The 144,179-nt window shown below is 39.9% G+C and overlaps 1 protein-coding gene across 3 annotated transcripts; it reads right to left on the bottom strand.

Moving 5' to 3' along the window:
* Positions 1–46,523: 46,523 nt before the first annotated feature.
* Positions 46,524–133,063, bottom strand: LOC149225679 (uncharacterized). Of its 3 annotated transcripts, none has more exons than XR_016247690.1 (4): positions 132,619–133,063; positions 131,585–132,515; positions 94,021–94,098; positions 46,524–47,093 (listed from the first exon to the last, which is right to left on the bottom strand). XR_016247690.1 is itself a non-coding variant. In XM_089377267.1 (3 exons), the coding sequence occupies exons 2-3, from the start codon at positions 131,848–131,850 to the stop codon at positions 47,024–47,026; spliced, it is 336 nt and encodes a 111-aa protein (XP_089233393.1). In that variant the 5' UTR covers positions 131,851–132,515; positions 132,619–133,050; the 3' UTR covers positions 46,524–47,023. The 3 variants fall into 3 exon arrangements, 1 of the variants encoding a protein (XP_089233393.1); XR_016247689.1 differs by having other exon boundaries at positions 94,021–94,177; positions 132,619–133,061; XM_089377267.1 differs by lacking the exon at positions 94,021–94,098 and having other exon boundaries at positions 132,619–133,050.
* Between the last annotated feature and the right edge of the window lie 11,116 nt (positions 133,064–144,179).

Below are 144,179 nucleotides of genomic sequence, written 5' to 3'. Positions count from 1 at the left end.
ATTGGCCATCCTGGACTTCCAAAAAGAAGTGATCCTGAATAATGTGGCTATTGTGGTTAGCCATTTTCTAGATTGTCAAACCAGTGGTCTCAGAGTGATTCCTCAACAGCTCCCCTTGGGTTTTTCCTTACCCATATTTTTGTGTCCAGATGAGCTTCCATTGTTCCATGCCCCCCTAAAGCCAATGCCACCACAGCTTGGCGCTGAGGGTAGCATTCAAGTCCTCCAGATCTCTGAGACCCATCCTGCCTAGATATTTGGGGAGACAGAGTTTTTCCCATGCTACTAGTGGCCACTTCCATTCCATTGTTGCTCCATTCCATAAAAATTTCCTAAACAGGGCGGTTAACTCTTGGTATATACTTTTAGGGGAAGTAAGAGCTGAGATTTGATATAGGGTTATCGCATGGAGGACGTATTTTAAGAGGGTGGCCCTTCCTACCAGGTTCAAAACATGAAAGTCTAATTGGAAGAGATCAGAAGGCTGACCAAGGCAGGAAGCAGTGGCAAGGTGTTATAGACATTTTTGTGCCTTATAGCTATAAGCATGAAATTTCCATAAACCAAGGGATCCTAAGTCCCTAAAGGTGTTGTTCCAGCTCCTAAAGAAACAAGGTCAACAAATTACAGCTTCTCCCAGAAGTTCTCCACCAGAAACTGCTCAAAACTAGTCAAAACAGGATCATTTCAAGTGCTCCACTAGCTGGCTACGTTGCAAAGCACCCAAATACACTAGCTAGGTGCGTTGCAACGCACTTGAATGCACTACCAGGGTGCGTTGAGCGGGAAATGACAAGTGGCAGAGTCATTCAACGAGGTGGAGAGACAATGGAAGCTTCCAGAATCTTCTCCAATGACACTTGCCTCACTGAATTCGACCAGTGATGAGTAAGAGGCTCTCAGTCTCCAAGTGGAAGCAAGAACTGACAGAGAGAAGCCACTAATCAACTCATGGGATGACTCATCCTCTTTGCATACATCTATATATGGATCCCTCACCAAGAGATCCAGGAGGCTGGAATTTTGTACATTGCAGAGAATTGTTGTTGGTTTTGTGATTGATATCAGAGTATTGGGTGATTTATGCTTTGTTGGAGGTGAAGAAGGGATTCTATGCTGGGAGGCTGATGCTGGATCAGGACTCATCGGTTGTAACTCCTCCTGGATCTTCTTGTTTTATCAATAAAACTACTTGAGTTTCTCCTACATGCTTGTATATCTGATGTGTGTTATATTTGTATGTTTAGCTTAAATCTGATCCTAAGCTTTTTATGAACATAAATCTATGTCTTTGTGTAGTTTCTCTCTTTTGTGAACTTGCAGGAACTTGGTGACGCTGGGCAAGCGAGGGAGCAGATCGGTGGAAGCTGGCAGAGAGAAGATAGATTGGATCGAACAACTAGCGCAAGACACAGGTCGGTTCATCTTAATCATCTTCGTTTATAGTTCATAAAGAAGAATACAAGAGTAGTTTTCCTTGTTTGTTTCTGAGGTCACTGTCACAACCCTGTGGGATAGGGTCGTTCTGAATAGACACTTTTCCCGAAAACAAAATGGCGACTCCACTGGGGATCGTGTCTAGTTAGTTTATTTGTGTTTCTATTGTTGTTCATCTCATAAACTTAGGAGTAACGAATCGAACTGCATTTGCCATTTACAAATGCAAAGTAGACATCTGCTACTTGTAGGAATTTACAGGGTAAGTTCCTCAGAAAGAATACCAAGAGGACACCGCTCACAACCAGATCTCAAATCAATACACCAGTATTTTTGACGTGGTTAAAACCCTCAGAGTGCAAGGAGGGAAACAGTCCACGGCCTGTCCCAACGTGGGTACAGACAATTTATTAATCAAAGAATGAAAATTTACATAAGCTTCTCTCATGCACGGATTACCCGAACAATGACCCTCCATGCGCTTTAAATAGAACTCATGGACCAATCGGGTGTCAAGCCACGGATCAAGTGTCGGTAATACCGAGGTGAGAGTGAACCGTCGGATCACTACATATCGTGACCGTCGGATTGTAAGTTACAAAATGTACAACGGTAAAGAAACACACTTTACCTAACTCTAACCTAACTCTATACTAGACCAAGTTGAACTTAACTATATCCTATGTGTCGGAATATCCTAACATCCCCCCTTAAGAACAACTTGGGATAGGATTGAAGGATTTACAAATATGACACAATAGGAGAAGGAAGGAGGCACTAGAGCCTATCCCCCCTTAGTGACAACTTCCTGAACTCCAAGCATATATCGAAGTTTAGTGAACTTCGCCTCTGTGAGAGCCTTTGTGAAGATGTCTGCAACCTGATCATCTGTTGGACAATATTGCACTTCAAGAACATGGTCATGAATGAGCTTTCTGATGAAGTGCATGTGTAGTTCAATGTGTTTGCTGCGCTGATGTTGGACTGGATCTTTGCATAGCTGAATGGCACTTTGATTATCACACCAAAGTGTGGTTGGATGCTGCTGCTCAAAGCCAAACTCTGATAGGATCTGACGAAGCCACAAGGCTTCCTTACTAGCTTCCACGGCACCACGATACTCTGCTTCTGCTGATGAAAGAGAAATGGCAGCCTGTTTCTTACAAGCCCATGTAATAGGTCCTGAACCAAGAGTGAAGACATAACCGGCAGTAGACTTCCGATCATCAAGGTCACCAGCCCAATCAGAATCAGTGAAACCAACTAACAGAGGAGCTGCTTTGGCACTGTAATGAATCCCAAACTGTACTGTACCTCGAACATAACGAAGTATTCTTTTAGCTGCTTTCCAATGACTTTCACGGGGGTTTTGCATAAAACGAGCAACAAGGCCAACAGCAAAGGAAAGATCAGGACGAGTATGGGTTAAATACAAGAGTTTTCCGACAAGTTGACGGTATAAGGTAGCATCAACTTCAGGAGAAGTACAAGAGACTGAAAGTTTGACTCCAGACTGAAAGGGAGAAGTGGCTGGCTTACAGTCTTCCATGTGAAAATGACGAAGAATATCACAAGCATACTTGGACTGGGAAAGGAAAATACCCTCTTGGGATTGCAAGACTTGAAGACCGAGAAAATAGTGTAAGTGTCCTAAGTCTGTCATTTCAAATTTCTTTTTAAGGCTGGACTTCACATGGTTTATAAGGTTGGGATCACTACCAGTAAGAATAAGATCATCAACATAAAGAACAAGGATGATGAGAGAGTTGCCCACTTTCTTGGTGTAGACAGTATTGTCAGAATGACACCTAGAAAAGCCAGATTCTAAAAGAAAGCTATCCATTTTGGCATACCAAGCTCGAGGAGCTTGCTTGAGGCCATAAAGGGATTTCTTAAGTCGACAAACGAGGCTGGAGTCTGTTTGTATGAAGCCAATGGGTTGTTCCATATAGATTTCTTCCTGCAAGTCACCATGCAAGAAGGCAGATTTAACATCCATTTGATGGACTTCCCATTTTAAAGAGGCAGCAAGGGAAAGAACAAGGCGGATAGAGTTCATTTTGGCAACTGGAGAGAAGGTTTCAGTGTAGTCAATGCCTTCAACCTGTGAAAAGCCCTTAGCAACTAGACGAGCTTTATGTTTATCAACTTTCCCATCTGGTCCATACTTGGTTCTGTAAACCCATTTGCATCTAACAAGTTTGCGTCCCTTTGGTAGAGGAACAAGATCCCATGTATCATTTGTCATCAATGAATGATATTCTTCATTCATAGCTGTTTCCCAATGTGGATGGCCTGAAGCTTCTGCAAAAGTGTCAGGATCATGATTTACTGGAGCTTGAGCCAGTAAAGAAGAGGCTCTTTCAAACTGAGAACGTGTACGTCGCTGATCTGTAGGATCACCGGCAAGATCACCTGCTGCATCCCGAGTAGCACGGACCCATCTTGGAAGTTGAGGATCCTGAGAAGGTGGGGAGGATTATCATCCTCGCTTTCATCATCAGAAGAAGAAATGTTTTCAAAGATAGAAGAGATAGGAAGAGGTGGCACATCCGCCGGACTAGGCTCGCAGGCCGATTTATTTTCATCAAATTTTACATCTCTTCTAATGATAACATTTTTGGACTTAAATGGAATAAGTCTATAGCCTTTTACATCTTCAGAATATCCAACAAAAGTACATTTCTCACTCTTAGGTTCTAAGGCTTTATGCTTTTCATCTGGAATATGGGCCCATGCTTCACTTCCAAACACACGAAAGTGACTTACATCTGGTTTAATGGAACTCCAGGCTTCTTCTGGAGTGATATTCTCTAGAACCTTAGTAGGAGTGCGATTGATTATATAATTTGCACAATTAATTGCTTCGGCCCAAAAACTAAGACTGAGTCCTTTAGATTGCAGCATACAATTAGCCATTTCCTTTAAGGTGCGATTTTTCCTTTCAGCTACACCATTTTGTTGTGGAGTGTATGGAACAGTATGTTGCATTTGAATTCCATTTTCGGTGCAAAAGTTGATGAATGCATTTTTAACATATTCTCCACCATTATCAGTTCTTAGCTTAAGAATTTGATGTCCAGATTGTTTTTCAACGAATGCTTTGAAGGCCAAAAAGGTGGTAAATACTTCGCTCTTGAGTTTTAAGAAGTATACCCAAGTGCGTCTGGAGAAATCATCAATGAAAGTTAAGAAGTACTTGCAGCCAGAGAATGAAGCAACAGGAAGAGGACCACATAAATCACTGTGCACAAGCTGTAAAGGGGCTGAGGCGTGCCAAGAGGCACGTTTGTCAAAACTGTCCCGATGATGTTTTCCGAGTACACATCCGGAACAAACACCATCTTTGCAAGATACCATAGGAAGACCTGTCACCATGTTTTCTTTACATAGATGCTGAAGGGAGCGATAGTTTAAGTGACCATACCGCTCATGCCAAAGTTTGCTCACTTCATCATTATGAGCAACAAATACTGAGGGAAGATGGGATGACCCAAAGTTGTGAAACTTATACAACCTTTTGGAATCATCAGCAAGACCAGTAGCTAGAATCTGTTTAGGATCTTTTAGATCCTTGATTACAACATCATGAGGTGAAAATTCAACAATTTTACCTTCACCTGAATGAGTTATCTGATAGACAGATAGAAGGTTGCAGGATAAGTTTGGAACACATAATACATCATTGAACTGACCATTGTCTAGATGAACAGTTCCAGTCCCTACAACATTAAGAGATCTATCATCACCAACATATATATTTTTGGTGTTACAATCATTTAAAGAAGAAAACATGGCTTGGTTTTTGGCCATGTGACAAGAGGCTCCAGAATCAATGAGCCACTCATGAGAATGAGAAGAAGAAGAAGATACATTTAATGCATAACCAGACTGAGATGATTGACGATGACATGCAGAAAATGCCGTTCCGGAAGTTGAAGTTGAAGTAGGCTCCAGATGGATGTTATGTTTCTTCATTGCGGCTTCCAAGGCTTCCATCTTCTTAAAGCATTTAGATTCTAAGTGGCCATCTCGATTACAAAAGTTACAATGTCTGTCAGTCTTCTTCCATTTGTTTTTATTGGTCTTGTCATATTGCTGAAATGATCTTTCATCTTGAGGCTGAGTTGGTTTAGGACCATTCCTTTGAGGATAAGACTTCTTAGGATTCTTTGAATTTGGTTGCTGCTGGGCGGCTAACGCTTTCGAGGAAGAGTTTCCAAGATTAAGAAGACCAAGGTGTAAGAGTTTTTCTTGTTCTCTTATTAAGGAATCACAAAAGGAGTCAAAGGAAGGGGGCTTGTAGTCTTTGCCTTGACAAATGAAAGCCTCCCTGGTAGAATGGAAAGTGGAAACAAATACAGAGTAGGCTGGTCCCAACTTAGTAAGGATGGAATAAATAAGGTTACCATCTTCTTTCTTAACTTTAACACCTTCCAAGAGATATCTAAGGGTCTTGAATTTGGACAAGAAATCTTCAATGCAAGAAAAATTATTAGGATCCAAAGTAAGCAACTCATTCTCAAGTTGATGGGCTCTAATTTCATTTTTAATCCCAAAAACTTTAGCAAGTTTTTCTAATGCTTCATGAGGAGTTTCAATTTCTGCAATGTGGAATCTAAGATCAGGAGAAACAGACATTCCTATCAAACCACGTGCTTGATCTTGTCGATTTTCCCATTTTTCGGCCTTGTCTTCATCTTTGGGTTTCTTCTCTTGGTCTGTGGCTATTCTGAAGAGACCTTTACTTCTAAGTAAATCTCCCATGTAGGCTACCCATTGGAAGTAGTTAGTGCTGTCAAGAATGACTTGGCATGGACTTTCCATTTTTTGAAAAACAACTGAAGCTGAAGATGCTGAAAGTAAGTGGTCCAATGGATAGATCTCGAAAAAATAGGCGGTTTTAAAAAAAACGGCTCTGAAAAAGGCTTCCGGATGAAGAAGTTATGGCTTTTTGAAAAAAAATTGTTGACGTTGCCGGCAAAGTGCGCGAATGTGCGGGAATGAAAAAATCCGCCCCCACAAAATGGAGACTTGAACCCAAGACCTCTACTCTCTTAAAAGGTCTTTGAACCAATTGATCTATACAAAATATTTGAGAGAGAGAGAGAGAGAGAGAGAGGGGGGGGGGGGGGGGGGGGCCTCGATTTGCGTGCTTGCCTTGGGAAGACTCTTTTCCCCTACAAAACACAAAACACAAAACCCAACACGAATATCCAAAGAAAAACGAACCTTACGGCTCGAAGTTAGCTTTAGCCAAAAAACTAGAAATTTTTAAAAAAAATCTCAAAGTTAGCTTTTAGCCGAAAAACTAAATATTTTTCTCAATGTTTCTGATTTTCCGAGATCACACTAAGGTGCAGGGAAAAGAGCATACGCATGAGAAAAATCCTTTCTTTCTGTTTCTGATTTGCCCAGATCGCACAGAGTCGCAGGGCAAAGAGCATACGCAGAAATGAAAGGTATAGATCCGGAAAAAAAAAGGCTAAATAAACCGAAACCGAAATAAGCAGAGAGAAAATGACAGTAAACTGCAAAAAAAACACTGTATACCTCCCGATCTGAAAAATGACGCAGCTAGGGCTACCGGAAACCTTTTCGCGTGAAACGAAAGGGGTTCCTCACTGAAACAGATGCTCTGAACGCAACAGAGTAGTCCTCTCGGCCCGAAAGCAGTCAGAAACAGCAGATCTAGGAAACGACAGCGGCATGCAGTTCTACCGGCTTCAGATTTGGATCACCAACGGACGCGGCCCTCAAATAGCTCTGATACCATGTAGGAATTTACAGGGTAAGTTCCTCAGAAAGAATACCAAGAGGACACCGCTCACAACCAGATCTCAAATCAATACACCAGTATTTTTGACGTGGTTAAAACCCTCAGAGTGCAAGGAGGGAAACAGTCCACGGCCTGTCCCAACGTGGGTACAGACAATTTATTAATCAAAGAATGAAAATTTACATAAGCTTCTCTCATGCACGGATTACCCGAACAATGACCCTCCATGCGCTTTAAATAGAACTCATGGACCAATCGGGTGTCAAGCCACGGATCAAGTGTCGGTAATACCGAGGTGAGAGTGAACCGTCGGATCACTACATATCGTGACCGTCGGATTGTAAGTTACAAAATGTACAACGGTAAAGAAACACACTTTACCTAACTCTAACCTAACTCTATACTAGACCAAGTTGAACTTAACTATATCCTATGTGTCGGAATATCCTAACACTACTCTAGTCCGTTCACTGGGCCTGTTTATGATCTGAACAGTTGACTCACAAATGATCTGATTACCCTTTGTGATAGCTCTCAAACCTCTTGTAAATCAACCCTCTGATTGTACACATTTGATTGCTTTTACCCGGCCAAAAACCATAGATTAAAATGCAAACCGTGACCCAGAACCCGGAGACAATTCTCGTTTCTGCTTCAGCGCAGGCTCTGTGAAGAGACTCTGCATTTCAACGTAGTTCCCGAGAGGGCTACCTGCGTTGCAATTCAGTTTCTCTGTGTAGCAGGTGCGTTGATCAGCCTAGCCTCGCCTACCGAGGTTCTTTGCTCACTTTTTCCAGTTTTACCTCTGATTTTTGCAGCCTGTGATTAGTGTGTTTGTCTGTTTAAAAGCCCCTTTTCTCTGCCTTAATTCCGCTCAGTTGTGTAAAAGAAATTGTATTTGTTTTTGTGTATTTGTTACATCATTTACAGTTTCCCATTGCAAAAGTAAACTGGTCATACTGTCGCCCTTAGATCTAGACCTGTCGTAAGTGTCGTTTTGATCTTAGGAGAAAGTATATTTGTTGTTGACAGTTGGTTACGCTTTTACTTTTGCCTTTGGCTTGAATTTGTGAATTTCTAGTGTCGAAACAAGTGTTTACTTCAAAATCATAAAGTGTCGTAATCATCTCTACCTTTTGATTTCGAAAAGAAGCTTGTTTGTGTTTTTCACTTGGAATCGAATTCAAATTTATACAACAACTTTCTTTTTAGGCATCAATATTAAGAAAGTGAAAAACAAATACAAGCACAAGTGCATTTGCATATTGACAGTTTGTATGGCTTGATTTAGGAAAAGTGCATTTACGGTGTGCTCTTTGATCTTTGAGAAAAGATTGTGTCTTTCTTTTCCCCTTGTAGCTAGGATTTTCATTGCTGAAAAGAGATAAAAAGCTTGCTTATCATCTTTAGATTGCATTTTAGGAATTACATCTACATCTCGTGGTGAACCCAAAAGGCAAACTTCATAAGAAAGATCAACCTAAAATAAATTCAATGAACTTAACAATGCTTTGTAACTTAACGCACAACATCTAGAGGTCTAGGCTAGAGACGTATTCCGGCGTCGTAAAGCCTGGTAACTGTTGTCCTCACTGTTGGTTGGGTGATTCCTCCACTTTGAGACGATAAGTGCCAGTACGGACTTGTGCTCCCACGTACCATCGAGTATATATTGGGAGACCCCTATAGGCATAAAACCTTTATCCATAGGAAGCCGTGTCGGCCGCCTTACTGATCGCAATGCACTGAACACAGCATTCAGGAAGATTGACCGCCCGTACCCTAAAAAGTATTCTGCGGTTTTGCGATTGGTCTGGCACTCCCTCTACCTAGACCTCCAGAGCAGTCCCTTTCGTTCCTTTTCAGACTCCTTAACGGAAAAGGGCCATCTGAGCACTTTTCACTTCAGGCTCATTAAAAATCGAAGGAGACTAGAGTCATCTTTTGTTTTTTCTCGACTCTTTAAAACTGAAAAAACAAAGTTGTGTCAAAGCGTGTTAAAATTTATTTTAAACGAAATATTCATACCCTTTTTCCTGCGTTGATCTTTAGGTTCAGAAAATGGAGCCTACCAACCAAGGAATTCCCCTTGGTGGAAATCCTAGTCCCTTCTCCTCTTGGGGAGATGTTGGTGCGCCCCATATGGCCACATTGTTGCTTCCAGGACTGACAATTGGCTTGCCAGTATGGCTCTTCTCAACCAATGTCGTTCAGAACACCACTATTCCTGAACAGTCGAATCAGCAATTAGACGAGTCCAGAGTTACCCATCAGCCTTCTACTTCCTCTAATTCTTCCTCTCCTCCTTCCTCTTTGCTTGACGGGACTGGTAAAGCTAAAAGCCAAGTTCCTAAGGAGAAGAAGGAAAAGAAGAAGAAAGAGAAAAAGAAGAAGGAGCCAAAGGCGAATAAGGGAAAACGAGTGTCGTCTAACGAAAATCCACACACAGCACCGACCAGGCCTAAATCGCCATGTGTCATTTGCAGAGGAGACCACTTTCACAGAGATTGTCCTTGCATCCCCCGGATACTAAGGGATTGGTCTCCTCGTTTGCACAATCCGGTGTCATCAACCTCTGGAGATCATGTTGAAAACACACCGTCAACTAGTGAAAGTGAAGCCCCAGGACAAAAAGGGAAAGCTAGATTTCCCTATAGACTGTGCGAAGGCGACCATGCCCTCCACCATTGTCCCTTCTTAGACGAGGCTAAAAGAGTTTTGGATGATCATCCGGTTTCACCGTTACGACTTCCTCCTGGATATAAAAAACTCTTGCCGAGTCCGTCACTAGTTGAGAACCCAGCTGACCCGCTCAAGTGGTCAGCTGAAGCGTCTATCATTGAGGATAAACCAACTGAATCCATACCAGACGAAAGTCAAAAGGTCGAGGCAGCAGTTGACCCGGTCTTGCCTTCAGAGGTTTTATCTTCGAATGATACAGTCACTGAAGAGAATAAGGATGACACCGTCCAAATTCTCTTCATCAACACAGACTCCGACGAACATGGGGGCAATCCACCCATTCCTTTACCGCAGGAAGGAAGTTCGTCAGAGCCATACCCAGCCGTCTACTCGGTCCCACCTCCAAGCAACCTAGTTGTATCCTTCGACTGAAATCAACTAGGCAGACCCCGTTTTCCAGCAAGCATACCATTCTGAATTATCGTTCAAATATATAGAATGGTCATGGCCGGTACCATCATAGATGAGGGGGCTTCTGTGAGTATCCTTTCCTCTATTGCTTGGAAAGCGCTTGGTTCGCCATCGCTGTTGCCTGAAATGAGAAATCTGATAGGCTTTGATAAAGGAACCAGTCGACCTTTAGGGATCCTTCCCGATGTGCCCATAACCTTGAGAGGGAAGACAGTTCGCATGAACGTCATGGTCGTTCAAGGACCCTTGGATTATAACCTACTCCTTGGACGAGACTATATTTATTGCATGGGAGCCATCGTCTCCTCACTCTTTAGAGTAATTTTTTTTCCGCACAAAGGAAGAGTGGTCAAGCTCGTGGACCAGCTTTCATTTCCCGGATCACGCATAGCAAATAGTCATATACCGTCCCTAAATGGTCTCTCCACGCAAGAAATGTCTCAAGTCCCAGTCCGTCCTCCCGATGAGCGCGAGTAATCCGGGAAGATATGACTGAAACCCAGGGGGCATGCATCCTGGTCTGCTTCGGCAGGAGAACTTCGGGTATAGGGTAGGTTTCCGCGGGAGAATGTGACTAGTCCGTACCCCGTCCGTCACTGGAAGAGGGGTTGTTCTAGAATAAAATTCTCTTGTCAAAGTTATGAGAGTTGGTTGATCTCGCCACTCACCTTTGTCTATTTCGGTAGACACCGCCGGAGAAGTGTTTTGTTTGCACCGCAAATAGAACAATCTTTGGGTAACCTGTAAGAGGTAGGCCTTTCCCGATAGAACAAATGTTTTGTCTGCAAATTGAGAGGTAACCTTGAAATCATATTTTATACCTGGGGGCATGCAAACCTTTTGGAGTGCAAGCAAAGAGCGATTATTTATCTGTTTTTTGGATTAGTCGTTTCCGAACTTGCATAAAGAAAGGATGCGGGGCAAAGCTTTGTAAGGCGCAAGCTCCATAAAAAATGGCATCTTATATGAGACATTCTTATCATATGACTGGATTAATCGAGCAGTTTTAGCACATAGTTCAAGCTCGTTAAAAAATAAACATAAGATCGAGCAGTGTTTACCGCAAGATTCAAGCTCGTTAAAAAATAAACACGGACCGAGCAAATGTTTCCACCCGCGTTTAAGCTCGTTAAAAAATGAACTATCCTCCGGTAAATAACCATCGTGAATGAAACATTTTCAGCCATTAAAGCCTTGGTCACCTCCACTTTTCCATTGGCCGATCGTTCACCTCCATTTGATTGTTTACCCATTTTGAGGAACAGCTGCAAAGAGTGATTTCACTAGCCATCCTTGTGACACTGCCGTGATTGGAAAATTCCAAACCTTACCTGGAATCAGCTGCTACCCATTTTATCACTCGTTCCTCAAAAGACGAGTCTTCTTTAAGCTCTTTTCATCTGACTCGTAAAATATGAAAAGATTGCCGAGTTTTGGCCTTCCAGCTCGTTAAAGCAATAGGAAGTGCTATCCCTCCTCTAGATTTTAATCTTTTTGGACCTGAGGGATTATTGCATAAAAAGATCGAGCGCTTGTTTTGTTCGGCTCGTTAAAACTATCGAAAATTCATCCCTTCTGTATTGTTTTATACTTTTTCGGACTTAAGGGATTAGATGACGAAAAAGGAATTCTGGAGTTATCTTTACGTACCTTTTCAGACTCCCTAAAAAGGAAAAGTACCGAGTTATCTTTGTCGTTAGGCTCGTTAAAAAGATTAATAGCGACAAACTTGTCTTTAGACGAGAACGAATTTCACTATCGCTAGGCTCGTTAAAACATAGCGATGGGTTTGCCCGAAGGGAAAATTATAGAACAAGCATATGTTATCCTCCTCAAGCTTGACAAAAATAAAGAGGTACTGGTCAGAAATGACTGGGGAAAAATTGGGAAGAAAACTCAAAGAAACTTTATTGGTAGCAAGTCGCTCTTGAACATGACACTTCCACTCCGTGCCAGAGTCGGGTTGGGTTGTTTCATTCACCGGTCACATCACCATGGTCACGCCATACCATCCACATTTGGGTTAAATGCTACCGATCCATCACATAAGTGTCGCCGACATGTTCAAGAGAAGTCATCCAGAGAAGTCACCCGTGTCCCATCCACTACCATACATTATACTTCACTCTTTCATGACCGCCACCCAGGACCGTATGTCACCAGATCGTTTTCACCTCCATCAAAATCATTTGGTCCGTTCCGTGTCATTGATGTGGGATTCATTAAGGCCCTCCTTTGACGGATCGCTTCTTGTCGACGTCGGCTCATTATCCAAGAAGTTGGTCTAGGAACACCCCTTCAGTACTTTGAAGCTTGCATGCCTCAATGGCAAGTTTCTCACTTCCGGCGACAGGTATACATCAATGACCTTCGACCGAAAGATTTTGCGTGGTGTTCGACGCCAAGTCCTTTATTCACACCACGTGAATTGTACTGCAGTACCTTGAGGGTCATTATCATTATCGGTGATTCCTCTCGCGCTTGTTAACAGTTTACATCATTGACTGGTAATCAAGCGATGTCTTTCCATGTTCGACTTCAAAACATTTCTCACATGGATCAACTTGTACTTAGAGTGAAGATCGGACGAGATTGAAGACCCCGGATCTAGTTTCATCCATCCGGGCTGCGATATATATTCAGGAAAAATAAAGACATTGAAATGTACAGCATTGTAGCACAGATAATCATCCTACCAAAAGGATGATGACTTCACCAGAATCATCAGTCTACCATCAGACGATTGTCTGTCCTATGTACATGAAAATGAATTTATAAAGTTGAGCATGGGAATGCCCGCCTCAGCTAGATCATGAAAACAGTATGAAAATAATGTATTGTATTGTATCTCATTACAGGTCTCCTCTCCAGCATTAGAAGAACTTCGGATCCTCCTAATAAAGCATTTCACCCGATAAACGGCCTCATACTTTAGGGGGTAACTGTTATAGACATTTTTGTGCCATGAGGCACAATACTTGCTAAGGTTTTGCAAATGGGGTAGCAAGCTAAGTGGGCTTGATTGTGGGGAAAAACTCCACAGTTAAGCGCGCTTGAGCCAGAGGAGTTCTGGGATGGGTGACCTCCCGGGAAGTCCTGGTTACCGGGTGCAAGCCCCGGAAGTGATGATTGATGCTATGTGATTCGTTCTCCACATTTCACTAGTTTCAATCCCACTTCTTCACCCCTGTGAGCATCACCCGATGCAATGAGTGCTAAGTGAACTATTCAAAAATCATGAGAAATTAGTCAGTTACGACTACCTCTCATGGAAATGGTCATACGTTTGAATGACTTACTTAACGCAGTTGAATCCCAAAAATGATATCTAATATAATGCACTGCGTAAATCCCCCATACTTAAATTTTTGTGCCTTACAGCTATAAGCATGAAATGTCCATAAACCAAGGGATCCTAAGTCCCTAAAGGTGTTGTTCCAGCTCCTAAAGAAACAAGGTCAACAAATTACAGCTTCTCCCAGAAGTTCTCCACCAGAAACTGCTCAAAACTAGTCAAAACAGGATCATTTCAAGTGCTCCACTAGCTGGCTGCGTTGCAAAGCACCCAAATACACTGTCTAGGTGCGTTGCAACGCACTTGAATGCACTACCAGGGTGCGTTGAGTGGGAAATGACAAGTGGCAGAGTCATTCAACGAGGTGGAGAGACAATGGAAGCTTCCAAAATCTTCTCCAATGACACTTGCCTCACTGAATTCGACCAGTGATGAGTAAGAGGCTCTCAGTCTCCAAGTGGAAGCAAGAACTGACAGAGAGAAGCCACTAATCAACTCATGGGATGACTCATCCTCTTTGCATACATCTATATATGGATCCCTCACCAAGAGATCCAGGAGGCTGGAATTTTGTACATTGCAGAGAATTGATGTTGGTTTTGTGATTGATATCAGAGTATTGGGTGATTTATGCTTTGTTGGAGGTGAAGAAGGGATTCTATGCTGGGAGGCTGATGCTGGATCAGGACTCATCAGTTGTAACTCCTCCTGGATCTTCTTGTTTTATCAATAAAACTACTTGAGTTTCTCCTACATGCTTGTATATCTGATGTGTGTTATATTTGTATGTTTAGCTTAAATCTGATCCTAAGCTTTTTATGAACATAAATCTATGTCTTTGTGTAGTTTCTCTCTTCTGTGAACTTGCAGAAACTTGGTGACGCTGGGCAAGCGAGGGAGCAGATCGGTGGAAGCTGGCAGAGAGAGGATAGATTGGATCGAACAACTAGCGCAAGACACAGGTCAGTTCATCTTAATCATCTTCGTTTATAGTTCATAAAGAAGAATACAAGAGTAGTTTTCCTTGTTTGTTTCTGAGGTCACTATCACAACCCTGTGGGATAGGGTCGTTCTGAATAGACACTTTTCCCGAAAACACAAGGGGGTTAGAATCAAGGAGGAAGAGGTGGATGTTGTTGGAAAATACTTGGGGGGGTGAATCAGTATTCCTTAGCAATTAGCACTTTTAAATATTTTTAGAGAATTGGTTAATCTTCAATTATCATTAATGTTTATGCAACAACAACAGTGAATAAAAGAACACTAGAGGAACAAAAATTTTAGGTGGAAAACCCCCTCCAAGTCAAAAACCACCGAACGCTTTTCTAATAATTCCTTAATCTTCAACTCCAATTGAAAAGAAAGATCCAACTTCCTAAAATCTAGAAAAGCATTCTTCTCCAGCTCCCACTTGATGGACGATCCAACACCCGAGATTCTTCAATAGTCAACTGAACAGATGCCCCAACACCCAATGAGCTACAACTCACCCTAGCACCACCTTACCACCCTAAATTTTTCACAGGCTTGAATCTGTTGGTGACTTCATGCACCAACCTAGCACCACCCTACCACCCTATAAAATAATAAAAGAAGAATGGACTCCCGTACCAGGGAAAATGGTCCATTTTACAATGATATAGAATGATGTAGAAGAAGAAGACACACTAGACCATAACCCCAACTATGACACAACCACATAATGATGATCCTAGATCTCCCAACACTGCCTCTTCAACTCTTGGCAGATAGACACTTGTACAACTTTTACAATTATGCTTTTACAATGACTCTGTACAATGATACTTTTACAATGATTGTATGCAGTGCTTCCCACTCGAAGACTCCATGTGGTGAAATTCTTATTGCTATTATGCACCTTGATTGTTGCTCTTGTCATGCTACCCTTTCTCACTCTTTAGAACATTAGATTATGCATTGAGTATTCTCTTGATGAATATATAATACATGCAAAAATTCTTCAAAGAAATACCCATGACATGATAATAGCAAAACTTACCTCATCTTGCAGAACATATGTCAGTGCTAAAAAAACAACAACAAATTAGAATACAAAGAAACTAATGCAATTAAGAGATGAACATGCATATATAAAAGATACTTACCTGTATCTTACCTCTGCTACATCATTTTGCTGCACTTTTCTCTTTGCTGTCCTAGAAAGTCTGGTCCTTTGCACCCCTTGACAACACTTGATCTAGTTTTTCTTGCCTTCTAGGAGCACAATATTTAATCTGATGTATCTCTGTGATTTTAGATCAACAACATGTTATCATTGGTCCTGTAGAATCCCTCTGAGTCTTCTTTCCAATGCCACAGGTCTGACCCAATTTGGACTCTTCAAGGCAAAGTTATGCCCAATCTCTCACAATGACCTAATTATGGACTAGTTCAATAGAGCAAAGTTGTATGACGTACCAAGTGTCATTGTTTCCTCCTTAGGCTCTAAAATTGATATATAGAAAACTATAGTCCGTGCACAGTCTGCCACTTTTTACAAAATTCCAATCCTCTTCTATGAGAGAGAGTTATGAAGATTTTCCCAAGGTCGCTTCTTTGAGATGAAATTCGGCAGCCTGCAAAAACCCTAACTTCCATAAATTATATCTCTGAAAATATAGCGAACCAAGATATGAAATTCGGTCACGACGTTCATCAAGATTGCGAATCAAATGGGTTGTAATTTCAGAATCTAAGACTTTGCATAAATGAAGTTATAGCGAAAATTTCACGATCACTACCTTTGGAGGATATATGATATTTCTTTTTATAGAGTTGAGAGGAGCTTCTATAGAGAATGTTGGAGGGATCTTAGGAGCTTAAAAAAATATTAATTATTGACTATTCAATGACAAAAACCAATTATGAGTTCCATGCCACAACCCCATAGGGTTTTAACCCACTAATTGGGGTTACTAACTTCAAACATGAATATCTCTCAAACCGTGAAGAATTACTTGGAATGCCATATATCAATGGAAACATCTCAACAAGTAGAATCTATCTAGAAGAACCTTGACTCAAAATAGGGTAAGTTGTCAAGTCAAAATTCCCTTTCAAGATCAGGGTAGCCCCTGGTGCTGCTTGGGTTGACATCAATGATAACCTCAGATCATCTTTAGATCAACAGATGTTGCCCTAGCATATGAGGGAAAGCAGGAAAAACAGAAGAAGAAGGACATCTCCAAGGTCAAATACTTCCACTGTGGGGAACTGGATCATTATGCGACCCAGTGTCCAAGGAAGAAGAGCAAGGGAGAGGCTTCCGAGACCAAGGTTGCGCCAACAAGGGTGGAGAAGGAAGTGGAGACAGATGATGATTGTGCCATGAGTGCTCACACGCCACTTGAGAGGAAGTGGGGAGACATCGAGCTGTAGTTAGACGGACTACAGGAAATGAGGGGTAGGGTCCTTGAGGTACCTAGCTTCTTGGATTATACCTTGCTACGAGAGCCCCGAAGAGGAGTAGCAGTACTAGCGGATGTCAGTAGAGACAGATGCGGATGGAGTGACTGAGGGAGCTACAGTGTAGGATTCCCACGACAGCGTGAGGTACCAGTGCGAGATGCATGGAGTCGTTGCAGAAGTGTAGAGGTCAGAGAAGGGACACTTGTCAGCGATAGAGGGAGTTTTAGCATCATGGGTGTCTCTAGCCTGACAGAGATCTCAAAGTTGGGAGATCAATTACTTCTCAGTAACTGAGTTGCAGCGCAACAGTTAGCAGTGGCAATGCTATGAGTAGCACGATGCAGCATGATGAGAGGGGCTACCGTATGGATGCAGCAGTGGAAATGGCAGGGCCACGGGTAGTAGTACATTATGCAGCAATACAGAGGATGTTGGGCAGCGGGCCTAGCATTAGCACCAGGGTCGATGCCGGATGATCAGGGTGATGCTCAGTGAAGAGTATCACTAGAGCACTATCCTCGCTAAGAGGGAGTGTTGATTTGTGGTAGCATAGGATGTTCTCTAGCCACGAAAATCGGTAGAGAGGCTAAAGCACATGAGATATCCAATACCTAGAAATGGTTTTGGAAAATTCTAAACAGTTTGGGAGATATTAAAATAATTAATATTTTTAATGGAGTCCCTAAGTCTAAACTTAGGGAAAATAAAAATTAATGTGAATTAATATAAAATTGTGTTAGAAGGGTCCAAAACTCATGGACCAAGCCAGAGTTAATCTTAGCCATTGATTAGGGACTTAATCTTGGTCGTTGATTTGTCAAGGAGAAAAATATAAGAAGAGGCTTGAGGGTCACTTGGAGAACACACCGAGTTGATCAAGAAATCGATTTTTTGGAGCTGGGCTTGCTGAGGAAATCGAAGGAGTATCAGAGTTGTAGCTAAGGGGCAGTGAATAAAGAAGCAGAGATGCAGATATAGTACCGGGAGGATCAGTGCAGAATCCGGGAGAGAGGGATGCAAAGCCAGCTAAAGGTTCACGCAGAGCTAGCTAGGGCTCACACAAAGGTAGCTAGGAGCTGCGCAGTGCCTCAGAGAGCCAGCGTGGGTGACTTAGAGGCACAAAGGGCTGACGCAGTGCCTCCAGAGATTAACGTAGGGTGAGCTAGGATGATGCTAGGCAGACGCTGGACCAGAAAGGGCTGACGCAGTCCCTAGAGGCTGATGTTGGGGTTTTTGTGGGAAGATTGGAGTTGGGAGCTATTGAAGAGTTAATCCAAGGTTTCAGCCGAAATATCTATCTCCGAAGGAGAGGTACTACAGCCAAGATTATTCTCTGTTGGGTGAGCAGGTTTTGGCACCCATATTGTATTCTGAAACTTCTTAATAATACAAACCCTCAGACAGTTGCAACAGTTTTCCCGCATTGGGTTTTTCCGGGGACATTGGTCCAAAAACAACAGTGTCACTTGTGTGCTTGTTTTGTTTCCTTCATTTGATGATCTATAATGTGTTGAGCATGTACTTGTATTTATTTTCCGTATTTACATAGTAAATAAATTGTTAATTAATCAGAACAAGTAGGCAGAAATAAATCAGAAAGTACATGAAGGGTTTCTAACGGGTTAGACTTAGAAATTCCAACAAGTGAGTCTCCCTGTCGGAGACCTATAGAGGAATAAAAGGTGGGGGAAGGGATTCCATTTACTAGGATTGAGAAAAAAGGCGTGGAGATTAGTGATTTTATCCAGGTCACCCAGTCCTCAGCAAAACTGAAATTTCGAAGGATGCCCAACTGAGCCTATCATAGGCTTTCAAAAGATCTAATTTAAGCAGCATCCCTTGTTTTTTGTGGGCTTTTAGGGAATGGATGACTTCATGGGCAGAGACAATTCCATTTAGGATATGCCTCCCTTTGATGAACCCCGACTATTCTGGGCTAATGATGTGATGAAGAATGGGTTTCATGCGGCGAACCAAAACAGATGAAAGGATATTGTAGATCACATTGCAAAGAGCTATAGAACGAAAGCTGCTAAGACAGTCGGCTTCTTTGGATTTAGGAATGAGCGTGAGGAAGGTGGCATTGAGACCTTAACACACGTGCCTGTGCCTCCGGGATTCCTCCACTAATTCCATGATATTTGTCCCTAGAATGGACCAGCAAGTCTTAAAAAACTCTGAAGTGAAACCATCAAATCTCGGTGCCTTATTAGAAGGCATATTTTTAACCACCATTTCCACCTCATCTCTAGTGATTGGGTGAAGGGTATGATTGAGAGAATACCATCCTCAGAGAGAAGAGAGGTAATCTGATTGTGTTGTCTATGGTTGATCATTGAGCGGTGGAAGAAATTTGAGTTTTGTTCCCCTTCCCTTAGCCACCGAATCTGGGATTTCTACCACCATAGGGTCTCTTCCTGGATTCTTCATTCTTCAAGTGTCAAGATCAGGCGCCCTTCTTCGGATACCAATTCCTCATATCAACCTTCACACACCATTTTCATTTGAATAGCTTCCATCCTTTCCTCGAGCTTTTGCTTTTTTGTGAAGATATCCCCGAACTCTTAATGGTTCCACCCTTTAATTTTCTGCTTCAGTGCCTTAAGTTTCTGTTGGAAGACCTGCATACGAGTTCTGGCATCAACCTCAATTTCCTTCCACCATTCTTCTATATTATCCATGAAGCCTGGGTGCCTCAGCCAGAAGCTCTAAAATCCGAAAGGTTTGTTTTTATGAAAAGATGAAAAAGAGATAGCAAGGTTTATGGGCCAGTGGTCAAATCTCGTGGATGGGAGAATGGATGCCTCCAGCACAAGGTATCTCAAGATTAAATCCTCAAATAACAAGAAGCGGTCCAACCGGTAGGTGATCTAATGATGACCACCTCGCTTGTTGTTCTAAGTGTGGATCCCAATTTGCGTTCTAATGTCCGCCAACCAAAGATCCTCAATTAGGTCGTTGAAGGCCTCAAAGGCGGATTCTAAGTGCCTTATTCCTCCTCTTTTCTCCTCCAGATTCTAAATGATATTGAAGTCACCTCCTATGATCCAATCCAGTTCGGTCCTGATCTCACTCAAAATTTGAAGGTTGTGCAAGAAGGCCTCCTTCTCCTGGGGGATCGTTGGTCCATAGATTGTCGTCAAGCTGGTCCAAAGGCTAGAGCCTACAGGTCTGAAGTTTTCGGATAGAGTGTGGCGAGTCCCTATCCAATCTTTGAAAATGATGTTACTAGGGTTCCATAGGATCACAATTCCTCCCGCTACTCCAATAGATTTGTTTTTCATGACTTCACTCTGCCTCCAACAAAATTGGTTGGCTTCTTTGAGCTTTTCTTTCGTCATCTTTGTTTCTTGGATTATAACTATATCTGGCTTATACTTCGAGATCTTATCTTTAAGGGTTCGGAGCTTACCTTTATTGTTTAAGCCCCGGATGTTCCATGAAATTATCTTCATTAAGAATGAGGGACAAATCTGGGAAAGTAATCCGTCAATTGTCCCATTTGACCTGAGTTCAGCAAAAGTTCACCTGCTTCTCTAATCACTTCCTTAGTCGTATTTCGCCCTTTCTTGTCTTTATTAGAATCCCAGGGATCGGGGTATGTGATGGCTAGGGGGATAGTCTCTCTCCGTGGGGGTTTTAGATCCACTTCTTGCTTGCCAAATATAGCACTCCATTGGTTGAAAATATTACTGAAGTGGGTCAGTTGATTGGTTGGGATGTCTTTGATGTCTGATCTTATCCATAGTCTAAAGATATCCAACATTTTCTTTTCTTCCGACCCAAGTCAAACTCAATGTTTCCTATTTCCCCCTAATCGGCTAAGGGATTGTGGCTTAGAGTAGATGTTAGTTGAAGTCTCCACCTGCATACACACCCATGAATCTCCTTGTGAGCCTCTACCTCCACCTTCACAACAACAGTGAACTCTCTAGCCTCCACCTCCACAACAACATCAAGCTCTTTGGCATACCATTATTATCACCCCACCAACAAGCAACGAGACCAGAGCCAAGGCAACAAGAATGAGAAATCGGGGTGCCCATAAGAGAAACGAAGGAGAATAGTAGAAAACCAAAAGTAGAGCCAACCGTGGAAAAATCAATGGGAAAAGTGGAAACTTTCCAGCAACTCTGATTGTCTACAGAAGAGCCAATGTAAAGACAAGAGGAATAAATCACAAGTGAGGAAAAACAATGACTGAGAAGTCTCCTTAAAATCCTAGTAACCATAAGCCTATTGGGATTTCATATATATGTACTAAAGGATATGAATTCCATAACAACCCAAAGTTGGATTACTAAGGGGTGCAGTGTGGAGCATGCATCAAACATCACTTCCATACAACCCATCTTTGCAAACATAAACACACACTTAAGATCATTAAATCACATCCATAGATATAATCCCATCTCTAAGTTTGTGGAACAAAAAAGTGGCACATCAATCCCTCTCTGTAAAAGAGGTGGTGGCATCCTCACCTTCCCCCTCACCTTCCCCTTCCCCTTCCCCTTCCCCTTCCCCTTCCCCTTCCCATTAATAGAATACAATTTTAGTATACTTATTAATGCAATGTTATGTCTTAATATACTAATTTAATTTAATTTGTATTATAATATTTATTTATTTCCTAAAACATTAACTTTTTATATTCGATTTGCATATATTCTTATCATTAATTCAAAACAGAAATAGATTTACACAATAATAATAAATAGGTTTGACATTTCCCTTATTAATTCATTATTATATTATATAAAAAAATTGTTGCATTCTCATTTGCTATAAATATTTTATTCTATTATTTTTAACATCGTATTATATGTTAAATATTATTATATTATATTATAAATTTAAAAGTGTCTCTCCTATAATTACATTATACTTTATAAGTAATATTATTATTGTATTTTATATTATAATGTAATATCATTACAAGTTATAATTATTAAATATTATTTTCATCTACAAATGACATACCATTTCATTTATTTTATATTATATTATATATTATTAGAAATTATTTATGATATAATATTTATTAATTTTATTATTATATAATTTAAATTTATTATTATTTTTTATTTATTATTTTGTAATTTTATATTTTTTTAATTTTATTAGTAGCAATGTGGTGTCTCTAGTCTTTAACTAGGCAACACTATTTTTAATAGGGCTGAAAAAAACCATTCAATAGTTGTGGAAGCGTTCATATTCAATGATGTCAGCCTGAAACCTGGATCTAGCAATTTAATTAAAATGCAATGCAACACTATATGTGTATGCTATCAATATGCAACATGTGTAATTTACAATTAAAATACATCAATAGAATTATAATTATCAAATGTACATAAAGCACACATAACAGAAACTCATGAACAACAACACAAGTACTTATTTGTTGAAAAGAGTCGACTGGCTACAGGCTCTCCACGTCCATTCATAGATTATGTGGTTCATAATCTCAACCACATGTCACCTCCGAGTTGGGAAAATAACTCCAAAGGAAACAGTTGACAAACAACAACAAAAACCCATGTTATGGCACCAACTCCCAACAACCTTTGTCTCTAGCCATAGGCTTATGTCCCCCTGACTGGCACCCAAGTAGCACAGCCTGAAACCCTTGGCGGTGCCTACCTTCCAGGGTGACTTCCAGTTTGCCAAAATAGTCTCTACCTGCAACTCCACGAGCCATGTTGATGTATGTTTTCCAAGTGTCAAATAGTCAAACTAAGTAAACCCCTTAGTCAGTGTTAGAGCCCAACCAGTACTCTCTGGCTATCTCCAACCAAGATCCCCACCAGAACTCCATGGAACCAAGCCATAATCAGGGCCAACAAACCCTCGAAGGAACTAAGCTCTTGAAGTTGCTTTGGAGATCACATAAAAAATGGATGCATCCCTTTGGCATAGTTAAATTAATAACTACACCCTGGCCAGTTCCAGAGTCCAACCCCAAGACTCACTATCCATGGGTCACTAGACTCAATTCCCTAAATCTATTCTTGAATAATGAAAATGAATGAATAATAAACAAAATCATCATCATTTTTAAATGCATGGCCACAACTAGTCATGTGGAACTCACTGAAGCCACGTGGGCCTTAGTGAGCACTTTTCCACCAAACCCAATTGTTGCCTTTTTGCCTTTGAAGTTGTGTGCCCCATACTCTTTCTGTGGATTGGGCATCCAAACTTATTTTATTAATTTATAAAAATATGTAAAAATTTACAATATTTACACCATGGCTCCCCTAGCCGCTTAGCAAAAACCGGCACACCAGTATCCAATGCAACTACATGGGCATGCAAGCTGCATAATATATCATTCAGTTCACGAGCCTAATAGTCAAAAGTATTTCTGGATCACCAACCTAATAATCAAAAGTATTTTTGGCTCACCATCCTAATATATCGAGTACATATATCTACATTATCAAAACAGGTAGGGTTATTGCATTCCTTCCCTCCCCCCTCCACCCCCCCACCCCCCAATTCTATGCAAATTCTTCAGTGCAATGTATATACAAATACATAAAATATTTTAGTGAAAAAGGTGAGGATGTTCTTCCCTCGTGATTTATTCTTGCTCTTAGGTCGAATTCTCAGGACCGAGCACAGTCCATTGCACCTTTACCATGCCTCTGCCTCAATTTGAAGCACCTTGATCTTGTTGTATAAAATCTGCATCGGATGGACCTAAAAGTCTCCTTCGAGTTCCACTTGAATCATTTTCCAATCAATAACATGATTAGTGCCAGGGACATATTTCTTAAGAAATGAAACATGAAAGGCGTCATGAATATGCAAAGATGTAGAAAATTCAAGGCTCAATACAATGGGTCCGATTCTCTCCAGAATCTCAAATGACCCAAAAATTTGGTTGCCAACTTGGCACAATTTCCCAATTTTATTGAGCTCTTCGTTTCTTTTATTTTTAGAAATGGGTACTCCCTAACTTTAAATTCCCTATTTGTTTTATTCATGTCTGCATAACTTTCTTCTTTTCATGGGCATCTTTCAAATTTTGTTTGACTTTAACCATATGCTCTTCCATGTCCTTGAGCAATTATGGACCAACCATGGTTCTATCCACTGGGTTACTCTAACTCGTAGGAGTATTACATTTTATGTTATACAAATCTTCAAACAGATACATTTTTAATGATGTCTAGTACCCATTATTATATGCAAATTCTACCAAGTGTAGGTAGTCCTCCCATTTGGATGATTTATCCATCACATACATCTATAACATATCGTCACTTATTTGATTTACCCACTCAATCTATCCATCAAACTCAGGATGATATGTTGTGTTAAAATTTAAACTGGTACCCAACCCTTCAAATAAATTGTTCCAAAAATCAGATGTGAATTTTGGATCTCTATCTAAAATTATTGCTTTAGGCACTCCATGAATCCTGGCAATTTACCGCATATAAATGTCTACAATGTTCGCTGCTTAATACACTAATTTCACCAAAATAAAATGAGCAGACTTTGTAAGCTTGTCTTCTACCACCATTATTGAATCTTGCCCTCTTGTCATTCTAAGCAAACTGGTAATAAAATCAAATGATACCACCTCCCATTTCCACTCAAGAATGGGAATTGGATGAAGAAAACCAATTGAGTGGTTATGCTCGGTCTTCACCCGTTGGCATTCCAAACACTTGGCTATGTAATTATCCACTTACCTTTTTAAGTCTGACCAATAAAATTGCTTCTTAATTGTTGTCAAAGTCTTTTGGTACCTGGGTTGTCTAGCATACGGTACCCTATGCATTTCATATAAGATTATTTCTTTCACAGTTAGCAAATATGAAAATTCTACCTTTATATAAAAGAATATCTTTCTGGCCCATTTCATAATCCTAGTATTTTTGTTGTGTTGTGCCTTGTTGTAAATCATTCTTAATATGCATATATTGTTGATCCAGTTGTCCATCTTGTAAAATCTTGCTCTCAAATTTGTTTCATAGCTGCTAATTGTCGTGGCATGCAAAAGGTGCACTCTATGACTGAGTGCATCAACCATTCGATGTTCTTCCCCTTAATGTATTTAATTTCAAAGTCATATTATGTTATCAATTCCATCCATCTCACTTGTCGTGCATTCAAATTTGGTTGTTCAAATAAATATTGCAACCCATAATGATCAGTTTGTAGTTCAAATTTTTGGCCCATAAAATAATGCCCCCACATTTTAAGTGCGTGGACAATAGTTGTGAGTTCCAAGTCATGGGAAACATAATTTTTCTCATGCTCTAATTTTCTGGATTCATAAAAAATTATTCTCTCATGGGAAACATAATTTTTCTCATGCTCTAATTTTCTGGATTCATAAGAAATTACCTGCCCATTTTTCTTGAGCACTCCACCCAAGCCCTCTTTGCATGCATCAGTGCATACTAGAAAATTTTCATTCGGATTAGCAATTTTTAATACTGGAGCTCTAGTTAATAAAGCTTTTAAGTTATTGACTCCCGGTGCATTGGATAAACCAAAAGGCACCACAAAGAACTCATGTTGCCCATAGAGAGTTCAAAATGTTGTTTTATTGATATCCTTTTCTTTTATTCGTAGTTATTGGTATCTCGATCTTAAATCAATTTTAGAAAATATTTTTTCCACACGAAGTTGATCGAATATATCATCGATTCATGGCAATGGATATTTATTTTTAATGTTGCCTTTGTTTAATTGCCATAAATCAATACATAATCCTAGAGTTCCATATTTCTTCTTAACAAAAATGATCAGTGTACCCCATGGTGACACACTCGGGCATATATAACATTTCTTCAATAATTCCTTCAACTGCATCCGTAATTCTTTAAGTTCAGCAGTACTCATTCTATATGGTGTATTAGACACTGGAACTGCTCTTGGCACCAGATCAATAGAAAATTTTATATCCCTCTTTGGAGGTAATCCTAGTATTTCTACAAATACATGAGCAAATTCCTATAGCACTGGGCAATTTTCTCAATTAACTTGTTGGTCCACATTTTTTTTCTCCATATGAACTGCGAGGATCTAACATTCTTTCCTACAATTATTTTTCAACTACATAGTCGATATCTCTTTGATAGATATTGGCGTAGGGATCCTTAAACTTGTCTTTGTTATTCCTCATCATCCATGCATATAAAATTTTTGTTGTAATAGTTAAGGATTGCATGGTGCTTTTCCATCCAATCCATGTCAATCAAACAATCATATGTACCCAGTGAAATACATTCTAAATGTGTCTCTTGGTGCAATTAGAATTATACTGAGAGGTGTTTTACAATCCAATATGAAGGGGATGTTGTCACGTAATATTACATTTAAAAATAATAAAATAATACTTACATTAACAAATTGAAAAAAAAAATTATTAATAACAAAAAAATCAATGTGAGTCATAAATAAAATATTTTAATTTACACCTTAATTTTACATAAAACTATAGAAAGAGAGATAAAGAAATTGAAAGTTAAAAAAAATTACTTTTTAGTATGAGGGAGATATGTAATTCCTTCACTACTTAATATGGAGTTGATAAATGTAAAAATAATATATTGCATTATGTGTAATTCATTAAATATATTAAGCCCCAAGGGATAGCTCAGTTGGTCGAGTTCATGTTGCTAAGTACCTCGACTATAGGGAGGTCACAGGGTCAAATCTCCTCAATGCCCTTGCGGTTAAGCCTTGCTAGCAGTTGGTCGAGTTCATGTTGCTAAGTACCTCGACTATAGGGAGGTCACAGGGTCAAATCTCCTCAATGCCCTTGCGGTTAAGCCTTGCTAGTTTGGTAGCGGCAGTGTCGGTGAACCACATTAAAAAAATGATGTTGAACGAACATTAAAAAAAATAAAAAATAATGATATATATATATATATATATATATATATCTATATATATATATATATATTACATTTAACACAATTTTATATCAACTTTATATAGAAAAGAATAAAACAATTTAAATTAAAAAAAATCTTATATTTTTACTTTTCATTGTGAGGGTGACATTCCATTCTTAATACAAAGTTCATATTAATATTTAAAAGAGAGAGATTGTGTTTTTTTATTCCATTAATAAGTTCTTTCTAATTCAAGGTATAATAAAAATTTGTGATTCCGCAATGTTTATTATGGAGTTGACATGTAATAATTTAAGAAGTATTAATAAATAAATAAAAAATCTCTCTTTCAAAGAGAGAAATCGAGAGATATGTAGCATTTTACAGAATATTAAGACATGGAGTTAGGATGGATCTAATAACAAAAATAATATTTTACAAAACAAGTGAAAATTAAAAATTTCTTATAGTTAAAACATTTTATTAGTGTGTTGTTCAAAACTAGAATAGATCCATCTTAACTCAAAATACTAATATTTTGTAAAATACTACATATCTCTCTCTCTCTTTTTGAAAGAGAATTATTTTTGTTATTAATATTTTTTAGAACATTACATGTCAACTCCATATTAAACATTGTGGAATCACAAACCTCTATCATACTTTGAATTAGAAAGAACTTATTAATGGAATAAGAATACGCTCTCTCTTTTAAATATTAATATGAACTCCATATTAAGAATGGAATAAATTAAATAGATTCCTCACAATGGAAAGTGAAAATATCTCAAAGGTTAGGCTCTGTGATTGACCCAACAGGAAGTGATCTACCATATTTTATAGAGGACACAATCGCCCATCTACGAGTTCGGTGAACTATATAGAAAAATAATAATAAATAAAAAAGGAAAGTGAAAATATAAAAATAATAATAATAATAATTTAATTGTTTTATATTTTTTTCTATATAAAGTTGATACAAAATTATGTTAAATTTATAATTGATAATAAAATATTTTTTGTTTATTAATATGTTTTTGTTTTAAATGTTACATGTGAACTAAATATAGAATGAATTGCACGTCATACAATATATTATTTTTACATGTCATTTGTCAACTCCATATTACATGCCATTGTCAACTCCATATTAATTAGTGAAAGAATTACATATCTCTCTCATATTAAAAAGTAATTTTATTTTTTTACTTTCAATTACTTTATCTCCATATATACAATTTGATGTAAAATTAATTTGGAAGTTAAAATATTTTATTTATGGTCCATATTGATTTTTTGTTATTAGTTTTTTTATTTGTTAATGTAAATATTATTTTTAAATGCAACTTTAAGTGACATCTCCCTCGTATTAGGTTGTATAGCCCTCAATTTTTATAAACAAATTAATCTAAATTTTAGAAAATATTAATCTAAACAACTTAATCTAACTTCATTTTATAAATTGCAAATATATATATATATATATATATATATATAAAGAGAATATTTCACATAAAAATACATTTTTGAAAATATTAATTATATTAAATTGATATTATATAATTAATTCTTAAAAATATATATCCAATCATTTTTACATATGAAGATGTGCCAAATGATTTTTTTTAGTTGGCTGCTATTTTGCATGGTCATATTACTTATCTTGGTTCTTGTCTAATCTTCAATCTTTCCCAAGCTCTTTTCTTCATCTTTGTTCCATATTGTTGTTATCTATATATTCTAGATAGAATTTGTTAGGGTAAACTTGACTATGTGAAAGAGTCAAAGTTGTTATGTCCATAATAGTGGCTTTGGGCACATGGTTTTGATGGCCTATGGTATTAGAGCCTACATATAACATGTGATGAAGCCTATAAATGGCTTGGGGATTCTCCATTGTAAGGTGTTGAGTAGAGCGGAGGGCTAACTTGACCTAGCCAAAATGTTAGCTAACTTGGTTTTTTTTAAGTTAATGCATGGTTTCTGAAATTCTAAATCATTGAATCACTGTTGCATCAACTGATTATATTTCTCCTACTGAATCAAGTTATTTACAGTATTATACGGTAAACATTGAAATAAATACAATTGCAGCCTTCACAACTTAAATAATACGCTGAAACAAGAACTGAGCAAGAAAGAAATAACACACAAATGACACCATTTTTTTTAGACAAATGTCCCCGGAAAAACACAATGTGGGACAGTCGGTGCAGCAGCTGAGGGTTTGTATTATTATGCAATAATTTCTTAGTACAATTAGCCGGATATCCAAACTGGAAATCCTATACAGAGATCTAATTGGACAAAAAGATAGAGAGATGATCTCACCCTGTCACTGGGCAATCTGGCATTGATCTATGCTGGAGATGAGCCTCTGCATTGTCTCTACATAGTCTCTGCACAGTACTGCGTCACAACTGCTGGGACTGCGCTGCACCTCCTCTCGATCCTCTGCTCACTAGAAACTTCGGCCCTCTAGTCCCCCAGTCTCACAGCTCGGCTCAGGCACTAGATCCTGATTGTTCCCAGTAGAAATATGAACTCCCTCTGAAGCTTTGCGCTACCATAGTGTAGCTCTACGCCGCCTCTGCGTGGCCCAGTGCTACCTCTCCTGACTACTCTCTGCCCTCTATGCCTTGCACTCTCTGGATCAGGAAAACTTCCTCCAGAAAATTATCCCTACCCCTCACTACAAGAAATCTCCTTGATCACCTTCTCCAGCAACTGCTGCACTACTCTCTTGAGAAAATCGATCTATGATCTCTCACTCGATGTGTTTTCCAAATGTCCATCGAAGTCCTTCTTATAATCTTCCCGTTGAGTAATCAATGGCCCAAATTATATTCTAATCAATGGCTCATATCATTTTGACTTGATCCTCGTCTTCTTATAGAAGTTTCACCCCCAGTTTAATTAATATCCTTTAATTATTTCAATTTCTGAAGTTTAGAATTAAGCATCCTTAAAAAATAATTAATTATTTTAATAAAACTATCTCTCGGTGGAATTTCCCAAAATGATTTCTAGTTATTCTACAATACATGTGTCCTAGCCTCCCTGCAAATTTTGAGGCTTATAGCACATCCGATGCTACCAGAAATCAACACTCCCTCTTAGCGAGGAATGTGCTCTAGTAATGCAACCTTTTGAAGCATCACCTTGACTCTGTAACATCTCCCTCTGCATTGTTGACGTCTAACATCACTGCCCACCAACTACTACGCAAATGTTGCATCCGTGCTACTACAAACGTTGCATGCCACTGCCAACTGCAACTCTGCTCTAATTGTTGTTGTTGCCTTCTACAACAATTGCAACAGAAAAACATCCAAAATACTGAACCAGTTGTGTTCAACGTGATGCATTTTTTATTGGATTTTTGAATGCTACTAGTATTTGCGCTGACCCTTTGAACCCTCTACATTGCTGCTGACTCTGCATTGTGCCAACTGCACTGCTGCAACTTTGCTCTTCATTGCTCAGTCTTTGGCGCTCCTAGCCACTGCAACTATCACTTTGGCATTTCTTTGTACCAATTGACATTGGTCCATCTTGCTACTTATGATATGGGCTCCCGTAGCAAGGTATTGATCCAAGAGGTGGACTCCTCAAGGATCTAGCCCATCTGGATTTCTTTCGAACTATAGTACTAGATCACCCCACCTCTCCCCTGGAGGTATCTAGGCAATCATGGAAAACTCCTCCTCGATCTTAGCAGTTGCATCATGTGAATCATGTTTTTCGTCCTTGTCCTCCTTCTTGAGAGGACACTCTGTAGCATAGTGACGAAATTCACCACACTGAAAGAATTTGATCTTTGAGACATCTTTCTTCCGCCTTCGCTGCTCTTGTTGCTCGTTTGATGAAAGGGTTGCATTATCTTCCTCCTCCTTGGGCTTCATCCCACTGTTGCTATTTCTATCATTTTTGCACTTGACTAAGTCTCACCTCATCTCTTCCTACTGAAGAGAAGCCCACATCCCTTCCCAATCCGGAAATTTCTCTCTGCCCAGGATATTGTGGACAATTACTTTCCATTCTTCTGAGACTAAATTTAGGTGCAACCTCACCATCTTTGTAGGCTGAGGTGATGACCCTACAGTTGCCAACTGATCTCGGACTTCCTAAAGCTTCGATAGGAACGAATCAATGTGTTCCCCCTTCTGCATCCTCTCTGATCTCATCTTCTCCTCCAAGTACATCTTTTGTTGCTCAAAATATCCTTGATATAATGTAGCCAAGTGTTAAAATTGGCAACTAGGGCCAAACTCCATGTGGATAATCTTATTAATGGCAGCGGATATTTTTCTTGGATCCCTCTCGTCGAGAGGTGTAGGATTGATCTAAAGATCATCCGATTCCAATAAGTATTCATGGAGATATGAATTTATTTGTGTTATGGGACAATTCGTCAAGGTCGGCCAGCAACCAAATAACCCCCACATGTGCTCAACGTTTTATTATAAAAGGAGGTGACTTGATAGTCATTTGAACACACACTTCTTGTGATCTCTTCCTCTCCACTTGTCTTTGGGTTTTTGGTGGGAAGAAGAGATCCTAAGAAACTAAGCAGCCCTAAGGAGAGGATGCCCTAGCTCAACGCTGTCATGGAGAAGGCATGCCCTAGATCTAGATGCAGGCAATGAAGAGAAGGCTCTACGTCCTAATATGGTAGCCTACATGGAGGGAAACTCTTATGGTGGACACAAGTCTATACGTTGTCCATATCAAAGCTTCCCTAAACGTTGTTCATGATATAGCCATCCTAAACATTCTTTGTTTTAACCGCAGCAAAGAGGGACAGAACAACGTGGTGTTTTAGGGTTGTTTCTAGGGTATTTTTGAGGGCTGAATTGTTGCGAGGGGAGGCCGAGACATCTCCCTAGAGGGCCGAGGCAAGGAGAGGCTGGTTCAACCTATGTGGAGGTGTCTTGGGTGCAAAATTCTTGAAGGAAGGGCAGCGTATGGTGTTGTAGGTGCGCTGCAGGTCCTAACTCTCTTTGGAGGGCAGCATGGCACTATTTAGCGGCTATCTATGCCCAGGGCAACAGCCAAGGGTGCCAGCGCCTCTTCAAGACTAGGCCGCAGCAAAAGGGAGACTATTTGTGTAGGTATTTAAGGGTTTTTAGATAAGGAAGGAATAACCTGTTAATGGAGTTTTAATTAAACCAACGTTTCGAACTTAAGGATCGTTGCAACATGCACATGCCCTAACCAGGGACAACAGTACAACAGACTTGGAGCAGTAGTTGTGTCATGTGTTGGATCAAATATTTGGCCTGTTTTGGATCATTTTGTTGAGCAACCATGGGTACATGATGTACAGTGTGAGTACATGTTGTACAGTGCAACATAGTGCACATAGGAGCAGCAATGCATAGCATGTCATACAGTGCAGCATAGTACACATAGGAGAAACAATGCATAAGCATGGTGTAGATCAGTATTGCTGGACATTGGTGCAGCAATGGGACAACATGGTAATGATGGACATATAGCAGCAGCAAGAATGTATTACAGCACCAGGATGATGAGGTATTGCAGCAGCAGGATGATGAGGTATTGCAGCATGCATTTGGGCATAATGCAATGAAGAGCTCAACATAGTGCAACAATACAGTGATGGGTACAGTCATGACTAATGAAGCATGATGAGATGCAACATAGTGATGACGGCTGCAGCATGGTGCAACACAATGAGGTGTAGCATGGTGCAGCACAGTGAGGTGCAACATGATGATGAGCTGCAACATGATGATGAGGTGCAACATAATGATAGGTGATGGAGTCACCGTGGAGAATCAGTTGAAGCAGCATGTCTTCAACTGATTTCAGCTACCTCATGTATCATTGTCTTAGAGATGATCTATGTTCTTATCTAGATAAGTCAAAGTGTTGACTTCTATTATAAATGTACTCTCTCTCTCTCTCTCTCTCTCTCTCTCTCTGTTGAACTATTGAAGAACATATAAGAAGAATCGATCAAGGGTTTCCCCACATTGGGTTTTGTCCCTAGCTAGCACCACATCTTGTGTCCTCTTGTCTTGGATTGTCTTCTGTGATTTAAGTTTATGTTCTATGTGCAATTTACTATTATGTTGATGTCATTGCTAACCTGGAAAATATATTGAGCTAACTGTGAAAATTAAAATAAATTGCTCTAAGCATAGAATATACCTAAAATTAACATGGTGTCAGAGGTGAGGTGAAGACAAAGCCCAAACAAGAGTGAAAGAGCAATCACCAAAGGCAGTTGGGAAAGGACAAAAGGCTTAATGGATTCCTCATCCCTCTTCAAATTCACCAAGGGTAAAGTCGAAGCAGAGAATATTATCAGAATGGCACAGCGAAAGCTTCTGATGGCCTACCTAAAGATCATTTCAATGGGAAGTTCGGATCTAAGGGTGGAAGGAAAGGCAGATGCCTTGTTTGTAATAAGTTTGGCCATTATACGAAGGAGTGTCTAAATGGTAGGGACACATCACTTGATGATGATAAACAATCATTCCAAGGACATCTTCAATGATCAGAGGAATGACAGGTAATGCAAAACATCAAGGGAATGGCCGACTCTTCAAAGAAAGCAAGGAGCCCCAGGTATGAAGAATCAAATGTTGTTTCTGATAAGATAAATAGCATGATATTATATTGGCCCTCTCCTCCAGACTCTTTGGGAATCTGGCTTATTGATTGTAGTGCTTCAAGGAACTTCATCGGATAGAACGGTGCTCTCTCTAATTTGGTAGAGATTGAAACAATCGTGGGATTATACATGGAGTCAATGCCACCTATCCCAAAAAGGGTGTAGGGAATGTTACCCCTCAATTGAATGAGGGTAACTCGATTCATTTACAAGAATCTATTTTATGTACCTGATCGCAAGAAGAACCTGGTGTCCATTTCGGAAATGGAAATCAAAGGTTTGAGGGTGGCATTCATTGATGGAAAGGTATGTGTTTGAAAATAGAATTTTCAAAGATGCTTTTACTCATGGGTTCAGGTTTGGAAATTTGTATCAAGTTGCAGGAAGTCCATTGGGGACCATGTCAGTTGACACATCTTATCTATAGCACGGAGGTCTACTTATTATGGCGCCCTACCCGATGTGAGTCAGACGGTGACAGGGATGCCTGAATTCAAGAAGAGCATGAAGGTACATGTTCGAGATGTACCAAAGGAAAATCTTACAAGGGGACCATTCCCCTCATGTAGCAGGTCCACAGGTTTGGAACAACCCGAGGGGTTTGAGATTCATGATCGAGAATCTCATGTATGTAGGTGGAAGAAATCCCTCTATGGCTTGAAGCAAAACACCCTAGGCTTAATATGAGAGGATTGATAGTTGTCTGATGAAGCTGAGATTTACTAGGAGTGAAGCTAATCCAAACCTTTTCTTGAAGGTTGTGGATGATAGACCTCTCATACTGGCACCTTATGAGGACGACCTCTTTCTGACAGGTGCAGACCCTCTCATTTGCAAAAGTAAGAGGGAGTTGGATTCTAGATTTGGAATGGTGAACTACAAGCCCGATGGATCTTAACTTTCAGAAGTTATGTGGTAAGGATATCATACTTGATTTGGGAAATGCCTCTAAGTTTCAGAAACTCATTCTAGCATTGATGTTCTTGGTGAACTCCCGTCCAGATATATGTTTTGTAGTTAGCATGTTGAACTCATATATGGTCGAGCGTCACTAGATTGGTGCCAAGAATCTTCTGAGATATCTTCGGGGCACAATCTCTCATAGATTGAGATACATTGTGGGAAATATGAAGCAACATGATTATTCGAATGTTAATTAGGCAGGCAGTGTGGAGGATTGTAAGAGCACCTCTGAGTGTTGGTTCTCTTTGGGTTCTACTTCAATATCCTGGATGAGCAGGAAGCAGAAGACGGTTTCTTTGAGCACCACTGAGACCGAATACATAGCTACAAGTATGACCTTGTGTGAAGTTGCCTAGTTGAGGAAGCTCTTTAGTGAGCTGTTTGACACATGATGGATACCATCGTGATCTTCTGTGACAACTAGAGGGGGATTCGTCTGTTGAGGAATCCCATGTGTTATGATCACTCCAAGATTATAGACATCATGTACCACTTTATCTGGGATATGGTACATCGATGAGCAAGAAGGCTCCATCGCATTGGGACTGATGTGCAAGTCACAGACATTTTGTCGAAGCCCCGAGGAAAGGTCAAATTTGTGACTTTCCTGAATGACTTGGAGTCGTTGAGAGACCCTCTTATGATGGTCCTATATGATGCATGCATTGAGCTCTGGGAGCTCTGGGGGGCTTGGGGTACTTCTTGGAGCAACAAGCAACCATAGGGCAACTTACCCTCCCCTAATGGTGTGTTGTGTACAAGGTGAATGGTTCAACCTTCCCTTGTGATACCCCGTGGCGACTTATGGAGAGGATGAGTGATTCTACTGTCAAGGCATCCTACCCATGTAGTCTGGGACTCATGGGAAGTACCTCTCATTTGGCCAATGAGTAGGGAAATGGGGTTAGGGACCATTGTAGTATCGATGGACGCATCATTTATCTACCGTACTCCCTATGCTAGAATGACCGACATTGATCTGGGATCAATTGGAACTGACTTCAAGTCAGTAAGAGTGATATAGCTCACTTCTCTTGGAACTCACTTCGGGTTAGTATGAGTGGCTTGAGACACTCTCTTTTGATATTGATTTGGGATCAATTGGAACTGACTTCAGGTCAATAAGAGTGATATAACTCACTCTCTTTTGGAACTGATCTAAGATCAGTAAGAGTGGTATGACACACTCTCTTCATATGGGACTAACTTCGGGTCAGTAGAGAATGGTATGATACATTCTCGATCAATTCTTATTCTTCATGGTTCAGTAGAGCAAAGCAGTGCAGGGCACTGATGGCAAAGATAGTATAGTCTGGCAGATGGATCAAGAGATGGAGTTCTCCCTAGTTGAGAGGGAGTGTTAAAATTGGCAACTAGGGCCAAACTCCATGTGGATAATCTTATTAATGGCATCTGATATTTTTCTTGGATCCCTCTCATCGAGAGGTGTAGGATTGATCTAAAGATCATCCGATTCCGATAAGTATTCATGGAGATATAAATTTATTTGTGTTATGGGACAATTCATCAAGGTCAACCAACAACCAAATAACCCCCACATGTTATCAACGTTTTATTATAAAAGGAGGTGACTTGATAGTCATTTGAACACACACTTCTTGTGATCTCTTCATCTCCACTTGTCTTTGGGTTTTTGGTGGGAAGAAGAGATCCTAAGAAACTACGCAGCCCTAAGGAGAGGATGCCCTAGCTCAACATTGTCATGGAGAAGGCATGCCTTAGATCTAGATGCAGGCAATGAAGAGAAGGCTCTACATTTTAATATGGTAGCCTACATGGAGGGCAACTCTTACGGTGGACACAAGTCTATACACTTTCCATATCAAAGCTTCCCTAAACGTTGTTCATGATATAGCCACCCTAACATTCTTTGTTTTAGCCGCAACAAAGAGGGATAGAACAACATGGTGTTTTAGGGTTGTTTCTCGGGCATGTTTGAGGGTCGAATTGTTGTGAGAGGAGGCCAAGACAGCTCCCTAGAGGGCCGAGGCAAGGAGAGGCTAGTTCAGCCTGCGTGGAGGTGCCTTGGGTGCAGAATTCTTGAAGGAAGGGCAGCGTATGGTGCTATAGGTGGGCCATAGGTCCTAACTCTCTTTGGAGGGCACCGTGGAGCTGTTTAGGGGCTATCTATGCCCAGGACAACAGCCAAGGGTGCCGGTACCTCTTCAAGACTAGGCCACAGCAAAAGGGATATTGTTTGTGTAGGTATTTAAGGGTTGTTGCAGTGTGCACATGCTCTAACCAAGGACAACAGTACAACAGACTTGAAGCAACAGTTGTGTCCTGTGTTGGGTCAAATATTTGGCCTGTTTTGGATCAATTTGTTGAGCAGCCATGGTTACGTGATGTACAATGTGAGTACATGTTGTACAATGCAACATAGTGCACATAGGAGCAACAATGGATAAGCATGGTGTAGATCAGTGTTACTGGACATTGGTGCAGCAATGGGACAGCATGGTAATGATGGACATATAACAGTAGCAAGAATGTATTGCAACACCAAGATGATGAGGTAATGCAGCAACAGGATGATGAGGTATTGTAGCATGCATTTTGGCATAGTGCAATGAAGAGCTCAGCATAGTGTAGCAGTACAGTGATGGGTACAGTCATGACTAATGAAGCATGATGAGATGCAACATAGTGATGACGGGTGCAACATAGTGTAGCATAGTGAGGTGCAACATGATGATGAGGTGCAGCACAATGATAGGTAATGGAGTCACCATGGAGAATCAATTGAAGCAGCATGTCTTCAACTGAGTTCAGCTACCTCATGTATCATCTTCTTAGAGATGATCTATGCTCTTATTTAGATAAGTCAAAGTGTTGACCTCTGTTGTAAATGTACGATCTCTCTCTCTCTGTTGCACTATTGAAGAACATATAAGAAGAATTGATCAAGGGTTCCCCACATTGAGGTCTGTCCCTGGCTAACGCCACATCTTGTGTGCTCTTGTCTTGGCTTGCCTTCTGTGATTTATGTTTATGTTCTATCTACAATTTAATATTATGCTGATGTGATTGCTAACCTAGAAAAGATATTGAGCTAACTGTGAAAATTGAAATAAATTGCTCTAAGCATAGAACATACCTAAAATTAACACCAAGGCATCCCACATCTCTTAGATCATCCCTTTGCGAGCAATGCGACAAAAAATGTGGTCTCTCACTCCACCGAGGATCAACCGCTTGGACTTTTCCGTCTCAGCCTTGTATTTCTTGAGTGGATCTGCATCAACAAGTTCAGCTACCACACTATCAACATATGCTTTGAGATTATGTTCCTCCAGAAGGTAGGATATGTTAGCCTTCCATATCATATAGTTGGATACTTCGTCCAACTGATCTTGGTCTCTCAGCCCATTAGCTTCCATCTCTGCCAACAAAATGTCGAACTTCCCCCTCTCCTCTACTAGGCTGGCCTACGCACTCCCTGTTGCTCAGTAACTGAGAAATAGAATTCCTTGGCTCAGAATTCACTGAAGAAGAAATTCCCTCAAAAGGTTTCTTCTTCCTTCTTCTGATGTTTTTCTGCCCCAGCAACTATTTCTTGTAGGGAAAACCCAACACCCCCCATTTTTTATTCATTTACTTTAAATAATTGGGACCCTTTCCATTAACTTTTAGTTAAAACACATTTTATGATTTTCATAAAGTTAATTATCCTAAAATTTTTCCATTTTTTCGTTTTCATCGAATTTCTATTTTGATTGTTTCATTGAATTCACCTTTTAACAAGCTTTCCATCGATACTTATTTCGCCTCATTTGGTCAACCAATTTGTAAATGGCACTCCTTTGAAGTTTGATCATTTTTGTCATCAGCGTTTAAAAATGTATAAATGTAAAATATTTCAACTTTTGCAATTAAAATAATCATTCATTGTAAATATTAACTCCTAGCTAATTTTTATTAAATTTTTCATTTTTCAACAACAGTCCTACAAAATGACCCAACCAAATTATAGAACACTTAAAAAACACATTTGCGAGATCTCGGTAATTTATTCCAATTTCTTATTTTAAAACAAATTGTCAAACCTGAAATCTCAAAATTGCAAAGTGGCTGTAGTTAATTTTGTAAATTTTTAATTCCATTTTGGCCTCACTTCTCATCACCTCCTCTCTTCCAAAATCCCGAAATAAAAATCTCGATTTTAAAAACTCCGAAATAAAAAACCCGATCCAATATAAAAACTTTGATATCGCAATATCGCGTATCGACATTTTTAATGTGATGCAAAAAGTTTCGATATAATTTCTCTGATCACCGATCAAATTTTACGCCGTGCCTATTCGGTTTTATTATAAAGTTTTTTGAAACTCCTTATGACTCTTGTCACCGTGACCTCACTTCACCCTCCACGTCTCCACCTTATCACTCCACCTCACCACTCACCTCCTCCATTCTAGAAACTCTCATGGCAAGTAAAATGGTTTTTTTTTTTTTGGTTATGAGTTGGATTGATATGGTTTTATAATAATATATATGTTATAATTTTATTATAATTATAGTATTATATTATAATTTTAATATAATATAATTATATTTTAATTAATTCTTAAATGATTTATTTTAATTAATTAAATTATGTATATAATTAATTAAGTTTAATAATGTAATTAAATTAGGATTGATTAATAAATAATTTTAATTTAATTTAGGATTAGAATTTAATTTAAAAATTCTATTTTTAGCCTAGACAACGGATTTTTTAGAATTTTGACAGTTTTGACTCGTCAACTTTAGAAGCTCATAAGTTGAATTTTACGTGGCCAAATGAGACCCAGGACGGCTCGTTGAATAGATCAAATCATGGAGAACATTTATCAAGTGGTTTCATAACCAAATTTTATCATTTAATGGGTCTCAATTTCAGCAAAAGATCAAGCTCCAAATTTTTAAACAAAACTAATTTTCTGAGTTTAATTTTCTGCATTTTCATTTGTTCATAGCTTCTGCTGAGTGCAAATCCATTCATCTATGTTCACCTTGACCAATTAAATATTTAAGTATGGGGGATTTACGCAGTGCATTATATTAGATATCATTTTTGGGATTCAACTGCGTTAAGTAAGTCATTCAAACGTATGACCATTTCCATGAGAGGTAGTCGTAACTAACTAATTTCTCATGATTTTTGAATAGTTCACTTAGCACTCATTGCATCGGGTGATGCTCACAGGGGTGAAGAAGTGGGATTGAAACTAGTGAAATGTGGAGAACGAATCACATAGCATCAATCATCACTTCCGGGGCTTGCACCCGGTAACCAGGACTTCCCAGGAGGTCACCCATCCCAGAACTCCTCTGGCTCAAGCGCGCTTAACTGTGGAGTTTTTCCCCACAATCAAGCCCACTTAGCTTGCTACCCCATTTGCAAAACCTTAGCAAGTATTGTGCCTCATGAACCATTCAAGTAGAGATCCCTTGACTCTTTTTGAATTTAAGTATGGGGGATTTACGCAGTGCATTATATTAGATATCATTTTTGGGATTCAACTGCGTTAAGTAAGTCATTCAAACGTATGACCATTTCCATGAGAGGTAGTCGTAACTGACTAATTTCTCATGATTTTTGAATAGTTCACTTAGCACTCATTGCATCGGGTGATGCTCACAGGGGTGAAGAAGTGGGATTGAAACTAGTGAAATGTGGAGAACGAATCACATAGCATCAATCATCACTTCCGGGGCTTGCACCCGGTAACCAGGACTTCCCAGGAGGTCACCCATCCCAGAACTCCTCTGGCTCAAGCGCGCTTAACTGTGGAGTTTTTCCCCACAATCAAGCCCACTTAGCTTGCTACCCCATTTGCAAAACCTTAGCAAGTATTGTGCCTCATGAACCATTCAAGTAGAGATCCCTTGACTCTTTTTGAATTTAAGTATGGGGATTTACGCAGTGCATTATATTAGATATCATTTTTGGGATTCAACTGCGTTAAGTAAGTCATTCAAACGTATGACCATTTCCATGAGAGGTAGTCGTAACTGACTAATTTCTCATGATTTTTGAATAGTTCACTTAGCACTCATTGCATCGGGTGATGCTCACAGGGGTGAAGAAGTGGGATTGAAACTAGTGAAATGTGGAGAACGAATCACATAGCATCAATCATCACTTCCGGGGCTTGCACCCGGTAACCAGGACTTCCCAGGAGGTCACCCATCCCAGAACTCCTCTGGCTCAAGCGCGCTTAACTGTGGAGTTTTTCCCCACAATCAAGCCCACTTAGCTTGCTACCCCATTTGCAAAACCTTAGCAAGTATTGTGCCTCATGAACCATTCAAGTAGAGATCCCTTGACTCTTTTTGAATTTAAGTATGGGGGATTTACGCAGTGCATTATATTAGATATCATTTTTGGGATTCAACTGCGTTAAGTAAGTCATTCAAACGTATGACCATTTCCATGAGAGGTAGTCGTAACTGACTAATTTCTCATGATTTTTGAATAGTTCACTTAGCACTCATTGCATCGGGTGATGCTCACAGACATCAATAGAAAGCTCAGATTTCTTTTTATTTAATTATGTAATTGAGTTTTGATTAGATATGTTTTATATTCCAAATTTAACATTTTGATTTTAATTTCAATTTCAATTTAATTAATTTTTTATTGGTTTTTTCCAAGGAAACAGTTTGAAGAGATGAGGAGATGAAAATTTCAATGAATGAGAATGCTCCAGCAATAAAAGAATATGATTTTGGGCCAATGAAAATTGATTGAGCATAACTACTCTTCAACAACTTTCCTATTGAGAATTCTTTTTGTAAAAATATAAATAGTAGATTGTAGAATGTATTAAGCGGGTTTCTCTTCTCTGCAATTTTGGAATGTTTAAAAACACTATTGTAATGAGGATTTAGAGTTGTAGGTGAGATGAAAGAAAATCTTAGATCTAGGGTATTATTGAAGATTTTTCTTTTGCATTCTGAATTATGTATGACAGGCAGAGCTTGCACTATCGCAGCTCATGTTTTAACAACGAAAGTTTAAAGCATTGTAAAAGATTGTTGAATTCTGATTTCTGAGTAGCTATTTGCTCATAAATCTGTCTTTTAATTCTGATTTAACAAACAATAATATTATGTGAACTATTTTCTTATATTGTTTAATCATCTGAGTTACTGATTTGATAATCATCATCTTGTGAACTACTTCCTAAATGTTGTTGATTAATTATTTCTATTAATAAATCTCTAAACAGGATGTGTTTTGGCATTCATAATGTTAGTTAATTAAACTACTTCCTTAGCTTGATATTTATTATTAGTCATACATATTTAAATCTCAATCATTTAAATATTATGCTCTCGGTTGGGTTAGATCTATATCTACCTAATTGAGATAGGATTAGGATACTTTTCATTTTGCTTGCATTTTAGGATAATTTTGCATTTAGATTTAGTTTTATTATCTCTAGAATTCTTCTTCCCAAAGAGGCAAAGTTTAGTTGTGGCTTGGTTGAGCCCCAGATCAACTTAAGCATCACTTTCTTGCCTGATCAGCAAGAGGGCTGATCTGATGTCTCTTCTCTATTGGTAGATGAGAGTCATATTTTAAGCCATTGGAGATAGAGAGAAGGTAACTGGACGTAGTTTAGCAAGTGGGAACCACCGTTTCAATAGAAAAAGAGTTGCTCTAAGGTCCAGACCGGGTGGCCTCCCTTATAGTGTTGTAGGCAGAGAATTTCGAGCCTTCAACACTGCTGCAGAAAATTGCATCTCACCTGAAGACTGCTCAGCGTTGGATCTGTTGCTACGTTGCTCCCTCTACCACTAACAAATCACGAACTAGAAATCTTACTTCTATGTCAACTCACTCAGAGAGAGATTTTCCTCGAGAATCTTGCCCTCCTGGCTTGGACTACGCAATCTCTCTGGGGATTCAATCTGTTGCCTACATAGCACTTCGATCTCCCTCCATTTCTTCAACGTTGGGCTCTTCCGGTCTACGCCCTTGCTTCACCTGCGCTCTCATATCATGTGAAACTTTTGAATCCCTGAATCACTACTGCAGCAATTGACTATATTTCTCCTACTGAATCAAGTTATTTACAGTATTATATGGTAAACATCAAAATAAATACAACTACAACTTTCACAACTTAAATAATATGCAGGAACAAGAACTGAGCAAGAAAGAAATAGCACACACAAGTGACACCGTTTTCTTTTTGGACAAATGTCATAGGAAAAACCCAATGCAGGAAAACCGGTGCAGCAGCTGCAGGTTTGTATTATTATGCAGCAATTTATGAGTACAATTCTTCGAATGCCCAAACTAGCAATCCTATATAGAGATCTAACTGGACAAAAAGATAGTGAGATGATCTCACCCTATCACTGGGAAATCCGACACTGATCTACGCAGTCTCAACGCAGTATTGCGTCATAGCAATTGGGACTGTGCTGCACCTCCTCTCGATCCTATGCTCACTGGGAACTTCGGCCCTCCTGCCTCCCGATCTCACACCCTCGCTCCGACACTAGATCCTAACTGTTCCCCAACAGAAATGTGAACTCCCTTTGAATCTCTGCACTGCCACAACGTAGCTCTACGTTGCCTCTGCGTGGCTCAGCACTGCCTCTGCATGGCTCAACACTGCCTCTCCTAACTACTCTCTGCCCTTTTTGCCTTGCACTCTCCGAATCAGGAAAACTTCCTCCGGAAAATTATCCCTACCCCTCACTGCAAGAAATCTCCTTGATCACCTTCTCCAACAACTGTTGTGCTGCTCTCTTGAGAAAATCGATCTCTGATCTCTCACTCGCTGTGTTTTCCAAATGCTCATCGAAGTCATTCTTATAATCTTCCCGTTGAATAATCAACGCCCCAAATTAGATTCTAATCAATGTCTCAGATCATTTTAACTTGATCATCGTCTTCTTCTAGAAGTTTCACCCCCAGTTAAATTAATACCCTTTAATTATTTTAATTTTGTAAGTCTATATTTAGGCATCCATTAAAAATAATTAATTATTTTAATAAAACTATCTCCGGGGGTAATTTCCCAAAACGATTTATGGGTATTCTAGAATACATGTGTCCTAGCCTCCTAGCAAATATTGAATCTTATAGCACATCCGATGCTACTAGAAATCAACATGGTTGTCTTTAAGTCATAAGATAATAATAAATTTATTGTTAGTTGATTTTCCCCAAATGAGATTTTCCAAGATAAATCATGGTGTGCAAGGTTTATGTGTATTTTTTTTTTCTAATATTGTTCTATTAATATGATACAAAAAAGAAGTTAAAGAAAAGCTTGACCTCAAAATTGTTGAGCATCAATCATCACCAAAAATGAATCTGTTTGTTTTTTACTGCCCCAACATAGGGGAAACCAGTCCATTAAACCAGAAAGAACCCACACATGGGTAAGAAGTGTTTATCTAAAAAAACAAAGAGAGATATTGCATGTCTAGAATCAAAAACAGTTAACCAAAAAAAACTGTTCAAACTTAGACACATCCACCTAGCAAAAAGGAATAACTGGATGCCACGCGTTAAGACTAGAGATTCTCCGGTGCTGGTTCCTCTTCGATCCGACACGCGAATTGGTACCAGTCATCATCTGCGTCAGGCACTCCACTACCCTGAGCTGGAGGAGCCTCCTCAGCGCCACCTGTGCCTATCTGCATTTCAGATGTGTCGTTCTGTCTGCTTCTCGATGCCTTTGTGTCACCATGTCTGCTATCCTCAGCTGGTTGACTGCCAGCTACAGCTTTGCCATGCAGAGCCGCTTTGCCTTCGTCATGATGCCGATTGCCAGGAATGCTAATACCGCGGCTGCTTGGAGCCGCTCTGCTCTGCTTGTCATTGTGCCCAGACGGAGGAGCTTGCGGCTCAATCTCTTCCGAGAAGGAAATGGTCACAGTAGCAGTGATTACAGGCCGGTTTAAGGAGCTACGGAAACGGAACTGAGTGCTATGGGGAGCAGGATACGGTGGAAGGGGGAAATCCGCTGAGTGAATGGCACGACCCCTTCCACTTCTGGTGTTTGGGTAGCGACGAGAGGGAGAGCTGAGAGGATTAAGCATATCAGTGGAGGAGTCAGGGGAAACGGTGGCAGAGCTAGTCGAAGCCGGTGTGCGGATGATGCCTCCACGAGTTCCGCCACGCCTGCTGCGCATACGATGCCTGATGCGTGCCATAGCAGGATTAAGAGTTAGGTTGACAGCAAAGGGATTGATTGAGTTTCGATGCAGAGAATGAGCAGGGGAGGTCTGGGCCTGGTCTAAGATACAAAGGCTGGAGTGAGAGAAATGAAATCTGTTGCCGAGATCAAGGCAAGGAAGCAACCAGCATCGGCTGCCAGTCACAGTGCGAGTGCAGGGTTCTGCAGCCTGCGGAGGGCAGACGCAATGGAGCAAGGGAGGAATTGCATACTGCTCTACAGGAGCCATGTCTATGAGGGTGGTGGAGGTGGCTCGGCTTTCGGAGTCATTTAATGTCCTCTGCAAGGTGGTATGAATTTGCTTGAGGTTGGCATTGGGGATGACGTTGGGGGCCATATGGCCATCCTGTCCACCTGTCGACCATCTAATCATATTGATTATCAGAGCAGTCACCCGCATCCGGGTAGGTTTATGTGTATTGTTACTATATATGATTTTTATCATTATTTCTCTCACATTGTTTTTATCTCTAACAAGTGGTAACAAAGCCAAAGGATCATGGCTTGTAGAAGGCAGTGATGGTTGCAAATGTCAACACATCATATGTTGAGACTGAAAATGATAGAGAAACCTAACTAGATTTTGACTTACATATGTGAAGATTGCTAGAGAGGAAATAAAGGTCCAACAAGGTGAGATGCAATCACAGAAGCAAGATCTAGTGACGACAACATCTAATGTGAGGAGGTGAGCAGATGTGAGAGAATGGCAAAAGAAAATTGTTTTGGAGATGAAAATTGTAAATTACATGTATATGTGCCTATGGCTACAAAACCTGGTTACGCATGCGTACCTCTGCCGATAAAGTCTTGGAATAGACTTAGGTGATAGGGGAGGAAATCACGTGAATTTCCTCAGTCAAGTTTAAAGGGGGGAATGTTAGGGTAAACTTGACTCGGTGAAAGAGTCAAAGTTGTTAGATCCACAATGATGGCTTCAAGCACATGGTTTTAATGACCCTTGGTATTAGAGCCCATGGATTACATGTGATGAAGCCTTCAAAAGGCTTGGGGATTATCCATTGTAATGTGTCTAAATTGAGCAGAGTGCTCACTTGGCGAGGCCAGGGTGTTGGCTAGCTTGATTGCTTTTAAGTCAAGGCATGGTTGCGTTTGAGCCATAAATAATAAATCTATTGTAGATTGGTTTTTCCCAATTAGGATTTTTCAGGGTAAATCATGGTGTGCATGGTTTATGTGTATCCTTGTTATGTATGATTTATGTTTATGTTCATTCAATGTGGTAGATTCTTATTTATTTATTTTTTCCGTTAAATGTATGAGCAACTTGCAATATGAGTTCAATTTAAATTTGAAATACACACATAGACAAAGTAAGAAAACCCAACATAACAGAATGATCAATTAGGGGGAGCTGCCATTTCTGAACGTTATCCACTAACATTGATTGACAGTTATGTTACAAGAAGGGAAAATCACACCACCATGGATTACCTGCTGGTGTGCTGTTAGGGGTCTGCCAGACTTACACTCCTACCAAATGCCTCTAGTTCTTTGTTACAAACTAAACTTTCATGCACCTTCTTGTCACATGCATCTCAGTACAGCCAATCATCAATCCATAAAACTTGAATAACAGTTCACTTATATGTGAACAAAAGGTTCAGGAGGCTATAAAATCATATTGTCACCAGGTTGCAAAACAACATAACATATTGCTATGGACAAAACGTACTCTTTAAAACACAATGGAGAGAATGCAACATATAGGAAACAGTTTCAGTTAAAACCAAAAACCCCCTGAAATAATTTCAATTCAAGTATGCAAGCATGGTTAATATCCAACTTAAATTACAATTGTGGTTCTATTAAGGCATTGCGCTTTTAGAGTTGCCCCGGACCAGTATTCATAATGCATGACCGAATGGGGAAAATCCCATTTTCTTTATCTTTTAACAAAATACAAAAATCAGGCCAGCTACAAGCACACAATTGAAAAATGAATCACGAGGAACCCTCCAGAACTCGCATAACCATGTTGCTCAACAACATCATGATAGTAGATGAGCAAATAATTTTAATCCGTCGTTATGCCTCCATCTGTGTTGGGCTGCGAAAGTAGCTACTCCCTAACATTAACCAGGCTTGGAGCTTTCAGGTTTATGATCACCAAAAGCCACAGATATAGTCAAACAGCAGTTGTCACAACGATTCATTGACATGCAGAAAATGGAGTAGATGCCGAACTCCCTCAAGAAATATTTTACAGTAGCCGAGCCAACATCATTGGATAACACAAGCACAAGCACGATTGGCATGTTGATTATCATCATCTTCTGAGCCACATGAAACACTGTAAATAGTGAAAACTGTTAGAATTGTGTCAGGCAGAACTCCTGAATATAAACATAAGAGTTTCATTACGAAGCATGTTTCATATAATTAGAAATTAATAACAAATAGTGGAGAAACATAGCTACCTAAACTAAATTCAATGACAATGTAATGAAATGGATCCGTGGAAGAAAAGAGGTGAGATAACATATACACCAATGATTTCATTCGGAGGAGGAAATGGATCAAGGAGATAAAAGTACACCAATGATTTCCAGTTCCATACAGAGGAGGAATTGGATCAAAGAGATAAAAATCTACCAAATTCAGAATATTAAATGAATTTCACTCTTGCCAGAACAATATGACAATAGACTTGTCGGACAGGAAGTTGTTTATAACCAGAGATAAAATGAAATTGAAATTGTGCTCTTTTCTGCCAAAAAAGGCGTGAAAAAAGCTTTGCTATTTTCATATTTTTCTACCCATAGAAAACAACAAACAAAGAACAAAACTGAAGTTGTTCAAGCCCTCTATGATTAGCTTATAATCAAACATTAAAGTATGAAAAGTTGGGATTGCAAAAGCCAGCCTCCCTATTTCAATGCCCACTAATTCCTTTGCATTATCAACAAACTTTTTATGAACTAGGCCACTTTCATATGACGAACTTCCAAATCCCAACTGATGGTGTACTTGAATGATATTCCTTATAGAAGGAACTGATCAGTGCATGATTTTGTATGATTCATGCTCCTAATGAAGTCCGAGAGGCTGTGGGAAGTGTGAAGGCAACCAAGAACTGACTCATATAGTCTCATGATGGCAACTCAAAGGGTCTCTATTATCTAAAATACCAATGTTGCGTAACCTCACAGATAGGAGCAACTCAAAGGGTCTTTTTTAAGGCAGTTTGCACTTCTTTTCTACTTCCCACCATGTAAAAGTGATGTCATTAAAGCGACTGATCTCTTTGTGAAGACAAAGTTCTTCTATTGCTGATTTCATTTCTTACCAAGCTACTTCAAGTCAGTTTCAAAATTTTACCTTTTTCATCGAGGAAATTTCAATTTCAATCCGATTTTATGAGTTATGATGAATTGTATGATGTTAGTTAATGGTATTTAATGAGATTTGATATATGCATTTATCATAATAATGGTGTTTCATAGATACAAATTAGAATTGGCCCCTTAGGAATGATGATTTGTAACTATATTGAAATTACCCATGTAACTTTCCCTGTGCTTGGGATAGGTGTTTGTCGAATGCACAAATAATGCATAGCTTGATAATAGCACATCCTTAGTTGCTTGAATAGGCATGCATTTCTACCGACCAAAATGATTGTTAGTTTCTCCTTCGTCATATGTTTCTGGTGTGGGGAACCAAACTATAATAGTGGCATAAGAACTAAGTTTGTCATTTTCCACATCTGAGAGAATGTGGGGCAAGTTCTAGTGCAGTGCATGAATTGCAAGAAAGATCACCTCCAAATTTATTGAAAAAGGAACAGAAAAGCCTCCCACGAAAGAAGCATCTTGGTCCTTGCTGCCACCAAAAACATTGTCTTTGCTTCATCATGCAATTGTTAGTGTTAAATTCTCATTTGCAGAAGTTGATACCAGTTGTGGTTACATGTTCAGGTTCATGATTGCTTAGTTTGCATAGCTATTTCACATGATTTCGTTGCAATAAACTTCTGTTCATTTTCTTTGCTGATATTCAAATCAGAGTAGGTTAAAGTAGCTAGGTCTTTGGTTTTCCGAGTCTTTGTTTGAATAGTTTGGAAATAACTTGCAAAGCACGTGTAATACCTCTTTGCCTACCCCTACTCCATCAATACCGCCTGCTCCGTCCTCCAACTCTGATTTTTGTCTTGCATTTGCTACGTTCCCTCACTTTGACCTAATTTCCATATTTTTGTGCAACATTGCTCTACCCCTCCTTGAACAAATCTAGCCATCCTTACTCACCCGCTTCATTCGCCAAGTCCTGGACCTCCTCACACCCTTATCTCACCTCCATACCCACTTCCTCATCTTTTTTCCACTATCAACCCTTCAAAACTCCCTTTCGGAACATCTTGTAGAAACATCCTGTAGAAGCCACAGAACATCCTGTAGAACCCCTGCAGACTTCCTGTAGAAGCTCACGAAAGCGGTTTCTTGAGATCCAAGCACTGTGAAACTCTCTGGAAGGGTGCCAGGGACCCCTTAGGCCCTCTTCTAACCTTCCCAACCTCCTGCAAGCACCTACTCCATTTCCTTTCGCCAATCAACCTCTGCACAGTCAACAACAGTTAAAGCACATGCAAAATAATTCTGACAAATTACTCAAAAATGCAAAAAGATGTTTTCTTCATATTTCTCTTCAGAAGTAGCTTAGTCACATGCATTTTACCTTTTTAGAAGTCAATGGCATCCATTTCTGTAGCTTTCATCCTTTTACTTGCACCAGTAGGGTTAGTCGGTACAACTAGGGTTTGCTAGGGTTTGCGTTCCTTTCTAGCTTTCAACTTCTTTCTGCAAGTAGATTAGCCTCTGGTTGAGTTAGTTTTCATCCATCACAGTTAAAAGCTTCTTCTAAGAGCTCATAGAAGTTGGCTTAAGCTCCTAGCAGACTTGTGCCAGCTGATCAAGTGACAACCTGCGGCAAGAGCTAGTACTTGTGCATATAGCACCGTCACTTCCAAGTTTGTTACGAACTACCGGGTTGATAAAAGTAAAGAAGGGAGTCCCAGGAGTTGCAGCATTATTACTGCAATACTAGAGCCCACCAGTAATGTAAAGACCCCGCAAAATGCGGGCACGGAGCACGAGAGTCTAGGGTTGTCCGCCCTAAAATAATGTAATTTAGTATAGAATGTGTCTGGATATTCGAGAAGAGGTGGCAGGAGAATTGCCTGAGGATAGTTAGTTTCCTCCCCTTGACCAGGATTTGCCAGAGGCAGCAAAATACACGTCGTTCTGGGTGACAAGGCATGCCACACGCATCCGCGAAATCAAGATCTTCTAGATACTCATGGAGGCGACCATACGGTTGGGGATCAACAAGCGGTCGCGCCTATCCCCCTGGTATACGACAGTCTGCGGAGCTTTGCAGACTTTAAAGCAGATATACACAATGTCTATATCAGTGCGCAGAAGGATCCAGAACAGAAATGGACCGCACTGCCCTTCATCGCAATTGATGACGTTGTTTTCGCGGTGCTTGACTCATGGCCATAGGAATGGCGCGTGATGAGACGGCGATTAAAAAAAGAAGGATGCCGCCAAGCTGCTAGCACAACAGAAGCGGAATGAGCAGCTGGCTGCAGAAGTACGGGCTTCTCGTGAGGCAATGAAGGCCGCCGGGGAAAAGGAAACAGCAACACCAGCATCTGAGGCCACCACGACGCAGGAAGGAAGAGGCCCGGAACCGACCACAGGATAAGGGATAGATGACACGGCGGCAGGCGCAAACCCACACACATCATCAACACAGCTAAAGCGGCCGCACAGTACGGAACGGACAGGGCCCCGGAAAAAGACCAAGGCTTCCAAACTAGATGGGGAACCTATTACACTGACCGAGGGTGACCTATACGACATCGGCGACACAGTTTGCGAGGTCACCAGGGAGGCGCTCCAGGAAGCAATGACGGAGCAGCAGAATGTGTTGCTCCAGGAACTTCAAGTGTGGCCCCTACAGCAAGGAACGGTAGCCACGGGTACATCAACGACAAAGCAATTGTTGCAGGCCAAAATGGCTAATACCATCACATTGCTGGAAGGAGCACTGACAGTGGACAACACGGAGGACCGCACCACAATAGGCCGGCTCAAGGGACTTGGCCTAAACTTGGCTGCCCTTCCGCGAGAGATATTATACCCACTGCAGGATGTAGCGACGATAGAGCTCCGCGGTAGAGAAGGATGCGTAGTACAGATGCTCAGCGAACAGCGAATCAACATCGAGCAACTAAGCCTCCAACGTGATGAAGTGGTAGCGCAGACTCAGCAGTTGGAGCAAATCATCGAGGAAGCATGTCGCCGCGTCCCCGGGCTAGAGATTGCGATAGACTTACCACTAGGTATGCGGATCCACAAATTGGCCAGTGGATTTTGCGAGGCCAAAGAGGAAGCAACAAGGATCCAGCTGGACCTCAACCTGCAAATCACGGAACTGCGGCTGAAGGCACAGCCCTCTACACCCCCGGAAGTCAGAGAGCAGCGCCACTGCGCCATTCAATCAGGGTTGGAAGCAATAGAGCAAGCCATACAAGATTGCACGAGCTTGTTAGATCAGTCACTCTTCACCCTCACTTCACTGTAGGAAGACCCAATGCTACAGCGTGTAGAGACAGAAGCGCGGGAGTTGCAGCAGGCTTATGACAATGTCCAGGGGACCGCGCAGACAGTCGCCCTTACTCAGTGATTGGCCAAGATGAGGGAGGCCCAAGCTTTGAAGGAATAGGTGGACGCTACGCGTCAGAAAGAAACAGTGCTTAAAGCACGCATCCAGCCTTGGCTCGAGGAAGCATTCATGGTCACTGCCAAGATCGAGGGAAAGCTGGCACAGATGCAGGGCATGTATGTACTCAGGCAAGGAATTGCACTTGACAACGATTCACCGGAGAATCGCACACAACTAATACAGTGGACAGCGGAAGAATGTGCTGCAGACGTAAGCGAAGCGCAGAGGTTGCTGGATGGACTCCGCGCGAAGATCACCGCACCAGCCGAGTGACTCGGGATGAGTCACGATGATTGTGTTGGGGGCCTGTTGGGCAGCGGATCCCCCCATAGCCAGTTTTGGGGCTTAAAGCCTGAGTTTTGGTCATTGTAATGTAAAGACCCCGCAAAATGCAGGCGCGGAGCGCGAGAGTCTAGGGTTGTCTGCCCTAAAATAATGTAATTTAATATAGAATGTGTCGGCCTACCCATGGTCCGCAGACCATGGGATTGTATAAATAGAGCGAGGCTCTAAGTGTAGAAGGCAGTTTTTAGCTTTGAGAAGTAATATGGGTTTTGATTAAGGGATTAAGCTCTGAGTCTATAAGTCTGAGTCTTGGGTTGTAGTAGTAGGAAGAGGCTCTGCAGCTGTGTGCGCAGAGGCCTGGTAGAGTCCGCAGCTGTGTGCGCAGACCCCTGCAGCTGAGTGCACAAGGCGGAGTTGGGATTGTATCTGAACAAAGGATTAATAAAAGATAAGTTGATTCTGGAATATTGTGCATTTGCTCATAGATCTGTGTGTTCATGTTTCTGTTATGTTTATTCATCGCTTTATGGTTTTATGATTGCGCGCACTTGGTATGAATGTTGAAAGGTTAATAAGAATATTGGGTACACACAAATAAGTCAAGATCTATAATAATAGTATAGTGAAGATCAAAGATCTAGATAGCACATCTTCGCGCTCTTTACAGCGCTGCGCGAAACCAGTCGCACTAGTCGCGAAGGTTAGACGGCTGCGCGGAGCAGCGCAAGCGCACAGGTTGGGCTCGAGAACTTCCTAAGACCTCATCAAGACATCCCTATGGTGCGGAAACCTGGTTCCATCACCCTCCCATACTACCTCGGGTGAGACCTCAGTCTGCGCACCGCAGATTGTTGCCGAAAGGGCCAGTAGTTTCGAGATTTGTTTGGCTAAATCACTTCTGAACCTGAGTCAGGCCCCATCAAGCCAACAATGGGGTGGATGTGTGGATTGTCCAGTTGCAAGTAGCAGGCGCAATTCTAGCCAGAGAGAGCCTCCATGAGAGAGTTTCCATCCAGAGCAGGTTTCCAACATTCTAGACAAGAAGGGAGGCCAAGATTACCAGCAAAGAGGCAAGAACAAATTCGCATGTCACAGTGCTATGCAGTCCAGTTGGCCAATGCATGTTGCAGGCAGGAATGCCAGTAGCCGGGAGGTTTCGAAGATAGAACAAGTTTCCTAGTAGTAGTATTGCACAGTCCAATTAGGGCAGTGTGAGTAGCAGGGAAGACGCTGAGTTGATTTGTTGGAGGAGATTTCCCAGTCTTATTCAGAGGGAGATCGAGTCTCACCATTGCAATGGTTGTAACGGCAGTGTAGTGATAATAGCAGCGCAGGGGCATCAGCAGTGTGAGATCAAAGATTGATTCAACTACTATTGGTAGCAAGTGAATCAGAGTACGCGCAGTGGCATGGTGGACAATGTCTTACCAGAGTAATTTTCTTCACAGTTATTTCCAGTGGCAGAAAGTCAGATCAACCTGAGGATGTGAAGAAAGGAGGTGTTACAGATGTCAAACATCAACAGCATGAGTTGTCTAGCTATAGGTTGTTCATCAAGGAGAGAAGAATAGAATGGAGAGTGGAGAACACCTTTCTTGCTAAGAGGGAGTGTTAGTTTTTGATGGATATGGTAGCATCATACAAGTGTTGTAGCCTCTAGGGTGTCAGAGAGGCTAAGGAACACAAGGACTCCAAAACCTAGAAAAAATTTCAAGAGAAAACACTTAAAAACCCCTTAATTAAATTAATTGATAAAAAATTAAAAAGTTCTAAAGTCTAACATAGGAAAATTGATTAATTAATGGGTATTAATTGAGGAAATCAATTTTGCTATAGATACTTCCGGAAAAGTGACTTGACAGAGTCTAAGATGATCTGAGCCATCGATCATGATTAGATCTTGGTTGTTGATGCTCCAGCGAGAGATTATAAGAGTGAGTCGAAGGGGCTTGGAGAAGACAGTTTACACATCAAGAGAGAAAGGCAGTTTGAATTCCCCAGTTAGCAGTATTCAGTGAGGGCGCAATTCGAGCTAGGGAAGAGCATTAGAGAGAGGGACCAACAGAGATTTGGGAGCAGAGGTCCAGAGGAGATTCTCCTTAGTTTTCTAGTGTCCAAGAGGCAGGAGAAGAGGAGGCTGATTTGTTCAATGAAAATAGTGAGAAACCCTAGTGAAAGTTGTTGAAAGCAAGTCGTTTCAGTTGTAGGAGGTCCAATCAATGTTCGGAAGGCAGAGCGAACTCATTCCAGAGGCAGAGGGAGGCTAGATGTCCCAATTGGAAGTAGTTCCAAGGCTATGTGAAATTATTTTGAGCAGCAGTGCGCATTTCTGGAGGAAGTGCGAATTCCAGATAGGGGTGCGAGTTGCCCAGAGCGAGGCCAGATTAGTTGCAGAGGATACAAGGATGTCTCCAGTGTATTTTGCCAGTATATTGTCGGATGTTTGCCAGTTAGGCAACCAGTTGTAATAATTCTCAAATTGTTTCATAATAAAAGAAACCCTCATCTGTTGCATCGGTTTTCCCTTCGGGGTTTTACCAAGGACAATTGTCCAAAAATAACGGTGTTAAATTTATTGTGTGTGCATCTATTTATCAATTCCGCATTTTTATTTCCGCAACCTATTTTTATTGGTGAAGAATTGCAATGTGAATTGTTCGCTATTTGTCGTTAATAATTTAACAGAAGACAAATAAATTGTTAAAGTTATGAGAATAATATCCAATTGTTGCAGTTCAAGGAATTTTCACAATAAATACATGCAACACATTCATAAGTCTAGTCAATGGTTGTGTTAAGGACAGAACATGACATCCCTTCCCTTAAATGCTTTGAGCTCAAAGCATAAGAGCTAGGTGAAATTGATCTTGGAACCTAAAATCATTCTCTTATAGCCACACATGTAGGATAAAGTCTACTACATTCCACTGATATGGTTATACTACGTTCCCTCCCTTCTCAAGGTCTTTGACCTCAAAGCCTTGGTAGTGATTGATGCTAGTGATAATTGCTCAGTTCCCAATGGGATGCCAAAGCATGTTTATGCCATTGAAACTATGCTAATAATTGTGGTTCATTTCTACTGAAACATAAGTTATTGTAACTAGCACAACGAGACAAGTTCTACAATTGGAAGCTCCTCTTGCACAAGTTGCCCATAGTGTTTACATGTTCTTAGACAATTTTAATGATTGCATCCTCTTAGAGCTATTTACCAATTCTGCAACTACATCTTCTTCCTCTTCTTCATATTTTAGTTGTTCCTCCTCATGGTACTAATGACAACTACAATCATTGGTATGGTAACCAAGGTGAAAAGTAGGAAACTTCCTCCACCAACACTTGTAGAAGATGCATCTACTTCTAATACTCGTCTCATAAAATCCCTCTTTGTGGCAACCAATATTTAGTTGGGCACTTGTCTTCCTCTCTTGTTGAATGAACTTCTTCTACTACTACGTCTTTGGTCATTAATGCCCTTCTTAAAATAACTATCAAAAAAAACATTTTGAATGATTGTAACATGTATAAATATTTTTCATAAGTATGTCAAATTATCAATTCATAGTTGTGAAAATTATATGTCAATAGCAATGGATTGGCTTCAATTTGAAAATTTCTTCTAAAAAACTTTCACAAAACCCAAATTTTTAATTGGAATTACAACAAAAACCTACCAAAAATAGTTGTGGTTTAAACTTCTATTTTTGTCATCAAACCTCCAATTTGAATGATTTTTTTAACAACATAATTTTTCAAGGCCATTTCAAAAATGGACTTTAAAATTTCCAAATATCTCTTGAAAATTGCATCCCAATTATACCAAAAGACTACTATGATACTATTTGTAATGTCCTTATAAGCAAGATGGACACTACCACTACACCAAGCACTGATAATAACAAGAAAAGTAAAGAACAAAGGGTTGCAAGCATCTACACATGCAAGTTTGAATGCACCTACAATTCTTACAAGATGGAAGAAGACATCTCAAAAAGGTATTCAAATAAGTAACAATATTTCATTGATTTCTAATCAGATAAAATAAGATAATTTTACTAGTGTCCACAATTACAAATTACCAAAAAAATTAGGTCAACAAAACTCAAAAGTACATTAGTAATGATACCTAGTTGAAGTGCACAAGTGTTGGACACCTAATCCTCTAAGGGTTGGTGTGGAAGCTGAATAGTCTAAGGAAGTCCAAGAGACCTTGGAATACGAAACCAAAGGTCATGTGAATGTACTATAAATGTATATCATTGTCAATAATAGAGACACACTCATGTTTATCATTTACACTTTGTGTTTGCCATGTATGTGTCTTAACATGGTATCAGAGCAGGCTTACTCCTGCCCTGCCCAAATATGAGCCACTAATTTTGTGACCTCTCTATGCATGTCAGTCTTGCATTTCATGAATATGTTGTCAGATAAATTATAGTTGCGATCTCTGCCCAGTTCTGTAGCAGCTCTAAGAAACGTTCCCTGCACAATTACATCATCTTGCAGAAACGCACCTGTCATTTCTGTGCGCACTGTTTTGTGACCATTTACCTTCTATTCAAAAATAAAAAATAAATAAAAAAGGAGGTTCTTTATGATGAATAGAGCATTTCTCTGGTGAATTTGCAGATTTAACAGTCTACAAATTACCCTAGTCCCCTAGTCTTTTTGAACGTTGGTTGAATGTATCTTGGGCATGCATTGGTCAAGGAATACAAAACGTCTGGTCATTTTGGTCAGTAGAATTCTCTGTCGCTCAGTGTTTCTCTCTGGTACTCCTATAACTCTTGTATTGAATCCCGCACTGTGTGATACCACGCTGCCTCCATATAACACTATCACATTCCAGTGTCACATTGAACGCTCCCTCACACTGCGGTGCGTTTTATTTCTTAAACTGTGGCTACTCCCATACTCCACTCTCTGAGCGATGAACCTAATATCTACATCCCAAATCTCTGCGTGAAAGTTGTCCACACCGTTATTGGTTGTGTTTGGTGCCTCCTCATATATCACCGTTGACCATCCTATACCACTATGTTGCGTATTCATATACTATTCATATATCAGAACTGTGGTTCCCTCAAAATTATGCACAGTCACTGCGTTAATCTATACATATATCTGATACCACCTACACTGCCATTCACGCAGACTGTGGTTCTGACATGGTATAGCCTTCCTCCGACTGAAACAATGCTAGAAGTCTCTGAGAATACAAAGAGAAGTCGCGGAAGTCAGAAGGAAGGCGCAGGAAGTCGGCGGATCGAGTCCCGCAAAGGTGATGGTGATAGGACTGCAACATCATGGTAAGAGAAGTTCAATCAATTTTGTATTCCGCGTAATTTACAGAGAAACATGGGAAGAAATCCTTCTCAAAAGTGGAACCAACCCCCTTTGAATACGTTTTATCAAATGTGTTGAAAATCCAGCGATTTTGTTTTCATATCACCTACTCCCTGGTTGTTGTGGCGATTCACTGTTGTATTATTGTGTGATTGAATAATACGAGTATCCTCATCTATCCACTTGTCTACAAATTTAGTGCTTTTCAATTTGCGATATCTCAAACCTTATATTCTAAATTTAATGCTTCGTCATGCCTATTACTCACTAAAAAGGAAGCCTTTTTTATAAATGTTTCTGCATTAACAGCATCATCATCCTCCAAGTATAAACAAGCAATCTGGACACACTTTGATAGTTTGTATGCATCGTCAAGCATCCTTATGCCAGAATCTAAGTCAATCCCACTGAGCATTTGAGCTGCTTTTGACCATTGTTGTTCAGTCTCAAATAATTCAGCAAGCTTCTCCCGCATGATGGATACCTGTTCTTCGAAGGAAACAACCCTGGGTTGAATTTGAGCCAAAGCATAGTGGGCAACCTCCTTGTGAGCCTCAGGCTCTAACTGCCCTAACTCCTGCGCAAATATCTGCAGCAGTTGCCTCGAAGCCACCAGCGGCACATCGTCGGACACCATATGATCAATGAAAGCCTTCGCATTTTGAACATTATTGCTGGAGAAAATGGAGGCGAGTATAAGCTTGTACTGCTCTATCTTCTGCCTCTGATCAGTAATGGCAGCAGCGCTCTGCCTACCATCATCCTTGAATTTGCGTTGTTGACTCTGTTGGCAAATCGATTTTCCCTGACTTTGTTTTTCTGGTTTCACTCCGTTTTTCTGGTTCGACTGTCTCAGGGTCCTGGGCTCTTCGAAAAGGAAAAATACAAATCTCTAGCTATGTTAAATTTAGACAAGCTTGCAAGATTGAGTTCTGTATAAAAACTCGTGTGACAGCATGTTAGCGATTATAGAAATAGTTAGCTTCCCATTTGGATGTAAGTTGTTCATTTTTTAGGCACCAGTAATTTGAAGTTGGATCTGCATGGTTGCAACTTGCAGACCATAAGATTTTCTGTTATCCACAAGGCAAGCTTGGCTACAGTTGTAAAGAATATTGTTCATGCATTAAGATTCAATAAGCAATTTGATGAATGACCAATGCTCTAACTTTTTGAAGGCTTTGGTTAGTAATACACACCTATTCTTTTTAGTACAAGCATTAATGATTTCTCAAGAAAGGGAAGCCACTTCAAGCCAGCTGAGAAGTCTCATGAAAGCTCATTGAAGTCTGGATGATTACAAATTGCAGTCTAATTATTTTTTGAAGCCATGACAAACTCTGCTAGCGAACAAACAGTACATTCGGGTTTCAGTCTAAGTCAAGCTACTCTCGACTCTTCTAAATTCGACTTTGTGTTGACCCAAATCAAAACATATAATTTAATCTCTACAGTTGTTGAGAAGGCTTGGTCAAAGGCTTTTGAGAGGGGATGTGAATTACTTCATGGGAAGAAACAAAGCGCAGTCGGATTTCCTACACAAGAAGCTCTGTTGTATTTCTTCATTGTAATTTCTGCTCCATGCAATAAACTGAAGTTATCAACTAAAGCAATGAATCTCGCACTGCTCAAGATATCCAAACTATTTCATGCATAGGACTAAAGAACGAAATTCTATGGGTGGCATCACTAAATGATTCAAGAGACATTTATGCCTGCATTATATATTCAATGATGGTTTGATGAACAACTAATATTCTTCATTTTTTGAAATCTTCAATAGTTGGGGTTTGTCTAGCCTTGCTACAGTCTCCACTAGGATTATTGAGCCTTCAATTCTTTGCTAAGACAATGGCTAGAATTGATGATACATTAGAGTTGTTAAATATCCTTATTCATTCCACTGTTGATGGAAAGGTAAAAATTAGGTCTGATACACTTTCTGATATTAAAATTTGTCTACAAAATGTGCATGAGAAAATTGATTTTTTGCAGCTCGAATCTCAATTCCAGCAAGAAGAGCTACATCAAAATAGACAGCATTCTGAAACTGTTTTTGTTCAGAACATTAAGACAGCAACCCATCAACAACAAGTTAATAATGTTGCAGTTGATTCAGATCCATTTCCCAATGAAGTAGCAGTTGTACATGCAGATGTAGAAGTTCATTTTGCACTTCCCAAGCCCATCATCACACCTTGGGAAGAGCTTGTCCATAACAAGCACAGAACAGGTCTTGGATATGACAAGGACGTGTCCTTTCATACTCCAGATTACTCAAGCCCATCTAGTTTCAGAGTGTTGAATTTCTTCATGACAATTCACCTTCAACTGTTTGAGATTCTTCCCCTCTTCCACAGCAGCAACAACAAATAGTGAAATGCCAACGCTGTGACCGAGTTGGCCATATGAAAGATCATTGTTTTGATCTTCATCCATGTAAGCATTGTCATAAAACCAGACATTCTTCAAACAGATGCTTTAGAAACAAATCTCCTACAAGAACAAAGATTCATCTTGGATGGATCGCTTCTTGGCAATGGGCATCAACAGCGAAGAATATATTTCAATCATATGTCCGAACTTGTTCTAGAGTATTGAACAGTCTTGCAGTTCAGTTTTCTCCATCATCTCACCTTGTATCTGACAGGGGGGGAAATGATGGTTATCTACAAGCTTCAAAGCCACATCAAGTGAGCTTGAGCCACAACCTGCCATACCAGATTCAGAGTTGTAGCCAGAGACAAATATGCCCCTGCGTATGCCTTCAGCTGATGATACCTCTTCAAAGAATTGGGGACACTTCCTCTAGCAGAAGACTTCAGCGTCTTGCCAGTTTTGGAAGAGTTCCAAGAATTGCATGAAGCATTCTAGAGTTGTTGGTCATCCTTAAACTATCACAGGTTGAGACTTCCCTTTTCAGGTTGAGGTTCTCCCTTTTATGCGGGGTGAGACCTCCCTTTATTGGTTGAAGGTTTCCATGTTCAAAACATCAGGAACACTTCCTCTAGCAGAAGACTTGAGCTTCATGCCAAACTTGGAAGAGTTCTGGGAACTACACTAAGCGTTCTAGTGTTGGTGGTCATCCTTAAACCACCTCCCTTATACCAACATTTCAGAGAGCACATTCAGCCTAGTGCTGCCATGCATTTTTGCACATTTTGTATTACAGCCCTCTTGTTGGACCCATACATAACCCTTCAAATTAAGGGGGGGAATGTTGGACACCTAATCCTTTAAGGGTTGGTGTGAAAGCTTAATAGTCTAAGGAAGTCCAAGAGACCTTGGAATACAAAACCAAAGGTCATATGAATGTACTATAAATGTATATCATTGTCAATAATAGAGACACACTCATGTTTATCATTTACACTTTGTGTTTTCCATGTATGTGTCTTAACAACAAGAAACTCCTAAAAGATAGAACCTTGAAATCTAATAAAGGAAGTTGCATAATAGCAATAGTAAAGGCAAAAGAATGAAAATATCCATTTAGTGACCTATTTCTAGAATCATAGCAAAAGTAGAAATAGAGGCAAAGGAGGAAGAAGAAGAAGAAGCCTCAGGTCCCGCATAGGATGAAGATATCATAGGTAATTGATCCAGATGGCTCTAGACACGCTCAGAATTCAACAGTGGCTATGGAAAATCTCAAAAATCAAAGTTCTCATATTTCACCCAAACCAGGAACAAATTGTAGTGCTCGTCGTCTTGATTCCAACGGCGCGAATTTCACTCAAATCCGAGTTCATATACTCAAGATATTCGCGGTCAAAGTTTTGGTCAAACTACGCCAAGTGGCAGTCAATAACAAGGCAACAATTTGGGAAAGGGTCGGCGCATGGAATCCTATGGTCAAAAAGGGCAAATTTGTTACCTACTTAATTTATCCAATAACCCTTGAAATTTGGTGAACGTTTTTAACCGTATGATTTATAAAAAATCGAAAAAAATAAAAATAATGTTGGGTTGGTGGGTTGCCACCCCCACCAACCTCCGACCCACATAAAACAAACGTTAAAAAAAGTAAGTGGCGGGCTTGCCCCACCAAACAACAATGACAAAAAAATATATATATATATATATATAATGTTGGGTTGATGGGTTGCCACCCCCACCAACCTCCGACCCACATAAAACAAACGTTAAAAAAAGTAAGTGGCGAGCTTGCCCCACCAAACAACAATGACATATATGAATATAATATAATGTGGTGGGCGAGTACACATAGCCACTTCATACAATACATATGGGCCAACACTTAAATGGTGTGACCACATAATATGCAGGGCCGACGGGGCTTGAACCTGCGTCAGTTGGTGGCCAGCCCTCCCCACGCGGCGGCCCCAGAACAAATACCAACAACACACTACCGCCAACACCATAACCAACACTCCAACTATAACGGTTATACCAACAAACGCCCACCCTAAACAAAATCAATGCGCCATATATTTAGTGCGTTAACGATTAAACTTTAATAACCGCCAACCCAAAATTGTAATGTGTTCGAAGGTTTAAAATTGCGACCACTCGTTTACCAACGTTTTGACAACTACCTGCTAGCCACAGTGCCAAGCAACCACTATTTGAAAACTCTGCCCAGGTTTGTTTATTTAAACTCAAATTCACCATTTGACGGGGGAAATGGATCCGCAAAGAGGACGAACGGAGGCTAGTCAGACGTGTGGCAGACCGGAGGGGGTCCACCCTGGGCACGAAGATCAAGGTGGATTCCACAAATATTCTAAAAAAATATTCCATGGAATATTCTTACACAATCTTTTCAAAATATTATTTTTGCAAAATCTTGAGGAATCTTTAGATTCCTTTGGACGCTGATTTTTCACAGAGGCAGAATGATGCCAACTTTATCGTCATTTTTCTCAGAATTTCGCAAGGAGCGCAGCGGTGTGCTCAGGATTTTCATCCGAGCACCATATTTTTCGCCCATCTCCAGGGAGGAATCTTTGGGGGAAGCTTCGAGATTCTCGAGGGTCCAGAATTTGACGGTATCAGAAAGGGGCCAAGTTTATAGTCGTTTGAAACAATTTTGCGCCACGAATTCAACGGTGCAATCCATTTCGTTAGCAGAGCTTCGCATTTTCAGGCCATCCCCGAAAGTGGAGGTTTATTATGCAGTGATGCCATGTCTTTCCTCTGATTTGCTGAGATGATGTTTTGTTGTTGAGATTCTTGTTACTATTATGTTGGAACGATACTTGTATGCCACGTCCTATGAGAATTTATTATCTTATCATGCTGAAGGAGGGCCCATATGAGTGTGGTTTCTATAGGAGAACGTCTCGTAGAGAGACATGCCACTCTAGTTGAGGGAATTTATCCTAGTAATGACAAAGAATGTACCATGTACTCATCATCATCTTGCAGCGTTTAATGAAGCGGCCTCCCCACTCTTGACACTGGGCTCAGAGACGTAACCCACACTAGGTGAACTCCATTATCAATGTGTTTGTGTCCTGTGATTTGATGGTTGTTGTCATGTTTCCTCTTCTTTCAAGTATGCACATGTGGTTGTTTTATACACTTTTTCATATGCAATTATGTTGACATCACAAAAGTAAAAGATCTTGGTTAATTTTGGTGGTTGAAAAGATCCGGATCAAGTTTGGTATCAAAGCGGTCCTCTTGCTAATGTGAATTGCGAGTATGAATACCAGAGATTGAACGTGCAACAAAAAGGAAAATGGAGAACAACAAAGATCTCTACAAGGACCTCCTTGGGATGGCACACATGGCAGACAAAATGTATGCAGATGATGAGGAGAAGCTGGCAAGAGAGGAATGAGAGAAAGAAAGAGCAAAGGATGATGCTCCATCTACCCCCTCGAGTGAACATTCATCTTCTTCATCGTCTTCTCATCATTCGGATGAGGAGATCAATCAGAGCCTTCAAGCAAAAAATGTTGAATTGAGGAGAATTTTACGAGAAGAAAAAGAGGAGAAGCTGAGAATGCAACTTCAATTACGAGCCAAGGAAGAGGCCTTGGAAAAATTGAAGCGCAATGAGGGCTTAGCGAAGCCATCACCACCTGCTTCAGAATCGACAGTTGAGGTAAACAATGTTGATCGTTCTTTAGTTTCATTCTCACATGACGCTATCTCTGTTGGAATCCTTGAGGTACCCATTTCAGGAACTGGCATGAGACGTCTTACCAAGATCGGGTATAAAGGACGAGGACTTGGTGTTAATGGCCAAGGAATGACTCAGCCATTGGAGGTTGTACAAAGACCTCGATTTGCAGATTTGGAATACACTGAAGGAGAGTGTTCAAAGGCAAAAGAAGCTCCCAAGACATTGTCGAAGCCATTAGAGAAAGAGGATGATTAGAACGCATCACAATCCCCCCATGACAGTGCACATTGTAGAGGAAGAGCTAAGGCAAGCTCTAATCGCTAGGGATACACCAAAGACAGCCAAGAGAAGTATAAACAGTCTCAGTACTCTAAAGTTCATTTTGATTACAAGCATGTTAATGATGAATAGAAATCATGTCATAGAAAACTATGTGGCTTTTGTGGCTTACATAACCATGTGGTTTCTGAGTGCTCGAAGAGAATGGCAACAAAAAAGAGGACAAGACGTGAAAGACCTTCTCCACATCAGGGAAGGAAGAGGGTTAAGAATGTCTGGAGGAAGAAGACTTTTTGCAATCATTACAACAGAGGTGGACATCAAAGAGCCACATGTTGGAGGCTCCATCCAGAGCAACATCTCAAGGACAAAGCACCCGTGCAGGAACCAGTTGGAAAAGTTGTTCAACAAGCGAATCCACCACATTCCTAGTGGTTCACTTTGTTGAGTAAGAGATGGTTTTACTATACATGGTAGCTTGTTATGGCCACATTTTGTAAATCATGTGTTGCAATATAATTCTAAATGTGATGATGTGTTTTCCATCACTTATTAAAGCAACGATGATGTTTTGGCTTTTTATTGATAGTTGCGGTTTTGGTTTCTATTATGATGTAAACTTGACCAAAGAGTGTGTATTATAAACTCCTGGCAAGTATGGCGATGCCTGGGTCATGGTTGGTCATGTTATTGAGCATGTAATTTACAAAGATGCAGGTTTGCAGAGGATGCAGGTGTCGGCTTATCACTTATGGCTCCGAAGAACAAGGGTGAAGGAGAAGGAAGTGTGGCCTGTCAGGATACTTGTGGTGCAAACAATGTAACACAACAGTTGCAGATTATGTTCATGCTTTTGGAGGACCAAAATCTCCTTAGTGGGGAGGAATGATCCAGGTGGCTCCAGACACGCTCAGAATTCAACAGTGGCTATGGAAAAGCTCAAAAATCAAATTATTCGGATTTCACCCAAACCAGGACTAGATTGTAGTGCTCGTCGTCCTGATTCTAACGGCGCAAACAGCATTCAAGTCCGAATTCGTTTGCCCAAGATATTCGTGGTCAAAGTTTTGGTCAAACTAGGCCAAGTGGTAGTCACTAACAAGGCAACAATTTGGCAAAGGGTCGGCGCACAGAATCTGGCAGTCAGAAAGGGAAAATTTGTTGCCTACTTAATTTTCCCAGTAACCCTTAAAATCCAATGAACGATTTTTAACCGTGTTGTTTATAAAAAATAAAAAAATAAAAATATAATGTTGGTTTGGTGGGCTGCCACCCCCGCCAACCCCCAACCAACATAAAACAAACGTTAAAAAAAATACGTGGTCGTGAGCCACCCGCCGACAAACTCGCCCCACTAAACAACAACGACATATATGAATATAGTATAATGTGGTTGGCAGGTGGTCAAACCCCGCCAACCCACAGCGACTTCATACAATATATATGGGCCAACACTTAATGGCGTGACTGCATAATATGCAGGGTTGGCAAGGCTTGAATCCGCACCAACGAGTGGTTGGCCCACCCCACGCAGCGACCCCATAACAAATGCCAACAACACACTACCGCCAACGCCATAACCAACACTCCAACCATAACAGTTATACCAACAAACCGCCACCATAAACAAAATTCAATGCCCCATATATTTAACGTGCCAACGATTAAACTTTAATAACTGCCAACCCAAAATTGTAATGCATTTGGAGGTTTGAAACTGCACACTCGTTTACCAGCGTTTTGACCACTGCTTGCCTGCAAGCAACGGTGCCAAGCAACCACTTTTTGAAAACTCTGCCCAGGTTTCTTTATTTAAACTCAAATTCACCATTCGACGGGGGAGGTGGATCGGTGGAGAAGAGGAACAGAGGTTGGTCAGACGTGTGGCAGACCGAAGGGGGTCCGCCTTGGGCACAAAGATCGAGGTGGATTCCACAAATATTCTAAAAAATATTCCCTAGAATATTCTTACACAAAATCTTTTGAGAATATTATTTTTGCAAAATCTTGAGGAATCTTTAGATTCCCTTGGAGGTTGATTTTTGACAGAGGCAGAATGATGCCAACTTTATTATCATTTTTCTCAAAATTTCGCAAGGAGCGCAATGGTGTGCTCAGAATTTTCATCATAGCAGCATATTTTTCGCCCATCTCCAGGAAGGAATCTTTGGGGGAATCTTCAAGATTCCCAAGGGTCCAGAATTTGACGGTGTCAGAAAGGGGCCAAGTTTATAGTCGTTTTAAAGGATTTTGTGCCACGAATTCGACGGTGCAGTCCATTTCGTTAGCAGAGCTTCGCATTTTCAGGCCATCCCCGAAAGTGGAGGTTTATTATGCAGTGATGTCATGTCTTTCTTCTAATTTGCTGAGATGATATTTTGTTGTTGAGATCCTTGTTACTATTATGTTGAAAGGGTGCTTGTATGCCACATCCTATGAGAATTTATTATCTTGTCATGCTAAAGGAGGGCCCATATAAGTGAAAGTTTCTATAGGAGAACATTTCGTAGAGAGACATGCCACTCTGGTTGAGGGAATTTATCCTTGTAATGACAAAGGATGTACCATGTACTCGTCATCATCTTACAACATTTAATGAAGCGGCCTCCCCACTCTTGACAACGGGCCCGGAGACGTAACCCACACTAGGTGAACTCCGTTATCGATGTGTTTGTGTCCTGTGATTTGATGGTTGTTGTTATGTTTCCTCTTCTTTCAAGTATGCATATGTGGTTGTTTTATACTTTTTCATATGCAATTATGCTAACATCACAGAAGTAAAAGATCTTGGTTAATTTTGGTGGTTGAAGAGATCCGGATCAAGTTTGGTATCAGAGCGATCTTCTTGCTAATGCGAATTGCGAGTATGAATACCAGAGATTGAACATGCAACAAAAAGGAAAATGGAGAACAACAAAGATCTCTACAAGGACCTCCTCAGGATGGCACACATGGCAGACAAAATGTATGCAGATTATGAAGAGAAGATGGCAAGAGAGGAATGAGAGAAAGAAAGAGCAAAGGATGATGCTCCATCTACCACCTCGAGTGAACATTCATCTTCTTCATCGTCTTCTCATCATTCGGATGAAGAGATCAATCAAAGCCTTCAAGCAGAGAATGTTGAATTGAGTACACTTCTACGAGAAGAAAAAGAGGAAAAGCAGAGACTGCAACTTCAGTTACGAGCCACGGAAGAGGCCTTCGAAAAATTGAAGCGCAACGAGGGCTTAGCGAAGCCATCATCACCTGCTTCAAAATCGACAGTTGAGGTAAACAGTGTTGATCGTTCTTCAGTTTCATTCTCACATGACGCTATTTCTGTTGGAATCCTTGAGGTACCCATTTCAGGAACGGGCATGAGATGCCTTACCAAGATGGTGTATAAAGGAGGAGGACTTGGTGTTAATGGCAAAGGAATGACTCAGCGATTGGAGGTTGTACAAAGACCTTGATTTGCAGATTTAGGATACAATGAAGGAGAGTGCTCAAAGGCAGAAGAAGCTCCCAAGACATTGTCAAAGCCATTAGAGAAAGTGGATGATTGGAACACATCACAATCCCCCCATGATAGTGCACATTGCAAAGGAAGAGCTAAGGCAGGCTCTCATCGCCAGGGATGCACCAAAGACAGCCAAGAGAGGTATAAACAGTCTCAGTACTCTAAAGTTCATTTTGATTACAAGCATTTTAATAATGAACAGAAATCATGCCATAGAAAACTATGTGGCATTTGTGGCTTACATAACCATGTGGTTGTCGAGTGTTGGAAGAGAATGGCAGCAAAAAAGAGGACGAGACATGAAAGACCTTCTCCACATCAGGGAAGGAAGAAGGTTAAGAAGGTATGGAGGAAGAAGACTTTTTGCAATCATTACAACAGAGGTGGCCATCAAAGAGCCACATGTAGGAGGCTCCATCTAGAGCAGCGTCTCAAGGACAAAGCGCCCGTGCAGGAACCAATTGGAAAAGTTGTTCAACAAGCGAATCCGCCACATTCCTGGTGGTTCACTTTGTTGAGTAAGAGATGGTTTTACTAGATATGGTAGCTTGTCATGGCCGCATTTTGTAAATCATGTGTTGCGATATAATTGTAAAAGTGATGATGTGTTTTCCATCACTTATTAAAGCAACGATGATGTTTTGGCCTTTTATTGATAGCTGGGGTATTGGTTTCTATTCTGATGTAAACTTGACCAAAGAGTATGTCTTATAAACTCTTAGAAAGTATGGGGATGCTTGGGTCATGGTTGGTCATGTAATTGAGCATGTAATTTGTAAAGATGTACTACAGGTTTGCAGAGGATGCAGGAGTCGGCTCATCACTTATGGCTCCGAAGAACAAGGGTGAAGGAGAAGAAAGAGTAGCCTGTCAGGGCACTTATGGTGCAAACAATGTAACACAGCAGTCGCAGATTATGTTCATGCTTTTGGAGGACAAAAAGCTCCTTAGTGGGGAGGAATGATCCAAGTAGCTCCAGAAACGCTCACAATTCAACATTGGCTATGGAAAAGCTCAAAAATCAAAGTTCTCATATTTCACCCAAACGGCGCAAATGGCACTCAAATCCGAGTTCGTTTTCTCAAGATATTTGCGGTCAAAGTTTTGGTCAAACTAGGCCAAGTGGCAGTGGCTAACAAGGCAACAATTTGGCAAAGGGCCGATGCACGGAATCGATGGTCAGAAAGGGAAAATTTGTTGCCTACTTAATTTGTCTAGTAACCCTTAAAATCTAGTGAACGGTTTTTAACTGTGTGGTTTATAAAAAATAAAAAAAATGAAAATATAATGTTGGGTTGGCGGGCCGCCACCCATGCCAACGCCAAACCCACATAAAACAAATGTTAAAAAAAATACGTGGCGGGCAAGCCACCCACAGAGAGACCCGCCCACCAAACAACAACGGCATATATGCATAGAATATAATGTGGTTGGCGGGTGGTCAAACCCCGCCAACCCACAACCACTTCATACAATACATATGGCCCAACACTTAAATGGCGTGACCGCATAATATGCGGGGCTGGCAGGGCTTGAACCCGCACTAGCCAGTGACTGGCCTGTGCCCCACGCGGCGGCCACATAACAAATTCCAACAACACACTACCGCCAATGCCATAACCAACACTCCAACCATAACAATTATACCAACAAACCGCCACCATAAAAAAAAAAATCAATGCCCCATATATTTAATGTGCCAACGGTTAAACTTTAATAACCACCAACCCAAAATTATAATGCGTCCGGAGGTTTGAAACTGCGATCACCTGTTTGCCAGCGTTTTGACAACTGCCCACAAGCGACGATGCCAAGCAACCATTTTTTGAAAACTTTGCCCAGGTTTGTTTATTTAAACTCAAATTCACCATTCGACGGGGGAGGTGGATCAGTGGAGAGGACGAACAGTGGTCGATCGAACATGTGGCAGACCAGAGGGAGTCTGCCCTGGGCATGAAGATCGAGGTGGATTCCAAGAATATTCTAAAAAAATATTCCATGGAATATTCTTACACAAAATATTTTGAGAATATTCTTTTTGCAGAATCTTGAGGAATCTATAGATTCCCTTGGACGCTGATTTTTTATAGAGGTAGAATGATGCCAACTTTATAGTCATTTTTCTCAGAATTTCACAGGGAGTGTAGTGGTGTGCTCAAAATTTTCATCCGAGCAGCATATTTTTCACCCATCTCCAGGAATGAATCTTTGGGGGAATCTTCGAGATTCCCGAGGGTCCAGAATTTGACGATGTCAGAAAGGGGCCAAGTTTATAGTCGTTTGGAACGATTTCGTGCCACGAATTCAACGATGCAGTCCATTTCATTAGCAGAGCTTCGCATTTTCAAGCCATCCCCAAGAGTGGAGGTTTATTATGCAATGATGCCATGTCTTTCTTCTGATTTGCTAAGATGATGTTTTGTTGTTACTATTATGTTGAAAGGATGCTTGTATGCCATGTCCAGTGAGAACTTATTATCTTGTCATGCTGAAGGAGGGCCCATATGAGTGAGAGTTTCTATAGGAGAACATCTCGTAGAGAGACATGCCACTCTAGTCGAGGGAATTTATCCTTGTAATGACAAAGAATGTACCATGTACTCATCATCATGTTGCAGCATTTAAAGAAGAGGCTTCCCCACTCTTGACCCCTGCCCAGAGACATTACCCACACTAGGTGAACTCCGTTATCAATGTGTTTGTGTCATGTGATTTGATGGTTGTTGTTATGTTTCCTCTTCTTTCAAGTATGCACATGTGGATGTTTTATACCCTTTCATATACAATTCTACTAACATTGCAGAAATAAAAGATCTTGGTTAATTCCAGTAGCTGAATAGATCCAGATCAGTAGCAGAGGAGGAAACACCAAACATCACATTTACCATGGAGAATATATAAGGTTAAGAGGGTTGGATAGGAGAATCTTAGGAGTAAGCATTGTCGATTTGGGGTAGCATCAGATGTGCTCTAGCCATAAAAATTGGTGGAGAGGCTAAAGCACATGAGATTTCCAAGACCCAGAAATGGTTTGGGCAGATTCTAACTGGTTTGGGAGATATTAAAATAATTAATATTTTCAATGGAGTTTCTAAGTCTAAACTTAGGAAAAATAAAATATTAATGGTATTAATATAAAATTGGGTTAGAAGGTTCCAAAAGTTGTGGATCAAGCCAAATCTAATCTTAGCCATTGATTAGAGATTTAATCTCGGTCGTTGAAGGACCAACGAGAAAAGTATAAAAGGAGGCTTGAGGATCAGTTGGAAGATACAACAAGAGAGATCAAGAATATGATTTTCTGGGGCAGGGTTTGCTGAGGAAATCGAGTGAGTGATCTGAGTTGTAGCTGAGGGGCAAAGAATACATAGGAGAGAGGCAGAGTTAGTACCGGGAGGATCAACGCAGAGCCAGGAGAGGTTGTTGCAGAGCCAGCTAGAGGCTACGCAGAGGCAGCCAATGGCCATGCAGAGGCAGCCAGGAGCTGCGCAAAGCTAGAGAGGGCCAGCGTGTGAGACGTAGAGGCTCCAGAAGCTGACGCAGAGCCCAGAGACGCTGACGCAGGGCCTAGAGGCGGCGCTGGGAGAATTTCATGGGACAAACTAAGAGCTGGAGAGCTAGATAGGGTGACGCGGTCCCTATCAGAGTGACGCAAAGCAGCAGAAGCTGCATTGTTGTTGTGGGATCGTTCATCCGATAATTTAGCCAGAATATCTATCTCCGAATGAGAGGTGCTAATGCCAATGGCATTCTCTGTTGGGTGAGCCATTTCTAGCACCCAGGTTGTATTCTGAAATTGCATAAAAATAAAACCCTCTGAATAGTTGCACCGATTTTCTCACATTGGGTTTTTCCGGGGACATTAGTCCAAAAACAACAGTGTCACTTGTGTGCTTGTTTACTTTTAGTTGATGATCTATATCTGTTGATATTGTACTTGTATTTATTTTCAGTATTTACATGGTAAATAACTTGTTAAGTAATTGAACAAGTAGGAAGAAATAAATCAAATAGTACAAGAAGAATTTCTAACAAATTAAACTTAGAAATTCCAACATGGTATCAAAGCATGGTTGCAGATAACAAGATAACTGAAGGCATCAGCCAAGCAAAGCAGTAGCAGCAAAAACCGTTGTCCTGAGTGACAAAAGTTGTTCCTAGCATAAAGCAGCAAGGAAGGGGTGACGCAGAGGGCCTGCGTCATCAGTTCGAGCCAGGAGGAGGATCAGCGTAGAGGCAGAGAGGAGCAGACCTGACCTACGCAGTGCCCAGTCATCTTTCTCAGTCAGGAAGGATCGACGTTGTGGCCAAGAGGTGCAGATTTTGCTGGTGTCGAGATTGCGCAGAGCCTAGAGGCTCAGTCCTTCAAGTTGTTGGGGTATAGGAGGCTGCGAATAATTTGCGGAGCGAAGCTGGTGGGGTACTATGGTCAAAAGTTCAGAACTGTACCTAACAGGGCAAGGCCAAGGAGGAGGAATTCCCGGAAGGGAAATCGAGACTCAGAGAGAGTCGAACCGAGGACTTCCAGGAGGGAAGTAAAGAGACGCAGAGGAGTTGGAAGAAAAGCAGCATAATGGTCATGAATGGACTAAGAGATCAGAATAGGTTGGACGGAGCATCCAACTTCGTGGTTTGGAAAGCCAGGATCTTGTCTGTTCTAGACAGATATCACATCAAGGACTTCGCCTTGAAAACAATAGCGATCCCAGTTGACCCAGCTGAAAATGAGAAGTGCGAGGAGGCAATGGGCAAGGCGAAGTGCATCATTCTTGATGGGGTCAAGGGTCATGTGGTGTCGCATATTGCCGAGAAGGACATAGCAAATGAGATGTGGGATGCCCTGAAGAAGTTGTACCGGCATACTTCTATGCAGAGGAGAGCAGATAGATGTCTTCCTCGGTGGATTGAAGGAGATCCGTGACCAGCTAACTTCCATAGGGGCCACGCCGGATCAAGAACTGATGGTGAGGACCGCATTGAACGCAGTCTCAGAGGATTGGGAGGTATTTGTCCAGAGCATACTGGGCAGGTCGAGCCTTCCAGATTGGGAGGAACTATGGGCGGCTCTTTGTCAAGAAGAGATCAAACGGGTGACCAAGGCAGGGAGTAGCGGAAAGGGGTCATAATCAAGGAGGAGGAAGAGGATGTGGCTTTGGCATCTCCAAGGAAGCAGGAGAAGAGGAAGAAAAAGGACCTCTCCAAGGTCAAGTGCTTCCACTATGGGGAACTGGGTCATTATGCGAACCAGTGCCTGAGGAAGAACAAGGGAGAGGCATCTGACTCTAAGGCAGCACCAGCAAAGGCGTCGAAAGAGGTCGAGGAGGATGACGATTGTGCCATGAGTGCTCATGTACCTCTAGAGAAGAGGCGGGGAGACATCGAGTTGTAGTCAGGATGACTATAGGCGATAAGGGGCAGGATCCTTGAGGTACCCAAACTCTTGGATTATACCTTGCTATGGGAGCCCCGAAGAGAGAGTAGCAGGACTGGCGGATGTCGGTAGATATGGATGCGGATGAAGCGGGAGAGAGTGCTACAGTGCAAGAGTCCCCGAGCAGCGCGAGGCTAGCAGGTTGCAACAGTGCGAGAGGCACGGAGAGTGTTGCACCAATGCAGGATGGCAAAGAGAGGTTTGCAATGGTGCGAGATACAGGGAGATGTTGCAGCAACACAGAGGTCAGTAGAGGGAGCACTTGTTAGCGGCAAAGGGAGCTTTAGCATCGGGAGTGTTTCTAGCCTGACAAGGATGTCAGAAGTTGGGTAGATCAGTTACTTACTTCTCAGTAACTGAGTTGCAGTGCAGTAGCAGTATGCGGTAGCACGATTCAGCATGATGAAAGGGGACTGGAGTGCAGATGCAGTGTTGGGAGAAAGGACCAGCAGCAACACGGATGCAAAGGGAGTTGTCGTACGGATGCAGCAATGGTAGTGGCAAGGCCATTGGAAGCAGTACAGGATGCAACAGTGCAGAGGATGTTGGGCGGGCAGGGCTAGCATCAACACAGGTATCGGTGCCATATAATCAGAGTAATGCTCAGTGAGAAGTATTACAAGAGCATAGTCCTCGCTAAGAGGGAGTGTCGATTTGGGGTAGCATCGGATGTGCTCTAGCCATGAAAATTGGTGGAGAGGCTAAAGCTCATGAGATCTCCAAGGCCCAAAAATGGTATGGGCAGATTCTAACCGGTTTGGGAGATATTATGTTAAGTTATGGTATGTTCTATGCTTATAACAGTTTACTTCTTTTTCTTATTATATTCCACCAATTAGCAATCACATGTACATAAAATAAAGTGCAGATAGAACATTAAACGATCGACAGAAAACAAGCCAAGACAAGAGACACAAGATGTGGCGGCTAGCCAGGGACAAACCCCACAATGTGTGGGGAAACCCTTTGATCAAATCTTCTTTTATCTTCAATAATTCAGCAGAGAGAAATAGTACAATAAATCTGATTCATATCAGCAGTAGCAAACCCTAGATCAGCAGCATCAGCATTAGCGGCTTCATTATCAAACTAGGGCAGACCATATCTCACAAACCGACCGTCGGATTGACTTCATTCCACCACCAAAAGTTTCGGCTTCCAGAGGAGGTTCAGATGAACCTACAGCGCAGTTCAGATGAGGAGATCTTCTAGGCCACGCAAGTCAATCTTTACTTCTGCAGTTGCAGCTTCAGTTTCAGCAGTTTCCGGCTTCAAACTAGGGCAGTCGATATCTTGCAAACCGTTCATCGGATTGACTTCATTCCACCACCAAAAGTTGCGGCTTTCAGAGGAGGTTCAGATGAACCTACAACGCAGTTCCAAAGAGGAGATCTTCTAGGCCACGCAAGTCAATCTTTACTTCTACAGTTGCAGCTTCAAACTCAACAGCTTCCAGCTTCACATGTGTGAGAGAGAGAGACCCATTTCAGCGCAGTAGAGAAGAGACTCATATCTGCGCAGTAGAGAGAGAGATGTGATGAGATGAGTGAGTCTAAATGAGGAAAAGTCCTCTTATATTTATACACAACGTTAGTGGGTGAATAGATGCGACTGTTGGGCTTCTGAGCCTACATGAGTTGTAGGTCGGCTTCATAATAATTCCATAATCAAAATAAATTCATATCTCCATGAATACTTATCGGAATTGGATGATCTTTATATCAATCCTACACCTCTCGACGAGAGGAATCTAATAAAAATATTATCAGCCATGAATAAGATGACCCACATGAAGTTTTGCCTTGGTTGCCAATTTTAACACTCCCTCTCAACCATGGAGAACTTCATCTGCAATCTGTCTATCGGTCGTTACTATTCATCCATCAAATGCACTGCCCTGTACAGCCTGACCCTTGCCCTGCTCTGCTCTATTCTGCTTGTTCTGCTTTGTCTTGTTCTGCCTGCACTGATCTGTACTGTTTTGCTTTGTTCTGCTCTGCTCTTGCATTGTTCTGTTCTACTCTGCTTTTGTCCGAATTATGAAGAAGAAGAAATGATCGAGGATGTATCATACTGACTCAAAGTCAGTCTCAGAGTATGTACCACTGGTCCCAGACCAGTCTCAGCCGACCTGAAGTCAGCTTCATAGTAAGTACCACTCCTACCACTGGTCCCAGACCAGTATCGCAGTCTCAGAGAGTGTACCACTGGTCCCAGACCAGTCTCAACCGACCCGAAGTCAGCGTCATAGTATGTACCACTCTCACTGGTCCTAGACCAGTACTGCACTGACACGAAGTCAGTCTCGGAGTATGTACCACTGGTCCCAGACCAGTCTCAACCGACCCGAAGTCAGCGTCATAGTATGGTACAACTCCTACCACTGGTCCCAGACCAGTATCATTGATCCCAGATCAATGGAGGTCATCCTAGCGTAGGGAGTACAGTAGTTACAACGATGCGTCCATCGGTACTACTATGGTCCCTAACTTCATTTCCCTGCTCATTGATCAGATGAGAGGTACTTCCCATGAGTCCCAGACTGCATGGGTAGGATGCCTCGACAGGAGAACTAATCAATCCTGTCCTCACAGGAGAACACATCAATCCTGCTACAATCGCCGTGGAGAACACATCAATCCAGGCTGCCATGGAGAACACATCAATCCAGGCCTCACAGGAGAACTAATCATCCTGCTACACAGGAGAGCGAATCATCCTGTTCCACAAGAGAGCGAATCATCTTGTCCCACAAGAGAGCGAATCATCTTGTTCCAGTGCGCACCACCAGGGGAGGGTGAGTCACCCTGTGGTCGTATGTTGCTCCAGTAATAACCGCAAGCCCTCAGAGCTCCCAGAGCTCAATGTATGCAACAAGCAGGACCCTTGTACAAGGGTTTCTTGCCGACTCCAAGTCGTTTGGGAAAATCATAGATTAGATCTTTCCCCAGGGCTTTGACAAGGTGTATCAACCTGTACATCATCTTAATGCGATGGAGCATCCTTGCTCATCAAATTACCATATCCCAGATGATGTCTATCTGCTGGAGCAATCGACGAATACGGGATTCCTCAATAATCGAATCCCACCTCTGGTTGTTATAGAGAATCACAGTGGTATCCAATGTAAATCCAAACAGCTCACTGAAGAGCTTTCGCAACCAGACTACCTCACACGAGGTCATGCTAGCAACAATATATCCTGCTTTGGCGGTGCTCAAAGCCACCGACTTCTGCTTCCTGCTCATCCGGGATATCGAAGCCGATCCCAAGGTGAAACGGCACCGGGAAGTGCTCTTACGGTCCACCACACTGCCTGCCCAATCAACATCAGTATATCCAAGTAGTCTCACATCTCCGGCAGTGTATCTTAATCCATGAGAGATTGTGTCCGGAAGACATCTCAGAAGATTCCTGGCATCAATCCAGTGAGGCTCAACCAAATATGAGCTTGCAAAACATATGTTCGGACGGAGGTTCACCAAGAACTTCAATGCGAATGAGTTTTTGAAACTCAGAGGCATTTCCCAAGTCTGGTCCGACATCACTACCATATAACTTCTAAAAGTTAAGATCCTCGAGGTAGTCACAGGCTTGCAGTCCATCATGCCAAATCTTTACAATATATTTACCACATATTTTCCTTGAGATAGGAAAATTTCCCTTGGCTTCTGCCACACTTCAAGTCCTTGGTCCTTCATTTCAAATTCAGAAGCCATCTCCCTCTTACATTTGTGAATGAGAGGGTTTGCACCTGTTAGAAAGAGGTCATCCACATACAACACCAGTGTGAGAGGCTTGTCATCTTCAACCTTAAAGTAAAGGTTAGGATCAGCTTCACTCCTAGTGAATCCTAGCTTCATCAAGTAGCTATCGATCCTCTCATACCATGCTCAGGGTGCTTGCTTCAACCCATAGAGAGCCTTCTTCAACCTGCATACATGAGATTTTCAATCATAAATCTCAAATCCTTCAGGTTGCTCCACATAGACCTCTTCTTTGATAGAACCATGCAAGAACGCGGTCTTAACATCCATCTGATGTAGGTTCCATCCTTGTGAAGCCACAAGAGCTATGATCAAGCAGATGGTCGTATATCTGGCAACAGGTGCAAATATCATAGTCTGTACCATGAGCAACAAAATGAACCTTATACTTTTCCATACTTCCATTTGCTGCATGCTTTATCTTGTAAAGCCATTTTGAAGTAACAATTGTCTTGTCTAGGGTCTGGGAACTACTTCCCAGACATCATTCTCCATAATAGACTCATATTCTATGGTCATAGCATCCTTCCATAGTTAGGTCATAGCATCCTTCCATAGTTAATGCTTGATGACATATGAGAATGATGAAGGTTCATTTTGTATGATCGTGCTCATGATGGTCAGGTATCCCTGATACCTGTTAAGTTCCTTACTTTGATGGAAGGTTCCTCAGGGTGCAGCATGTCCTTCAGCATCATCAAGTATCCCCCTAAGCCATGAAGGCCTCTTCCTAGAAGAGGAAGGCTCATGTGGATGAGGATCAATCGGATCCATGGGTTCTTCTATATCAGGCATTGATTCATCATCCTTTTCTTTCGGTTCCCTGGTGTCGGCTTCTTGAGAGCTCCTCAAAATCGGAAGATTGATCACCTTGCTGAGAGCCATATCTTCGTCAAAGGTGACATCATGACTAATTATGACTTCCCTTTGACCGGCTACATAGATTCTATAGCCTTTAGTATTTTCACCATAGCCCACGAAAATTCCCTTCTTTCCAGATGCTCCCAATTTATTTCTTTTCTCTTTCGACACATGAAAGTATACAGGGCTTCCAAAAATTTTAAAATGAGAAACATTAGGTTTCTTACCGGTGAATTTTTCTTTAGGAGTCTTGGAACCCAATGCTTGATGAGGGCATCGATTTTGTACATATACGGCAGTGTTTGCAGCTTTAGCCCATAGAAACTTTGGAAGTCTTTGATCATGTAGCATGGCCCGGACAGCTTCCATCATCGTGTGGTTCTTCCTTCCCACCACACCATTCTGCTCAGGAGTATGTGGTGTAGAAGTCTCCCTCTTAATGCCAACCTCAGGTATGCCTGAGTAAACCAATTGTAATATATCGGAGGTCTTGCTTTGGCTTGAGGGGAATGGTCCCCTTTTGAGCTTTCCTTTGGCACATCCCGGACATACACCTTCTTTCTCTACTTGAAATTCGGGCATCCCTGTTACCATCTGTCTTACATTGGGTAGAGCTTTGTAATGAAGGTGGGCAAACCTCCGATGCCAAAGTTCGGACTAAAGAGTTGTGTCACAAGACATGACACCTAGCGGACATCCATCGACCTGATATAATGAATCAACACTAAACCCAAGAGTAAAGGCATCTTTAACATTATTTTTCCATATACATACCTTGCCATTGCTGAAGGTTACCTTGTAGCCTCTCTGTCTTCCATTGCCAAGATGGACACTAGGTTCCTTTTGAGGTCAGGTGCATTTAATACATCCTAGAATTTCTAGCCTTCTTGAATGCTTGTCCTCTTCCTTGATTCCCAGCTCTCCTCTTACCTTTGCTGTTGAATTTGTCATTCCTTTGATTGCCATCAAAGGGATTTCGAGTTGCACCACTGCACACTGTGCCATGCTTCTCTAATCATGATTATCATCATGCTGCCCATTCCATGATTTTATCCATCATAATGCTGCTCAAACTAGTGTGCATCATCATCATGTTATCCTATATGTCCATGATCTCATGTTGCCCTTTATGTCCATGATCTCATTCATCATGATGCTCATGATCTCATACATAGTGACTTGCTTTATCGCAAATGTAACATTGTCATTTTCTTCTAGCTTTAGGTCCAGCCTTTCCTTTTGATTTAGTCCCGGAATTATTTCTTTTCTTTGCATGAGAAGAAAAGGCAGCAGGAGGACCTTCAGGCATGGGCATTTCTTGCACTTCTTCCCTTGTTTCTTCTTCAATGCATCTAGCCATTAATTCCTCGAAACTAGGAATTACATTATTGTTCAGAAGAGTAGTCCTGAACACATACCATTTAGATGGTAATCCTCCGAGAGTTTTGAGTGCCATTTCTTTGTCAGTAATGGTTTCCCCAATAGATAGGAGATCGTTCTTGATCTCGGTGATTCTTAAGAAGTATGCTTGCATACTTTCATCTTTACCCTTCTTGATTTCCCTCAACTTATTTCTAAGAAACAAAACTTGATTTGCATCATTAACTTTAAATAAACTCACCAGTCTGTCGTAGATTTCCTTAGAGGTGTCTAGATCAGAGATATAGGCCACCAAGCGCTTGTCGATAGAGTCCCGGATGATCTTCTTTGATTTGACTTCTCCATTTTTCCATTTGTTCCAGGCAGCAGCAGATGCATTTGATGAAGGCTCAACAATATTGCCTCTTACATGGTCCAGCACTCCTTGATCTTCAAGGGTTAGATCGATAGACATCTTCCATCCGTGATAATCAGCTTTCTCACGGAGCTTGTCTTCGGCAGGAAAGAGTGTTGAGGACCCCATAGTTCTTTTAGGATGGCCTTGCCAATCTTCTCTTCAATGATTGCTCTTGCTCTTGCTTGGGCTTTGTCTTCACCTTAGCTCTGATAACATGTTAAGTTATGGTATGTTCTACGCTTATAACAGTTTACTTCTTTTTCTTATTATATTCCACCGATTAGCAATCACATGTACATAAAGTAAAGTGCAGATAGAAAATTAAACGATCGACAGAAAACAAGCCAAGACAAGAGACACAAGATGTGGCGGCTAGCCAGGGACAAACCCCACAATGTGTGGGGAAACCCTTTGATCAAATCTTCTTTTATCTTCAATAATTCAGCAGAGAGAAATAGTACAATAAATCTGATTCATATCAACAGTAGCAAACCCTGGATCAGCAGCATCAGCGTTAGCGGCTTCATTATGAAACTAGGGCAGACCATATCTCACAAACCGACAGTCGGATTGACTTCTTTCCACCACCAAAAGTTTCGGCTTCCAGAGGAGGTTCAGATGAACCTACAGCGCAGTTCAGATGAGGAGATCTTCTAGGCCACGCAAGTCAATCTTTACTTCTGCAGTTGCAGCTTCAGTTTCAGCAGTTTCCGGCTTCAAACTAGGGCAGTCGATATCTTGCAAACCGTTCATCGGATTGACTTCATTCCACCACCAAAAGTTGCGGCTTTCAGAGGAGGTTCAGATGAACCTACAACGCAGTTCCAAAGAGGAGATCTTCTAGGCCACGCAAGTCAATCTTTACTTCTGCAGTTGCAGCTTCAAACTCAACAGCTTCCGGCTTCACATGTGTGAGAGAGAGAGACCCATTTCAGCACAGTAGAGAAGAGACTCATATCTGCGCAGTAGAGAGAGAGATGTGATGAGATGAGTGAGTCTAAATGAGGAAAAGTCCTCTTATATTTATACACAACGTTGGTGGGTGAATAGATGCGACTGTTGGGCTTCTGAGCCTACATGAGTTGTAGGTCGGCTTCATAATAATTCCATAATCAAAATAAATTCATATCTCCATGAATACTTATCGGAATCGGATGATCTTTATATCAATCCTACACCTCTCGACGAGAGGAATCTAATAAAAATATTATCAGCCATGAATAAGATGACCCACATGAAGTTTTGCCCTGGTTGCCAATTTTAACATATTAAAATAATTAATATTTTTAATGGAGTTTCTAAATCTAAACTTAGGAAAAATAAAATATTAATGGTATTAATATAAAACTGGGTTAGAAGGTTCCAAAAGTCGTAGATCAATCCAAATCTAATCTTAGCCGTTGCTAAGAGATTTAGTCTCGGTCATTGAAGGACCAATGAGAAAAGTATAAGAGGAGGCTTGAGGGTCAGTTGAAAGATACACCAAGAGAGATCAAGAATTCGATTTGCTGGGGCAGAGTTTGCTGAGGAAATCGAGTGAGTGATCTGAGTTGTAGCTGAGGGGCAGTGAATACACAGTAGAGAGGCAAAGTTAGTACCAGGAGGATCAGCGCAGAGCCGGGAGAGGTTAACGCAAAGCCAGATAGAGGCTACGCAGAGGCAGCGAGGAGCCGCGCAGAGCCAGAGAGGGCTAGTGTGTGAGACGCAGAGGCTCCAGAAGCTGACGCAGGGCCAAAGAGGCTGACGCAGGGCCTAGAGGCGGGGCTGGGAGAATTTCGTGGGACAGACTAAGAGATGAAGAGCTAGATAGGGTGACGCAGTCCCTATCAGAGTGACGCAGAGCAACAGAAGCTGCATTGTTGTTGTGGGATCGTTCATCCGGTAATTTAGTCGAAATATCTGTCTCCGACTGAGAGGTACTACTTTCGAGGGCATTCTCTGTTGGGTGAGGCCATTTCTAGCACCCAGGTTGTATTCTGAAACTGCATAATAATAAAACCCTCTGAATAGATGTTTTCCCGCATTGGGTTTTTCCAGGGACATTAGTCCAAAAACAACGGTGTCACTTGTGTGTTTGTTTACTTTCAGTTGATGATCTGTATGTGTTGATACTGTACTTGTATTTATTTTCAGTATTTACATGGTAAATAACTTGTTAAGTAATTGAACAAGTAGGAAGAAATAAATCAGATAGTACAGGAAGAATTTCTAACAAATTAAACTTAGAAATTCCAACAAGCATGGGACAAACAAATGAAACTTCCCCAATATTTTAGACCATTGAGAACTATGTAGTGCTAGAGAACCAAGTGTCAATAACAAATTGATCAACCCGAGCATGATGAGAGCATGTACTCCACAACAAACTCATGGTGTTGCTCGATGATTGAGAGGAGATGTGTAGTCTCATTGATCTCATGCCAAATGCATCCAAGTCCTTGCTACACCTCTTGCTAGGAACAAAAGGAAAGAATGAAGCAATCTACCCAGTACAATCATAGGAGGGCTATGTAAGATTCATCTCATGTATAAAGTCACTTCTCATGTAAACAGATCCACGTATCTTTGATCCAAATATCAAAAGAAAGAAGTGAGGGACCCATGGACTCTTAGCACAAGCAATGAAAGCACCCCTAATCTCATAATAGACCACACCCCTGAATATGAAGTGCCCCTCTGACTCAAACTTCTACAAATGGAACAATTGAAAGATCCACTTGTTGACTTTATAGTGCAATCAAGACTAGTATAGTTTTTCAAAATTGATAACTACTCCCAATGATAAAATTAGTCTTCTTATAGCATTCCAATCATTAAGCAATTACACATGAAAAACTTCAACCATTCACTTTCTACAATAGATCAATAGAGATCACAACAAACAGTGACAAGAGACAAGAGACATCAGAAATTAGGCTCACAGCCAGGGCAAAACCCACAAGGGGAAAACCCAACCAATCTTTCCTTATGAGAGAGAAATTATATTCATCAATAGTACATCTGAATTTTCCAACAAGATTCCAAAAATCTAACCTCAATATCTCCAAGTCAAAACCAGTCAACGAATAGAGAGAGAAATTCAACATTGGTCAAAATCACAGTCTGAGACAGAAGGTCGAATTTCAGCCTGAGGTAGCTCAAAACAAGAGATCGAAATTTGGTCAAACCCACAATCAAAGTAGCCTCTTAAATTCTCAATCAAAGCCCAGTCGAACCTACGGTCAACCCAAGTCAACGAGCCAGAAATAGGAGCGAAACTTTAGTCAAATAGGATCAACATATCTCTACAATTTCAGTCTCCTTCAACAGTCAAGATCTCGGTCAAATAGAAGCAAACTAGCTCAATTCAACGCAAGTCAAACAGATCAAAAGAAGTTGGTCAACGCAGATCAAAAAAGTCTCCTTTGACTTCTTTGCATGGGTGGATGTCTTCTCTCTAATTTAGATCAAATGTGATGTGATGAGATGGTGTCAAATGAAGTCCAACGAGCCTCTATTTATATGTGATTTTGGAGGTGATTTTTCTTACATGTGGGGCCTGTTACCCACCACCTGTGAGTAGTGTATATAGGAGAAAATTTTCTCCTAGATAGTCCTCAGCCGGCAGCCAACAGCCCCTTGCAGCCACCAGATAGCTCAATGTGCCAGTATCTCCGCCACCTAAGCCAGCCATGTGGTCCCTCACCCACTTGTTATGATTGTATGTTTGAAGATGGGCCTCTCGACCCTGAAGGTATGGCTTTTCATTGGTAGAGTTGAGTAATTTTCCTTACTTGTCATGGGCACTTCTGGGCATGGATTGGTGGGGGGATTTGGCAGAAAGAGTGGGCTAGGTTTATACTCTTGTCTCCTCCACTCGATTTGGTAGTTACCCTTGTATCCTAGTCTCATGGGATCTCCTTTATTGGCCATTAGCTTTAGGGTTGGCACTACATGGAAAATCTTGATTTTTGTTGCGTGGTCCCGCTTCCCAACACCATATACATCGCTCCCTTCCACTCATTCTAGCCCCATTCGTCATTTTTCCCACTTGGGTCCACATAGGGTTAGCCTCCCCCTCCCCTTGTCCACACCTTGGGTCGGGCCTGGAAGATGCCCCGGAGGTTGATGCAACTAAAAAGAAAAGAAAAAACATAATCTGGCCAGTCTCAACAAGAAATATACCACAAAATGCAAAATATAGTTGGGACATACAAATTTAGCACATGGGCAAAGGCCAAACATGAGCTCTACCCCTTATTTATGGTCATCACCTTGGTTCCTATGGGCCCTAGATGAGCCCCCTACATCATTAAGGAACCCATGATTGTCCCAACCCCGGTAGGCGATGAACTACCCCACCTTAAGGGGGTATCCACTGCTATATATTACATATCATGCTCTCATCCCCTAGAGCCCCAAGCAGTTATGAAGAAAAATCAATCAAAGGCAAAAGCCATATGAAGAAGGGTGGAAAAACAAAGGTCGAGATAACTCATGTACCACAATTTGCTCTCTACTACACTCATATACTCAGGTGTGGGCTTCCCTTTTTATAGCTACCCTTGTACCATAACATGTGGTCCGAATGATTCCCCTAATCCCCACTCTATTCCATTACTATATCACTCTCCACCTACCACTTGATGGATGTACCATGGACCTGTCACCCCCTTTAAAGGTCGAAACCACCTAATAGGGTCCTTGATTAACCCCCTTATTGAGCTTGGAGACACTTGTACATACCGAAGCCAACTATGGAAGGGCATGCCACCGTGAAGTGCCCCATTGGTTCTATGACTTGTAAGTTCTTTTACTTGATTATTCTAATGATTTGTTGTATTGTAGGGCAGAGAGACGCATTGGATCTTATGCAGGATTATAGGTGGGTCTCTATTTGGGGCTTGGTTTCCCTATATGGGGTCCTAGCCCTCTAAAGGGCCACATTGGCATTTATAGTGTGAGCGTTGAGAGCCATGGGCCTCCACCATAACAAAAACTTCCTCATGGACCCCCAGCACCGCTCATTGATTGCTCGTGTTCCACCTTTTGGATGAGGATGATGCACCTAGTTCACCATGCCCAGCCGGCTCCACACTTGTACCATACACTTGGTAGATGATTCAGGGTCCAGATGAGGGCTTATGACATCATCCTAACCATTAAAAATGGTTTACAGGCATTTTCGATCCACTTGGAGATCCAGGAGGATGTCCTTATGCCCCTCGCACCCACTTGGCGGCACCACAGGGATTTGCTTGGAAACAAGGGGCCAACCCCTTGTCCACTATGTTTGAGGTCCATTCTCACATCATGGCACACTCTGGACTTCATTAGGCCTCCTCAAAGGCCCAATGACTCACTTTATTGATCATTCGACCCTCTTGAGAGGTTTATTATTATGTTATTGAGCTATCTTAGTGGGCTTGTCACCAAGGGATCTTATTATTGCACATTATTTTATTATTTTGGGCTCAATTAGGCCAAATTGGGCAAATCGAACTCATTAATGATTGTATAAATAGAAATGAGACGATTCATTTTCATCATCATCACTTGGATTGGGATTTAGTAGCTCTTGAGAATTTCGCATTCCCTTTTGGAGGACGAGTTTGGATGTTATGGATGAATTTTGATGTTTGGATCTATTTCTCTCGTCTTGGAGCTTCATTATTGGCATAATATGGTGATTGGATATACTCATTTGTACATGTATGTAATTTTTTTCATGCTTATTCTTCTTATTTATTTTGTCACATGAATGTTGTTGGGATTTTCGCTATACAAGTTTGAAATTTATTGCTTTCCTATGCGAAATTGTGGGGATTTTAATCTTTTGTAGCGTTGCATCATTGAAGGGGCCATGTATGAATGGGTGAATGTTCCTAGATATTATTTTGTTGAAATACATCATCATAAGTCATCAATTATTCCATATCGAAGCATAAAGATCTCGAGTAGTTGCTCTCATGCCCTAATGCCATGCGAAGTTTCTTGAAGACCTCCTTGATTGGGTAAACCTCTTCCAAACCATAAATTCTCCTTGACTCCATCTCTCCCAAGGGAAAAGGCACTAGTCCTTCCATAGGTGGTCACTTTTAACGCATATTTCTCTCACCTCTCCTCTTTCTAGGCCTAGCCTCCATAGGTCATCTAGGGCATCACTTATCTCACGTTCTAGCCATCAAAAGACTTCAATCTCTTGTCCATTATTGTGCTAGGGTTTCCTCTAGAGGCCCTCCAAATTTCAAGAAATTCTGACGGTGGGATCTTGAGATAAAGCAAGCCCTAGCTCAAGGATCATTTCTTGCCCTACGTTTCCCTTGGCTAGTGTCCTCATTTGGATCATTGCATTCTATTCTAAGAAGATTTGTCCTTTGATCCTCTTCTCTTCCACAATTAGGTCAAGCCCCTCTTTGGTTAATCAATTCTACATCCTTGACCTAATTTTGGGTCCACTTGGTCTCGTGTGGTCCCGCAACCTAATAACTCCAATTTCACAAAGATCACATAAAGACCAATTCTCCATAAGGATTTCTAGGCCTAGGAATCATCTTTACAAGATACATCCCCAAACCCTAGCCTTGAGAATCCTCCTAGCCCTTCCTAGAGAGCCTATCACCTTGCTTTCCAAGCAAGAAAGCCATATAATTGAGTCTCTCTTGTGAATACGTCTTGGGAATCACCCTTCATCCTTTCATTGACATATCCATTATTGTGATTCCCCTTATAACGGCGCTCCTCCCATTGGTGAAAGTTCGTAAAGAGCAGGGAGCCTTAGCTGAGGTGACAGTGGGCTATCGCTCTATTATTGCCCTTGACCTAGTAGTTGCTCTATAGGATCCCCTCCTAGGGCCCCTACTAGTTTGAGCAATAATAGGGCCGATTTGTCCTTCTTAGGTTGACTTGGTCAAACATAAAAATTTGAAGTTTCTGCATTAGTTTGCCAATGAAAATATCGACCATAGCTACCCATTTTTCAACACTCCCTCTTAGCTAGGGAGGTACTTTTCATTCTCTCTCAAGATCAATCTCCTTAACCAATCCATAGGTCTCCTGACCCACATCCTAAGGGAGAGATCACAAGTACAAGTCTCTCTCTCTATCAAGATCAATCTCCCTAACCAATCCATAAGTCTCCTAGCCCATAACCTAAGGGAGATATCATTAGTCTCATCATAAGGAAAGATACATAGCATCCAACACATCCCAAAAGCCACAACCCTATAGCATTCAAGTCAGTGCCCTCCTAACCAGTGGGACCAATCAATGAGGCCAACCCAAACATATGCACAGGATACATCTCCCCAACCAATGCATAGGTCTCCCAGCCTGCAACCTAAGGGAGGAAACTCTAGATCAATCTCCCCGACCAATCCATAGGTCTCCCGGTCACTGCCTAAGGGAGAGATCACAAAATCAGTGTCCCCGACCAAACTGGTCTCCCAGTAAAAACCTAAGGGGTCACTTTATGCCTCAAAACCAAGTTCCCCAACCAAACTCACTAGCCTACCGACCAATTGACCTAAGGGAGTGACAATCTTCTCGACCAATCCATAGGTCTCCCAGTCGCAGCCTAAGGAAGATTGTCCATCATATGATGTTGTACAATCAGTGCTCCGTCTCTCTCAGAGAGGGGTTCTCAACAACTCCAAGTTGTTCTCTGAAATATGCAAACTTCATTGGGGACAACGGCTTTGTCAACACATCAACAACCTACTCATCAGTAGGGACACATTCAAGCCTCATAGTTCCCCTTTGGATAATATTTTGGACGTAATGATACTTGATCTCAATGTGCTTCGACCTGTAATGGAACACTAGGTTCTTAAAAAGCTTCACACAACTTTGATCATCACAATATATAATGGCCGATTCCAACACTTGATCAAACAAACTAGCAAACAGCTTTCGAAGCCACATAGCTTCACAACAGGTTGAACATGCAGCTATATACTTAGCTTCAGTTGTACTCAGAGCAACAGAAGTTTACTTTCTACTAGACCATGAAATCATAGTGGAGCCTAAGCTAAAACAGAATCCAAAAGTGCTTTTCCTATCATTAGAGCTTCCATCCCAATCAACATCAGTGAATCCATGCAACTTCCATTCTCCATTAGAAGCATATCTCAAACCATATTCAATGGTACCACGCAAGTATCTCAATATATGCTTCGTTACAACCCAGTGCACATGTTGGGGCTCAACCAAGAATTGGCTCAACATGTTCACAGCATAACAAATATCAGGCCTGGTGTTCACAAGATAATTCAATGAGCCAATCAATTTGCAATACATAGAGGGATCAATCAAATCAGAGTCACAATCCCGGATCTTCTTCAAATTCGTCACCATAGGAGTGTCCATGGACTTGTAGTCCATCATGCCAAACCTTTGAAGGATCGTAATAATGTATTTGCCTTGGCCAACAAAGATTCCATCAGGCTTTTGCCAAATTTTGAATCCCAAGTAGTAATTCATGAGACCAAGATCCTTCATTTCGAATTCAGAAATCAGCTCCCTCTTACACTGGACAATCAAAACTTCAGCCCTTGTCAAAAACAAATCCAGCAACATCAAGGGCTCACCTTCAACAACTTTGAAGTACAGGTTTGGATCAACATCGCTCTTCTTGAAACCAATACTCAACAAATAGCCATCAATGTCGAAGTACCATGCACGAGGAGCCTGCTTTAGCCCATACAAGGCTTTCTTCAATTTGCAAACATGAGTTTCTCTATCATGGACCTCAAAGCCTTGAGGTTGCTCAATATAGACTTCCTCTTCAATGACTCCATTCAAAAAAGCAGTTTTGACATCCATTTGATGCAATTTCCAACCTGCAATAGAAGCAAGAGCAATGACAGATCTAATAGAAGCATACCTGGCAACGGGAGCAAACGTGTCTTCATAATCCTCTCCCTCTTTTTGGGAGAATCCTCAGGCCACAAATCTTGCCTTGTACTTTTCAACACTTCCATCAGCAACATGCTTGATTTTGTAGATCCATTTTGAAGACACAACAAACTTTCCTTCAAGTCTTGGCACAATTTCCCAAACATCATTCTTCAATATAGATTGATATTCTTTAGTCATAGCATATTTCCAAACTTGTTCTTCAGTTGCTTCTTCATAGGTGGATGGCTCGGACTCAATGATCTTGCACATCATAGCTGCATAACCAGAATACTTCTTCAGCTTCTTACTTTCCCTGAAGGTCCCATGAGGTGCAACATGTCCTTCAGCGTCCTTCAAAGTTCTTTCAAGCCAAGAAGGTCTCTTTCTAGTCTCAGGTACAGTAGCTCTTGGAGATTCAACAAGTTCATGATCACGAGGTTCTTGATTCATCGGTTCAGGCTCTTTACACTTTGATTCCACATTCTTTGGAGCCACCTGTATCTCGTCATCAAAGTCCAAGTGTGAACCCTTGGATTTCCATAAAGCAGCATCCTCATCAAATATAACATCCCTACATGTTTCAATAAAACATTGTCCTAAAACATAGACCCTAAAGGCCTTTGAATTCTCATTGTAACCAACAAAAGTTCCTTTGTTCCCGGAAGGTTCCAATTTTGTCTTTTTCTCCTTAGGCACATGAACATAAATAAGACAACCAAAGATTCTTAAATGCTCAACATTTCGTCTCTCACTTGTGAAGACTTCTTCGGGAGTCTTGTAGTCCAAGATTCGATGTGGGCATCTATTTTGAACATAAATAGTTGTTCATGCAGCTTCCCCCCAAAGAAGCATCAGAAGTTCTAGATCATGAAGCATGGCCTGGGCAACTTTCATAATAGTCTTGTTCTTTCTTTCAGCAATTCTATTTTGTTGAGGATAGTAGGGAACTATCATCTCCCTATTAATTCCAACATCCCTATAGAAATCAATTAATTCCTTGGATACATATTCTCCACCATTATTAAACCTTGAAGTCTTGATTCTTCTCCCTGTAGCATGCCCAACCTATGCTTTAAATTCACGAAACTTTTCAAATACTTGATCTTTGGTCTTTAAGAGATAAATCCAAGTTTTGCGAGAGTAATCGTCAACGAAAGAGACATAATACAAGTTGCCACCCAAGGTCTTGTAAGACATAGGCCCACAAACATCATAATGCACAAGATCCAAGATTCCTTTGGATCCACTATCAATGCTAGTACATCTTCCTTTAACATTTTTCCCAAGGGCACATCCCTTGCAAACTCCATTATGATCAACCTTGATTTATGGTACACCTTTAACAAGATCCTTCATTCTAGACAATGCTTTATAGTGGATATGAGTGCACCTTCGATGCCATAGCTCACAAAGATCAATGGTCTTATGTAGAAAATCTTGAATTGAATGTCCAAGGAGACGATATAGGCCTCCAATTCGCACACCAATGACATTCGCAGATTCAAAAGAGGCATCATTTTTCCAAACTAGAACTTGTCCATCCACAAAAAGCAATTTTATATCCTTTGTCTTCAAGAGAAGAAATGGACAACAAATTCTTCTTCATACCAGGAACATATAAAATATTGTTAATGGATACATCACCTCCTGATTCCAACTGGAAGGACGACGTACCAATGCCCTTGAATTCATATTTTCCATTATCTCCAAGCTTAACCCTTTGAGCTATCTTCTTTTCAACCAATTCAAAGAGATGATCATGATTACTAGTCATGTTTCTAGAAGGACCATTGTCTACCAACCACATTTCATCATGACCTGCAGTAGAACCTGTAAAAGCAAAATAAAATGAGTACTCATCATCAGAATCGTTCTTTCTAGGCCTCCTCTTATCAGATGATTCATTTAGATCAACACCAGAAGCATGATGCTTCCTTTTCCTTTTCCAATCTCGATTCCTTTGATAGTCATCCCTTTGATTTCTTTGAGGACATTGATCTTGATAGTGACCATAAGATTGACAACAATAGCATTAAACATTTGTTAGATCTCTTCTATCGGTTCTATCTTTAGAGGGAGTAGGAGGTCCTCTTTATGGAGCAAGTTCTCTTCTTGGAGCAGATGTTGGAGCAAGTCTTTAATTAGGTCTTTTACCAGAAATCCTTTGAAATCTTCCAAAATTAGGTCTTCTTCTATTACTCTTAGAATGAGTTGCAAAAGCTTCTTCACTTGGGTCTTCAATCTAGCCTCTGGAGAGGAGTCTTGATTCTTCTTGAGTGCAGGCAGTCCATAGCTTGTCAAAAGTAGGTGCATTTTCTCTTCCACAAACGCTTGATGCAAAAGAATCCCATGATCTAGGCAAACCACCCAAAGCCACAACGACCAATTCTTTTTCGGATACTTCTTCTTCAATAGCCTTGAGTTGATCTCTTATTTGAGAAATTCTAACAAATTAAGATGCCAAAATATTATTCTTTGTCGTCTTGATATTGCGAAGTTGACCCCTTAAATTTATAGACTTAAATTTATAGATTGATTGATTTTGTTGATAGTGTACAATCTAGTAATGGCATCATACATCCCCTTGGAAGTTTGATGATCAACAATAAAGGGAATTAGATTATCCCTAATAGATTCTATAATGATGTTCCTTGCCAAGATGTCATCTTCCTTAAATTTTTCCTTTCCTACTTAATCAAATGGTACAGTAACTTTCCTGTAACAATGCCCAATACCTTGTGTGTGCAAGTACGAGGTCAATCCTAGCCTTCCATGCCCTGTAATTAGTAGCTCCTTCAAGCTTGTTCTTTGTCTTCATGACGGAATTCATGATGAAGATGAAGATTACCAACCAAAAACAAAAATTCCAAAGCTCTTCAACGTGCTTACAATGCTTTTCGAAGTGATCTCATAGCTTTGTCCCTTCACCAAAGCTCTGAAACCATGTTTATTTTCTAGTGCAATCAAGACTAGTATAGCTTTTCAAAATTGATAACTACCTTTAATGATACAATTAGTCTTCTTATAGCATTCCAATCATTACACATGAAAAATTTCAACCATTCACTTTCTACAATAGAGCAATAGAGATCACAGTAAACAATAAACAAGAGACACCAGAAATTAGGCTCACAGCCAAGGCAAAACCCACAAGGGGAAACCCAACCAATCTTTCCTTATGAGAGAGAAATTATGTTCAACAATAGTACATCAAAATATTCCAACAAGATTCCAAAAATATGACCTCAATATATCCAAGTCAAACCCAGTCAACGAAGAGAGAAAAAGTCAACATTGGTCAAAATCACAGTCTGCAACAGAGGGCCAAATTTCTCCTTGAGGTACCTCAGAATAGGAGGCTAAAATTCAATCAAACCCACAGTCAAAGTAGCCTCTGAAATTCTCGATCAATGCCTCAATCAAACTTACGATCAACCCAAGTCAACGAGCCAAAAAAAGGAGCGAAACTTCAATCAAATAGGGTCAACATATCTCTGCAATTTTCGGCCTCCTTCAATAGTCAATATCTCGGTCAAATAGAAGAAAACTAGCAAAAGTCAACACAAGTCAAACAAATCAAAAGAAGTTGGTCAACGCAAATCAAAAATGTCTCCTTTGACTCCTTCGCACATGTGGATGTCTTCTCTCTATTTCAGATCAAATGGTGATGAGATGGTGTCAAATGAAGTCCAACGAGCCTATATTTATATGTGATTTTGGAGGTGCCTTTTCTCACATGTGGGGCCGACTTGTCCTTCTTAGGCCAACTTGGTCAAACATAGAAATTTGAAGTTTCTCCATTAATTTTCCAATGAAAATACCGACCATAGCTACCCATTTTTCAACACTACTCAAGGTGAAAGATGTGATGGTCAAAATCCACCCAAACCAGTGAGAGCAAACGTGGAACTAAATAAGAGGTACCAAAGGACATGTGTCCATTGTCGCTAATGATACCCAGGTCGAACAACAAGACCCATCCCTCTTAAGCACTAGGTAAAAATACATCTTAGGGATGAGACCCTAGTGAGACAATCCAAGTAACCTAAATGTACCATCGATAGATATCTTCTATCATCACTTTGTTCAATTCCTGCATGGAATATAAGAGCTTAGTTCAATTCCTGCATGGGATGTAAGAGTTGGCCAGGTATGTCTATAAATTATTAAAAATGGTGAAGATGCTCAATAGAGATATCAATGGTCTGAAGCAACAAAGAAGCCTGTGTAAACCAATACCTGTGTTGCCCAATACTAGCAACAACTATCTCCTCTGACAAACAAAGGGCCAAAAATGGGTATCTCTCTCCCCCTGAAGTTGAGTTGCCCAAAATACAAATTGTGTGCAATAAGAAGGCCAATCTAAAAATGCCCTTGAGACGTAGAGGATGGGCCCCACAATTTGCTTGGAGAATGGCTTGAGGAACTATTTATTTGTAGCAGATCATATGATGTAACAAAGGAGTCTCAAATCTCTTAATCTTATAGCCCAATAAGACATCAACAACCTCGATCCTTGGATCTCAAAAAAATAGAGAACATTAGGTTTTGGAATCCAATGATCATGTCTAAGACGTGCATCTCATCCTTTGTAAAATATCATATTTTGACAAAAATGTTTTTATTTGGTATATGCTATGCTATGAAAAAGGAACCAAACAGATATAATTCCCAACTATTAAAGGATGCAATGCAATCACTAATTGAAATGGCCTAACATATTTTAAATTGAGTACCCCATTCTTTGGAAAGTGTGGCAATGCAACTCCTAATGGTATAAGTCCTTAAACAAAATCAATCATCATTGGCATGCCAATAGAACTCACATGACAATCTGATCCCTTGTGGCATGCCTACCATCTAAGTCTTTATATGATTTCCACAAGATTTTGGGAATATCTTTGCAAGGCATACATCACCAAAGAACCACATCAATAGCTAGCTTATACAATTTTGCACAACCAACTGAAACCACAAGTGATTTAAGGGCCAACTTCCTCCTTTCTGCAATAGTTAAACCTTGTGGGGCATGACCTACAATGAGGAAATATATTATGTCTTGAAACTATTGAGCAATGAACTCAACTATGAAAAGTTGAGCATCTAGGGTCTAATTGAAACCTCTCCTTGCTCACCAATATTAGCATAAGAGAGATGATCAAAAGAAACATCAACCTTGCCAAGCTCAAAAAAATAATCACCCTCTAGATTGAAATGACATAATCCCTCTATTAAGTGGTCCAACCATAATATGCTTCTATATTTTAGCTTGATAATCTAAATAAACTTAAATATTGTAGCAGGAAAATGATGATGAAATTTCCATAATGCATACACCATAACTAGAGCCTTCTTTTATGTAGCAATGAAGGCATGTTCTCCTTTAGATACCTTTGAAATTGGAAAATGATTAAGTTCCCTTCACCTGATTATGCCAAGACTGCAGAAATGAGATTATATTAATATCCACTAATGATCAGAATAGGTCAATGGGACTTGTGATAACAATTAATAATAACAAGATAAAGATCCCATTGGGCATCCCTTCTGCCAAAAGGGAAAAATAATAATGATGATGCAAAATATGAGTGAAAGTGGGGTTAAACCTAGAAACCAAAATGGGAACCTCAAGAGATCTAGTAAAGCAATCACACAATGTTATAATAAAGAGTGCAATTCAACCAAACCACTAGCAGAGGGTTGAATCTAAATAAAAAGCAACTTATAAAGTTCAATCTAAATACAAAGTAGCTTATAGTCAACACCAAAACTAGGCATGATATATTTTTGACCAATTTGGAGCTTTCAAAAATCAGTGGCTCCACAATCTTCCGCTTTAGGAGCCAAATGCTTACAAACACACATCTATCCATTCAAATTGGACATATTTTACAAGAAGCCACTCCTCTAGATATGTTATTTTGGCATAATTTAGAATAATTCTTTTGCAATAACCCAAATTCCACGGAGAGGACTTAAATTGAGTAACATTTTATGAATGTCATAAATCCAAGACAATCTTCACCTTTGCAAGGTCAAAACAAATCCTTCCTTGTAAATGGCATGTACCAACAAAATTTGTGAAGTCAAGAATTGATATTTTGATGGATTAGTGGATATTGGAAACAACATATACTTGACATGTTTGACATTGCTGGCAAATAATGATAGTGATCTCTCAACTGAACCAATAAAACCCAACCATTTAGATAGACTTCAAAAAATATCTATATAAAATGTTGAAAGATATTTGTTATTACCTAAGTTGAACATAGTGGATAAAGTGTAGCAAAATGCTCCTCAATTTGTCATAAAAGTGGTCTTAGTTGCATCCTCCTCTGCAACATTAACTTGATTATTATTCTGAGAATCCACCTATGAAAGATTAGATCTTGCGCTCACCAACAAGTACCAATACTTCAATAAGGGACAAAAGAAATGGATTAATAACAATAACAATGCATTTATTCAATTCTTGAAAATCATCATAGATCCTTGTAGACTATCACTAATAGATTGGCCCATTCCTCCATTCCCTCAATTACATGGGCTTAATAAACCAAACAACTACTAGCTTAGCCAATTCAACTTTAGTTGGGCTTTAAGATGATGAAATCTCCTAGGACAATGCTTTATGGGCTTAGCATCATGTTTCACAAAGGTTTGATTGATTTAAAAAGGTTGATCAAACCATAATTAAATTAAATGTAGACTAAGATGCAAATTTGTTTCTTTAATACCTTTCCTTACTATCTCGCTATTCATTAATTAAAAGATGCAAACATCGCAATGTGTATTTATGCAAAAATAATTAATCAATTAGTCAACAATGGCACCACAAATTATAATTGCAAGCTCACACATGCAAATAGGACTAAAAAAACTAGAAAGTAATAAAATCCATAATATATATACAACATTAATTTCACACAATTCATAGGTACATTCATGAACACTTATCTATTTGGAAATTGTCCATCAACTGGCTACAGAACAAGGATGTACCAGAAGCTCCCTACTACACCAACTCTCTCTACAATAGAGGACACCCCCGAGTTGAGGCTATGAATCCACCAGGGAAAACTCTTTCAATGGCTAGCTCTCATTCTCTTTTCACAACCTAATTTCCAGGTTCACGGTCAATATCTACTCCTATGGTAGTCCCAATCTCTAGTCCTCTTTCCCCATCAACCTATACAACCCAATGATTGGAATCCCTCAAGTTATCCCACTTCCATCCATGCCTCCAGCGCAAGCTAGCCAGGAAATCTCACTAATGGAATTCCATGGATTATCGATTGTAATGAAATTATTCGATGACAATTATTATCATTCCATATAGCGATAATTCTCTCATAATTCATGGTTGTATCTTTCTACAATTTTGTTATAGTAAGCTCATGGCAATTCACTCACAAAGAAGTCTCCCAATTTCCCCAACCAAATGATAGTACACATAGTAATTCAAACTTCTAATAATTCAAACTCCATTAATCTAAGCGGTAGCCAAAAAACATTCAAACTTTTTCCCTAAAAAGTTAAAAAACCCCAATTCACTTGCATGTAAAAAAGGTACAACATAAGTTTGCATGGCATGAAATGTCCACATATACTTACGGAGACCCACGTACCTTCTTCATGCACTAACCCCCAAGGTTTAATAATTCAAAGATTAATTAATAATAAAAGGACATAAATTAGGTTGCAAAGAATTTGAGTTAAGTCACTAATATCCTTTCCCCTTAGCCTACATAAGCCCCTTTTGTCTTTCCCCTCTTGTAGGGTCATAGCCCCCCATTCTTTTGTCCTTCTCTTCTACAGTCGATGATGTATTTTTTTATTATCATTCAAAGTACCATCTTACATATTAAATCATTCATATTTTAGACATTCATCGTATACATACACAATAATAATCTAAAAATCAAAACTAGGTATTACAACATTGCGATATGCAACTCCTTCAGTTCCTTATAACCATTCAAGTCCTTTCCCAAGAAAGAAATCTTATAAATTCTAAAATAGTACACAATCATAGGTGACTATCTCAATATCCCAACAATTAACAATCTCCACATTTTTTGTAACCTTCCACAACAATATCTAACATAATAGTTCCAAACTACATCAAGACACCTATCATCGTTTGTACAATCTAGTGATCATCATATTACCCTTCATATAGTCCTACGGTAAAGCCAATTCATTCTTAGGCTTGGTGTGTTGACTTTGTTGTTAATAATTGTTCAAAGTAACCTTAAAGCAATTGCTTACCTCAACTATGTGAGATTAATTTTCTAAACAAGATAAACATTAAGAGCCTACATGAGCTTTATTTGAAATTTATAGACCAAAATCTTGTAGACCACACTCCCTTGGCCTCTTGGCCTTAAGATGGCCTTTAATTTCAAGTGTTTATTTCATTTCTCTAATGGCCTCATTATCCAGTTGAGTTACCCTCAATTTTCATTTACCTTCTCTAGCAATCATCATATTACTCTTCATATAGTCCTACAGTAAAGCCAATTCATTTTTAGGCTTGGTGTGTTGACTTTGTTGCAAATAATTGTTCACAATAACCTTGAAGCAATCGCTTACTTCAACTAGGTGAGATTTATTCTATTGACCAAGATAAACATTATGAGCCTACAAGAGCTTCATTGAATCTTATAGACCACACCCCCTTGGCCTCTTTGCCCTGAGATGACCTTTTATTTCAAGCATTTATTTCATATCTCTAATGGCCTCATTCTCCAGTTGAGTTACCTTAAATTTTCATTTGTTACATAGGGGTGTGTTTTCCTCTTGTTCAACTTTGAGTGTGCTCACACCATCTCACACCATTTGACAGTTGAAACTCTTCATCATCCCCTTAGGGAGAAACAAGTCTACAACCCTCATTCATTACAAGCGGCAGAGACATAAAAGCACTTCAAGTTTAAGAGTCTAGTCTACTATATGAGATTAGATAGAGGTTTGATTGTTTAAAGAAGAGCTTGGACAAATCCTTTGGACCATTTTCAACAACCTTGACCAACGAGGCCTTGCTTTATATATTAGAGAGGCATTTACTCTCAAGCATGATTTACTTCAAAGCCCTTTTGCAACAACATAAATTACCACCTACTTTCAACATGTCAAAAATAATAGTGGATAAAGTACTCCATAGATACCACTCAATGAGTCAACACTAAGATCAGCCAACATTGTTCCTTGCCTGTTAAAATCTGAAAGTTCTATGCAGAAATTTAAAAGTTCTTTGCAGAAACTTGAAAGTTCTATGCAGAAAATTGAATGTACTTGCAGAAAATTGAATGTATTTTGCAGAAAACTCAATGGAACTAAATGTACTTTGCAGAAAACTTAATATACTTTGCAAAAACTGAATATACTTTGCAGAAATTTGAATGTACTTTGCAGGAAACTAAATGTACTTTGCAAAAAAAAGAATGTTTTATGTTATTACAATTACTTAGAATGCAGATTTCTTCTTCACAACTTTTCAGATCAGCAATTGTAGATAGAACTCAAACTTAAGGATCATATGAAGGCAGTCAAGCACAAATATGAGACACTGAGAGTTAGGTCCAATGACCAGGGCAAAACCCACAAGGGGAAAACCCAAATGATTCTTCTTCTATTAGATTTCTTCAATTGTTCAGCAGAGTACAGAGAGAGAGAGAGAGAGTGAGAATGAATAAAGTCACCAATGTCTGATCAACTTGCAGCTGAAGTGCTCTTGCTCTTTGCTTGAAGATCTCCTCCTCTTGATCAGATCTTGTCCTTCACACTTGCTCCAGCTCTTCCCTTGCTCTTACTTTTCACTTGCTCTCACACTTCTCTTGCACACACTCAACACTATCTGTCCTTCTTCACAATGAACATACTACTCACAACTCTTGCTCTCGCTGAAATTGATGAGAAATGAGAGGACTTACAAAATGAATTCATTCCTTGAGCCAATAATAGGAGAATTGAATTCCATAAGGGAGGAGTTACTTGAGGAGAAGTGTAACTCGTCCCAAGAGTAGAGAGAGAGGTACACTTATCATGAAGAGTTAGAATTCAAATTAAAGAGAGAGAGTTACACTTAGACATGAGAGAATATTTGGTGAGAGTTATAAATCAAATTGAATAAGGGAGTTACAAGTGCATTTAAGGAGGAGTTACACTTTTTCCATACATTGAATTAGTGAGGGAGAGTTACATTCTCTTAAGTGTGGAGTTACTATTTTATTCCAAGAGAGAGGTTCGATTTGCCAAGTAAGAGATTCTCAATTTAATTTACTTATTCCATGAGAGAATTTGTTTTTATTAATCCATTAAAGGTGAATGACTTTAGACTATTTTATAAATAATAGTAGTACCTAATAATAATAATAATAATACTAGTAAGGATAAAATATTAATTCATGACTTGTATAATCATGATTGATTTGATCTTAAAGTGGATTCCGTATGTCGAGATCATCCTTTGATCATTTAGATATGACTTTCTATTTTTGGAAAGTCACTTCCAAATTGAGATGTGACTTACTAGTTTTGGAAAGTCATATTAGAATTATCAGAAATGAAATTTTATTATAGGTGGTTCAAAGAGAACTAAAAGATATGATTTCTTCCAAGAGAAATTCATCCCTGAGCTGCCAAATTTTAACATGACCCATGCCACCCAGGTTCATGAACATGTCACATTGAGTACCTTAAGAGGATTAGAACTACTTAGAAATGACATCACTATTGGATACCAACCTAGAGATGTATTACTAGCTTCTTCCCTACTATTAGAGGTTCCTTAGCGTTGCATGTTATGAGTGAAACCACTACTTCAATTTCTACTTTGACCACCTATAGAAGTGTTTTCATGTTGTTGACGATTACTCCCAACTTGCAAGGCTTCGTCAATACAAGCCACTCACCAAAGGACACGATCTAATAAACACTTGGTGCTAACATCTTCATTATTGATCCAAATGATGAGTGAGGCTAGCTCCATCTTCCTTTTTTGTGTGTTGTTTGGTGTACCTTATTCTCAAGAATATGTCTCTTCCTTAACTTTTCTTCACCTCTACAATTCACCTTTTTTGGTTTAAATATTATACTTGTATATCATATTCATTTGTTTCCCTTTGGGGATGCTTCATGCACACCCCGTATTGACTATTAATACTTGATGTACTCTCCAATCCCTTTGACCTATTTTAATCTTTTGCAAACATTGACAATAGTTTCAATTTTGAATTTTCAATCTATAATTTCAAGTACCATCTACAATTTATCTTTATGGGTGGTTTAACGCTAAGCCCATGTTGTGAAAAGTTTGACAAATATTTTCCTAGCATTGTAACTTATTTTGTTGCTCTATCTCTATGTACCATTCATGGGAAGTTCCTACAAAGAATAACAGTAAAATATACACATATAATTGACTAGATACTTGTATCACTCTTGTTAAGTGCAATGCACAAACCTTAATAGATATACTTGAACTATTAAAATTAGTACAGAATGGACCTTATACACAATTCCATTCCTCAATGGAAACCAACCGAAAAAGGCAACTTTGATGGAATTTCAAGAGTGGCTCTTTCCAGCAAAATTTTATTGAAACTAGATATAACTTTTCCCTACAAAAAATGTGCCAAAGTAGTTAGCTTTTTCTTCATCCAAAATTTCTCTGCAAACCCAACATCATTCACAACCAATTTTTCTACCTAGCTTTGTCTGCAACCAACTCCGCAACCCAAACTATGTTCGTGACCTAGCTTCCATTCTCTTCCAAGTGCACTCATGTCGACCCCCATGCTATCAACTAAGCAAATTCATTTCCCTCATTACCTTGCACCCTCAAGATATTGAATCTCTCTACCTTCGAGCCATCGCAACCCAACTCATGATGCATCTCCAACTCGCAACTTCCCATGGCCCAACCGCACTCAACTCAAATTCACACACCAACCATTGTATTCGTCAATCAAAGAGAATCAAATACTAACAAGAATTAAAGAGAAATCCTTTCTTCTCAACACAACTAAAAGTTTATAATAACATCGAACAACTACCTTGGCCCACGGCTACTCCAACTTCAAGAATTGTAAGGTACTTCTCAACCCACAACTACTCTAGCATGATAGCTCTCATGGCCAACATTTTCTAAGTTTAATTCTCTCCTCACCCTCATCCCACGCTCCACTGCTTTGGCTCAATGCCCATGACTCCTTCCTCCACCCCTCCCTCTCCCAAAACTCCTCTCTGGATCATCCCCCTCATCACCATTTTCCTTCAACTTCTTTTCTCAAAACCCCCTTCCCCCCCTCAAACCCACACAACTCCCTCCTATTATGGACCAGAAAGCACACAACCCGTTCTTATGGTGTCAAGTGCAGAAGCAGAAGTAATTCATGGTAGGATAGTAGATTATGAAGCAGATACGGGGATGTTTATGGAGTGAGGGAGAGACATCTACCTCTCATCCCATAATCACCCTCTCTAAGGATCCTAATCTACCAACGGCTCTAATTTGCAAGTTTACAGAACTTTTTCAGTAACTACAAAGTTCAAACAGAAGTGAGAACTCAGTCATCTAGAATCTTAGAGGTGGAATTAAAAAACATCTCTCTCAAGAAATTGCTAGATAACAACCAACTGTAGGACACTAGACAACCACCAAATGATGCTCTACATGCAGAAGTTCTTGACCTCAAAAACTAATAAGAAGAAATCCAGAATCAGCACCACTTTTAAACAAGAAACTGAAAGGCATATTAAATCATGGACACAAGTGGTTAAGGGTAAAAGGCAAGAACCTTACCCCCCTTGTTGAGATTAAGGAAATAGTTCAAGCCAAGCTATGGGAAGAGTGCATTAGAAAGACTCTAAAACTAAATTTAAAGGTCAATGGGTTTCCCTTAGCCTCCCCTCCCTCGAACCCCATGAATGTGGGCACCATGTTCCTCCGAGATAACCTCAAGATTTCAAACTTTAGTCTTGAGGGTGCCTAGTTCGAAGTTGACTCTACACTTTCATCCAGTTCAAGTCAGTGAGTTATCAACTTCAGGCAATTCATGTTGAGTGTAAGACTATTCTCCCCCCATTTAGGATGTTTCCACATGAGGATCTGTTAATTTTAGGATAATAATGGTATGTTCTATGGTTAGAGCAATTTTACTTCAATTTTCTTTATTAACCCAATATCATATCCAGTATAGCAATCACATCAACATGATAGTAAAATGCAGATAGAACATAAACATTAACAGTATAAGACAAGCCAACATAAGAGGACACAAGATATGGCACCAACCAAGGACAAACCCCAATCTGGAGAAACCCTTGATCAATTCTTCTTATAATTCTTCAAAAGTTCAGTAGAGAGAGAGAGTACAATTTACAATATTCACTTGCCCAAACTAATCAGTCAAAACAACAAAAAACATAAAGTCAACGTTGGTCAACAGGGCTGAAATTGACCTCCAAAACAGCGCGATCAACCTTGGTCAACTCGGCCTCCAACAACAAGATAATGCAGCCCAAAACAGTCTGAAAATAACCAGTCAAATATGGTCAACAAAAGTCAACGCAACACCCTGAATTGGGGTAGTCAACGTTGGTCAACGCAGAGGTCAAACTACCTCGGTTTTTGTGCCCTAAACAGTGCCCTACCCAAACAGAAGTCTCCCTCAAAACCGAAGTCAAACAGGGTCAATGCTGGTCAAATTCAGCCTCCTAAAATTTCGGTCAAATATGGTCAACGAAGCAACTAGAAAAGGCAGTTTTCCTTTCACATGTGTGGAGAGAGAGAGACCCAGAAATCTGTACCTAATCAAGATGAGAGAGAGAAAGATGAACGAGATGAGATGCCAAAATGAGGAGGAGACACCTTGTATTTATATGCAATGTTGAAGGCTGGAGGAGGCTAATTTGATGGTTGGTCGACCTTGACAATTTGTCCATAATCAAAATAAATTCATAACTTCATTTGTACATGTCAGAATGGGATGATCTTTAAATCAATCCTACACCTCTCGGAAAGAGGAATCCAAGAAAAATATCAGTTGACTCATAAGAGTTGTCCAAAGTGATGTTTGGCCCTAGTTTCCAAATGTAACACTCCCTCTCAACTAGGGAGAACATCACCTGCCAAACTGTCTGACAATTTGTACCATCCCTCTCACTGCAATGCTCTGTTGAACCATGAAGAAAGAAGTAATGATCGAGAATGTATCATACCATTCTCCACTGACCCAAAGTCAGTGTCCAACAACAGAGAGTGTGTCATACCTCTCTTAACTGACTGGTATTCAGTTTCCATTGATCCAAGATGAATATCAACATCCTAGCATAGAGAGTACGGTAGTACACGATGTGTCCATCGGTAGTACTATGGTCCCTATCCTCACTTCCCTACTCATTGGTCAAATGAGAGGTACTTCCCATGAGTCCCGGACTGCATCAGTAGGATGTGCCAGCAGGAGAAGGTGAACCATTCATCTTGCTCATATGCCATAGGGGAGGGTGAACCACTCAGCCTATGCATATGCCACCATGGGGTATCACAGGGGAAGGTGAACCATTCACTCTATACACAGCGCACCATTAGGTGTTGATTTGGGGTAGCATCGGATGTGCTCTAGCCACGAAATTTGTTGGAGAAGTTAGGGCACATGAGATCTCCAATACCCAAAAAGGGTTTGGGCAGATTCTAAACAGTTCAAGAGATATTAAAATAATTAATATATTTAATGGAGTCCCTAAGTCTAAACTTGGGGAAATTAAAATATTAATGTGGATTAATATAAAACTGTGTTAGAATGGTCCAAAAGACATGGATCAAGCCAGATCTAATCTTAGCCGTCGATTAGGGACTTAATCTCGGTCGTTGATATGTCAATGAGAAAAGTATAAGAGAAGACTTGAGGGTCATTTGGAGAGCACACCAGATGATCAGTCATTCTATTCTCTAGAGCAGGGTTTGCTAAGGGAGATAGAATCAGTGATCGGAGTTGCAACTAAGGGGCAGTGAGTACAGAGAGGCAGAGATAGTGTCGGGAGTTCAGCGCAGGAGCCAAAGAGAGTGACGCAGTAGCAGCGAGGGCTCATGCAGGGCCACGCAGAGGCAGTCAGGAGCTGCGCAATGCTTCAGAGAGGCCAGCGTTGCTGACGCAAAGGGCCAGAAGGCTAACGCAGGCCCATTCAGGGTGACGCAGGGCCAGCGCTGGGCAAAGAGAGGCTGACGCAGTCCAGAAAGGCAGACACTGGGGTTTCTGGGGCAGATTGGAGCTGAAGAACTGCCGAAGGGTTTATCTAGGGTTTCAGCCGAGACATTTGTCTCATACTAAGAGGTACTACTGCTAAGGGCATTCTCTATTGGGTAAGCCAGATTTGGCACCCAGATTGTACTCTGAAATTGCTTAATAAGAAAACCCTCAGATAGCTGCACCGGTTTTCCCACATTGGATTTTTCCGGAGACATTGGTCCAAAAATAACCGTGTCATTTTGTGTGCTTGTTTTTGTTTCCTTCAGTTGATGATTTGTAATATGTTGAGCATGCACTAGTGTTTATTTTCAGTATTTACATTGTAAATAACTTGTTAGGTAACGAAACAAGTAGGTAGGAATAAATCGGTAAAGTGCGTGGAGGGTTTCTAACTGGTAGACTTATAAACTTTAACATGGTATCAGAGCATGATTGCAGATCATAGGAGAACTGAGGGCATCAGTCGAGCGGAGCAATAGCAACAGAAAACAGTTGCCCGAGTGACGGAAGTTGTTTCTAGCAGAGTAGCAATAAGGGAAGGGTGACACAGTGCCTGCGTCATCAAGGGTGAGCCAGGAAAAGGCAGCACAAAGGCTAAGGGAGGCAAGGGAGACTCACGCGGAGCCACGCAGAAGCTAGGAGGGTTGACGCAGTTGGCTGAGAAGGCCGAGTTACTAGTACCGGGATTGCGCAGAGCCCAGGGGCTCTCACCTTCCGGTTGTTGGGGTTTAGGAGGTTGTGGGAAAGTTGCAGAGTGGAGTTGGTGGGGTACTGTAGTCAGAACAGTACCTAACAGGGCAAGGAGGAGGGAGTTGCTACCGAGGGTTTCTAGCTGAGAAATCCAGATTAGTGGTGCAATTGCACAGACGATCAGAGTAGGGGGCATCTCGACATTGGCAGAAGGATTTCCAGGAGGGAAATCAAGACTCAGAGGGAGTCACATCGAGAACTTCCAAGAGGGAAGTAGAAGAGCAGCATGGCACTACACGGAGTAAGAGACCAGGACAGACTGGACGGAGCCTCAAACTTCGCAGTCTGGAAGGCCAGAATCTTATCCGTACTTGACAGAAATCGTGTCAAGCACTTCGCCTTGAGGACGATAGCGATCCCAGTTGACCCAACTGATAACGACAAGTACGAGGAGGCAATGGCGAGGGCCAAGAGAATCATCCTTGACGGGGTCAAGGACCATGTAGTACCACACATTACCGAGAAGGAAACGGCAAATGAGATGTGGAAGGCCCTAAAGAAATTGTACCAACATACTTCTATGCATAGAAGAATGTTACTAGAAAATCAGATGAGGTCATACCAGATGAAGAAGGGAGAACTGATCGACACCTTCCTCGGTGGACTGAATGAGATCCAAGATCAGTTGACTTCCATAGGGGCCATGCCGAATCAGGGATTAATGGTGAGGACAACCCTGAATGCAGTCTCAGAAGACTGGGAGGTATTTGTCCAAAGTATACTGGGCAGAGGGACCCTTCCATCTTGGGAGGAGATGTGGGCGGCTCTTCGCCAAGAAGAGATCAGATGACAGACAAAGGCAGGAAGCAGCAGTAAGGGGATCAGAGTCAAAAAGGAGGAGGAGGAAGATGTTGCCCTAGCATCTGAGGGAAAGCAAGAGAAACAGAAGAAGAAGGATCTCTCCAAAATCAAGTGCTTCCACTGTGGGGAGCTGGGTCATTATGCGACCCAGTGCCAAGGAAGAAGAGTAAGGGAGAGTCTTCTGAGACTAAGGCAGCGCCAGTAAGGGCAGAGAAGGAAGTGGAGACATACAATGATTGTGCCACGAAGGTACACGCACCACTTGAGTGGAAGTGGGGAAACATCGAGTTGTAGTCAAGCGGACTACAGACGATGAGGGGCAGGATCCTCAAGGTACCCAGCCTCTTGAATTAGACCTTGCTACGGGAGCCCCGAAGAGGAGTAGCAAGGCTGGCTGATGTGGGTAGAGATGAATGCGGATGGAGCAGCAGAGGGAGCTACAGTGCAGGAGTCCCAGAACAGCACGAGGCTAGCAGGCTGCAATAGTGCAAAAGGCACGGGAGTGTTGCACTAGTGCAGGATGGCACAGAGAGGTGTGCAACGGTGTGAGATGCAGGGATTTGTTGCAGCGGCGCAGAGGTCAGAGAGATAGCACTTATCAACGGCAGAGGGAGCTTTAGCGTCAAGAGGGTCTCTAGCCCAACAGAGAGGTCAAAGTTGGGAGATCAGTACTTACTTCTGAGTAACTGAGTTGCAGTGCAGCAGTGGGTAGCACGATGCAGCATGATGAGAGGAGATGCAGTGCAAATGCAGCAATCGCAGTGGCAGAGCCATGGGCAGCAGCACGGATGCAGAGAGAGCTGTCGTACAGATGCAGCAGTGGCAGTGGCAGAACCATGGGTAGCAGTACAGGATACAGCGGTGCAGAGGATGGTGGGCAGCAGGCCTAGCATCAGCACAGGGACTGATGCCGAATGATCAGGGTGATACTCAATGAGGAGTATTGCTAAAGCATAGTCCTCGCTAAGAGGGAGTGTTGATTTGGGGTAGTATCGGATGTGCTCTAGCCACGAAATTTGGTGGAGAGGTTGGGGCACATGAGATCTCCAATACCCAAAAAGGGTTTGGGCAGATTCTAGACAGTTCAAGAGATATTAAAATAATCAATATATTTAATGGAGTCCCTAAGTCTAAACTTAGGGAAATTAAAATATTAATGTGGATTAATATAAAATTGTATTAGAATGGTCCAAAAGACATGGATCACGCCAGATCTAATCTTAGTCATCGATCAGGGACTTAATCTCGGCTGTTGATATGTCAACAAGAAAAGTATAAGAGGAGGCTTGAGGGTCACTTGGAGAGCACATCAGATGATCAGTGATTCTATTTTCTAGAGCGGGGTTTGCTAAGAGAGATAGAATTAGTGATCGGACTTGTAGTTGAGGGGCAATGAGTACAGAGAGACAGAGAGGCAGAGATAGCGTCGGGAGATCAGCGCATGAGCCAGAGAGAGTAACGCAGTAGCAGCCAGGGCAGAGGCAACCAGGAGCGCGTACTGCTTTAGAGAGGCCATTGTTGCTGACGCAGGGCCTCCTGAGGCTGACGCAAGCCCATTCAAGGTGACGCAGGGCCAGCGCTGGACAAAGAGAGGCTAACGCAGTCCACAAAGGCAAACGCTGGGGTTTCTGGGGCAGATTGGAGCTGAGGAACTGTCGGAGGGTTTATCCGAGGTTTCAGCGGGGACATTCGTCTCAAAATGAAAGGTACTACTGCGAAGGGCATTCTCTGTTAGGTAAGCCAGATTTCGCACCCAGTTTGTAATCTGAAATTGCTTAATAAGAAAACCCTCAGATAGCTGCACCGGTTTTCCCGCATTAGGTTTTCCCGGGTGTTGACCACTACGTGTCAACGACCCATAGCAATACACCCCCCCTTTTTCGCAAAAGGGATAGTGCTTGATCAATTTGTTCGTGTCGTCCAGCTATCATCATCAACTTGATCATCATCTTATAATGTAAACCCAGTCTGCATGTGTATAATGTAAATAATCTCAGCAAATTTGTGTCGTGTATGTAATTACCTAGGTAAACCTATTTTTCTAGTGACGATCTACATTCTAGGAAGTTTTTAGTCTCACCGATCCATTCTCAGATGGTTGGCAGAGTTTTCTTTCAGCCTTACCCCAAATCCGAAATGGATTTTGTCACTGGGATCTTAGGGGAGTCCTAGTGTTCTAGATTGAGTCTATGTAAAAGTGATTTGGGAATAATCCTAACTATTTGGTTAGGTTATTTTATTACAAATTGCTTGATCTACTAGATTATATTTTGTGTCACAGAACTGGGTAGTATGTGAGGGTCTTTTGCAAATGGGTCTTCCCCCTTAAGATGTAAAAATGTAAAGATCATGATGTAAAGTGTTTTGAGGATTAGAAAAATAATTTATCCCCTCAGGTTAATTAATTAAATTTTTTGGCCAAAATGAATTAAAATCCTGAGCCAGAAATTTAATTAATTCTAGGTCCTAGGTAAATTTAAATTCTCCGAAGGCAAAATTCGTTGGTCCTTCAAAATTAAATTTTAAAAGGTCCAGGGACTAAGATAAATTGATTATTTTGCTAAATTTTAAGCCTTTGGTCCTTGAGGTTAAGTCAAAGTCAAAATTTTGAGGAAATTAATTCAAAAATTTAATTTTTGAATTAATTAAAACACATTTAATTGAAAATTTTGAATTTCTTCAATAATTTAAAATTTCGACAGATGAGATTAAAAGAAATTTTGATCCTCATCAACGGTCGAGATTGCTTTGACAAGGATCACTCGAACTAGCCGTTGGAGGATTTATCTTTAAATAGAAGGTCGTTTGTCAGTCAAATTATCCGATCTCTGGATCGTGTACTAAGCTCTGGAGCTCTCTTGTATACTTTTTGTGAATTAATGCAAAAGTCTTTGGGGTTTCAACATGCTGTAGTGTTCCTCTTCATGAATTTATGGTAACATTGTTTTAATTTTTGTTTAATATTATGTGAAACTATCAATCAATATCTCTCTTAGAATAATCTGAATACAGGTATCTTATTTAGTTTGTTGGATCTAGGGTAACATTCTTAATTTTGATTGAAGTAGCAGGTATCTCTATTTCTTCATAATTTTATTGTTGTTTTATTTTTCTACTTGATTTGATGGTTGATCTAGTGTTTGCAAAAGATCTTTCAAGTTCTCATTGAGCGTTTGGGGATAGTTCTCGGTTGGACCAGCCAACTCTCAACACATATTTTATGAAGAGCCTACTTCATATAAGCCTCAGGATTTATCTAATGATAATTTTTTTTCTGTAGGGTGCTTTTTGGGTAGTACCTCTCTAAAATTTCAAAATCTTTTAAATATTTTGTGGAAATTTTGATAGATTTAACTATTAAGAGCCTTAAATTATCAGATCTGAGAGCGGAGTTGGACTCATAGTCCTCAGATCTGATAGATCTGTAAATTATTTGTATAGATCTGTTATTTACTTGTGTAGATTTGAAATTTTGTAACATAATTTTGAATTTTAACACTTAGGTTTTTTGGGATTTTCTCTATTTTTGCACACATTGGGTATTGGATTTTTCTCTTTTCACTTGTGCAGAAATAAATCTGAGAAATCAGCCAAGTAAATCTTCAGATGTGAGCTAGATCTAAACCCTGGAGGGCAAGATCTGGGCTCAAAGATTGTTTGCAGGAATAGATTTGAGAAATCAACCAAGTAAATCTTCAGATTTGAGATTTTTCAAGCAGATCTGGGGGTTTTGAGACAGATCTATCTTATCCCAAATCATTTTACAAGGCCAGCCATTAAAGATTTTGCAATAAATCTGAAGATCCAAAGCAAAATAACTTTTTTTAGAACAAGGGTTTCAAGTTTTGGGCTCCTAAGCCCAGATCTGCCTTCTCCTAGCCCAACGCTAGTTCTATTGGGCCTAGTGCTAGCTCTCATTGGCCTTAGATTCCCTTGCTCCATTTTTAATTTGAATATTTGATTTTCTGAATCTAATCCAGAAAATTTGATAAAAAATTGTGTTTCAAATATTGAAATTTTTTTGGCAACTTGAGCCAGTGATCTTCAAGGCCTAGGGCCTAAAAGTTTGATCTCTAAACCATCTTTTTCCTCACTGTTTGCTACAACAGTCATATACCTTTCTAATAGTGGTGAAAAATACATCTAAATGGTTTGAAATTAACTAAAAAAATTGCTAAATACATTAACAAGTCATTTATGTTTGATGTATATCAAGAATTTGGCCTAGATCTACATTTTGGGTGACTATTATCTCTGCATAATTCTATTTCTGAAGTCTGAAATATAACAGTGGAAAAATTTTATGTGGGTTAGCCTAAAATCAGTTCCTAAGTTGTCTAGTACAGTAAGGAATTAATTTCTTGAGTTGGGCATTCATCATTATGCTTATTTCATGTTTTAATTGCTGGCTATAATAAGTATATCAAATTTGATATAATTCCAGAAATCACATCATAACAGGCTGAAAAAATTTTATAATTCATGTGGCAAGTTTGGAAAAATTTCGGTAAATTTTTGGCATAAAGATATCATTGATAGCTTACTATTTTCATTGTCATATTGTTGCTGTCATAAAGTTTTTCTTATTGCTATCCTAAAAACTAATTTCTGAAAATTAAGTACTCTGTCATGGAATTGTGATAAAATGCATATCTTTTGTTTCATAAACTGAGTATTTTTTTTAGCATCTGTTGACATTGATTGCAAAGAAGTTTTGTTCTCTTTGAACTATAATTGTATCAAAAAAGATTTGAAATAAGTTTGTGGTTTAATTGTAATATTTTCAGGGGTTTATTTTTAAGTCTCCATCCAATAAAGCGAGCATTTTATTTTGGTGATTAAGGGCTTTTGCGACACAAGTGTTTCTAATCCTCGGCTCTAACTTCTTCTCATCATCTGGTGCATTTGCATATAAGTTAATTCTGCATAAATAAAAATTACTTCCAAGCATAACCTTGGTTGATAGAGAGATAGGTATCCATCAATCTTTGCTTGAAAAGCCTGCTTATAATAATACTTAAAACGGTGACCTTGCAGTCGTCAGAGCCACAGCGCTCTGCAGCGTCAGAGGCACCGGGTATGTTAGAATTTCAGAAGAGGTATCGTTAATCACACCTTAGTGTGCTTCTCCTTATCTTCTCTTTGCCAATTATTACGAAATCAGGCTCAACACAGAAATGATTGAAGGATTCACATTTAGATAGGCATTTAACTAAAATTAACTAAGATTCTTGCATCTCGCATTAGTTTTAGGGTATGCATTTCATATAAGATAGTCATTCATCTAAGCAGCAGTTGCTAATCGATTACTTGGTCTTAATTTCCCTAGCAAGATCGTTGACTCCATAAGGCACCGATATCAATCGTTTAAAATCTAATCAAATCCTACAAGCCTTGCTAATCTTAATCAAGTACTTGATCGCTTCACTGTGTCTCCCGAACTGGTTGGTTCCCAATTAGTTCTTCTTCATTCCATTTTTCCATAAGGTCTACCCCTCTTAGCCTATTGTAGGGAGACAGCTTAAACGGAGAGATTGGGGATCAGGGTGACAGCCCCCGATCTGAGCCATTGTCGCGGTGCCTAGACATTCTGTGTGACAACATTTTTTGGCCTTGGTCCAAAAATAACGGTGTCATTTTGTGTGCTTGTTTTTGTTTCCTTCAGTTGATGATTTGTAATATGTTGAGCATGCACTAGAGTTTATTTTCAGTATTTACATTGTAAATAACTTGTTAAGTAACGGAACAAGTAGGTAGGAATAAATCAGTAAAGTGCGTGGAGGGTTTCTAACTGGTAGATTGAGAAACTTCAACACTAGGGTGTGAAAATTCCTGCTCTCAAGGAAACCCTACTGCAGCAAAACTGAATTTACTTCTCCTACTTGATTTTAATATACATTATCAAGTTATTTTCTGAATACTGAAGTAAATTACTTCTACAGCCTATACTACTTTAAATTTGATTACATGAAATAGAAAACTGAGCAAAGAACAAGATACATAGGACACAATTATTTTTGGACACAATAGTCCCCAGTAAAACCCAATGCGGGAAAACCGGTGCAGCAGCTCTGAGGGTTTTATATTATTAAGCAATAATTTTGAATACAATGTTGGATGCCCTCTCTCCAATCCAGTGACAAAGAAAATATAATGGTGGAAAACTGAGTGAGTTGTACCTCACTTTGCCCAGCAGATTCTGGTTGCTCTGGCAACAAAATTGGTTAACCCCGATTATTTCTGCGCTAGACCTACGTAGGCCTTGCGTCAGCCTTAAAGGCTCTGCGTCAGCGTCTGCGTTGTCTCTTCTGCCTCTGGAACTTCTGCGTCAACCTCTCCCGGCTGTTCCAGCAGTTCCGAATTTCTACATGGAAGGCAGCTTCTGCTTCTACGCTGGCCCTTCTGCCTCTGCATCAAACCTGCGTGGGCCCAGATTGGCCCAGCATCAGTCCTTCTAGCTGCTACGCTACCTCCACTAGTGTCGCTCCGCCTCTCTGTCAGTACTCCCAAACTATCCCTACCCCTCTGCTGCAAAATGATCACCTAGTTCGAATTCTCAGCTTCCTAACCCCAGAAATCGAACTCCAGATCAATTCGTTCTCTCCGTGTGTGTCTCTAAATGAACCCCAAGCCTCCTTCTTATATTTTTCTTGTTGAGACTTCAACAACTGAGATTAAGTCTCTAATCAACGGCTAATATTAAAACTTGACTTGATCCGCCTTCTAGATCATTCTCACCCATATTTTGATTAATGCCCATTAATACTTTAATTTTCCTAAGTTTAGACTTAAGAACCCCATTAAAAATATTAATTATTTTAATAAAATACAATTCGGGTGGAATTTCACCAAACGGTTTTTGGGTTCTTTAGAACTCATGTGCCGTAGCCTCTCCACCAATTTTCATGGCTAGAGCACATCCGATACTACCAAAAACTAACATAGGGGAAGGTGAGTCACCCTATGGTTGCTCATCGATCCAAGAAGTACCCCAAGCCCCCCAGAGCTCCCAAAGCTCACTATCCATCTCATACAGAACCCTCGTAAGAGAGTCTCTCCACGACTCCAAGTCATTCACGGAAGGTTAAGAATTTGACCTTCCCGAGGGGCCTCGTAAGAATATCGGCGACCTTCTCATCAGTCCCAATATGATGGAGCCTTATTGCTCCCCATTGTACCATATCTCGGATAAAGTGGTACCTGATATCAATATGCTTGGAGCGATCATGAAACACAGGATTCTCAGAAAGACGAATCCCACTCTGGTTGTCACAAAAGATCACAGTGGTATCCAACACATGTCCAAACAGCTCACTAAAGAGCTTCCTCAACCAGACAGCTTCACAGGAAGCCAAACTAGCAATAATGTATTCAGCCTCAGCGGTGCTTAAAGCAACCGACTTCTGCTTCTTTCTCATCCATGATATTGAAGCAGAACCTAGAGAGAAGCAACATCCTGATGTGCTTTTGCGATCCACCACACTGCCAGCCTAGTCTGCATCAGAGTAACCATGGAGCCTCACATTCCCGACAGTGTATCTCAGTCCATAAGTGATTGTGCCCCAGAGATATCTCAAGAGATTCTTGGCAGCAATCCAATGTATATGATGAGGCTCGACCATAAACTGACTCAATGTGTTCACTGCAAAACATATGTTCGGACGAGAGTTCACCAAGAACATCAGGGCCCCTATGAGTTGACGATACTCAGAAGGATTTCCCAAATCGGGCCCGACAGCACTTCCACATAACTTCTTGAAGTTAAGTTCCATCGAAGTAGTCACGGACTTGCAGTCCACCATCCCAAATCTTTCAAGTAGCTTCACAACATATTTTCCTTGAGAAAAGAAAATCTCCCCTGGCTTTTGCCAGACCTCCAACCCTAGGAAGTAATGCATCAGTGCTAGGTCCATATCAAATTCGGAAGCCAACTCTCTCTTACATTGATGAATAAAAGGGTTTGCACCCGTCAAAAAGAGATCGTCCACATAGAGTACCAAGATGAGAGGTTTATCATTCTCAACCTTAAAGTAAAGGTTCAAATCAGCTTCACTTCTTGTAAATCCTAGCTTCATCAGATAGCTATCGATCCTCTCATACCAAGCCCAGGGTGCTTGCTTCAACCCATAGAGGGATTTCTTCAACCTACATACATGTGTCTGACGATTTTGAACTTCAAACCCCTCAAGTTGTTCCACATAAACTTCCTCCTTAAGTGAACCATGCAAGAAGGCAGTCTTGACATCCATCTGGTGTAGATTCCATCCTTGCGAGGCAACAAGGGCTATAATTGAACAGATGGTGGTGTAGCGAGCAATGGGTGCAAATATCTCATCATAATCTACACCTTCCTTTTGAGAGAAGCCTCGAGCAGCAAATCTGGCCTTGAACTTCTCATCACTTCAATCAGCACCATGCTTGATCTTGTAAAGCCATTTAGAGGTGACAACAGATTTGACCTGGGGTCTAAGGACCACATCCCAAACATCATTCTTCATAATTGACTCGTACTCTTCGTCCATAGCATCCTTCCATACTTGTTGCTTCACAGCTTCTTCGAATGAGCAAGGTTCAGACTGAATAATGGTGCTCACAGCAGTTAAGTACCCTTGGTACCTATTAGGCATCTTGCTTTCACAAAATGTCCCCCTCGATGCAACATGTCTCTCCGCATCTTCGAGAGTTTCCCTCAGCCATGAGGGTCTCGTTTTGGAGGATCAACGGGATCCATCGGTTCTTCAACATCAGGCATCAGCTCATCCTATGAATCTCCCTGATTTCCTGCATCTACTTCTTTGTCCTTCCTTGGAATAGAAAGGTTGCTAATCTTCCTTAGGACAGCATCCTCATCGAAGGTGACATCATAACTCAACTCTACTTCTCTTTGACCAGGCACATAGATTCTATATGCCCACAAAAGTTCCTTTCTTCCCAAATGCCGCCAATTTACTTCTCTTTTCTTTTGGCACATGAAAGTATACTGGACTACCAAAAAATATAAAATGAGAAACATCAGGTTTCTTACCGGTGAAAACTCCTTTGGGAGTTTTGGAGTCCAATGCTTGGTGAGGGCATCGATTTTGAACGTACATAGCAGTGTTGACAGCTTCTCCCCATAAGAACTTTGGAAGTCCTTGATCATGAAGCATGGCAAGAGTGGCTTCTATAATGGAACGATCCTTCCTTTCAACAACACCATTTTGCTCAAGAGTATATGCAGTAGTAGTCTCCCTCTTAATGTCAGCTTCCCTGCAATAGTCATTGAATTCATTTGACTCATACTCGGTTCCATTATTGGTCCTCAATATCTTGATCTTCTTCCCTGTTTGATTTTCCATCAAAGCTTTGAAGGCACGGAACCATGAGAATATTTCGTCTTTCTTCTTCAAGAATATATCCAAGTTTTGTGAGATAAGTCATCCACAAAGATAACATAACATAAATATCCTCCCAAAGAGTTCACGGGCATTATACCAGATAGATCAGAATGAACCAATTGCAATATGTCAGTAGTGTTGCTATCACTAGAGGGGAATGGTCCCCTTGTATGTTTTCCCTCGGCCAATCCCTGACATACACCTTCATGCTCTATTTTCAATTCGGGAATACTTGTAACCATCTTCCTTGCATTGGATAGAGCCTTATAGTGAAGATGAGCAAACCTCCGCTAACATAGTTCGGATTAAAGAGATGTGTCGCAAGACATGGCTCCTAGTGGACTTCCTCCAACTTAATATAAACTGTCAACCCTGAATCCAAGAGTAAATGCTTCTTTGAAATTTCTTTTCCACACACGTACCTTTCCATCGATGTATGCCACCTTGAATCCTTTGTCTTCCATCACGGAGATAGACACTAGATACTTCTTTAGATCAGGTACATGTAGTACTTCTTGAAGATGAACGGTGTTACCTTGATTCAATTGAAGGGTAGCATTCCCAACTCCCTTCACGAGATAGGTGGCATTGTCTCCAAGGATAATTTCCAAACTTGTATTCTTCTCTATTAGATTTGAAAGAGCTTCCTTGTACCCGGTGAAGTGCCTTGAGGCACCACTATCAATCAACCAATTTCCCAAAGTATCTAGAGGAGAGGCAGTAGAGAGGGCAGATATAAGATAAAATTCCTTTTGCTTAGAATTTACAACATTAGACTCATCATACCTAGAGTTTCTTGTTCTTTTAGAAGCTCAATCATTTCCAAGTTGAGTAGCGGAAGCATTCCTTTTCCCTTTGTTGTTGAACCTGCCATTCCTTTGATTGTTGTTGTTGCCCCTAGAATGATTGTGATCATCATCATGAGATGTGTCCCTTCTATTTGGACACTCCCTAGCATAGTGACCAAACTTGTTGCAAAGGAAGCATCTTCTCGTGCTTCCATTTTTGAATCCCGGTCTTCTTTGACTTTGCTTCTTTGAACCTGCATTGTTCTTCCTCTTGGCATGAGCGGAGAATGCGGTAGGATTATTCTTATTCGAAGGCATCTCCAATTCCATCATTCTTGTTTCTTCTTGAGAACATCTAGTCAGAATTCTTCAAAACTTGGAATTTTGTCGTTATTGAGAATAGTAGTGTTGAACACGTGCCATTCGGAGGACGACCTCTAAGGGCAATGAGAGTGAGCTCCCTATCAGCAATAGCTTCACCAATCGAAATAAGATCATTTTTTATCTCAGTAATCTTCATGAAGTAGGATTGAATATCCTCACCTTTTTCCTTCTTTATATCCTTCAACTTTTTCTTGAGGAAAAGAATTTGATTTGCATTGCTAGATTTGAACATGCCAACCAACCTGTCATATATCTCCTTTGATGTATTCAAATCAGAGATGTAAGCAACTAAGTGCTTATGAATAGAATCCCTAATGATCTTCTTGGCTTTGACTTCACCCTTCTTGTACTTTGTCTTAGCAACAGCCGATGCATTTGAAGGAGGTTCCGGAATCTTTCCCTGCACATAATCCATGACATCTTGCTCTTCTAAAGTCAAATCAAGAGACATCTTCCATGCATGATAATCAGACTTATCATGAAGCTTATCATCAAACTTGAAGTAGGATGTGGAGGCCATTGAGACTTGTTCTTGATCAGTGATTGCTCCTCTTAATGATTGCTCTTCACTCTTGCTTGGGCTTTGTCTTCACCTCAGCTCTAATTCCATGTTAATTTTAGGATAACAATGGTATGTTCTATGCTTAGAGCAATTTTACTTCAATTTCTTTATTAGCCCAATATCATATCCAGTATAGCAATCACATCAACATGATAGTAAAATGCAGATAGAACATAAACAATAATAGTAGAAGACAAGCCAACACAAGAGGACACAAGATATGGCACCAACTAGGGACAAACCCCAATGTGGGGAAACCCTTGATCAATTCTTCTTATAATTCTTCAAAAGTTCAGCACAGAGAGAGAGTACAATTTACAATATTCACTTGCCCAAACTGATCAATCAAAACAACAGAAACAGAAAGCCCTAACCAAAAAGTCAACACTGGTCAACAAGGCTGAAATTGACCTCCAAAACAGCTCAGTCAACCTTGGTCAACTCGGCCTCCAACAGCAAGATAATGCAGCCCAAAACAATCCGAAAATAACCAGTCAAATCTGGTCAACAAAAGTCAACGCAGCAACCTGAATTAGGGCAGTCAACGCAGGGGTCAAACTACCTCAGTTTTTGTGCCCAGAACAGCGGCCTGCCCAAACAAAAGTCTCCCTCACAAAACTGAAGTCAAACAGGGTCAACGCTAGTCAAAGTCAGCCTCTTGAAATTTCGGCCTCCTGAAATTTCAGTCAAATCTGGTCAACACAGCAGCTAGAAAAGACAGTCTTCCTTTCGCACGTGTGGAGAGAGAGAGGCCCAAAAATCTGTACCCAATCAAGATGAGAGAGAGAAAGATGAATGAGATGAGATGCCAAAATGAGGAGGAGGCACCTTGTATTTATATGCAACGTTGAAGGCTAGAGGAGGCTAATTTGATGGCTGGCCGACCTTGAAAATTTGTCCATAATCAAAATAAATTCATAACTTCATTTGTACATGTCATAATGGGATGATCTTTAGATCAATCCTACACCTCTCGGAAAGAGGAATCCAAGAAAAATATCAGCTGCCTCATAAGCGTTGTCCAAAGTTATGTTTGGCCCTAGTTACCAAATTTAGCAGGATCACTCAATCCCAAGTTGCAAAACCAAAACATTCTAACGAGTTGCTTGCAGCAACACAAAAGGAAAGGAAATGGGTGGCCATCCATAATCTTAGGTCCATCATTTGAGATTCCCCACCCTCGAGCTACTCTCAAGTTGGGGTCTCTAAATGAAGGTTCCATTGGGGGAGGCAATAGGGTTCGAGTATCTAAGTAGGCTACCAGAACGACAATGGATCTTTCTAGTCATCTTTGGACACGATCCCCAATGCTCTCGATGCATCCATATCCTTTTTATCATTGAAACCCATGCAAGTACTATCCGGCCACTCCTAAACATAAACTAACACATTTCAGCGTGTCGGCAGGAGACCAAATGTTCAAGTGGTTTCATAGGTTCCAACATAGTAGCCTATCTGACAAGGGACTCCCTCAAGAATAGGGTTTCATAAATGGCCTTAGGCAAGTTTGCTAGGTTCATGTGCATTCAACTTGGTGGATTTACCTCCCTGCCTAGAGACATCTAGATCGCAATTTGCTACTTCCCCCTATTTCATCTCATATTGCTACTGACAGTGACTCAAACAAACACTCCTATTGGGACATAAATGGTAGCATTATTTAGTACTTGACAATGGGGAATATCATCTTACTAGGTGACTTCAAAGCTTGTACCCGAACTTTTCAGGTTTCTCTATATGATCACTTGGATGACATGTTTTGCATTTAGGAAACAAATCCATAATCAGTAGGCCTCCAACAATCATTCAATGAGGTCACTGAGTTTCTTATAGGTTATGGAAGGAACCTCCTACAGTGTGGTGAGTCCCATGAGTTATTGATCCTAAATGGCCTTTCTTTCTTTCGAGGGTCTCACTTCTTCGCTTGTCAACCTCACAGGGGAGGTGCAAGTGTAGTAGACTATGACTTGTACAATAAGGCTCTTCTCCCCTTTATCCACCATTTCTTAGCGATTCCCATCACCTTAGCCAACCATGATCTTTTATCTTTGATGAGGATGACCTTGACATTTTTACTTCTCATCTCCGTCGAATGCTCCCATCTAAGTCCCAATTCTTGTCACCAAAGAATATATTTGCTTCTCTATTTGATGATGATAGGGGTAGCCAAGTATATGTTGTTATAGATGTGCATTTTTGTTAAAATTGGCAACTAGGGACAAACTCCATGTGGGTCATCTTATTAATGGCAACTGATATTTTTCTTGAACCCCTCTCATCGAAAGGTGTAGGATTGATCTAAAGATCATCCGATTCCGATAAGTATTCACGGAGTTATGAATTTATTTGTGTTATAAAACAATTCGTCAAGGTCGGCCAGCAACTAAATAACATCCACATGTGCTCAACATTTTAGTATAAAAGGAGATGACTTGAGAGTCATTTCACACACACTTCTCTCTTGATTTCTCTCCACTTGTTTTGGGTTTTAGTGTGAGAGAAATATAGGAGGAAGTAGCCCTAAGACGCAGGAGGAAAGGAGGCTTAACAATCTGCCCTAGCCGCATTCCTGAAGAAGCCCTAACGTTGTCCTAAAGAAGCACTAGACGCAGTCCTAAAGAAGCCATAACGTTGTCCTAAAGAAGCCCTAACGCAGTCCTAAGGAAGCCCTAGACGTTGTCCTAAGTAAGCCCTAGACGCAGTCCTTGTTGGAATTTCTAAGTCTGACACGTTAGAAACCCTTCATGCACTTTACTGATTTATTCCTACCTACTTGTTCTGTTAATTAACAAGTTATTTACCATGTAAATACTGAAAATAAATACAAGTACATGTTCAACACATTACATATCATCAACTGAAGGAAATAGAAACAAGCACACAAGTGAAACCGTTATTTTTGGACTAATGTGCCCAAAAAAACCCAATGCGGGAAAATCGGTGCAGCTATCTGAGAGTTTGATTTATTAAGCAGTTTCAGAATACAATCTAGGTGCCAAATCCAGCTCACCCAACAAAGAAAAATCTTAACAGTAGTACCTCTCTACTCGGAAGCAGATATACCGCCTGAAACCTCGAATAAACACTCTAGCAGCTTCACAGCTCCAATCTGCCCCACGAAACCCTAGCGTCAGCCTCTAGGGACTGCGTCAGCTCTGTCTGGCACAGCGCTAGCCCAGCGTCACTTTGGCTTGGCCTGCGTCGGCCTTTCGAGGCACTGCGTCAGTCCTTTGGACCTCTACGTCACCCACGCTGGCCCTCTGAGGCATTGCGCAGCTCCTGGCTACCTCTGTGTGAGCCCTAGCTCGCTCTGCATGAACCCTTGGCTACTTTTGCGTCCCTCTCTCTGGCTACTGCGCTGATCCTCCCGGTGCTATCTCTGCCTCTCTGCTTTTGTATTCACTGCCCCTCAACTGCAACTTTGATCACTTTCTCAACTTTCTCAGCGAACCCAGCCCCAGAAATTCGAACTCTTGATCTCTTGGTGTGTTCTCCAAGTGACCCTCAAGCCTCCTCTTATACTTTTCTCGTTGACAAATCAACGACCGAGATTAAGTCCCATGAGTTATTGATCCTAGATGGCCTTTCTTTCTTTCGAGGGTCTCACTTCTTCGCTTGTCAACCTCACAGGGGAGGTGCAAGTGTAGTAGACTATGACTTGTACAATAAGGCTCTTCTCCCCTTTATCCACCATTTCTTAGCGATTCCCATCACCTTAGCCAACCATGCTCTTTTATCTTTGATGAGGATGACCTTGACATTTTTACTTTCTCATCTCCGTCGAATGCTCCCATCTAAGTCCCAATTCTTGTCACCAAAGAATATATTTGCCTCTCTATTTGATGATGATAGGGGTAGCCAAGTATATGTTGTTATAGATGTGCATTTTTGTTAAAATTGGCAACTAGGGCCAAACTCCATGTGGGTCATCTTATTAATGGCAACTGATATTTTTCTTGAACCCCTCTCATCGAGAGGTGTAGGATTGATCTAAAGATCATCTGATTCCGATAAGTATTCACGGAGTTATGAATTTATTTATGTTATAAAACAATTCGTCAAGGTCGGCCAGCAACTAAATAACACCCACATGTGCTCAACATTTTAGTATAAAAGGAGATGACTTGAGAGTCATTTCACACACACTTCTCTCTTGATTTCTCTCCACTTGTTTTGGGTTTTAGTGTGAGCGAAATAGAGGAGGAAGTAGCCCTAAGACGTAGGAGGAAAGGAGGCTTAACAATCTACCCTAGCCGCGTTCCTGAAGAAGCCCTAGACGCAGTCCTAAAGAAGCCCTAACGTTGTCCTAAAGAAGCCCTAGACGCGGTCCTAAGGAAGCCCTAGACGTTGTCCTAAGTAAGCCCTAGATGCAGTCCTTGTTGGAATTTCTAAGTCTGACACGTTAGAAACCCTTCATGCACTTTACTGATTTATTCCTACCTACTTGTTCTGTTAATTAACAAGTTATTTACCATGTAAATACTGGAAATAAATACAAGTACATGTTCAACACATTACATATCATCAACTGAAGGAAATAGAAACAAGCACACAAGTGAAACCGTTGTTTTTGGACTAATGTGCCCAGAAAAACCCAATGCGGGAAAACCGATGCAGCTATCTGAGGGTTTGATTTATTAAGCAGTTTCAGAATACAATCTAGGTGCCAAATCCGGCTCACCCAACAAAGAAAAATCTTAACAGTAGTACCTCTCTACTCGGAAGCAGATATACCGCCTGAAACCCCGGATAAACACTCTAGCAGCTTCACAACTCCAATCTGCCCCACGAAACACTAACGTCAACCTCTAGGGACTGCGTCAACTCTGTCTGGCCCAGCATTAGCCCAGCGTCACTTTGGCTTGGCCTGCGTCGGCCTCTGGAGGCACTGCATCAGTCCTCTGGCCCTCTGTGTCACCCACGCTGGCCCTCTGAGGCACTGCGCAACTCCTGGCTGGCTCTGCATGAACCCTTGGTTGCTTTTGCGTCCCTCTCTCTGGCTACTGTGCTGATCCTCCCAGTGCTATCTCTGCCTCTCTGCTTCTGTATTCACTACCCCTCAACTGCAACTTTGATCACTCTCTCAACTTTCTCGGCGAACCCTGCCCCAGAAAGTCGAAATCTTGATCTCTTGGTGTGTTCTCCAAGTGACCCTCAAGCCTCCTCTTATACTTTTCTCGTTGACAAATCAACGACTGAGATTAAGTCCCATGAGTTATTGATCCTAAATGGCCTTTCTTTCTTTCGAGGGTCTCACTTCTTCGCTTGTCAACCTCACAAGGGAGGTGCAAGTGTAGTAGACTATGACTTGTACAATAAGGCTCTTCTCCCCTTTATCCACCATTTCTTAGCGATTCCCATCACCTTAGCCAACCATGCTCTTTTATCTTTGATGAGGATGACCTTGACATTTTTACTTCTCATCTCCGTCGAATGCTCCCATCTAAGTCCCAATTCTTGTCACCAAAGAATATATTTGCTTCTCTATTTGATGACGATAGGGGTAGCCAAGTATATGTTGTTATAGATGTGCATTTTTGTTAAAATTGGCAACTAGGGCCAAACTCCATGTGGGTGATCTTATTAATGGCAACTGACATTTTTCTTGAACCCCTCTCATCGAGAGGTGTAGGATTGATCTAAAGATCATCCGATTCTGATAAGTATTCACGAAGTTATGAATTTATTTGTGTTATAAAACAATTCGTCAAAGTCAGCCAGCAACTAAATAACACCCACGTGTGCTCAACATTTTAGTATAAAAGGAGATGACTTGAGAGTCATTTCACACACACTTCTCTCTTGATTTCTCTCCACTTGTTTTGGGTTTTAGTGTTAGAGAAATATAGGAGGAAGTAGCCCTAAGATGCAGGAGGAAAGGAGGCTTAACAATCTGCCCTAGCTGCATTCCTGAAGAAGCCCTAACGTTGTCCTAACGAAGCCCTAGACGCAGTCCTAAAGAAGCCCTAACGTTGTCCTAAAGAAGCCCTAGACGCAGTCCTAAGGAAGCCCTAGATGTTGTCCTAAGTAAGCCCTAGACGCAGTCCTTGTTGGAATTTCTAAGTCTGACACGTTAGAAACCCTTCATGCACTCTACTGATTTATTCCTACCTACTTGTTCTGTTAATTAACAAGTTATTTACCATGTAAATACTGGAAATAAATACAAGTACATGTTCCACACATTACATATCATCAACTGAAGGAAATAGAAACAAGCAAACAAGTGAAACCATTGTTTTTGGACTAATGTGCCCCGAAAAACCCAATGCGGGAAAACCGGTGCAACTATCTGAGGGTTTGATTTATTAAGCAGTTTCAAAATACAATCTAGGTGCCAAATCCGGCTCACCCAAGAAAGAAAAATCTTGACAGTAGTACCTCTCTACTCGGAAGCAGATATACCGCCTGAAACCCCGGATAAACACTCTGGCAGCTTCACAGCTCCAACTGCCCCACGAAACCCTAGTGTCAGCCTCTAGGGACTGCGTCAGCTCTGTCTGGCCCAGCGTTAGCCCAGCGTCACTTTGGCTTGGCCTGCGTCGACCTCTGGAGGCACTGCGTTAGTCCTCTGGCCCTCTCAGGCACTGCGCAGCTCCTGGCTGCCTCTGTGTGAGCCTTGGCTGCCTCTGTGTGAGCCCTGGCTGCCTCTGCATGAACCCTTGGCTGCTTTTGCGTCCCTCTCTCTGGCTACTGCGCTGATCCTCCCGGTGCTATCTCTGCCTCTCTGCTTCTGTATTCACTGCCCCTCAACTGCAACTTTGATCACTCTCTCAACTTTCTCAGTGAACCCAGCCATAGAAAGTCGAAATCTTGATCTCTTGGTGTGTTCTCCAAGTGACCCTCAAGCCTCCTCTTATACTTTTCTCGTTGACAAATCAACGACCGAGATTAAGTCTCTAATCAATGTCTAAGATTAGATCTGGCTTGATCCATGACTTTTGGACCATTCTAACACAGTTTTATATTAATTCGCATTAATAATTTATTTTCCCTAAGTTTAGACTTAGGGACTCCATTAAAAATATTAATTATTTTAATATCTCCCAAACTGTTTAGAATCTGCCCAAACCCTTTCTGGGTATTGGAGATCTTATATGCCTTAGCCTCTCCACCAATTTCCATGGCTAGAGCACATCCGATGCTATCCCAAATCAACAGTCCTAAGGAAGCCCTAGACGCTGTCCTAAGGAAGCCCTAGCTGCAGTCCTAAGGAAGCCCTAGCTACAGTCCTAGAATACCCTAGACGCAATCATCTAAATGAGGTCTGTTCACACTAGGGTAGGCCACATTTCATAAGGAAAATTCTGGGCCAGATTTGAGGACGGTTAGGGACTGTTGTGTGCCCTAACCAGTCCCAAAAATTACAGCAGTAATGAAGTGACAAACAGCAGCGTTTGTATGGTGTGTTGGCAGCAAAGGAAGATGGGACAGCAAGGTCACATGGTGCAGCAAAGGAAGATGGGACAGCAGTGCTAGGAATGTGAGACTCGAGAGCAAGGTGGCCCATGAAGTTAGAATGCATGATAGTGCAGCAAGATGCATGGGCAGCATGATAGCAGCAATGTTACAATGACAGCATGATAGCAGCAATGTTACAATGATGGCATGGTACAACAATGTAACAATGGGTCAGCAGCAAAGGCATGCTAACAATGAAACAACAGGGTGGCAAGCATGGTGCAGCAAGCACATGGGACAGTATGGCAAACATGGTGCAGCAATGGCACATGATGGTACATGATGCAGTACAGCGATGGGTACAGTCATGATTGATGAAGCATGATGAGATGCAGCATAGTGATGATGGGTGCAGCATGGTGCAGCATAGTGAGGTGCAACATGATGATGAGGAGCAACACAATGATAGGTGCAACATGGTGATGGAGTAACCTGGTAGAATCAGTTGAAGCAACATGTCTTCAACTAAGTTCAGCTACTTCATGTATCATCTACTTAGAGATGATCTATGCTCTTATTTAGATAAGTCAAAGTGTTGACTTCTGTTGTAAATGAACTATCTCTCTCTCTGTGTGCTGAACTATTGAAGAACATATAAGAAGAATTGATCAAGGGTTTCCCCACATTGGGGTTTGTCCTTGGCTAGCGCCACATCTTGTGTCCTCTTGTCTTGGCTTGTCTTCTGCGATCTATGTTTATGTTCTATTTGCAATTTACTTTAATGCTGATGTGATTGCTAATCTGGGAAAGATATTGAGCTAACCATGAAAATTGAAATAAATTGCTCTAAGCATAAAACATACCTAAAATTAACAATTTTCAAAAAATTGATCACGTTTGGATTAGAGCAATGTTACTTGGGAGCGGGAGCGGAAGCGGGGAGCGGGAGCGGAAGCGGGAGCGGGAGCGACCATTTTCAGAAGCTCCCGGTTTGGGAGCGAATCCCGGAGCGATTTTTTAAAAATATATATATTTTTTATATTTTTTAATTTTTGATACATATATGTCAACAAAAACATGTAGAATGATAAATTAGATATAAAAAACATAAAAAAGCATAGATTGAACCATATAACAACAATCATCTAGAAGTTATAATCTTCATCAACCACGTCCGCAAGTTAGTAACATAGTAACATACAACATATTGAGTCTCATGATTCATCAATCTTAAAGTTTCAAGCTTTCAAAATTCAATATATAACATTTATCATCATTGATCACCAAAGTTGTACTTGTAAGCTAAGTGTAACCATTACAACAAATAATATCTAACATGAAATGAAATGTTATAAAATGAAATGAAATGAAACAACTTTCAACTTTCATGAAGCATCATATTCATAATTCATTACTAATGAGTTATAATTGCCAACTTCAAACTTAAATTGTCATATATTGTTTAAAAAAATATCATAATAAATATGAAAGAGTCAATAGTTATAAAAGCTACTAGAAACTAGAAAAGAGAAGTAAATCTATTATCTATTTCTTATGCTTGGGCTCTTGCCACCACGAGAAATGTCTAATTTTTTAGTCTTGTTGCAAAATCAGGATCTTTGTCATTAATATCACCCTCCAAGCATTAATATCCAGAGGTATCTTTGTCATTACCTTTGTATCTGTATAGGGATCTTTGTCATTAATATCACCCTCTAAGCATTAACATAAGATAGAAAAAGCATAGCATGTCAAGTCAAGATTTTGTTTGAGTGATGCGTACATTTTTAGAAGGGTCATGATAGAGGAGTTCGACAACCAATGTCACTAACATCAAGGTACATAGAGGGATTGGTACTCTTGATTAAATATGAGTTCCATACCCTAATACATGACAAAATTCAATGGAAACATTGCAATCCCCCAATCCTGAAATCCTGAAAAACTGATAAGTCTGCTGGATTTTGAATGAAATCTAAAATTCTACTTTCTCCATATGAAATCCAATGAGGACGAAACCACTCTCAAACATCCTGAGTCATTTCATGGTAATGTTAAAAATTTAAGTAAAAGGATGAAAATGAAAATTAAAGAAAATGTCACTTTTACTTTAAGAATTTAACATTACCATGAATAGCATATCAATACTAGGGCCTAGACTTGATCATTAAGTTGCCCCACTCAAAAACTATTTGTTTCTTTCAAAAAAAATTGCATTTCGAACATTACTACAAAAAAAAAAAATGCAAAAAAGGCAAAACGCTCCCGAAAAGGCAGGGAGCGAAATTTTTTTTAGGGAGCGCACTCCCGAAATCGCTCCCGAAAAGGGAGCGATTTCGGGAGTGCGCTCCCGACTCGCTCCCGAGTCGCTCCCGCCCGGAGCGCGGATCGGGAGCGGGAGCGAGGGGAGGGGGGGCGCTCCCCCGCAACACTGGATTAGAGATTATTGGAGATTTCAGGGAGATCCTATCTATGACACCTCTCATGAAGAAAGTGAATATTATGAATCCCTTGGACAACCTAACATAGTGGAAGCAATTCCAAAAGCGTTGCATGACAAATTATAACCATGTGTCCTATTGATAATGCAGATTTTGGACATCACATATAGCATCTTTTTGCAGATTTATTTTATCCATGTATTCTCACTTCTAGGGCAGCTCTGTGGCAGAATGTTCATGGTAATTCTAACCATGTTTTAGTGGGTTTGATTTTCCCAACACAGGGAACAGATTTGTGCTACTAAACACACATAAAAGTTCTAGCCATCTTTTTCTTCATATTTTGGTGAAATCATACATGATTTTTCAACATGAAAATATGATCTAGGGATGGGAAATTGTATGGCGTAATAGGGTTTTAATTGCAGAAATTTACAACCTATTTATTCATGTTTTTCTATTCTTTGTAAATACTTTCAGTGGGAAAATGTACTTTTGATGCTGGAAATTGTTTGAGGTAGCAAACAGTCCATTTCGAATTGTATCGCAAAAATTCCAACCATCAAAAAGAGGGTTTGAAGCCCTACACTTGGACCTAAATTTTTTTACAAGGCTGAAAAGTTCATTTCAATTCTAATACATATCTTATTTGGAGGATAACCACAACATTTTGAGTGGTTTTGTCCTTTGTCAAAAGATAATTGCTCCTGAAGCTAGGCCACCTTCAAAACATGCAATGCAACACTAGATGTGGGGTTTCGAACATGGGTGTATGTCAAGCTCTCTATGTCAAGATGAAGTAAACCAAATGGAGATGCAAATATCATGTCCACTTATCCCAAAAGTGCTAGTATGTTCCACCAAGGGATCCATAGATCATCATGTCCAATCATCTAATAGTGAGTGGAGAGTAGAACATCACATGATCAATAAATATAAACCTCTAGCACATCATCATCCATTTCATAATCCAAGGAACCAAGTGAAAACCTTGCCATCCAAAGCTCTTTGAAATGAAAATCACAAGGGTAGTGAAGAAATTCACTAGTATATGCATCATGCAAAATGAGGGATAACATGGGCCCTTTGGTTCAGTATGGTTTTTGAAAATTGTACTCCATTTTACATAAACACCATGAGCTGGGTTCAATAATGAATGTGAGATGGGTGTCTTCTGATGCTGAGTGCTGATGGTTAAGGAGATCACATAGTGTATGGTCGGTGTGCATGTCCTAGAAGCTCAGAGTGTTTGCTTGGTTGGTGATTTATCCAAGCCTTCCCACCAACTCTTGGTTGCAAACAGTAGCCTTTCAAATGGGTTTTGCCCTTCTTGTCTGCAGGTGGAAATGGGGAATCATTTGTTATGGAATTGCCCTTTGGCCAGGTCCTATTCAAACCATGTTCATTCATAGCTTGCTTCTTTCCTTCAGGGGAGATTGCATTGGCAGGTAGTTTTATTGGGGTATTCCAGACGTTTGGTTTGACATTCCCTGCAAGTATGTTTTTGATAATGAGGTCAGTTCCTTCGTTGCCTCCCATAATATGTGGGGAGAAGACGTATGTACGCAGCTGCTGGCTAAAGGTCTTTTATTGATCAAGGATGCCAAGTTATTAGATGCCCATGGATTTTCTGATTTTATTGCTGTTCTAGTTGCCTTAAAGAAGAGGATCTAAATGTCATTGTATATACCCTTCCACTTTTCCTTTTCTTCTCTGATGTAAATATATATTTATGAATATAAGGAGTATCTTTTACCAAAAAAAAAGAATGACATGGCATGCCTTAACCAATATAGAAAAAAATGATAAAATGTGAAAACAGAAAAGAAATTTTGAATTTTAGCAAATAAGCCCTCTTCAAATATTTCAACAGCACATTTTAATAGAAGAAAACCTTTAAAAGAAGTTCAAACCTTTATTATCCCAACTAATGGGGAGTAGAAGAATAATAGCAAAATACGTTGCAACCAAGTAGACTCAAACAGAAATGCAAGAAACAAGTATTGAAAAAAATAGATGGTTCCAATCAGTTGTTTATTTTTCATCAACTATTACAGAGACACAAAATTGTCATGGTTCATTCTCATCTTGCAGAATGAGAACTTCCGACATAAATTTGAGGCAAATTCCAGAAGGGTATGAAATTTTAAAGAAAGCATCTGACGATCTTAAATAATTGAAACACAGAGTTGGAATTCTAAGCAATGAACATCAGAGAGTATCAACATGTCATTAAGATAAAATCAAAAGGTCTCAATAGAAAACAAAGGCAATTAGAGGATGCAAAATTTAAAAAAAACAAATAATGGGGAAGAATTGTCAAATTGAATAAGTCCTGTGATCAATACAAAGTAAAATTTGACAATGGAATAAAAAATCAAACAACTCGTCCTAATAATGGTTGCCCCAAAACCAATGTTGCACGAAACACCCTCCCCCCAAAGGATCCAAAACAGGAACTGCGTCCTGTACGGATCCGCGGATCGGTCTGGCAAAGATGGTTCCTAGAAATTCGGAACCGTGCCGACCCGATCCGCGGTTCCAAATTCTTAAATGGCAGATCTGCCCTGGATCCACGAAGGATCGGGCATGGATCCGTGTGGATCCTGAGCAGATCCGAAGGGAGACGGGCAGTTCCACAAGGTTCTAAATTTTTATTTTTATTTTTTCTTTGACTTAAGTTGGGTTGGGGCTCCTCAGACAGTCCCAAGGTGCTCCCATGATGCTCCTTAGCTGCTTCCTAGATGCTCCCTCATGGTAATGTTTAAGCTAGCCTCATCGGACTTCATATGGAGAAAATAGAATTTCATATCCTCTTCAAACTTCAACAGACTTAACAGTTTTCAGGAATTCAAGATCAATGGGATTGTGGCATCTCATTAGATTATATCATGTATTAGGGTATGTGATTGGCATTTAGTCAAGAACACCAAGCCCTATATGTACACTAGTGTTGGTGGTGTTAATTGTTGAACTCCTTTGTCATGCCCTTAGCAAAAAATTACCTTTCAATCAAGTCAAAATCACCGATCAAGCATGTTAAGCTTTTTCTACCATATTTTAAGACTTGGATTAGGTAGTTTGATCAAAATTGGGCAATGTTGACTAATATCCCTAGACAATCGAGGTAGAGGCAAAGACTAGACAAGCGGAGAAGAATCTAGATTCTAGATGGTTAATGCTCAAATAATTAATCATTAATGTACAATGGATGCCATATCTATCTTGATTTATGTACAAATATGTATGTTTTCATATCTTCTACAGCTAATTTGGTATTTTGGATGTTTTTTTAATATCATGTAGAAAAATATAATAAAAAAACAATATATATATATATAGTAGATGCTTCTGAGACAGTTCGCTTCCTAGATCTTTGGGAAATGACGCTTCTGCGGATCCGCTTCCAAAAAACGTCCCCACTTCATGCAACATTGCCCAGAACGGTTCACTGTGTCAAGGAAAAGAAGATAATGGAAACTTGAGAAATCACAACCTGTGAAGCTGTTTTGGTTTTAGAATATATAAGTGTCTTTGACCTGGTTAAGTGGTAACGAGTTTGGATTGTCATTTTTTATTTTTCTGTATGGCTGGCTGTTTTTGAAACCTACATAGAACAGCAACTTGGTATCAGTTAATGGTTGAAGTTTCATAATAAAAACGGATGGCTTTCATCAGTTAGTGTTGACACTTTGGAATTAGTGATAAATATGGGAAACCTTTTGTTCACTGGAGTTTTAGACTAGAAAGAGGAAGCCTGCATTTGGGTCTTGATCTGATGGTAGGAAATAAGAGTTTTCTTTTCTCGTAAAAGTCATAGGCTCCTATGGAAGTTCATTATCGTTAATGCTGAAAGCACATATTAGATCTTTCTAGGAAATGTTCATCATGTCAGATTTCAGTCATTGTGTTAGGGAGAGCTTTGGAATAGCTACTAAGTTAGTCACATGTAAGTGCCCACAGGCTTGGGACTAATGGTGGGGAGTGAGGTTCCATTCCCATGGGCTCTTCTGCCAACTTGAGGTAGACCGTAGCCATGGGGACACCTAGAGGTATGGGTCAATCTTATGTCAATGTATGGTGCCACCCTGACAAGTCTACATAGCCATATTAAGGACCAAATCCCGCCCACATGTTCTCATCAAGGCCTGCCATTTTTTGTCCATCAGGCTAGGTATAGTGGTAAGAGGAACTGATTGCCATTCTACAAAACAATGTTCTATTACCTATAGGAAAAAATGTGAATGGGTTTATTCCAATAGGTTAGATCCCAATACTTGTTCTAGAAGTCTATTTATTGTGTAGCAAAAGGTAATCCAGCCAGAATGGAGGCAGGGGAGCTCATTAAAGATCCAGATGGGAGACAATTTAAACAGAAATATAGGCAGAACCAGGTTAGGGAGTCTCATAATTAACAACCAAGATGAATCTCAAATTATTTGTGCAGTCTTGGGATAGCCACTAATAGTTGGGCAGAGGCCTCGGCACTCTACCTAGAACCTTTTTTAGCATAGGCTGCTGGCATAATTAATAATCTATGTGTTAATAAACGATGAACATTATGAATAATAACACGTTACCTTATAGGCTATAACATAACGATAGACATGATGGTGAACGAGACATGAAAGATTAGAAAATCATTTGAACATGTTGATTTCATGTATGTAGTATGGAAGCATAACTATGACACAAACACATGGGCTAACGGAGTTAAACAAGCATGATATTATGGACAAAAAGATTGTGTGACAAGAAACCTCAAAATGTAGCAGAGGCACAAAAAGGTGAAGCAATAAGAGGTAATCTTGAATTCTGTGCAACCAAGAGTTGAGTTACATTATGGCTCCCAAGAGATTCCATATCAGAGGAAGAAATAGAGCATCTCAAAATTAGTTTGGAAGACACCCAGTTTGATCAGACTCGCGGATCAGATGGCAAACAATGGTGGCAGACTTAAGACTCAAGGCTCAAGAGCACGAGTTGATTCAACTATTCAGGTCATGGTATTGCCACTTAAATAAAATTAATGAAAGGTTGCATTACTTAGAGAAGGAGCAGGAGGCTGAAGCTGAACTGCACCCAAAATTCCTATGATGTTTGTATAGACCACTTTGGGACTGCCACGGTGGGGGAGAAGAAAATACTGGTGGGAGTGGTGCGGGCAAAGTGTTCATTCTGACCAACTCAGAGTAAGATGGTGGACACCAAGGGTCTGGAGGAGAAGACATTCAGAAGGTTTGTACATGGTGATACTGTGTTATTTCGATTTTAAAACAAAGTTATATCGATATAAGCATATTTTATATTAACATATTCCATTTCAATGATGCAAAAACAATGGAACGGAAAAATGGGGAGAGTGCCAATCAGAGAAGACAACAGCTAAGAACCACCAAACATGGGTTCGAGCATTCTCCATGTTAATAGCATGAAAACTTTCAAAAAAACTGAGATAATAGAATCGATACAGAGAATGCATCTTTTAGAAACTAAACGTTGGGTAATAGAAATCAATGGCATTTTACACAGCACAGATGCAACTTTGCCGAAGCCAAATATTGTGGAATTCCACGCAATTTGAATTGCTTCCATATGTGATAGAATCATTGCATTCAAAGATGAGAGTGGATACAATCTGAAGCAGAGGCTGCTAATTTTAAGTAGCACATTATTACTAAGCAGTCAGTGCAGACCTTGCAAGCCATGGAAGGATGCAGGTGCCTAATAAGCATGGAATTACGTTTAAGCCCTGAACTTTGCCAGCTCAAATCAAAAACGTATCAGTGAGAAACAACAACGAGTCCCAACTAGTTTATTGAGGGGAAGGGTGGTTATCCCCTCACACATAGGGGGTACAGCAGATAGTCAGACAGTCCTATTTAACTAGTTTCATTATTCATATATTAAATCCATAATTTCAAGCAAAAATTGAAATTTAATAAAACCAGATAGCAACAATTTTGTGGAAATAAACTAAGGGATAGAATGTTTATGGAATTCCACCGAAAAATATATGGGGTTAAAGGTGAAACATCAAGATAGGTGTGCAATCCAGTTTACCGTGACTCGAATTCCTTGATTTGAATAAGATCTTGCCCATGTGCATCAGTCCATTGCACTTTTCGCCTTTCGTTAGAATTGGTAGTCCCATGCTCTTCCCCGGTGTGCTCTCCTTTTGGACTCCTAAGCTTTTCTGGCAAGCATGGCTTTTTCAGGTTGCTTTTCAGGGGCAAATTCAATCCATCATCCACTTTAATCACCAAGCTATTGCCGACAGCCTGTTCCTCTGAGGCCTGAGGAGGGGCCATGGGAGTAGTAGGTGCCATTGGAGGGGCATTGAAGTAACACTTGGAGGGCTGAACAGATTCCACCTTGATTGAAGAACCATGCGAGCCTGTAGATGCATAGCAAGGGCATATGAGAGAAGCAAACTTAGCTTTGAGAGAAGCCAGCGAGAGCCCAATTTTATCCACAACTCGTCTCAATCCTAGTCTTTCTTTATGCCCAACAACACACACCCTCTTCCAGGACCCAAGAAACTACAAGTTTCTTGCATGTGATTCTCTTTCATGGGGAATTCTTTGAAAATTACAAGCCAGATTTACATGGTATAAAACGATCCACGTGCACACTTTACGCCTATAACCTGCACAGAGTTCTGAGATCCATTACTGTACTTGGGATGCCAGATTCTGGTAGCTATTACAGTGCTTGAAATATCCTCATGTGATGCATATCAAGGGCTGTTGAAATACACTAATTTTAAGCATATTACAGTGCTTGAGATGCCAAGTTCTGATAGCTATCGCAGTATTTGAAATATTCTATGATACATATCATGGCCCTTGAAATACAGTATTACATATTAGTAGTTACAGAGTTTGGGACACTATTATATATCAACAATGCAGATTTAGAATAAAAACAGAGACCCCGCTTCTCCATATCCATATCCACAAGAGTTTGATGCATCTTACAGCAATCCGGAGACCTGATTTGAACATGAACTTGCAGATTAATATAAGAAATACTGCAGAATTTTGATTGAAGCAATTATTTCAAACACAAAAACAGAGACCCACTAATTAAAATACCTGTGTAAACACTAGTACATGCCAAAGTACTTGATTGCACTGTGGGTGTTGGACCCTAATGGCAGATCAAGAGGCAAACAAACAAAGTCCCACTTTACATTTAAGATATAAAAAACAATTGCAGATTCTGGCCCTCAGCTGGAAATTATAGAGATGTGAGAATAGTAGTATTTACGAGAATATTGAAGAAATCAGTACTGATCTAAACATGGTGATTATTAAAAAAAATTGCGGTTAACAACCCATTATTCCAGCTGTATTTATCCATTGCAGAAATGTAATTGGATTGAGCATAATCTTGGACATGGAGAAGCACCTGCAAGATATTTTAACGGTAGAATCCAAATAGGTTTGAAGATTAAATAAATTATTTGTTTTGGACAAGGACATGTATTTCACTTGAATTTTAATTTCTCCAGGGAATTCCTGATAATAATAACTATGCAGATCTGTTCATGGTTATAATAATTATGCATATCCATTCATGTCATCTCGACTGTGGTCCAGCGGTAAGTGGGACACTTATCATTATCATTTCAATCAACTAATTTGAATTTGAGTGGGGTATTCATCGAATAAAGCAAGGGTGTTAAAGCACATGGTTTCCATATGTTTACTTAGCATTATGAATTTATTATACATCAAGGGTGTTTAGGTGTTTTTTTTAATCTTTTTAAAGAGATATTATGTATAAAGTAGTGGCAATAAGAAAAAAATTTGTTTTTAATCAGACCGTGAAACTGAATTTAATTATTTTTTAATATGTTTTTAAAAATTATAATTTTATTGATTTAAAATAATTTATATCAAATTTTATATAAAAATATTAATTTCTTCTATCATAGTTTATCATAAAACGGTTTTATTTTTATTTTTATTTTTTTTCCATCAAAAGTTATATTAAAAGTGTTAATTTTCCTAAATTTTATAATTAATTTTGGCTCTCTCATTTTGGCATTTTGGCACTTTTTTTATCTTTTTGTAGTAGGAACAATGGTGGGTTATGACTATATGGTCTTAGTATGGGTTTCTAGTGTAAGGGTCATAAAATTTTTGTGTGGTTTTAAATCTATTTTTTTGGTAGAGCTTTTGTGGTTGGAACAATATCAGCGTTGTTTGTATTTTGGAATATTTATGGTATCTATGCACACGTCTATAAAGAAATTAATGAAGTCATTTGTGGCTGAGGCTCTTATGATATCTAGGGTTTATAGGTCTTTAGCTAAATGGTGGGAATGGAGCTTTTTTTGGTGTGATAGGATAGTGTATCATGTTAAGAAAAGTGTGAATCTTCCCTCACATCTTTGGAACTTATATAAATCTATGTAAATCTTTTTTTTAAATAATATAAAACTTTAATTAAAAACAAAAAAAAAACGAATCATACCTAATTTTAGATTACAAATGTTAATTTCTCGTATTAAATTTAAAAAAAAATAATCATATCAAATTTTATATTAAAAATGTTATTTTTTCCTTTCCTTATGAGTACTTTAAAAATATTGTTTTTTTTAAGTTTTTAAACTTTAAATCATCTAATATACTAAATTTATTTATTTTTTATATTTTTATTAATTTAAATTAATTATTTTAAAATTAAAAAATAAAAAATTATTTATTATTATTTAGTATTTAATTTTTATAATGTGTTATATATTGGAGAGCTTGGAAAACTCTCGTGGCAGCTAGGGTTTCACTGTAGTTGGCTGATCTTTGTCCAGATCGAGTGTTTTTTTATTGATTTTTTCGCCTTCTGAAACAATGGCGAAACATGGTGACTTTGTGATGAAGTCGGTACCTATTGTTGATATGCCAGCTGGAAAGGCAAATTCTTCTTCTGCCTCATATAGCTCCATTTTGAAGTTAGGCTATGCCCTCCCAATAGTTCAAGGAATTTCTTCTCTTGATATAGATCCAGACAAGGAAGCGTGCAATAGGGAAAAGTTTTTTTCCGAGCAAGGATTGGTTTGTTAGTCTAATGGCTTTTGGTCGCGGCTAAAGGATCTGCATAAATGGATATTTGAATCTTGGAAGCCCCATATATCAGATAACTTGAATATTTACCCCATGGCTCAGGGTTTTTTCGTTGTTGTCTTTGACAACATCGAGGATAAGAAGGTTATTTGCAAATCTGGTCTGTGGTTTTGGGGTAGTGTTGGTTTATTCATGCAACCATGGTCTCCCACTTTTGATCTAGTTACAGCTTCAATCTCCACGGCTCCAGTTTAGGTAAGACTTCTAAATCTCCCATTGCATTTGTGGAACATTCAAACGTTAACATCTATTGGGAACACTCTTGGTAAATTTTGTTGTGGATGTCTGGATACTAAGTATTATTATAAAACAACTTATGCTCGCATTTGTGTGGAGATGGACTTTAGTAAGGGTTTTCCTGCTGAAATAAATTTGAAGGCCCCAAACTATGTTTGGGTTCAAAAGTTAGATTACAAAAATGTTGCTTTCAAGTGCAGAGCATGTTATGAAACAAGGCACGTGTTTAAAAACTGTCCCAAGGAGAAAGGCAATAAAGATCGGAGAAAATGTCATAGGATAAATTGGTGGGAAGGAGCGAAGGGTGATCACTATACGATATATAAAGAGGAAGAGCACCAGGAATTGAAAGTCCCAGAAAATAAATATGAAGAAGGCACTGTCAAAGCAAACACAATGGGGATTAATTAGGGGAAGAAAGAATCAGAAAACATATATGAAGCCAATGCTAACAAAGAAGATGCACCAAAGACGAAACAAGGACAAATGCAAGAGGATCCTCCAAACTCGGGAAAAGAGGAAGAGCAACTAAATCGTGTGGAAAATGGACTCCCACAGCAAGAAAAAAAGTAGAAAGTTGGAGAGGCAGCCTCTTGGGCAGACCAGGCAGATGAAGAAGATCTCAAGAACCATAACCAGAATGTTCAGCCAAAATCATTGAAAAACACAGGATGGATACAAATCGGGAAGAAAGGGAAAAATGTCTCACCAAGAAAAACTAGAAGTCAAAGCAAAATAAAACCAAAATAATGATTAATTTATGTATTGCCGATACATAGAATTTTTAGGAGTTTTTTGGCGAGTGTATACATATAATAATTTATATAGAATAGTGTGCTCGAGGGGAGGGAAAATAAGAAGATTTCTTTGGAAATCTTGGATAGTAGAAAATGTAGATGAAGAAATTGATGTAACAAGTTCTCGTCTGCAAACCAAATCTCTTATAATATATAACCCCATAGTTGTTTTGATATATATATATATATATATATCTTAAAAATATTTTTTTTAATAATTAAAGATGTTATAAACATTTAAAAATAGTTATTTAATACCTAAAATTTGCATTACATTATTTATATAAGTTATTATAAAGTACAAAATATCAAATATATTATATAGTATAATAATAGATATGTTTTCCACATAAATGGAATTAAATTTCTATAGTTTTCTTAAGATCCATTATTTTATTAATTGAATTTCAATGGATTAATATTAGTCTATCATAATTAATTTAAATTTAAATTTCATTTTCAACTCATTAATGTATATGTTATATCTAAACAATTTTGAAATAACTTGTTTGGGGGTTTAGACATCATTTTAGTTAAAAATAGTTCAATGCTCATTATATTTGTACACGGACTTTGCTAAAAAAGGCTATGAAACAACATATCTTGGGGTTTCAGTTTTGTTCTAACCAAACATTATTAGATAGTTCCCGCTATTGTGTGTGCGCGCACACCCAATGATTATTGATTGAACTATCTACCCAAATTATGTTGTTGACAAGAAAGCCTTAGGTTATATGTTCAAATCTAAACTACTTCCTAGAGGCCCTAGAGGTTAACACATGTTATGAATGGTGTATTAACATTTACTGAGAATGGTGATTAAACTGTCATCCATCTAAATATTCCAAGGAAAAAAAAACTCCTAAAAGATTTCCTTTTAAATTTTGTATGTTGTTGTAAATTTTATTTTTCTTATATAAGCATTTAAAAAGAAATAAGAAAAAAATTGATGTTAATATAAAATAAAAATTTAATATAAAAATATATTATATCAAAACTACTTATAATATTTAAAATAATACCATAATCAATATTTTAATATTATTATAATATATATAATACAGTGTTTTAAATTTTATATAAATATTTTAAAATCAATTTTGTGAGGCCATTATTTTATTGCATATTTTAATTAATTAAAAAATTAATGGAAACTACCACATGCCTTTTCCAAAAAAGCTTTAAAAAATAAAAATAAAAATCATTTTACAATTCTCAAATAAAAATATCTTTTCATATATGATGCAAGTTGTTTAAAGTATTATATCTGCATTTTATAAATAATGTAAAGTTAATTAAATTACAAAACCACATTCGAGAAATGGTTTCCCGGATCATTTAATAGACCTCTACTCTCCCACTTCCAAAATGGAAAGGCTCAAAACAATGGTCAAATAAAAAAAAACAATGGATGCTAATAGTGACAATCAACCTTTGACAACAATTAAAGCACCGAAATTGGATGTAATAATGACAAGCAACCAGTGGAGCGTGACCCTTGAAACTCTCATGGGGTAGAGGGTAGCATATCACCTTTAGAGTTCAAATGATTGAAAATGTGATAATGCGATGTTAATATTTTTTTAATAAATTTGATATAGGTGGGAGATTAATTTTAATTTAAAATTTTTAAAAAATAATATTATTTTAATATAATTTATATTTTTTAATAATGATTATTTTATATTTCGTGTTTTTAATTTTTTATATTTAAAATTAAAATATATTTTAATATTGTTTTTTAATGTATATAGATGGTTGTTGTTTATAATAATTTTTTTAAATATTTATTTATAGAATAGGTGTATAACAATTAAAAAAATTAATTGAAAAAAAAAAAATCAAAAATTGTATTTTTTATTAAGTATTTTTTATAAAATAATTTTAAAAAATATAAATCAATAAAACTAGTTTATGTGTTTTTATGTTGAATGGAGTGTCTATTCAAAATATTGATCATTTCAATTAAGATATATAGTTTTTCTAAAAAAACATATTGATCATTTCAATTAAGATATATAGTTTCTCTAAAAAAACAGATTAACAACATAGTCTTAACACTCTCAAATCAATCAAAACTTATAGTATAGGTAAAAGTTTCAACAATTTCTATTTTAAAACATGTGATATTATACTACAATGGGGTGGAAGATCTCGATTCACATAGCGTGATCCGGCGCGACATCAACTTGTGCGAATGACTATCGATGAGCAAAAGGGGGGAGGTCGGGACAACTAGCATGTGTAGTTCTAAATCCTCAAGAAGGTCACAACAAGTTTTAAAGGGTGGAGCCTTGCCTTGTTTCTTTGTTTTGGCATTCAAGTTATGAGAGATAGTGACGGTGCTGCAAACATCATGGAGTATGCACAGGCTACCAACCTGTGCATGCTCACTCGTTTGAGAAACTCATTATGGGTATTTATTGTTGGTAGCAGGTGTTTTTAGTGTCACGCCTCTAGCAGTGGAATTTATCGCTTTATCTAGGACCCTGGCGATAAGGCGCTCGAAGTTTCTCCTGGCAGCTGGTTTTCAAAGTTGAGGGGAGTCTAAACACTCTTCTAACCTATGGTGAGAAATGATTGGATGGTTATGGACATGCTTGGAAGGTTGTTGGTAAGGTTGCTTGTTGGCACCCCTGCCTGTAATCGGTTCTTTCCGACCCATTCTGTGGTGGTGAGTTTCAATTGTGTTTTATTTAATTGTCTTTGGGTGAATTTTATGTGTTGTGTGCATACCAAGCCAAGACAGCCTTAGCTTTGGGTTTCTGGTGGTTGGGAAACGGTTCTTTGGGGACTGCAAAAGTGTGAGGGTCTGCTTTGGAATAGGAAACCTCCATTTGGGTGTGGCTCTGGTGCACCTGATGAGTGGGGGAACTTTCGCTAGATCAAGTTGGTGGTTGTGTATTTTGTTGAGGTTGATGGTGCCATCCCTCGATCGGGGTTTCGGGCGGTAGATCCCAGGTCAAAAACCATAGAGTATCATCAGTGTGGGTGCCCCGGTGTTTAGGTTGTTATGTTGTGGAAGAGGGACCAAGCCTGGATGGGGATAGGGCCTCGTGGTCCACTGGGGGGAAGAGGCGATCATACGAGCATAGACGAAGTTGTGGGGGCTTGGGTGAAGACTTGGAGCATGTCCAGACCCAATCTCGATGCTGTGTTGTTTAGCCAGTTTCTTTGGACTCCTTGGATGTGCAAATTCGGCTTATCTTGACCATGCTGGAGGACATGTGTCAATAGCGCCACTTTTAAACCGGAATGAAGTGATTGCATTTCTCAATGATCTACAATAAAATCAATGGGACATCCTTGATCACCTGACTTCTCTGCGAAGGGGCCAAAGGCGCACTAACGATCGTTTAAACGACTTGAAGGCGTGTCTAGCCCATGTGGAGTTTCACACCATCAGGATTTTTATCATCCAGTTGCTCCTAGTGCTAGTTAGGCATCGAATGTTCCTCCAATTATGTGATGATGGTTGGTTGTTTATTCATTTTGTGTGTGTTTTTAGGCTATCTAGTCGGCTAGGTTATGTTCTTTATGTAAAGTGTGGCAGATTTTCCTTAAATGTTGCATTAAGCAAGAACCTTTATGAGTATCAAATGCAATATTTTACAGAATTAATAAACTTTTTTGGTCGATCAAAAAACTAATACTACAACAATATACTATATATGAACTCAAAATATCGTTTGTGAGGATTTAATTTGGATAAGAAAAAAATAATCATCTTTCTAACCATTTAAAATAAACCTATTTAATATACCTAATTAATATTTTCAATTAATAATAATTAAATAAATTTAAGCATAACTATAAAAAAATTAAAATATATATATATTTATAATTTATTAAATTTATGATAAAATATTTAAAATTTTAAAAAATAAACTTAACTTACAAACCAAATCTTAAAACAAATAATTTTCCAATGTAAAAACAAATATTTATATATATAAATTCTTTAAAAATAATATAATGTGAAAATTATAATTTTTCATTATATTAAAACAAAAGTAAATTCAAAAATAAATATAAAAGACTACAACCAAACAAATATTTATATATATAAATTCTTTAAAAATAATATAATGGAGAAAATTATAATTTTTCATGATATTAAAACAAAAGTAAATTTAAAAATAAATATAAAAGACTACAACCATAGAGCAGGTCATAGTCAAGTTTACGATAATAAATTATTTCCAAGCATTTCACAAGTCCAATTGTGTATATATAAATATTTTAGAACTTAACTTTAATGGTGTAATGATTTTATATAAATATTTTAAAATTTACCTTTAATGTTCCATTGATTTTATGATTTTAAATTCTTCATTAACTGATTGAGCTTTATTTATCGCTTTGAATTATAACTTTTTTTTAATGATATTAAACTCTTCATGATCTAATGTAATATTATTTGTTACTTTGTACTTTGTGTTGCTTTGTGCTAAGGTGTTTTTTTCATGATATTAAACATTTTATTTGTACTTTGTATTATGTGTTTTTCTTATAAAGAGTATTTTTATATTATTTTTTTTATATTTATGTTTTTATGTTGAAGGTGTTTTTATTGTGAGGTTTTATGAGTTGTTATTGTAGAGATTTATCGGTTTTTACTGTAGAGATTTGATGATGTATTTCCAAGGTACTTAAGGTTATGTTGTTACTTCTGATTGTTCATAATCTTTGCTATTAATAACTTGCTCATGGCGGTTAAGAGAGGTAAAAAGCTTAAAACCTAAGTGTTTGCTCATACTAGTATTAAAAGAGTGTGCAGTAAGCCCATGTGCGTAAGCACGCTCGACTAATAAGGACCCTTTAGGGGGCTCGACTGATAAGGAGAGGAGAGGTACTCGACCCCAAGGACCTTTAGGTACTCGACTGATAAGGACCTTTAGTGAGATATTCTTTATGTAATTATGCTTTCTTTATTTTGGGGGGTTTATATATTGCTCAAGGCTGCCCAGATCATATACTCTTCATATCGCCGGGATATACGAAATTCTTATTATATTTCATTACGCTTTAGCAAAGAGGGTAGAACCAATTCCCCTCCATAAAGGCCGCCATCACCTTTAGGTACTCGACCATAAGGACCTTTAGGTACTCGACTGTTAAGGATGCATAAGCAGGCTCGACCCTTTTTTTTACTTAATTTGGGGGGGCCAATAAGTAAATTGAACCTAAAAATATTATTCACGATGATTTATCCATTTTCCGCATATATTTTTCGAGATTTTGCTTTTTGGATGCTTTCGGATGGGGATACAGAGATTTCAAAACTTCTTTACACGTGTATAGTGTGCCTCAAAATTATATTATGATTTAATATATTAATAATTACAATGATATTCATCTTAAACGATAAAAATTGAATCCATGGACACATAAATTAGAAATAAACTCAATAATGATTAAAAAGATATCAACAAGGGTTATATAAAATTTTATATATTACAGATGGTACTAGACAACCATACGTTAGAGTGTCTCTTCAGTGGATCAATGACTGGATATTAATAGATCGTTTAACGCTGTCGACGTTCCTTCACACTGACATGTGCAAATACTAGTTTTTAACATTAACAAGATAATCAGATACCAAATGCTCATCCTTGTAATAGCCTCCATATGTTTTGGACTTCAATGTCATGGTTTGAAATGGCTCTATGAATAGGTTTTAAGGGTGTGATGGTTAGGCTTTCATTTTTTCTATTTATTAATTCTTTTTTTTAGTTTCTATGGGAATTTTGGATTTTGATAACCTCAAACCTTCTTCTTTTTTAATTGAATGTGTGGTTTTTTATAATATGTTTAATGTTTTTTTCATTGTAGTAATCAATATTTTTCTCTAGCCGTTTATAACTCTCCTCTCCAATTTAGATTAATTGTTGGTATCTTTGTTCCAGATGGTTCTTCTTATTGTCTTCTCTCTTGATAAAGGTGCTATTGTGCCCTTCATCTCCAACCTCAATGGTGTTGATAGTTATATCTTCCTTTCCTCCTCCTCAATTGACCACAAGGGCTTCTCTCCTATCTAGCTCTTATTTTCCTTTGACCAATGCAGCACCCTCTTCTAGTGATGCAAGGACTTCTTTCCAGTATGTACTGAAAATTGTTAGCTCATCAGTTGCTCCCAGCTCCCAAGGGTCCAACTCTTAACCATTCCCTTTATCAAGGATGCTACAAAGCCACATTCTATAAATCCAATGGTCTCATTTGTATATTTAATAGACTCTAGCCGGGACCATTGAATCTACACCAAAGGATTTCACGTGCTTGAAACCTCGATATTAAAGACGAAACCTTCATCTATCCTTGTGCCTATGGATTTTTTTATTATGGAGTTTGACTTAGTAAAGGATAAAGATTGAATCCCCAACTAGGGTTCTTAGTTTTGGGGAAAGTCAGGTTTATGTATGAAGGCCTTGGCTCGATATTTTAACCCTGAAATCGATAATCTATCCATGGCTCCTATTTCGATTAGACTTCCCTACCTTTCTCTTCATTTGTGGGATTATGATTCTCTTTGTGTTATTGGCAATGCTCTTGGAAACTTTAATTTCAAAAAGTGAGGATATGAAGCATAAATACATCACTACATTTTCCATATCTATGAATACATAGACTTTAGCAAAGGGTTTCTCGTTGGATTCAACCTAGTAGCTAAAAATTATTCCTAAATGCAAACTTGGACTATGAGTAAGTTTCTTTTCTATGTATGACCTACTTTCAAACATGACATACTACAACATATTACACCAATCTCCCTAAGAGTATTCATCCTCAAAATCCCAATGCAAATATACATTTTGGGATGAAACAAAGAAAGAACATTAATGGATTAGTAAGATTCATCTCCACCCAACTAAGGTCTACAACCCAACTAGTGGATACCAGCATTGTCCATTGGGCTATCTATTCCAAAAGGTGTTTTTACTAGTATCATAAATTTGTGCTTGAATTTCCTCTGGAAAAATAGTGCATAATAACTTGGGTTGCACCTACTCTCATGGAAAGAACTCTCAAAACCAAAATTTCTTATAGGTTGGGGATTAAAGGACCTTATTTTTTTTGGCAAGGTACTTGCGGCAAAGTCACTATGGACTTTTACTACTCGAGATAGCTCGTGGAGGTGCATATTTATAGACAAATATATATACCCAGATTCAATCCTTAATTGGATACGTCAAAGATAAAAAGCCTACCCTAAATGTTTCCAATCAATGGCAAGCTTTAGCATTAGCCTTCCTTATCTTTGGAAATTTTTTGACTTGGAAGGTAGGAATTGATTCCATTTGTAGAATGAAATTATTAGATTCTTCTTTCTATTGATTTGGTCACATTCCTTCATGAAACAAGGTGTAGCACTTTAATTAAGTGTGGGGCTCTGACAACCTCATCAATTTGGAATCAAGGTTGGAAATTAGTAGAAGCATTGGCTCTAAATGAAGAGTGACATTAGGAATGGTCGTTGTATGTTCGTGAATTGTTAAAGGCACCTATTTTCCTCTTGGACAATGAGGAAGAATTGGTGTGTCATTACAAAAAATCACGAGGGGCCTATATTGCCAAATTGGGCTATCAAGCCATTTTGTGTGAAGAGATCTAGGAGATACAATGGTAGTATGCAAAATTGTTGACATTAAAAGGTCCACCAAAGAACCTATTAATTTTTTGGTTTGTTCTTCAACATAAGATTTTAACATGGGATTGGTTACAAATTATAGGGAAGCATGGATCTGGTCTCTACTATCTTTGTAAAAGCATGGATGAAACAAATTCTTACTTGTTTTTTTTATGCCCTTGCACATTACAAGGATGGTAGGAAGTTGAACAGGGGATGGGGATATCTTATCGCTACTAAAAAAAAAAAAAAATCCATATCTCAATGTTTTCATGAGTTTTTCTTGAAACAATCCTTGAAACATTTCAGTCATCTCCTATCTTGGTGGCTTAGGGTGTCTGAACTTGCATAAAACTTAGACAGTTTTAAAGGAAAGATATCCCCCTCATTCAAATTTTCTTAGAAAGTGTTGTAATTACTATCAAATTATAAATCTATGCTTAAGGGTTCAAACAAAAAGACTTTAGAGATGTGTTGATCAATAAAACTCACGCATGGGGATCTTATAACAATGTGTGTCAGGGAAATAATGGGATGTGTGGCATCAAGTTTGTGCTTTACTTCTCTGATCTTCATCATGTCACTGAGAAGGCCAATGTGGCACAAACATTAGAGGTGAGTATATGGCATTATACAAACTTATTAAATGTGTCTTGAAAAGGAATATATTTTCTCTCCGTGTATTTTGGGATTCAAAATTAACTATTTATTGGATGAATAATGGAGTGTAATAAATTAATCTTGCATTACACTAATTGGACAAAACTTTAAATCATGTGCTCGTAATTTTCAAAGCCTATTTATCATTCATATATATAGGGATAAAAATTTCATGGAAAACTTTCTGGCCAAAGCAACTATTT

This window comes from Pinus tabuliformis, chromosome J (assembly GCF_031772625.1).
Source record: "Pinus tabuliformis cultivar Carrire ecotype Pingquan chromosome J, CPIR1, whole genome shotgun sequence".
NCBI classification, from domain to species: Eukaryota; Viridiplantae; Streptophyta; class Pinopsida; order Pinales; family Pinaceae; genus Pinus; species Pinus tabuliformis.
This window is presented reverse-complemented; position numbering and strand designations above follow the sequence as displayed.

Excerpts from the sequence above, each read along its gene's own strand:
- LOC149225679 (XM_089377267.1), bottom strand. The coding sequence starts at position 131,850 with ATGGCACCTACTACTCCCATGGCCCCTCCTCAGGCCTCAGAGGAACAG. Across the intron at positions 47,094-131,584 it reads ATCAAGGAATTCGAGTCACG|TGTTTCATGTGGCTCAGAAG; the intron begins GTAAACTGGATT and ends CACTATTTACAG.